We start from the raw sequence: 144,179 nt of genomic DNA, 5'->3' as shown, positions 1-144,179 counted from the left end.
TTATTTAATTATGTCTTGTTAATAATACATTAATACGAGCAACCATGGACATTCATTTTCCTTTGTATTATGCAATTTGTGATTAAACTATACAATGGTATTATAATATTATGTACCTATGCCATATCGCCATTATTATTTTAAGTGAATGCGTATTTATACTTTGAGTATGAATCAAAAAGTCAAGTTAAACTATGATCGTAATTCAGATTTTTTATACCGGAATTGTTCAGATGGTACACTATTACTCATATATTATTCTCATCACAAATACAATTATACTAATTACCTACAATCTACATATTATATATGAGCGTCTTATGGTTCAAAACATTCATCTATTGAAATTGTGCCTACAAAATGTAGGTATCTTGGAGTATGTTTTTGACAAAAATGTCAATATTGAATTTTGATTATATGATCAATATCCATGCATATAAGTAGATGTAATAATAGCTAGGTATACCTACAAATGGAATTCTTGTAAAGCGTAATTATACAACTATCGGTAAAAATGCCTTTTTATAAAGCTCATTACATCAAATGTTATGCTTTCTAAATTATCTAGGATACCAGTATATAACACTGTATCAACATTCAGCAGTACTTATTCATTTATCACATTAATATAACATCATCACAACATAAAATCAATGAATGTTTATTTTTAATTTAAAAAAGTCTATTTTGAATACTATTTATAAACAATAATTTATATTGGCTGGGAAAAAAGAAACAAATAAATTGTTAGACTAGACAACTTTAGAGTTCTGTGTTTTATAAATTCAACTGTTTAATTTTAAATTTTTTTTTAATTTATTAATAGACTTAAATCCCATTAAATCACTAAAAAAATATACAAATACGACGTCTAGTATGCTGAATATTTTATTCACATGACATGTGTTTATGAATTAAAGCTTCATTCAAGAATGTATGTTAGTAGAACTTTGTTACAAATTTTAGTTTCTACATAATAAATAAGCTCATAAAAGATAGGTTAATAATAATATTATACAAAGATACATTTTTGAACATAAAATATATTATAGTAAATTAGTAAATAAAAATGTTCACGATTGCTGTTATTAATTATTATATTATCTATATTAGGCGTGTCAAAGACAGTGCTAAAATTGTTGTGACCCGCAACTACCAATATATTTATAATGGACAAAATAAAAAAAGTAATAATAAAATATTAATTTCGTATCAATAAACTATCTTAAAGAATGGTATATTTGGTATATATTATTACACTGTTTTATCTTCTAATAAATTGTAATATTGATGGTTTTATATAGGTATATCTATATACCTATATTAGATTAATATATAGATTAACAACTTACCTAAATAACAAAATTAAAAAAAATTGTATAAAATATTTTTTTTGATAAATTTTTATGTGCGGCCCACATAGCAAACTATTCAATATATTTGGCCCACGTATTATGCTACTTTTAATATTTTTACTTTTATAATATTTTATATATTCTGTTATATAGATGCATTGCTTACAGTTTATTATCTTTAGTGACGTTTTTTATACTTTTTAAGCCTTACAGCATTTCCTTATAGAATAAATACCTATATTGTTTGTCGGTATAATAGAAATACAAAACAGTTTGTAAAAAAAATAGTTATTATAATTTAAGAGACCAATTAAATATTGTTCTTTCAAAATTATCCTTGGTTCAATTTAAAAAAAAAAAAATCAATCAGATATTAAGAATTAATTAATAAAAAACTTTTTACTTGAGAACCTATACCACAGAGTAAAAATATATGATGTATAATACTATATGCATCATGACATGTGCGAGATTTACTGAACAATTTTCATACAATTTTTATTTATAGTTCATTGTGTTTTTTTGCATCACGTAATAGTGCGGTGGACAATGGGCGTAAACGAACAGCAACGCAACTGCAATTTTTTCCACTGATTTAAACGTAAAAAATAAAAACTAGTCTCGAAGAAACTCCTATCCTGTGAATATCTAAGGTATTTATAAATATATATATATACAGAATATACATGCATGCATGCAAGCATGCTATATAGAATATAATATTAACAATTTCAAACAACATTTAATATATAGCCGCATGCAATGTGCATATTCACGTAAAACCTATTAAAACAATGAATATAATACTACATAATTTAACGTTTAATAACCGTGTCGGCGTCTTAGTTAATTGACATTACGACAAAAAAACAAAAAACTAACGTTGTGGTCAGCTAAAAAAACACTGCACAGATAATAAGTATAGATGTATAAAGTACATATTATAGGTACCTCCTCATCTTCTTATATAGATTATACATTCATACCTAAATAGTATATATGTATAGTATATATAGGTAATACCATTTATACCAATCGTACAAATACCTAGTATAATCTTGTTGTCTATGATGGCTGACGAGGCAAAAATTTATTTGGTTTTTAAAATTAATAAATATGTATTTCATTTTGATTTGATCTATATTTTAAGATTAGGTATGTCATTGCGATGAAATAATTTGAATTTAAAAAAAAAATATATAATAAAATATTGTTTTCTAACTGGTCATTTTGGACAGTTTCTATACCGTTTGTTAAAATAAAGGTTGAAACAGTTTTCATATCATACTTCTATAATATGACTATATAGTAAATTCATACATTTTAATGCATAGAAAGATAATAATGTAACATACATCTGTAATACATGCCTATAATCGCCTTTAGGTATATTTTAAATGATTTAAAATTATGATATTTCTAGGCAAGTGTATAAAAATAATAATGTGGTATTTTGATTTAAAAAAAAAAAAAAGAGCACATATTTATTTTTGATATATAACTAGTATATAAGATATTATAATATACTATAGCTACATAAAATGTACCACCGCGTTACTCGTGTATTTATAATATGATTACAATTCCACGAAGTCTGGGTTAAAACTCATTGCGTCGGCGGTGGCAATAAGGCTAGTGGCGCTCGATATCAGTCCAAATATTATTACAATTATTTACAATAGCTTATAATAGCGCTCATGCGCATTTATACTATACGATTTATACATGTGTATACGCACTTGGCCAATAAACAACCGATCACTGATACACACATTTTCCTATGTTTGATATACGACACGGTACAGTGACGACAGATCGAATTAATATTGCGAATTATAATTGTTTGTATATTGAATCATGCACGACGAGTGAGACTTAAACGTATATAATATACACACTCAATACGATAGAGGGCTGGGATCGAAGACGAGAGAGAGTAACACTGCAACCACGCACGAGAATATATGTATAAATGTACGTACCTACTGTAAAAATTCGGGGGTCTAGAAATTTGACAGAAACCACACACAGCGTAATGATGACTTGTATACAAACACGCACAGTTAATATAGAGACAATATAATTACGTTATTCTTAGAGACGGGAAAATGAATTAAAACATTTTTTTTTCTTTCGAATGAATTAACTAATCTAAGTTTATTGAAATAATGGCACATAATAGCAATATCTGAGTAGTATTTATAAATATATATCACTACTATAGTAGTTATATTATATTATTATCAAAGTACCTGCATTTTTACATGAATAAGGATGTCAAGTTTGAAAAATTGGATTGTTGAGAATGCCGGTAATCTGAATATTTAAATAAAATTAAATAGGTAAAAACAAACTCGTAGGTATAGTTTGGATGTATTATGTAAATAATAATATAATATAATTTATATATTATTGTATTAAATATTTATAATAATTTACAGTTAAGTCATTTAATCATTAGAATCACTGCTGTAATATACATTAACGATTATTTCTATATTTTAAAGACATTTTATAACATGTAAAATTATAATATTAAAATTATGTAATTCATCATTATAAATTTATAATTTAATAGACCACCGACTATTATATCATAATAATGTTTATGAATGGAAATCTAATACAATCTTAAAATATATTGTCTATATTATATAAAATTCCCTTTTTTACTTATTGTGTATATACTTATATATTATTATACGATTAAAATTATAAGAACATTTTTTAAAATTTAATGGATAAGTACAACCTTTCACTACAATAACGGCTACTGCATGATTAATTTTATTTATATATTTTGTATAACAATTTAAATTTCTGATTGATATGCGTGTTGAAAGATTAGAAGCTGTATCTAATATCTATACATTCATTGAGATTATAGGTAGATACCTATACTACTGTGTCTTTATTTAATACATTAAAACTGAAATCATAATATAGAATAAATAATAATATTATTATTGAACGTTTAAATGAATACCTAAATAAATAAAATTATTTTATTTTGTGTGTAATAAATAGTATAACCTACTGGTAATATTTATATTTATTCTATATTATAAGTACCTATAGCAAATGTACCTAATATACCTATTCAACTGAAAAAAAATTTATAACTGAATATATTATTTATAATAAATACATTGATATTTTTTGTTTAGTTTTTATTTTATAAATGTTAAAATATTTAAATATACATAAAACCTATACAAATATTTATATAGGTACTTTACCTATGCTTAATTTTATAATTGTGTAATATAGTTATTTAAATATATTTATAAGAGCTAATGCTACGAACTGGGTCAAATACTTAAATAGCCAAATGTAACAAAACATGAATCGTAAATAAAGTCAAGAGGGAATCTTCATTTTTTTGCACCGTGTTTTGGGTCATTCTTCACGGTATTTATATAAGAACCGCATAATGTTAGCCTTTCGGGTCACGCGTTATCCATAAACATTATATATATATATATTTTTTTTTGTTTCTTTGAAATAAATATGTGTATGTTTGTATATACATTATGGGTAAGCACACAAATTTACCACTTATTCACATTCCACATAACATATGATATAATAAAATACATACATATATATATGTACATATATTGCTTTGACCTAGTTTCGGTATATATTTTAAAATACAATAAACTTAACCTAACATATTTTACCTACCCTTACACAAAAAGAAAAAAAATTAAATTTTTTTTTTCACCAGACCGTGTCTGAAAATGTTAAATTATATGAAATGCATTTTATTAAAATTATGAAACTCTTTTAAATTACTATAATTATGAAAATTAAAGGCATTAAAATGTTTGTATAACTAACATTTTTTAATTTAATAAAACATTCTATTAAGGCACATATTATATAAACAGTAACAAATACAAATTTTATAATTTATATAAATAGTTTAGAATATTTAGTTTAGATAATTAGAGTAATAACTATATTATATTTATATTTGATAATACACATTTTATCGATACTAAGATTTGAAATTTATCAAAAATATATTAGATAAAAAACAACTGTTTAAAATAAGTATGTTCATCATTATTGTGTTTTTAATTATTTACTGTATCAATCTGTATATTCAAAACCTATTATCTATCACTCATATTTATACAGGAGATTAAAGAAGCAGTGGCCTAGGGACAATTTGCATAAGTCGAAATAACAACAATAGCTTAAGTTAGTGAATAATGTTGTCAATAATATTGTAATGTAATACATTTTTTCATCATACTCACCATTATTATACCTACGTTTTGTATACATTTTAAATATAGGTGTCTTCTGAGGATTTACCCATTGACCCATATTTACCCAATATCTCTTGAAATATTGAAAATATCAAAATTCTGTTTTTTATTTATACCTAAAACTTACAAGGACAAGGACTACTACAAGAACCTATTTCATATTTTCATTTAATTAAATGTTTTAATAAAAATTTAAAAAAAGAATTTTTATTTAATTATTTTGAAAAAAAAAGAAGATAACCATTTTGTAGAGCTTTTTTTTATAAAAAATGGAAGTTCTTGTCTCTGTGGGTCTAATGAAAAAAATAATGGAATTATGGCATTTTCATAAGTAATTTCAGGAGATATCGCGATGGTAAATCTTACGGGACACTAAGTATATATTTTATGATTTGTGATTTTTCACGTTAGTAGGTTTATATGGTTTTATACAAACAATAGTCAGTAACCATTGGTATATGATTTATAGCTAAATAAAGATTTTGTTTTTGTTTATCAAAATAAATTTCAATTACTACTTAAATTGATTGACAACAAAGATTAATGAAAAATGTATTATTTATAAATCCATATTAGTTATTATATAATACATTTATAAATTAACAGCTGTAAAATATGATAAATTACCATATTCGTATCTATATAAATGTATTATACCAATAGATAAAGTGATAAACTAAATTTGAAAAAATTACTAATACCTATTTAATATAAGTAGATGGAAAAGTAAAATTATTTATAATTCAAACATAACAAATCTTTATTTTTCTACGTAATTAAAAAGACTGGCAGACCGCATTTAAATTTAAATTATTTAAAAAAGTATAGATACTAATAATTATGAGTGTTGGTGTATTATAATGGCATACTTAATCACTTGTCAGTTCTTATAATACAAATACATATAGTTTTATTCAATTTTTATGTCATACCAATGACTATCTGTTTGAATCTACTATACCTATATATGTATAATAATTCATCATTATACAATATAAGTACGTTCAAATACTCATATTTAAGTATGTATAAACTAGCTGTGCTACATATTATCAATGTATGTGATACGTCTAAAACTGAGATTTAGATAGGTAACTAACCTGCATAGTTGATTATTTCCTTTGAATGCCACGAAGTAACAATACAAATTTGTTGACTCTTAAAAACAAATTGGATTAAAAACTATAACATATAACTATGATTCAGTTGGATTAAAATCATTCGAACACAAAAATAAGTTAACAATTTTTTTGAAATTAAAAATAAAATAATATCGACGATTAAATATTATGATATACTTCACTTTTATATACTAAAATGTATTATTTCGAATGTATATCGTAAGACGAAATAATTTTAAATGAATAATATTTCAAATCGGTTTGGTATATCTGCGATTTCAATGCACTGAATATATCTACATCTATGTAGCGGTGGAGTGTGAACTATACCTATATAATTATAATCCAATATTTTACAAATTTATTCGTAAAATTTAAATACAATTCAAGGTTATTATAAATGATGGTACCATTAGTATATGACTATATTATTACATATTCAAGAGGTAAGGCTAAACATCGTGTCCGGTTTAGTCCGCATCTATACGAACACAAATATGCGTATACGACGTGTTATGATGATTGCGCAAGTTTTAGAGCGTTAGTTATAATCTGAGACTTTCGAAATTCTTTTGGAAAATAACAACAATAAATATCTATCAACGCAGTCTTAACGTACTCGTAAGCTTAGTATTGACACACCAATAATGAGGGTGGTAATAATACGGATCATAAACGATAACTTTCATTTATCGCAATATTAGTTTTTCCATAACTATATCTTTTGTGATACGGATATAATGTCATCTTAAATATATGAAGTGTAATTAAAGAATTTTATATTTTGTATTGTTTAACGAAATAATTTATAACGGTTGTAATTTTTCTATATAATATAGATAATATTGTACTTAACTCAATTTTTAAAATTTAACCATAAATACACCATAGGCCTAATAGAATAATTAATACAACTATATTTGCACACATTTATTATAGCTCGACTAAATTCGCTATACTCGTAGCTTTGTTTTAAGTCTCACGCTTGATAGTAATGTCTACTTAAAAAAGAATTTTTGGTACATGTGCGATTCGCGCATAGTGCATTTATCTTACCAGCACACATAATGTAATGCATGTGGAAAATGCTGTTGCACATTTATATAATGCGAAGACGATCAAAGCGTACGATTGACAACCGGTTTAGACGATATATATGTAGATACACGAGCTATGGCGTATAGCGAATTCAGTAAAATATGGTATATTATCATGATTAGTATAGGTATAGACTATGGAAGACGACTCTAATACAAACAGGTACGTCGTCGACCTAGAAAACCATACGAGAAAATCGTTTACTATAATAATTGTGTGCTCACGTGCTGCAGATCGCGCAGAAGATCTCTGGACGAGCGGTGACGGCGAGAGGAGGTCGTATATTATAGAATTAAGTAAAGAAAAAAAACTGGCGGTAACTTTGCATACGCCTCGGAAGACTTCTCCTACCATACGATCCTCCTCCTACCACTACTGCTCGACGAGGTCTCGTCGTACGTACATGTATATATATATGTATACCTTTTTGACGCCATATATACGTGCAGTATGCCGCGTGCAATACCGCAGACGCGTCGTTCACAGATGACAATATTAAAGGTATTATACGGTGAAAAACTAGAGTAAAATAAGAGATATAACTGCGAATAGCTGTACTCACCATATAACCGCTTGCGATGACCGAGTCCTCGCCGAGTCGTATCCACGGGGACGCACCGGTGGAGGTATATACGTGTCGCGGTGTGCGCGGAGGTGCTCGCGAAGGTCTCGACGGTCGACGTGTGCAGCGGCTTCGTCGTCGTCGGCGGCGGCGTCGGGGTCGGCGACCACGCGCGTCCGGGGTGCTAAACCGCGGAGTAGTGAGCGACGGCGACGCGGGCGATGGCGGAAAAACGCGAGCCGCGGAACCCGTCTCTCGTCGCAGTCGTCGTCGTCGTTGTCGTCCCCTTCTGCGGGGCGGCGCGTCTCGGCGGCGGGTAAGTGGAATGCCCGCGAAGGTTAGGTTAGGGGGTTGTTGTAAGACACCGCGACCGCCACCGCCGCCGCCTGCGTTTGCGCGCTCGCTCGTGTCAGCGGCGGCTCGACGCGAACGATACAACGCAGTCGTGTATCGTGTGTTCGGTATATATACATATAACGATAATACACATATAATATAATATATAATAATATTATGTCGGTAGCGTAAAGGCGTAGCGCGCGCGCGCCCGCGTTCACGTGTGTGTGCGAGCCGTAGTCGTAAAAATCCAAAAACGTCGAGGGGGCCTTTTTACGACCCCCTCTCGGCAGCGGCAACCCCCTTTTTCTTCTCTTTTTTTTCCTCCCCCCCCCGTTTCGTCTCGCGTCGTCTCGTTTTCTCGTTCCTTTCCCACCACCGCCCGTGATGTACATTATAAACGATGGTCGCGAGGGTCACAAACGCAGGCACACACACACACAGACGCACACACGCCGTCGTCGGTGCAGTTCGTCGTGTCATAGGAGAGACGGCTGTAAAATCGGTAACGAGCGGCGGTGTGCGGGGTTTTAATGTCCGCCGTCGCTATACATAGACGCGATGTGTAAGCAAAACGTTATATATATACGTGTGTAGGTATGACAACGTGCGCGCGCGACCCCTCTCCGCCGCTGAGTAACACCGTTCGCTGGTTGGACCAAAGTCTATAAAAACAACAAAAAAAAAAAAAGAAAAAAATACGAGAAAAAACCGTCGATTTACGCAACCAACCCCCCCCCTCTCCCTTGCAGTTGCCATCGCCGCGGGTAGTTCGCTTTTTCGCCTTCTCACCGCCGACGCCGCTGCCGCTGCTGCTGCTGCTGCTGTCTGCTTCGGGCCAGAGAGCTGCTGCAGTATACTACGATGCGTATAAGATTATAGGTACTATATTTACCGCGAGCACATTATGCCCTGCGGGTACATATGATACGATGATGATGCGTATATGCATAGGTAAAACGATTTACGCAATTTATCGAGGACACGGAAAAATTTAAAAAAAATATATGATATTGTATAGAAGATAACTTTTGGAGTAGGTACCTATATTATGTGCGTGCGCGTGTGTATGTGAACGATAGAATAAGTCCTGTACAACACAAATCATATGAATTTTTGTACGAATTGCGATAAACATACCGATATAGGTACATTAATTTTTATAATTTATAATGCATATAATATTATAGGCACAACAGTTATATTTTCTCAACAACAGTTTCAAAAACTTATTTTATTTTTCAAATGAATCACCAGAAAATATACGATTTATTCGTCTTTCAATAATCATGTTATATAAAGAATTATATTTAGATTATACATAATGAATACCGAATAACGAGTCCAATAATACATGTTTTATGTAATGTTCTATAATATAGTAAATATAAGTAGGTACATATTGTTAAACAATTTAATTAATCACTGAAAATGATTAAAACTTTGTTACTGAAGAAATATACACTCTTATTTATATAAATATGATAATATGCATAACATATTATAATAATATAGTATAATATATGAGTATTGAGTATATGTATAAATAGTTATACATAATTATAAGTATAGTAGTATTTATAGATACAAAACAATACGATATCACAGTCACTACTAACTGGAGATGTTCTATATATATATTATAATATAAAACATAAATGCACATTTATATACATCTATTGAGTAGTAAAGGTGATCTCTACTCTTTCGAATGACAACAACAAAATTAGAGCATTATCTATATGTAACATATATTAAAATATTTAAATGAACCGTAATGTATAGGCTATACTTGTTCCATTATAATATTTATTAATTAATAATCATGTATCATTGTTTTTATACTGAGAAAACTATACAGTAATTATTAATTAATTACGCAGGTTTTTACTGAATTACATAAAAGCTTTAAGCCTAAAACATTTTAGCGAATTCTACCACCAATTTATAAAGATGCATCGTATATTACTATACCATATAATATATTTATATTACAATAATAATATAAGTTAATAATTATTAATTACACTGCATGAAAGCTGGAAAGGCGCAGCATGTATATTATTGTCTACTATGATAATATGAAACGGTCAGGCTATATTTTAGTATATTAGAAATAAAATTATATAATATTATAACATTAATTTTTTAATTTAATAACTTAAACTATACCTACTATTAAATAAAAAAACTAACATATCTACGCTAGTGGTAGTTAAAAATAAGCTAATACCATTTAAAACAAAGAAAACTAAATTCTTTATAAGTTATTTACCAAATTATTAAAATAGAGTATTAAAAATACTAATTGTAACTATATACATAAATCTAATACACTTAATAAGTAGGTATACAATAACGATTACTATTATTTTTTTTGTACTAATCGTATAATATTATAACCAAAATATAAATGTTATTTTAAATTCTGATTAAATATATTTTTTCATTGAATATCCTTATTTTAAATTAATCTTTATAATAAGTAAATAATTAAAATAATTGAAGTATTCAAAAATAAAAAATAATTAAAAATGTAGGTATTAATACTAACTTATAAGAATACTGCTTTTTGAGACAAGTAAAGTACAAAATTATGGTTTGTCATAATGTATTATTATTAAGCTTGAATAGGTATAATGCATATAAAATATAGATATATTCTATTGTAAAATCTACATCAAATTAAACATGAATGATTACAGTTATTTTACTATGATTTAAATAACTTGTTTATAACTTATCAGTGCAATACACTGTTTATAATATTTATTACATAATATATTACACTATTATTATTGAATTTTAATAAACAAATGAATTACAATAAAATTAAGATAACTTCACTTAATTTATGAATTTATTATATAATGCATGCTCTTATTAGTTCTTAAACTGTTATAAGAAAAAATAAATAAATAGCATCTGTCAACAAAGACGAATCAAATATTATATAATATATAATATGATTATATGTAAAAATCTGTACACAGATTTTAAACATAATTATATTTAAAATTATAATAAAGAATAAAAAATTAAATCATTTGTATGATAATTAAATGATAGATTTTAAATTAATTGATATTACCAGTAAATAGTTATGTTAATAACAGTTTAATTTATTTATTTATTGAGTGAAGCACTTCATTCAACAAGTATAACCATAAAATGATAACTACATGTTTAGTTACAGATGTAATAATACCTACTAAAAATATGATTGTTTAAATTTGTCTATATTTCTAGGTTATATACTAACTTTTATAACATTTAAATAACGGATTTTAATCCTGACTTGTACTTAACTATACCCTTGATGATATTTTAAGTTAGAACATACAATAGTTAGAAAATATTTAGTGATAACTGATTAAAGTAATTTTATCGAAAAACTTCTACGTAAAGTTATATTTATACTTATAAAGCTCTTAATTAAATTATATAAATATATATAACACGCTATGTATATTAAACAATTTTTTGTAATAAATGTAATAGTTTGTCAACGGAAAATAAATACATGCATATACATTTTTGAATTGTATTATACCTATATGAACATTTGAAGTCCATATTTATAGGTAATTGTTAAACTATGGACTAGATAAATAAAGTAAAATAATCATCAATTTGGTTCACTATTAAAACAATGCAAAACTGCAGTTTTATAAGGCGGGCCACTGATCTAAAACAATAAATACCTCCAATATGTACGTATATGTAGTGCAATTTTTTTTTTATAACGCAGTCACATAAATAGTGCCTACTATAATATTAGTCTATTAATACCTATTTTTTTAAAATAATTTAATCATGTTTATGATTGATATAATATATAATAATATAATAGTGTATATGTAATATGTTATTGATTGAAATTTATGTATAACTTTAGCCTTTATATGAATCTATTTCATTGCGTATATTTTTATGCTCTACACAATTATTTACTAATACAAATTGTTTTCATCTAAAAATGTCTAAAAAGAAACAAATAATATACAGTAGTGTACTTATACCCAGATGAGAGATAATATATATATTACTTGATTCATGATAAAAGTGAAATCACCCTGTACATAAAATATATTATATATACGTGCCTATATATAGTACGGTCGGCATAGATCGCTCGCAATTCAATTACCCCTCCCCCGACCGGAAGCTACAGCACAGACTCAATATATTTATGTGTATATATAACCTCCATACATATATATACATATAATAGATTGTGTTATCGTTGGACTCCGGGAGGTGGATCATCGGGGGTGGTTATTCTGTAACTTCGGGTATATAGCTATATATGCGCTGCGTGAGTTTGAGGAGGGGGGGACGCATAGCGGAAACAAAGGTCGATCCGCATTGGACGAGGGCCCGTTAAAAGCATTATTGTGCACCCGAGTCACAGTGCACATACACGGCCAAAGGTCATGCGCCACCCTCAGCCGTGCGAAACCTACACACACATAATATATATATATATATACGCCTAAGTGTGCTGCGCGAAACGACCGCATTCGCATATATTACGTGGGTGGGGATGATCGTGTGCGAGGACGACGGGAGAAGGATAGATTAAACTTGCGCGGGCGCTTTCGAAAATATTTATTCATAACTTTACGACGTGCAGCACACGACACACGCGCCTTGACGCATATTATATACACATATATATAATGCAGTATGTGCGTGTGTGTGCAGTTACGGGTCTCTGGCGGTTCGTATATATACATAATGCATATATACGGGTACACGCATTGTGCACAGCCATTATGCAAATTCTGGACGGCTCGGGGAGGACGCATATATACATATTATACCGTTATAATTAACCCGCCGCCGAGTCGTGTAAAAGCGCCTCGAGCTTACGGTATAATATATATCGCGGCTTGCAGATTAAATTTCGCCGCGAGGGATCGTAAATCGGTGGCGGCTCGTTTATCATTTTCTCGCGCGCGTATAATATAATATGATATATATGCATATAAAATATAATAATACAAACTACATAATATAATATATAATGTATGACAATTAATAAATATCACGTATTTTGTGCTGCAATTTAATATCTGCGTACATAATTTGAAAATACCGAAATGTTTTCTCAAAAATGTTATCATCATTCTATAGGTCGGTTAGAAATACCTACTCTGCACAAAATAGTATAATATTACTCACGTGCATATTAATCTCTTTTTTTTTCGAACAATATTTTAAAACTATTTAACTAACGAAAAATATAAATAAAATAAATGCTGTTAGAGTAAAAAGTAAACGATATATACCACAGGCACCGTAATGGATAAACAATTTTAGAATTTTAAAACAATATTTCTCATCACATTGAATCAATAATGACGACTAATCTGACATTTATACCGAATAATTTTTAATCGCATAAATCATTGAATAAGTTATTGTTAAAATTAGTTCTATTCATCTATATTCATGTTTTAATTTTTAATGAAGAATATTTCTTTTAGTCTTTAGAAATTCAAATTATTGAGTATATTATTTCTATAAATGTTGCTGATCACAACACTATTAGTACATGTACAAAACATGAAACATAAATAAAATAATGGAAAAATTCCCGACTGTATTTTTTTTTTTTTTTTTGTACATAAATAACTGTATTATAACTGTATTATAAACAATACACCTAGACCTAGTCATTGTTCTTAAATTTCAATAATTTATTTTTAAAAATAATAATTTATATTATGTTCATTAGCCGGCACGGTATATAGGCAATTTCGGTACATCGACATTTGGATGGCTTTTGAACGGTATCACGCGTTATTTTTTTTATATACAGTAGGTAATTAACAAATTGCAGATTATATGAATATTTTTTTACGATGATAAATCATGCATTACTAACCTACGTGAACACGTACGATTACTGTTCAATAATAAGTTAACGACAGCCAATTTGAAGATTTCAAAACAAGTAATACTGTAATCTACATTATATACAACACAACTGAAGTTTTTGTAATTAATTAATTATAGTGCCATCAATTCAGTATAATTTAATACTAGAAATCAAAAAATATCATTTAAACGTTTAACGGGATTTAATAATAAAAATAAATTGATTTGTTGATTATGTCAATGAATATTATTATTTTTTGGAAGTGATCGATCATCGTTTTAATAATAAATATATAAGCGCAATGTTGTTCAACATAATATTATAGTTACTATATCACTCGGCAGTTTACGTTAAGTATATACTATACAGTTCGGCCATTACGAAGTACCTACTATTTAAACAGTCAGTTAGAAGTGTACATTCGTCATTAGAATATTCAGTGTAATCATTAAGGTTGTAATTACTATAAAATATTAATCAGTTTATTTTAAGATTAATTTAATGTATTATTTACGTGTTATAACAGCATTTATCCCTTATGGTATACAAACGTTTAATGTCGGCTAACAAAAACTGTACCTACTCATATATACCCATAAGTGCACGCTAACACTGTATATTTAATATTATAAAATTTAAAACCATTCGGCTAATATACTATACATCAAAGGTAAACGTATAATTATTATTGTCGTGACAAGTTTATGGGAAATGTAAATAAGTAATTATTACATTATTATCGCAAATTGATAACCGTTTTAATGACTTTTGTTTTTATTGGTTGACATTAATATATCATAATAAAATAGGTTGTTAACAATGAGTTTTTATCATTGGTTTTCAACTCTAAGATTAAAATAATATTATGTCAGACCATTGTGCGCCAGCGATATGTGGCTTACAGATTCCTGAAACTGTGAAATTGATTTCGAACGATGTACCATTGCCGATTAGCGCTTGTACACAGGTAGGCAGCATGCCGTTAAAAATACTTTAAAGTATAATATATAGAAAATATATCAACTACAGTGGTCCGCGATTAAAGAAGCAATTTTTTTTATCGTTAAAATACCGTTTCTCCTTGAATTTTTGTTATTTTTGTTGTAATTATCAAATAAAAAAAGAAATAACATTTGATACTTGAAACAATCACCAAATGATTAAATTTATTTTCTATGTATGGAATAAATTTCAAAATATTTTAAAAAAACTGCTTTTAAACATTAAAATTTTTGATTTTTTTTTTAGTGTTAATAACAATGTTTTTGTCTGGTTAAACCTAAATATTATTTTTATAACTAAGGTTTAAAAATATTATATAACATAAATAGTTTATTCTGAAATTAAAAAAATCTAAAATACCTAATAAAACTAATACATTTTTATAAACATTAGCAGTTTATAATTTTAAAGAAAAATATAATAATTTATTATACAATATAACGTTTTAATATCATAACATTTATAACACAACATAAAGGTCAAGACAAATCAAAAATGTTTAAACACAATAAATTATTATGTACATATAATATAATGCCGTATGTAACGAAAAAAGAAATGTATGATTTAAAGTTTAAACACTTTCGTTAGGTATAATTATGTATATAATTTTGTGTATAGAAAAATAAGAAAAAAAATTATAACGTCCTTTTGTTGTTGTCTAATTAATAATTATAATGGTATTAGAATAAAATGTGTACTTATATTTTATATTTTGAAAAAAAGCAATGAATTTATATTGGGTTTAAAATAATGTTAGTTACCTGCAGTGTCTGAAGACAATTTTCATACTTGAAAAATATTTCAATATTGAAATTGGATTTTTGATAGTTTATTAAATCCAGTAAAAAGCAAAAATTATATTATGTGAAAAGTAGTTTTAAAAATTATTAAGAAAAACAAACAAAAAATTATGGCAAATTATAAATTACTATGCAATACCAATTTTCAAAGAAACCGATTTTGTTAATTATTTGTAATATTAATATTATATATCATATTATATTAGGTATATAGTATATGCAATTCAGAATAAATAGTCAATTTTTCTTTTATTTTTCTAAATATTTTAAAATATAGCAAAGTCATATTTTACTGAAATACTTATACTTGGCACTCGATTATTCAAAATATATAAAAATCAAAGAAATTCAAACTTGAACCTTTTGTATAATATGTATGCGGTGATAATTTTAACTTTAAAACGACACATTATATTATATAAAAGTTAGTACATTTTACGTAGTATTACGTTGACAATATCGTTTTAATAAATATAATATATTCAATTTGGACTGTCTTGATTATGCACTATATGGACATCAATAAAATTTAAGTTACTAACGCTCGTTACATAATAATGATAAGCAGTATAAAAATATGACTTTAACTCTCTATATAATTAAATAATATTAACAGCATGATAATAGATTGTTGTTGTTATTATTTTTATTATACTACCTATTTTAGAATATAAATATCATCGTATTTGATTAAAAACTATTAGTCGAGGACTGCAGCTGTACTAGATACAACAGCATTAATATACGAGCAATATGATTCTAGAGACTACATCTGAACAATGTTATTTTACAATTACCTACAATAAATCTGAAAAATAAAATACACGACTGTTTATATTTTGCGTTTTATAAAATAAAAAGGGGTAAGTATTGAGTTTAAAATGTTAAAAATAGAGAACCACGCTTTTTTTAGATGGTTTATCAATACTTTCAAACTCGAAAAAACATCACAGCTGATACTACAGCTGATTTATGACCAATAAAACAATATAATAACATACAGTTAAATACCATTGCCTACATCAATTTAGTTTGAATTTTAAATTAACCAAATTAGTTATACTATATTAAGTATTAAGTAATAGTATAATATATTATTAAAATATACATCACTTTACATAATTATTGATGTATAATTTAAACTAATATAAATAGTCAATTTAGCTGTAATTAAATTATTTTTTTACTTTATTAATATTGCTAAATTATTAGATTTAATTAGTTAATATAGTTAATATATATATTAAATATAGCAATAATTTGTTTGCATCGTATTAAATTAAATCGTATCGTGGCAATTTATTAATGTCGTTTAAATTGATTTATAATAATTCCTGATACATTAGTATAATGTACTTAATGCTAATTAGTAACACGGTTAATCTGCACTCTCGGAGCAAGTCGATTAAAAAATTAAGTCTTATAATAAATAAGTCTTACCTAAATGACGTAGACCACTTGTTCGGGTATTAATATACGCGCTGGCAGAATTAATATTAAACTTAACATAACAATCGATTATATTATAATATTGTATTGGGTTGTCATTTTCCGGAGTTCGTAGTCTGCAGGTTATTATCGGTCTATATATAGAGCCGAAAAATCATCACAACGTTACAGAAATGTGGTCAGTTTTGATGAAAACCGATTTAATATACAGTCAAAAATCGGCGACATATTATTATATACGTAATACCGCATTGATTTTATAATATACTATAAATATTATAAAATCAATGGTAATACTCATTATAAGCTTCTAATGCAGGCTGCACCTATCTATATAGTTAATAATATTTTTATATACGGTGAATTATCCGTATAAATCAATCGAGTTGTTTTCGATATGTCCAATAATTTTTTACCCTTTAAAGTTTAAACGCATTTCCGTTGTATTCAAATATCAAAAATCGCTGGAACAGAAACCCTTCGCTCTATCGAGTCCAATATAGGCTTACAGTCGACACGCATAATGTATAGGTAATATTGTGGATAATAGTATAATACGGCGAATCGCTATACCTATGTATTCGTTTGGTTCGTGCGTATCGCCTAGTTTTACGCGTATACTTTTTTGCATTGTTATCGTATGCTTTTAGAAAGAAAGAAAAAAAGCTCCTTTCGCAATAGTATTATCATCTATTGAGAGAACCGTAATATAATGAGCATTGGCAATATACATACGCTTCACTCGGATAATGCACCGCTCGCCGACCTCGCCGACTATCGCACCGATATAATATAGTCGCGGGCATACTTATAACCGACACGACATCGATAACCGTCACATCGGTTATGTTAACCTACGATAATATTACGTTACGAGTTTTCGACGTTGGTTTCGATCGGGGAGACGAGAACGGAAGACCGATTACCTGCAGACACGTCGCGTTCGACGAAACGTGTGGAATCGAAAGAAACGTCACGATCGCCACCACTGAAGTACGAATGTGACAATTCGATGGCCGTCTAAATCAAATTAAAGAATGATATTGTGAACGAAATGAAATGACTGGAAACTATGAGGTGTTGATGTCGTGTGAAATTTCGCTGACCGTGTTCGCTCGTATATCGATCGAAATATTATAATTAACAATATTTAGGTTCCGATTTTAAAGCATAACTAAAAAAACTAAAAAAACTAAATAACTAAAAAAAGCTCACGGTTGTTTTAAAAAAGCAAAAAAAAACCAAAAATTAACATGAACTAGTCATATAAAAATGAATAAAAAAATTTAAAAAATTAATTATCATGTATTTCTCTAGATTTACAATAGTGACTCTATATTTTCCGACGAAATATTTTTATATATTATAGAAAACGACTCTACATCCACTGAATTTATCGGTACATACTTCGTACAAGAGATTTCAAATTACAACACTTAATCTTATTTGAAATGGTCGATATCGATGTTATAGGCATACTGACCGTATAGGTACTGCTTACTATAATAATATGCAGGAGGATAATCTATAGGTACGTTTAAATAAACAAGCCGATAACGAAAACAATAACAATCCAATACCTATAACGCATTCTAGGGTTTTCCGTTTTTTTTTAATTCAATTTTTTATTATTATTATTATTATAGTAGCATATTAAACATTATAACAGCTGAAATAACTAAAAAAAAAAAGAAAAGAAACAGAGCATTTAAAAAAAATCAAAAATCAATTGATTAATTTGGAATCAGAATGACGTGAAACGAATTTGTACATTAGAATTCGATTTCTAACTGATATCTAAAAAAACAAGCTATTTTATACTTAAAAATCTGAGTCCTATTAAAAAAATTAATAATTAATAATATTCCTGTGGTCATAACCGTTGTCATCCGGTGCCGTCGGGGAGACGCTCGAACGAGATGCGCTCGCCGAGAACCAGGATCGCATAACAAGGACTCGCAGTGAAACCGAGTCCCGACGCGAGTTCCGACGTTGTGTGGACTTACGTGGTATTGACGATTTTTACGCCTCCGTGGCTACCAGGACCGCATGTTCCCGTATCGTCGCTCACTGCCACAAATAATAACACAATAATAATATTATTATAATTATTAATTGTAATAATGTATCGATTGAGAACACGGACGTACAATAATTTACAACTGTGACATTATAAAATATGTTACGAACGTCCTAAATATCGTATCATAATATTTTGTTCATTTATACGTCACTTTACGTGTACGGGAAACAAAAACATATTAATATTCTCTCGGAAAAACGTGCCAGAACGCGATTTTCGTATCCAATCCGACACACTTGCCAACGATTGTTTCACACGAACAACACTTATTATTATTCGTTTCCACAAAACGCCTACGCGATTTGTACATAATATTATACAAATTATTATATATTATAATGTATATAATATAGCCATAAAGGTACTCTACTCAAAGCCTACTATAATTCGTTGTATATACGACAATATTATACAAAACAGTTTGAACTTGCACTAGCTAGAACCGAAAATGAACAGAAAAAATATAGTATTATATTGAAAATCCGAAGTTTTTGAAAATCCTAATGTACTTAAACAATATTTTTTACCAGTTCTTTGAGTCATTTTAGGGTTTTATTTAATCCAAAATCAAAACAAAACATATAATATATAATATATTTTATATTTACCACTTAAAAATCTTAAATTATTTTATGTATTTTTATTTAAATTATACGGATATGAATTGAACATATTTAATTTGATAATTTCCTTAAAAACCGAACGATGAGTTATTTTACTTTAATTATTTTAATTAATTAATATTTTCGTTTAAAACTCTATTTTAACTATAATAGTGTTGCAATTTATTTTATTGCACCGTTTATAGTTGAAATCTATTAATTATAGTGATTAGGGGACAATGAGACATGTTACGCGTTGGTATACAATATTCGTATATAAGCAATATTATATTTTTGATATTTATTAGTATAACACTGTAATACGTTAAACGTAATTATTATTATTACTATTTATTTATTTGAGACGAATTGAAAGAAAAATGCAAAACAAATAATAACATTTTTAATAAATATTTTATTATTAAACTAGTTGTTAGTAGAATATTTAGAATATTTTCTAAAAACGTACCGTTACCCTAAATAATTGCAAGTAGGTACTTGGCTTTTGATGGCAATTGTAAGTACTTATATATTATTTTTTTTTTTTTACTATCGGTTACGTATTTTAGCTGAATTTCGTGATCAGAGGCCAATCCAGACAAAGGCGATGGCGTTTATAACTCCGATAGAGCAATTAGATATCGCACAGGTACTATTTATTACTATTTAAAATCTTTTGTTCGCATCAATCTATATAGGTGTTTACATACATTTTGCCATTTTGGTATAGGGTAGTCAATAGTCATAATTCATAGATATTAGATAATATTGTATTTGAATACCTTATACATAAAAGACAATGCAAAATTCGACCATGAAGCGTCTAATGACGCATCTTCTTCAGATACTCCACTCGTAAACTTACACATAGAAGTAGAAAGAAAAATAACAATATATTGGTAACTAACTACAAATGGAAAAAAACGTCTAATTGAATTCGATAAAAAATAATGCATAAAATATAATACAAGCGTGTCAAAAATAAAGGATAAAACTAACAAATGATAATGAAGCACTTATGAATAATACACTTATTCATAACACACAACTATACCTTTACTTATTACTTTTAAAAAAAAAAACTACCTATAGGTATGTGAATCCATGTTGAAATATCGTCACCAAATGAACATAATGTATACTAGGGTACAAGAAAGAAACATCACATTTTACAACAAATTGACAAATACGGAGCCGGATTCACAATCAAATATAATGATGATTCGCATGATTTACAATATTAAGAACAAATTATAAAATTTAATTAAAAACAACCAAACATTGTTAATTATATAACTTGTTAAACAATTTATTATATTGATTATTAATTTAATTATAGTAATTAAATTATTTATTTTATTTTGTATACCTATATATTATATAATATTATATATATATATATATACATTATACATTTATACATCTATGTATTATATTTATTATATTGGTTATTAATTTAATTATAATATTTAAATGATTTATTTTATTTTGTATGTAAATATTGTACTGTATTTGTTGTATCAATTATTAATTGAATTATAATAATTAAATGATTTATTTTATTTTTATACCTACCTATATATTATAATTATATTGTACCTATATTTGTATTGTATTTATTAGGTATATTGGTTATTAATTTAGTTGTAATATTTAATATTTAATTGTGTGTATAATATTTATTGCATTGTATTTATTATATTAGTTAATAATTTTGATAAAATAGAAATTTTTAATTAATTTTTTTCTGATAGTAGGAACACGCAGGTTTTAAAAAACTTATGGTATATCTATTTTTTTTTATCTTTATAATCTAATATTTTTTAAGTTATAGTAATTTCTTTATTATTTGTACGACTGTTTTTACTTGGTTTTCTTTAGTTTATTGAAATTTTGAATTTTGAGTAATTTTGACCAATAAAGTTGACCCGGGAGAGTTTACTATTTTTAAAAATCGGGAGAGTTTACCACCACCCGCACACCTGATTTAAATCAATTTAAAATAATTTTATTTAAAGCACCTATACGTGTGCTAAGTTACAAATAGAATGTTACAAATTATGTAATGAAATTCTCAGAAAAATATTCTGCTAAAACATTAAATTAAATAGGTATACTAATATGTTTTCGAAAATTTAAAAATTTAAAGAACAAATAGAATATGCTAAAGAAAATATATATATATATTTTTTTATTAGATAAATGTTGTTGTTAAAACTAATAACTATGAAAAAATATATGTATTTCCAAAAACGATAACATGAAGAGTTCAGTTATTTTAATCTAATAAAGCTATATCTTTTTTTTTTTTACTTTTTTTATCGGAAAACAAAATTAGTTTTAATAAAGAGAAGATCTCTGCAAAACAGTATCCTGTTAAAAAATATTAAATATTTTATTAAAATAGATGCTTATTTTTAAAAAAGTAAAAATTTGATTAATGACAACAATAAAATATATTTTTTATTAATTATTCGTAAAATACTGTGTTGGTATTAAATACAAATAATATTTTCAAAATCGTTAATACTTTTCATAATAAATCAGTGTTCTCTGTTAAAAAAAAATATATATATTATATATACATTTAGCATAATGACGTATATGTATTGAGCTAATATTACTTTTTTTTTACATTTCTAAATTAATAATTGATAAATCTGTATAGTTAACCGGTTGCGCGATAACGAGTTACCTGCAGCTGGTACGTAGGTATTATAATATGTCACAGTAAGTACTAGCTACTAGCAATCTTGAACATGAACTATAGGTATTTTATGTAAGTAAAAATATTGTAAATAGCATTGCATGGTTTTCTATATAAGAGTTTTAAATGATTATATTATTACTGTACGTATAATATACGTATATTATATACACGAATATATGTACTACACAGGCTGTACAGTAGATACCGATCGGTTTTATTCTGGATACATATTTATAATGAATGTGATCGAAATCTGTTTCTAATTCAGGGTCTGCCAGCCATTTTAAATTAATATTATCTCGCATATTTTGCATACTTGAAATGTATAAAATAATAGACCTACATATGCAAATAAATACATGATATTGTATACACATTTTATTTTTCATGTATCTCGAGTTTTATTTAAGAAGATGATGACCATTATTATATAATCGTATAATATTTTATTAATAGCTATATTCGTATATATAACATTAATTCAATAATATGTTCTGTATAAATTTATATATAATTAAATATTTTCATATTTTTGTACAAAATGTATATATTTTAAAATTTTCCAATTATCCCTAATTGTATATCTCTTTTTACGTATTTTAGTATTCTTTATTTCTTATACTAATGTGAAAAAATCTCAAAATACACACATAATATATTATCTATTCAATATTCTATAATATGGTTCATAAATTCCTGAATACTATTAATTAATATATAATTTAAACTATACCTATATGTATATAAAATGGTAGGTATATGGCATATCAAAGGACAAATTTAAAAAATGCTCAAGGAAAACGCGAACAACCCATGGAACTTGGGCAATATGTTATTTTCTACTATTGCCTGGGTAAAAATAATCGTGACTAACAATGTTTGGAAAAACTGTAGCAACTTTATATATATAAATTTTACAGTAGTATTTATTTTAGGTATAAATAGGTAAGGATAAAAATACAACTTTATTTTACTACATTAACGGTTACGATATTAATTTAAAAAATTAGAAAAAAAATAAACATAAGAAATGTACAAACTAATATCGAATAAATTGATTACCTTCCTATGTCTATTTATACATATTATGTTAATAATTGACCGCAAAATATAATATATGCTATAGAAAAATCCAAAGGATTTCCACTAAAGATTTTATTTATGTCAAGGTCAAATAGATGTAGCCTAAAATCCAGGAAGTTATCAATATCACCTATTTAGATATATTATAATACTCATGTACGACAGTTTAACGCATATAGAATGCAAATTGCACAATTATCTCTGCATACCTATATAGGTCCTTAAAAATGGCGGCAATAGGATTTTTTTCATAGTTAATTCCAATCTATGACTTATGAGGCCATCTAATGACGGGTAAGACCGAGTATCGATTATAAAATGGGGAAGGAATCCTTGAAATAAGTAAAATCTATATTTAAAATAATAATAAGATAATGAAATATAGGTATATAGTAACGATTACCAATCAGTATTTCCAATTTCACAGACATATAATACTTTTTGTCTTTAGACAATGCAAGTTTCCATCATCCGTGCATGCATATTACATTAATGCATAAAATCTTATAGAAATAATCGTAGATTTGGCAACGCTCATACGGAAAAAAAAGGCTAGTAATAATAATTATATTAGTATATAATAATAATATGTAGGACGTAAGTATGTATAAGTATTAAGCATATATATTGGTCGATTGTACATAAATTATAAATATTTCGGTGTCATCCTCAGTGTTTCTAATGTTTCTATGCATACCTAAATAAAGATGATAAACACAAACAGTTATCGTTTGGAAAACTGGATTTTTTTCTTTTTATTTGCGTTTTATTATTATGTTTTCGTCCGATTTAACTTCGGCCTGACGAATAGTAGTCATCTATTACCTCCTATAGCATTAAAATTACGCCAATATTTATATTATCACGGGACATCTTATAATGTTATAATATACACGCACACGATATGAGAAGTGTGCACTGCATACAAATATAAACATCATACAGGGTGTGGGTAGACACCTAGGTATAGTGGCAGTATGATCTCCGTCCATTACTTTATTTTTTTGGTCAAATAACATATATTTTGTGCTATCTTTAACTTCTTAGAGTCAGTTTGAAAACGTTTAGTAGGTATAAAGTTTAATCATTACTAATCATTAATATTGTTTTAAGCACATATAGTAGAAATCTTGCGGTTTATAGAAAGGAGTCCGGTATAATATAATAACTTTTTTGTTATTGCACTGCGAGGCAGTGCTCCGGTATATAATATACATATATATATATATATTATACACATATATGAGGACAAACACGTGGTGGTACATCCTGTATATATATTTAGGTTGTATATACTGCATGGCCTATACGTTTATTGCCGAAAGATATGTAAGGATTAAAGGATTACGCGTAGTTTTTGGCTCCGGTACTTCAGCGCGCGTATGTATAGTATACGAGCGACCGTAAACTAGTTCGTCCGGAGGATTTCGTGTTTGAAATGATTATGGCCGAGTTTCGGTTATTTATATATCACCGAGTGCCTAATATTAGCCAATAGGAATATTATTCATCAAAATAATTTATACCGGGCCTATACGTCGGCAAGAAATCAGACGATCGAATAAATCTTTATTATGATATAACTGTACACGGATTCGTACGGTTGTTTCTGTAGCGTTCGATTGTAAGTTCTACGCATCTGTTACTACCGCGGTAATATAGAGGTATAGCCGTATAGGCTATTATAAAAGGTACCTATCTTGTTTTTCTAACGTTCTACGTTTTCTATAACGTCGACACGGTTGTAATAAATAACGATATTATAGAACCGGCGCCGACTACGACGTCGACGAAAATGATGGCAATGTCGATGACGATGATAAAATAATTTGCGTGTTACGCGTTTGTATATTATTTTTTTGTAGTTATGATGTTGTATTACCGACCCACCTGTGATCCTCGCCGTCGATGTCCTGGGAGTCCTCGATCTCCAAATGCTAGATGGCGCTAGAAATCGGTGCATGACCCACGCAGACTAAATTCCAATAAAAAAAAACGACCATTGCGTGTACACGTTATACGCGAGTACGTGCCACGGTCTATACCGTGCGTTTTAGCTGGAATTACCCGGTATCAAAAATTTATTCGGCTGGTAACCTCTCGGTATCGTTGACTCCACAGTCAATCTGCAGAGTGATTTGTTTATTTCCATCCATGACTATTTTGTGTGTAGACGTGAACGGACTTTTCTTTGTCGCACTTCGCTTGTTTGAAATTTAAGTAAGCAATCAGAAATAATCACACGTGTTCAAAACCGTTTTAATAGCCGGCAATAATTTAAATCAATATACCTAAATACTTTGATTATACTTACATTATAAATCCATCTAGATTCTAGATTGTGTAGATATTTTACATCCACAGTCGGACTTAGAGGTGGTCAAAGGATGCCATATATAATATACTATTAGGTACAATATATTATATAATATACCATTCAGTTAAATTTGAATATTAAAGCACATCAAATATTATATAAGATGAATGATTTTTTTATTTAGTTTAGCATCAGTTTCCACCTGGCCAAGAACTATCGTACAACTATATAGCTGTCGAAATACCGTCGAGCAAATCACCGACTCTGAAGACAAACTCGCGGTTTGATGCATTTCAGATTTTTGTGTAGACAAAAACATCATAATACGATTTATACGTTCCATTGCAGATAGTATAAAACGTTAATAAAATAACTTATATTATTATTGATAAGTATAGTATAAGCCTATAATTGTACAGTCCTATACCTGTAAATTATAGGTATACATATACATATATATATATATATATATGCAAGGCTTACGCAGTTACGCGTAAATATATATACCAAAATAATGCAGCACGCCGCTTTTTTGGCATCCGAGGTTTACAAGGTAGCTCGTAATAAATTGGTTTAATTTGTTATGTAACTATACGATATATAAATTGGAATAACTCGTTGTCACCAAAATTCTACATTTTCTTTATCCGCTAAACAACTTTTATACACGCATACCACAAATTAATATTTAAATTTAGTAACATATCATGAAAAAAAAACTTAATTATTAGATTTTTACAACTATTTGGTTTCAATGCACAAAATAATATTCGTTATACTGTGTAGCTTAAAATGTGTATTGTGTAGTTGATTCTTATTTTACTGTCGTACACACATTTTTAATTATCAAAGTGTTAAAACGTTAATTATTCCCATAGAACGTACCTATGTTTTTATCAGTAGAATTTTTGAAAAGTGTATCAGGTATCATATACTTACGAATATAACTCTTCGAGTAGTAATGGAAACAAAAGTATATATTATTAATATATTTACCGTGATAGTGGGTGTAATCGACGAATACCTACTTCCATAAGAACACGACATGTGTACATATTTTTTGTCGGTGTCCGTTCAAGGTCCGATCGTCACATCACATGAAACAATCACACTCGCGACGATTTATTATTATAATATATAATATATACGTATAACTCCACGATAGTTGGATGCGGTTATTAATAAAATATATGTCTAATACATATTTATGCTTGTTTCCTACGCCATACGCGATACTTCGTTAATAATCATTTATTATTAATTAACAATATATATGCTAAGACTACGTCGATGGCGGACTCCCACAACAATATTATGTTGCGTCTCTGAAGGTAAGTACGTACAACGAGGACAGTTGAAGCACTGCTGCAGTGGTCGTCGAAACTATTTCTACACATACTTAAATACGACTATCATGACGATGTTTAATTGTATATACCTACCTGCTCAGTACCTAGTTACCTATTATTAAATAATATTCTCAATGTTGTCTATCTAATGTGTATAAATAACAACACCAGAAGTTAACGCTGATTTTTTGTGTCATTTTTTTTTCTTTTTAAAATACTAATTTAACAAATCGGGTTAATATATTTAGGACAAATAGTAAATAATATATAATAATATGTATATAGCAAATTTTGAAATAGAATTCAATTTACACGTAATTATAATAATAATAATATGTAGTCTACTAATTAGCAAAAAACAAAAAAAAAAATTACACTAACTTACAAATAAATCAAAATTTACAAGGTACAATAGGTATAATAATAATAAAAAATTATTATCCGTTTCGTTTAACATTAGTACATAAAATTGACGCGAACCGACTATAATCACATTTTTCGGTTTTTCATATTGCCCATATTACATTCTTGTATTGCGTAAGTATTGTAATACATTATATTACATTATTTTATAATATAATTACATTCAGATAATATTAAATTATTAGACATTAGTATACTAAATACTTAGTTCGATGCGAATGACAATATAATAAAATCGGAGACAAAATATCGGTCGCGCGAGTTCATTCATTAATACAATGTTTTAATAAATTATAAATACATTTTTTTTTTTGCTTTTCATATTCCCATAATATATAATATTAATTTATACAGTAAAATAATTTTTTTCCTGAAATCTAATTTAAAAAGAAAAATTTTAGTTCAATCGTTATTTATATAATATATTTGCATATCTATATAAAATATAACGACGGCACATTAAAATTACCTATTATATATTTATATATACTCGGTCTACGCGACGATTCAAGCGTTTTAAAAAGGATGGGGAGGGCGGGAGGGTCGCATTAAAAATTATAATAAAATAGATTTTGGCACCAATAAATAATGTTTAAACACTAAAGTTGAACCGAACGAAAAAATAATAATAATAATAATAATAATAAAAATAATAATAATGAAACTAATACAACAAAATAATAGTCATACATAACCAGAACACATATAACGTAAAAAAAAACAATACAAAAAAAAATTACTCTTTTATTTATTTCACAGATATATTTCACATAATTCGCGAAACATAATAATTTAATAAAACTGGCCATTTAATAAATATTATTTCATATTTGCAATGAGACAAATGTGTGTAGGTATATTATAAAAGATTGTAAAATTTGCAATTTAATGCATTAGCTATACAACGTATAAAGAAAAAACTTAACAAAACGAAAGCCGCGATAAACCGTTTTCATGTAAGTTATTGTATTAGGTATTGTTACTGTTTTAATAATATTACCATACGTAAATTTTTTAATGATTGTGTGTATATCAATATAAATATATAGGTATTTGTGTGTGTGAAAAACGTTTTATAATATAAATACTATAGGGGAAATATTGAGAAATCGAAAAAACCGACTAATATCTATATACAACTGCAAGTTTAAATTAAACATAATATAATATTATATGCATAAGACTTGTACAATACCTATACGTATAATATATATATATCATTAATTAATTATTCAGTTGTTATATTACATATATTTACACGAAAAATTTATTATTTAAATATTAGAAAAAAATTTAAGAAAACGCTAAAACTCGCTTAAAGACGGAGATCGATAGTTTTTCGTCTAAAAAAAAAATAATAATAATAATAATAGACATATAAAAACCACTGGTTATGTTTCGAGAAACGATTTATATAGTTTTATGTATATCGTTATTCATTATTATTATTATTATAATATTTATTATTATTTAAGTTAGAGGCTAAGTAAAAAAAAAAAAAAGAAAAAAAGAAACGATAACACATTTTTAAATAAAATACCTACAACGATGCTATAATAATATAATAATATCATTACATCACACTCGAACGCGTCCAACTCAGGGACTTATATATTCTACATCATTATATTGCGGCATATACACGTCTCGTAAATACACATATACATAATATCTAAATAGTAAAAACACATTGCGTTATGTATTGTATATTTAGCCTAATAGTATAATCTCATATATTAAATATATATAAACGTAGTAACTTAAATTGTATTTTATGTATATTTATGTACACGTTTAAACATTATGATCTATAACATATTATAATATTATAAAATATCGACACTCTGGAGCCGATGCATTTTTAAAAAGGTACACCTAAATATACTAAAACAATACATAATAATAATATCATTGACCGCATACGCGATTAAAATATAATATGATGTACCTACCTATACCACGTTTACCCTACCGTTTTTGGAATTTCAAGTATTATTTGTTTTCGAGTGATTATTATTCCGGTCGATCTACGACAGAATTATACTATATATTGTGTTTGAGCGAGATTCAGGATAAGAGACTGAGCTCGTCCGGTTTGGAAGAACTATATATGAATATAATATACGAAAAGCCAGAGTACGAGTTTTACGGTAAACAGAAATATGTTTGCATGGAACGGTGACGAGAGACATTCTCGTTGGTGTTAATGGCCGTGACCAAATCTGTTTCCGAAATTCATCGAAATACAATATACCTATAACTCTATAAATACAATCAAAAACATTTATTCGGGGACAACGATTGACGCAAAAAATCGGTCGCGAGTTCGTCTTGCAAAATGAAAAAATCGATCTCTTCCCCGCGAATATATGCGTTACAATATATTAATATGTTATACGTAAAATAGATTAAGACTTACGTCGTACTCGGACTTACGGTGCAGTTATAGTATACTTAGACGGATTGCATCGGGTAATGATGGTGGAGGTGATGTGGCGGTGGCGGGGGTAGCGGTTGCAGTTGATGGTGTACGTGGTGCATGTGCATCGGTGGGTGAGCGGCGGCGGCTCCAGAGTAGTGCAACGGTCACTGATGGTGTTTGATGGGCCCGTTGCCGTGGTGGCCTCCGATGACCTGCATGTGATGTTGGTGATTGGCGTTGGCGCTGCCGTTGCTGTTGTTGTTGTTGTTGGACTGCTGCTGTTGCTGTTGCTGTTGCTGCTGCTGTTGCACGGCCTGCCGCTGGCTGTTCTTCTTGTTCTTCATGCGCCTGTTCTGGAACCATATTTTCACCTGGCGTTCGGACAGCGCCAAGTTCCGGGCCAGCTCCCAGCGCTTCTGTTTGGACACGTACGCGTTGAACAGAAACTCCTTCTCCAGCTCCAGCGTCTGGAACTTGGAGTAAGGTTTTCTCTTCTTGCGCACGGTCACTTGACCCGTCCACTCTAACGGGTTAGACCCGACACCCATCCCGATGCTCGACAACGAACCTGCGAATGCACAAAACGAAAGGCGTTAAAATATACCTATGAAAAATTTCTCGTGAAATGTTAAAAAATAAAAAATAATTGTCCATTTCATGTTTTGTTCGTATTTATATTATTCGTTTTTATTACGTTTATGAATAATATATTATATGTATAAATCGACAGCGTCGCTATGAATTTTATTTTATTTTTTTTAATTTAATAGAATCATAATAGAAGTAATGCGTTAAAAAGCTTCTTTGTAATCTAAAAACCAACCTAAAAGTTGGATTGTAATTATGACGTTCAAAACGGATTACAAAACCATACGCGATTTTATGCAAAACGACCGACAGTTTAAAATTTAATATGAATTTTCTCTTCCGAAAATAAATTACTTTTGATATTATTCGGAAGGTGGTTTTCCAATGGAAATAATATATTATATTATTTTGTGTAAATGCATTATTTTATGAAGAGTTACACTGTATCGTAATTTGTAAGTATAACATCGTTGAAAGCAAGTTCTTTGGTATTAAAAGTAATTAAAATTAATATTGAAATGCTACTTAAAAAGTTACGTGTAACTATTAACGTCACGCGTATTACTACCAAAGACTACATCATGCTATTTATCGCTATTATATTATGTATAATATGATAATATTATGATCGATACTACATTAGTGATAATTTTTATCATAATATGTATTATATAGTATTTATCATACAATTACGTGATAGTTTTGTATAACATTATTTCACCACTCGTCTATAGGGTTCCGCATTAAGATTATTATAATGCGATAAGTTGCAACTCAACACAGAATCGAAAGTAATCGCTTTTGAACAAAACGACCATTTTATGAATCTATACACTGAACTGATGCCGGTATAAATGTATTTATTATCATTTTTTTTTTTTATTTAAACCGATCGAAAAGCATTTTTATTTTTACAACGAAATAACATTAAACACGTCACGGTCGATTTGTGCGCGTATTATATAGAATGATATGTTTACGGCCGGTTTGGCGCCCTCAGGTCAGCGCTCGATCAAACACCCATTATAAAATCGACTGTCGGCTTGGTCAAATGCCTATCATCTATCTTTACCGTGTCCGTATACAGGCCGCGCGTGTACCTGTACGACTTGAACATCGGTCATTTGAATATTTTTCTTATTTAAATCGTCAAATCGCTCTGTATAAAACCTTTACAATGTACAATGTACATTCGTCGATCAACTCACGGTTATAATATGTACACGACAAATGCGTTGCAGCGGGTGATCGCACGGTATAATATGGGCCGTATAATATACACACACACACACACGCCTTTATGCCATAAATTGTGTAGACATAGACGAACGCTTCAAGTATATATATATATATATATATATTATATATATATTACATATACAACACGCGTATAAATGGGCAGGAGCAGTATTCCTGCTCACTTCGTCGAAGTGTATCGGACCGGTGATGATTTCGTTTAATAACTGCAATTTTTCGAGGTTTTTATATCTGTTTGTCGTCTGCCGATAACATCCCTCGTACCCGCGGTTGGGGTGAAATACGGGAACAACCACCCCTGACACACTCAGTAGACGCCGTGGCCCGCACTCGATAAAATAAGCGCGTTATTATAAATTATTATCATGCGTTCGGGTCGCGGGTTTTTTGTCGGCAAATTTCAAAACACGCGTTCGTTTTGTCTTTTAGACTTATAAAATATTATTACGCAGTACGTGCATTACGCCTCTAATATTGTAATGTGTTAGGTATATGCGTATATTTCATAGTAAACGAATTTCACGGCAGAAAATAAGTGTTATTTATACATAGGTATAATTATGCTTAAACAATATATATTATGAAACGCATTCGTATTCATTTATAGATCACATAACATTGTTGCGCGTACGATGTACATAGTGATGCGTTAAACAAGGGTTGATTTTTGTTCGGTTTCGTAACGCGGCGCCGGTCGGAATTCGTCCGACGAAATTTATGTCGTTCGCGCCGACTTATACAGCTCCTGAATCGAAATTAGCTACGTACGAGACGTGTCTTCTACATTCGTGTGTGTACATTATACGATATAAACCTATAGTGAACACATACGCGAGCAAGCACGCATGCATAGATATATTATAATATATTATTATATTAATGGGAGAAAATATACGGTCGGACGGGTGCCGCAGCTGTCCCGGGGGCACCACTCGCACACCCCGCGCCGCAGCCGCGTGTCGGTGGCAACTTGGAAAATTAAAAAATAGGTTTATTTTTTATTTTTTTTTTTTTCGTTCGCGACACTATACAATATTATTATGTATATAGATTATATTGAAGTGTAGGAGAGACGCGCGCGTGACGTATAATATGTAAAATATTATAAAAAACACGCCCGGCGACGGGGGCAGACGGGTCGCGCGCGCGTATATAGAAACTAATAATAATAAGCAGATGTTATAACGAGTATAAACGGAATTTAAATTTTTCTACGCGCGCACACGAGCTCGCGTACATAATATTACTTGTGAGCGAGAGAGAGCGTGGTAATAGTGAGTGCACACGCGTTATGGTTGTTATATTATTATTATTATGTTCCTTCGAAATGGCACTCCAAGTGTCGTCGGCATATATACACGTAATATATATTTAGTAATATAAGTATAATAACAATCTCGTGCATACGACACCGACAGTGGTCGTCAACATTTGCGTAGCAGTAGCTATGACATGCTCTGCAGTAGCCATCTATACGTATAATATATATATACTATAAGTGAGTGTGTGTTTGTGTTTGTGTGTGTTGTACTGCATTGATATCGGGGCTTAAAGCAGAGAGGAATAACGGGGAGCACTATGACCTCTATACAGTTTTTTACCACTGAATACACAAATATAATACTATATCGCGTTAATTTGTGTGTTTAAAAATGTATTAAGTTAATAAATTAAAAACAAGGCATTTATTATTAAGTTATAACGCTATTATAGTTTACTGAAAGGGATTCTGTGATTTTTAAACATGGTAGAGTCGACTAGTCGATTAAAGACACCCACTGATACAGTTGTCACATTATATAGCATAATTACTATACTCTGTTTCAAACTAAAAGTTTTTGATAGAATAAAATTTATTTCTCGGTGAAATAGTAAAAAAATATAACATTATCAAAAGTAAACAGCGATGTTCGCATTATAAACTGCAATAGTAATATTATAAAAAGCCAAAAATAAACATCTTAACGGCGTTTATCGTATCTTTTGGAGTAAATGTTAATGGTGAATCTTTTTAATATGATTATTACGTGCATAGATTGATTTTTCCTTCACAATCCCTTCTCACTTTAAGTCCAGTATATCCATAATTATGTGAACCGTGAGGTAGACATGTAGACATTTTACCTATGTGAAATTGATTTTACGAACTCACGGCTAAGCGACTGACAAAAAATAATGAAAACCTGTTTGAGTCCTTAACCCAATTATTGAAAAATTTAGAAATACATGTAAGCAGTTAAAATATTAAGAATAGCGTCTAATTGAGAAACATAACTGTTTTGAATAAACTACTTGTTTTTTAGAAACACTGCAAACTCGCTGTCCTGCACACAAACGAAACGATATTTTTAGAATTTTCAATAAAAAACGTCCAATATCTTTATAGGACATATAGAACAATATCTAAATTATATTTTAATTTTTTTAAATACGTTTTTAGTCTAAAAGCACTACAGTTTAAATATTTTTATCAAAACAAACATGTTTTTATAAATCTAGGTCCTATACATAGTATAATATATTATTATATTGTATACAAAAAGCATGTTCTCTCATAATATACATATCTGACAAAATTTAGGACTAAATATACCGAATATAAGCATAAAATAGGTGTCTGTAGCGGAGTGGACGAGTTGACGAGTTTATAAATTAAAAATATTTTTCGACTTGGACGATGATATTATAACTAATATTGTTATTCATCGGGTGACGATCGACCTGCAGTAAAAGGACCGGTGGTGGTTGTAGTTGTAAAAAGTGTCTCGAGTCATAAAGCTGTCACGAACGATGGTAATAAAAACACCTAAGCTTAGTTTAGTTAAGTATAGTTTTACGCACGTCCGCGGTCGGCCGAGTTGACGTTTTGATCATCATCGTTTCGGACATCGTCGGCTACAACTGAAGTATGGTATACTATAATACCTGTATATACACGTCTATAATACACGGCACGCACGGGACAGAGAATCCTGTGGATCGCGGTGGCGCGGGAGCTTTTAATCCGGCAAAACTTATCGGTCGTCAGCGTCCGCGATCCTCCGGGGACCACTACGGCTCCACTATTCGATAAACGTATGATAGGTACATAAAGTGCCTAAATGATGGCCGCGCGAATTTGTGCAAACAAAATAAATGATATTATACCGTACGATAAAATAATAATGATAATGGTTTTGCATCGATTGAATAGAAATTCGTCACAGTGAAAACACCTATACATCGCGTTATGGGCGGCGACCGAGTGCAGAAAAACTCGCGTATTATGGAAGATGCGCGAATATAAGGGTGCGGACGCCACTCGCCGGCGGGGACAGCTGCAAATTACGCGCGGTGGAACGCCGCGTCGGTAGGTCGGTCGGTTTGTCGGCGGTGACGCGATACATCGCTAATATCGTAGGTATTGTAATAATTATATGTCATATTCGATTTTAACGTTTTTTTTCTACGTTCGTTTTCTATTTCCGCGAAAAATCATTCGTCGTAAATAATCTTCGAGATAGCGTTTTTCGGCCGAGCGCGGTTTTACATTTCACTATGGTTTTTCTTCGTTTCCGACGGGCCGCACGACAAACTCGCGGCGAACCTTAAATTAATACAAAACGTGCTCGTACCACACGCGTACGACCGTACACACACATACAAACACATAATATAGCAATTTAATGATATCATAATAATATAATGACGTGCGCGTCGTTTGCATAAACTCGAATATTATAATATAATTATGACGTGTATAATACACCGAGAATATACGAAAAAAAACTGGTCTAAAGCGGTTTCCGCGAGCGAGTTCACACGGAGCCGAAATCTCAAAACCTCCGCGCGTCCTCCGTACGATATTATTATTATTTAAATTCGTACACGCGCATAGTAGGTACTCGTAAGTATATTATGTATAGGTAATACTATTATATAGACGGACGACGGATTCGGTAGCACCGACGGATGCGTATTATCGTCATCGTTATTATTATTTTATTATAATTTGGACCCCGCGCTCGCAGCGTACGCGTATTAGTATCTGTACAGATTGTAATATGTAGGCATGATCGGGACTGCGACGACCCGACGTACCGATGCCGCTCTGCGTGAGTGCTATACAGCCAGCATATATACACACACACAATGATGATGATAATAATACACGCGGCGGCATCGGCACATCGAACTGCCACAGAGACAGCTGACCTACCCGTCCAATAAAATCGTATACTTTACGGCCGCCCGTTCTTTTGTACGCGGACGGACGCCCGTGCACGTATCGCCTCTGTCGCTCGCACCGCACAACAACAATATAATAATAATATAATAATATTATAAACTATATATGTATATACGTATAAAGCTAATATTATATATACGCGAGGCTGCTGCGATATATTATATTATATACGTATGTGATGCGTGTGTGCTGTACACCACCACTCTGCACCCACACGAAGCGGCACATTTACCAAACGCGGGCGGGCGTGTACGTCGCAGGGCGAGTAGAAAAATAAGAAGAAGACGACGAAGAAAAATGCCCCGTCGTCGTAATATATTACGTCATTACGCGCGTCGTGTTTGTTTTGAAATCGTATATTTATGTACAAATTTTTGTGTTCAGGTACAAGTCTCCGACCCCGCGGCACGTACATAACGCATAGTCGTTCTTAGAACCCACGACCCGGTCAAACGTATATACGGTTGTTATTATATTATATATTTTGGAAAAGGTAAAACCATATCGCTCGCGCGGAGAGGTGCAGTGACGCGTTGATATTATTTTTTACGGCACATTGCTATATTCTACTTGTATTATGCTATGGTTACATATTTAAAAAAAAAAAACGAGTACGTACCTGTTGGCGGGTAAGGCGTCGACGTGACGGGATCGTGCGAACTCCCGTAGTTCCTGAGCGGCAACGACGACGGAGGCGGTGGTGGCGGCGGCTGGTACGCGTTGTCGTGACCGAACGGGCCGGCGGCCGGACCGTCGGCCGAGCCGGACGTCATGCGCGACGAGTTGTTGCCGTTCCGGTCGTCTCCCGGACTTCCGGACTGCAGGTACGTCGGCTGCGGCGTGTCGGCCGGACCGCCGCCGCCGGACGGGTGTCTGGACGCCGAGGCGGCCGCAGCGGCTGCGGCCGCGGCTGCCGCGGCCACGGACGACGAGGACGACGACGACGTGGTGGTGGTGTACGGCGAATAGTTGGTGCACCAGGACTGCGAGAACTGGTGATGGTGGTCGGCGGCGGACGGAGGTCCGGCGGAACTGCTGCACGGCGTCACGCCACCGTTGGTGTATTTACTGGCGAGGCCTCCACCGCCGCCGCCTCCGCCACCGCCGCTGAGACCTCCGCCGCAATAATCGGAGGCCGCGGGCGACCAGAACGGCAGGCCCGCGGGCGGTTTGCGGCCACCGCCGCCGCCGCCGCCGCCGCCGCCGCCGTCCATGGACGACCGGTGATGGTGGTGATGGTGGTGATGGTGACCGCCGCTAGCGTCCGCGGCCAGGTTGTAGTAGGTCGGCGCGGCCGGCTGGTGATGGTGGTGGTGATGAGGCGGCGCGGAGTACTGGTCGAACGCGGCGTGGTCGACGACGGCCGGCGAGTACGCGTTCCACTGGTGATGCGAGTGTCTGATGACGCCCGCGGAACCGGCGGCCGTGTCCATGCACTCGTAACCGCCTCCGCCGCCGCCGCCGCCGATGGAATGCGATTGCAACCGCTTGGCCGGTATGTGCAACAGCGGCGGCGGCTGCTGTTGCTGTTGCTGTTGCGGCGGCGGCGTGACGGAAGACGCGATCGGCGTGGACGACGGCGACGTCTTGATGACGGCCGCCGGCGCGGCGCGCGCGATGTCCACCGACGGCGGCTGCAGCGACACGGACGACGGGGGTGGCGGCGCCGGCGGGCTGTCCTCGTACAGGCCGCCGTTCATCATCGTCCACCAACTCAGCCCGGGTCCGGCTGTCGGGGTCGGGCACCCTGCACCGGTGGTAACATCGTGTTCACCGCCACCGTACAGCGTACCGACGGCAGCGTCCCCGAGGTCGCCGATGATGATAATTGTTGTGGTTTCGGACGGGGTTTAGGTGACAGACGACAGCGGGCGTATAGGTGATTTCGGTGGTGCACAAGTTGTACGGATATTGACGATGTCGGCAGCGTCGGGTCAGAGTCGGCAACAGAACACAAGAAGACAAGTCCAGATCAGTTTAGAGTATAATATTATAACGGTTGTGCATATTTATTTTATATTATGTGTGTCGAGATATAAATATTGCGTGCGCGCGTAAAGTCGTTGTATTTATTACATGTGTATATATATATATATATATTTTTTTTTTTATTATATTATATAAATCGGCTTATGATGACGGCCGGACGAGGCGCGCGAGCGTTAGGATTACGACGACGCGATCATGAACGGCCGAAGATTTCTGCAGTCGAACAGAAAAAAAAATTCCAAGTACGGACGCATATAAGTTTGCGGCGAAAAAAAACCGCCCGTTTCACTTTTTCAAAAAAAAAAATGTAAACAAAATAAAACAAACGGTAAAAAAAAAAAATTATTATTATTATAATAAAAAAAAAAAAAACCGAAAATGCGAGACTTTGCAAAGACGATGTTTTAATATAATATTATTATCGTGTGTGCGAAATACGCGACGGAACTACCGAGACCGCGGACGGCGCGTGTGCGTGTGCGGCGGAGGTCCGAAGTTTCGTACGCACGGTGCACGAGAGCGGACTGACGTGAGAAGTGACGACCGCCGATGACGGGTGACGACACACCGCGCCCGACGGCTCACAAACGGGCCGACGCGAGCGCGTAGTAGTCGTCGTTGGTGTTTAGCGGCGTGCACCGTCGTCGCCCGTTCGCGTGCGCGCGCTCCCGTCTCCTCGCGCGGGCCGCAGTCCGACCGCCGCGCCGCCCGGCGGACCGGCCTCGGACTACGTCGCGGCCGTCGGCGCTCGCGACAGCGCTGCTCTCAGGGCTGACGTGCGGATAGAGCCGCTGCCGCCGTATAGCAGCTACCGTATCTCGTGTGTGTACACAATACGCGTAATATTACCACCGAGTCGAAACGTTATTATTATTATTATTATTATATTTTTCATGTCCGCCGCCGTCGCCATAACGATATCAAAGGCGCCCTTTCGTCGCGATATATGTACGAGATGTATATAATGATAATGGCGCGCTCCCTCGACGTTTTTTTTTTATTTTTTTTTTTTTTGTCGTTTCTGCACGAGCACGATATCATATGATGACTTGTAATTATTATTGTAATCAGAATACTATGATTACGCGCATATATATGTAATGCTAGAAATCGAGAGACTTTAAAAACCGACTGTTCGAGTTAGAGACCCAGTAATGTTTTTAAATAATTCATGTGGCTCTTATTTATTCGAAATTCGACCGATTCTATATTTCTATATATGTAATCGAAATGCCTGTATAGTCGTATTATTTATGCCTTATTGTACGGCTGCAGTTTATATATGTAATATATCTATATAATATATTATACCTATATACCAGACAACGGAAATCTAAATTGACTCGTTGACGTGTTTTAAACGCACTATATTTTTATGCGTATATCTATATATTTGGGTTTGAAAACCTACATGTGGAAATCGGCCTATATAATATAACATCTATATTTTATAACGTGAAGAGTGATTTAGAAAATAATTTAAGTATACTATAGGTAGGTACATATAAATAATATCTGGAACCTGCAGCAGATTTCGTGCAGGTTATATGTATATATATGGAAGCGGGTACATATATTTAATGACGTTTATTTTATATATATATGAATATTATATACATAAATATACCTATGAAGTTAACAAATCCGGATTCCGGTTCTATATAGGTATCTGCGTTTCATGCGTGCACGAGGAAGACTAACCGGCTCGTCAAAAAATAATATATTATTATTCGTCACGTCCAAAAAATTCGATGACTATATATATATCACGTACAAAACTATTCGAAAACTGTACGCGGTGCACTGTGCAAGGCGTATATATATAATATATAGGTATTTACAATCCTTTTGAAAATAGGCACTACCGCATTATTATGCACCTATATATATACATACATATGAAAACCCATTACGAACGACGGTCTGACGGTAAAATAAATTGTATTTCTGACCTCAACCCTTTTAGAGTTTACGAGAGATAACGGTCGTAACGCTATATACGTATAAGCTGCAGCTATATAATATATATGTATATATACGTATATGGTTTATATATTTAATACGAGTGTATCGATATATGTACGGCGTGACGTCTGAGCGGCGACTTTTGAAATATACGAATTCGAATAACGGACGCCATATACGATATAATACAGCATGACGTACACATAGAATGTGTATTACACATATATACTTAGATGATGTGCATGGTTATAATTTATAACCGTTAAAACTCGCTGCAGTACCTTATATACAGCGTTACGCGACAGATTATATACATTTAAGTGTAAATGTTGAATTTTTATATATATATGAGCTGGCGATGGACGGATTTGCACCGGTGTACTGCTGCAGAGAGAAAAGAAAAATGAATGGCGAGAAGATCCAAAAATGTGAAGGGGAAAAAAATAAATATAAATAAAAAGGAAATGGCGCGTTAAAAGACGCGTGCGCCCAAAATCGCAACGTACAATATATATAGGTATATAAAATATTAACAGTGTAACAAAGGTCACACACAGACAGATTAGTCCTTTATATTATGTATACCTATATACGGCGGAGGACGCTACATATACTATGTCGAATGTCTGCGCATGTGTATACATTGTACTTACGACAAATTTTTCTTTTTTATATTATTTGTGACACAACAAAAGCCATGTTGACTCTCGAATCGTGGGGCTGATGCCGAATACGTGCAGTAATAAATTAATATACCTATATACCTTTATATATAGAACACCTATTGTACAGTATAGCAACACATAGGTATATGCTCGCCATTATTGTGTATTATTCACCTAAGTACAAAACATCTTTGCGATCCGTCCAACTATGCATACACACAAATTTTTAGTCACGGCCCCTCGACGAAACGTCAATAATACATTATTATATATTATACATGCGCTGTGGGGGTATACATTATGTGTATCGCGCGAGTAGAAAAGAGGGCTCGACAACAAAAACTCGAGAAAAGAGAAAACAAAAAAAAATATGTATAATATATAGGTTATATAGGCCGAGGGAGACTTTTCAGTATTAGGTTTTTGTTTGGGGGGGAGGAGGTAAAGACCGGCGAGAGACGGAATAATACTATATACATGGCGTCGTTATTACATTATAACCGGTGAGATGGAAAATTGCGCATTGTCATGTCAGCGGCGGCGTCGTCGTCGTCGTCGACGACTGCTAAAGAACGACGGGCGCAATGGAATAGCTGATGTACGAAATCATTATATTATAATATATTTGTGCCTCGCAATAGGGGATCGTCGCCGAATTCAATCTGTAAGTGCATCGTCGCCGCTGCAGCGGGCGAACGCGCGGTGTTCGAGTTTTATGACGCGTGTGGAAAACAAACGACCGAAAATAATATAATAATCTTTTTTTCATATCTCCCTCGCCGTCATCACTATGTAGCTCGAAAAACAGTTTTCTAGGGGAAAAAAAATACAAAAACATTTCTCGGTGCAGTAAATGGGTATACCTATGTATGTATGATGGGCGGCATTATGCGAGCAGATGAGACGACCGAAAATTTTTAATATTTATAAATAAGTTTTTATACGTGGAAAATATATAAAGATGTCAGACACGTACTTATATATATATGTAAGGTATATACTATATTGTCGTAATTATAATATATTAAGATGTCGTCGCGGTCCACCTGCGCCGTTCTACGTAATATACAGAATATCCCTCAAATATATAATAATATTAAACTATCCGAGTAAAGTAATCACGCAGATGACGATGATACTATTGTGTTATAGTAATATATTACAATGATAATAATAATAACTACGCTAGCTGCAGCCGCCGTCGACTGTATAGATCTCAATCGGCTGTGACCGGTCGCAGCGACGGCGGCGGCGGCGGAGGCGAACGCCGCCATCTTTGTGCGCGCATGTCGGCTCATTATACGATTTTCGACTGGTCCACAGACGCGCCGCCGCGGGAGGTCCCGAGTCCGGACCGCGCACGCACACCACTGCTCGTTATCTACTACACAACATATTATACTATATTTTTGTGTATTATTTTTACGAATTATGATTTAGCTAAACAATTTTGTTTGTGTGTATTAAATTAACAAACACGACTTAACGATAATATATACATATATTATATTGTTAGTACAAACGCCTACGTGGGATTATGAGAAATATATAGTAGATTATAGACACCTATAAAATATATAATATGTAGTACCTATCTGTATACCTACATAACCTATACTGCTGTGTATGATGTTTCACCTTTTTTTTTTTCTATAGCTAGTCAATATACCTACCTAACTTAATTTAATTTTTAATTTATATTTTAGAAAGAAAATATAATCACTATAGGTAATTTACTGTGTATCTATTATCTAGACTATATATGTATATAGTAGGTAATTATATACCCATATTATGTACAATTATCTTTATTATCAATATTTAAAGGTACAATCATTTATGATTTAACTATAGATCCGAAATAAAGAAAAAACTGAAATTGCTATATATATGTTTAAATTTCTAAATTATATAGTACCTCACTATTAATTTTTATATGTTAGGTATATATAAATATTTAAAAAGTATATAATAATTATTAAATTCCATATGGAATATTCAAATTGTAGCTGTATAATATTATATATACCTATACGTTTTGAACTAATTGGTTATAGATTACTAACATATTTATATAAAGCTAGTATAGAGAAGTGTACGAGTATATGTAGTATAATATAATATATTATATAGTAGATATGTGGGTGGGTGCGTGTATTAGAGAACGCAGTGAATTACCATAAATAAATATATATATATAGGTATGTATATAAATCCAAGTCATTATTCAATAGACTACTTATATGCTTCTATATATTTAACTTAAGTTAGAACATATAGGAAATATAATATAATTGCGCGCTTAAAAAATAGAAAAAATAATGACAGATATTATTGAGCATGGATTCAGTATAATTACCTTGGACGCTGGCCAGAGTGATAGCAGGCAAGAAACAGTGCAACCTGTAAACAAAAATAAATAAATATATTTGATTAATTTACAGTTTTAGACAAATTTAGTTACATAATAAGTAAATAACATAGGTTAGGTTAGGTTAGGTTATATAAGTACATGAGATACTATGGTGCACACGACCGTATATTGTACATATTATGTTATATTCATGTGGTGGAAAGGGGGCCCCAACGCTACTGCACGCATCGCTGCACTGGAAAAATGCACTTCATAGGTATATAGATACTTACTGCACGCACAGACACGGGACAACAAGAATATTATTTACACATAATATACAAATACATAACGCGTTTTCTATTTGGATTTTGGATTTAATACATAGATACTGATATACATACTAAATATCAGGTAGGTATATCATATACCTATTATTATATTTTATTATTGAATATTTATATATTGTATCGTATAATTTTGACGAGGGAGTAGAATTTATAAATATATATTTATACATATAGTGTAAATATTATTGTAATCATTGAGAGCTGACAGATCTAGTGGAGTCCACGACCATCATATACGTATATTATATATAGGTATATTATATAAATGTCTATACATGGGTGCGGAGCAAACGTTCCCATTGGCATGTGTATAATGTATGATGTCTATAAGTACATTGTATGGACGTATGGTTTATGTATAAGTCTTAATATATATATATTATATCATTATAATGTACAACCATCCCTATAGCTCCACCAGGACTTGTGAGATAAATAATATATTGTTCGTTATTTTTGTGTACTGGGTTTAAGTGCACTCGAGCAGATTATATACATATATAGTAACAGCTAGTATATAGTATTATATTACTATGTGTATAGTTATTATTAAGTCCTTAACATTATATGTAATAATCACTGCGTACTGCATAAACTCGAGTGTTTCAGGTCTGTGGTAAAATATAATATATATAATACATGATTTTTCGTATACGCGTTTCACACCCATACATATATGATAATATATATATACTCGTATATATATATGTATTACATAATGTGTTTTGTCATCTTTAATATCGTATACTGTGGCGGTCACATATGTTTTTGTTGACAACGATAATAAATCTTCGGAATAAGAAATCGTCGTCGCCGCTATAGCGTAATAAGTTCATTGAATAGCAGCTAATAAATAAATCATTTAAACCCGCATAAAATATTTATAACACAATTTACGCATGTATAATTATTGTACAGAGTCATTATCATGTTCTTAATAAAATATTAACATAATTTATTTACGTTATACAATATACGAGTTAAACAGTGCTACTGTAGTATATACTCATAATAATGACGAATTAAAAATAATATTAACGATTACATTCGTAGAGCCATTTGTATATTTTTTTATACGAGAAAAAAGTACCGTCAGTAGGTCGAGACTCAGTGATAAAATCAGATTTTTTCAAGGAGATTTTAAAAACCTTAAAAATTTACATTTCAAATAAAATAAACAATTTTTATTGCAAAGTCACATGATTAAACCGATGGAGCGTCTAATGGAGGAAGGGTCCTCTTACCGGGAATTATATACACCGTCCCCTTCAATTGTGCAACCGTCCCTGTCATATATAATTGTTTACCTTCTTTTGCCCCATCTTGCGAAAAAGATTCTGGTTCCATCACTGTGTAGAGTATAATATAATATAACGTATATATAGGTGCCTAGTTTAAGTATAATGTTCTAGCTGGTTAATATAGCTTTGTATAATCAACTAAAAACGTTATTAAATATATTGTAGGGTATAAATATTATAAAATATATGATATAAATATAGATACTAAAATATAATGTCATCGTTGCACATTTGCAGCACTGACGGAACACGGATACGTTTTTTTTTTTTTTGCAAAAAGAAAACCAAGTTATAATTTCACATGACTTCACTTCCGTACACTCGCGTATTAATTCATGACATAAAGATATGAGAAAATTCAGCTCTGCACGTGTAATATCGCAGTACCTACCTACATATATATATATTTCGTCTCAGAGATTATAATTTATATGTATATAAGATTATACAATAGGTCTACACTCTGCGTATGTATATACAAATATAATATATATATATAATGCTATAAGGCCGTAGATGTACAATATAAAGTTATACATATAACGATAATGACTATACCTATATATATATATATATATATTATAATATATAATAATATAATGTTATATATTATTATAATATAATATAATATTATATTATAATACGATATAATATATAGTCGTATTATCGTTATCGTTTAAATTATATGTATAGCATAACGTTATATATATTGTACGTCTATGTGCCCTTATAGCATTATATATAATATTATATTTGTATATACAAATGCAGACCTATTGTATAACATAATATGTAATATACATATAAATCATAATCACTGAGACAAAATATATACCTATATATAGGTAGTGCGACATTACACGTGCAGAGCTGGTTTCGGAATACAATTTCCGGTTACGGCGGCATTTACGACCAACGTTGGACTTCCTATGCCATATAATTACTTTGTGTATGTATATAATATTATTGAAGATTGTATTGTTTTATTATATAATATAATATAGTATTGTTGATAGACAGAACATCAATTTATGGAGCACGTACCGAAAAAAAACCGAGAGAGTTAAAAAACCACAAATTAAAAGTTATGTATATAATATACTTTGGTAAAAATGTTTTTCTATACGACTACGAAGGAGAAATATTTAAATCCTTATCAACTCTGTATACTTAACCAAATTTGAGGCTATTAAAAGTACGAAAAAAAATATGAATGTGTATATAGAGAGAGTTATTGACTGCAAGAGTGGTATATTACTGGAATATATACGTATATACCTGTATTTATACATGCGTGTATATATTACGTATTTGCGTTAGTTAAATATATATAGTTTAATATAAAGTATATATATTTCCTATATTACGCCTATCTGGATTATTTAATATATAATCGAGAACTGCGGCACATATGGTCTTAAAATATGCTATCGAACACGCATCTGGATCTGGTACAATATATATATATATAATACATAGCCGTATATAATATGTGTAAATAATATATTATAATATATAGATAGATAGAGTAGCATGGTTTATAGAGTGCGCAGCACACACAATACACACACACCCACTCACAAACAGATATATACATATTGATATAACCATATAATATATAACAATTAACGTTTTCTACATTATATCACATAAATTATACATTTATAATTATAATTTATAATTATTATATTTATACAGAATGATTCACCCCATAAAATGAATTTACTAGAATTATAATGTTTGAAGTTTTCATTAAAACCTCAAAAACTAAAAATCTGTGTCACTACACTACAGTACATCGATTTTTAAACGCAATAAAAATCTAATAGTATTTAAAAAATATACTATATGCGTATTTAGCCATGGAATATTGAAGTAAGTATAATATACTAGGTATAGTATATTACACTGAGATAGGTATAGGTACTTGAAAATTTAAAAAAAAAAATGAATATTATTATTTAAAATAAAAATAATATACCTAATAACCAGACAACTAAGTTTGTATATATTCTCTACCTAATCTATACCTTCTTATATTTTGATATAATATATAATATATGGTATCGTAATAATAAATATTAGTTATATGATGGTTAGGTACTTATACATTATATTTCAGGGATCATTTAAATATGGCGGCACATGGACAAACAGTATTTGATCATGGTTGAAAAAATTGTATTATCATTATTTTTTTTAACGGGTGATTATTTAAATAATTATGTTTTCATTTTCAAGTATTGATTTTGCGTTTACTATATATAGGTATTTGAATAAACGTAAAATAAAAATGTATTTTATAATTTTATGACCCTTGACAACATTCTAAATTTTAAATTGGCTTTCCAAAAGTATTAATTTATTAGTGATCTGTTACTATATAATATAATATATACTAGGTCGTACTACTACTGTTAATAATTGTTTCTCAATTATCTATACAATATGTAATACCTACTCGCACGAACCTCAACACAATTTAAAAAATGTATAATTAACTTAACTCAGTATGGTGTTATCAAAAACTTCAAAGAAATTTCAGAAAAATGTAAAAAAAACTTTCTGCAGTGTTCTGTTAACTTGTTAAGTAACAAGTAGATAACTACCGTGTATAATACAATTCCGTAATTTGTATAAAGGTTAGGTACTAATTGTAAACGTCTAAAATTCTATAATATATACCCGCATACACCACTGCAATATCAACATAATAATAAACGTATGAGAGGGGTTCTAATATTAAGCATCACACATTTAATCAATTATTAGCCTAGCTCTCTCACAGCAAAATCTTAGCTAAGCCACTATGGTTTCATAGACGTAATAATATTCTACTTAAAATACTATAAAAAATACTGTATGAAGTAAGCGTTTACTTACAGCATACTTACATAAATTATGTATCTATACGAGATTATTAAATAATATAATATAAAATATTTATAAAACGCAAGTGAATTAAAAACAATAATTATAACAATGTACGGGTGTAAAAGTTAAAAGTTTATAACAAATACAATTCGACGATTTATCTCGGATAAAATTTTACAATAACTATAAATATCTACGCATATATACATCTATGAATAATTTGTTATCGTTGAATACATATATATTTCCAATATTCTCTGGCCCCCAAAAAGATGATCTGATATTAAAAACTATATTTTATAGTTACACATGTATAATAATATATCTATATATTATAATATACATTGGACGTGTAATATTATGATGTTATTGTCACGCGTAGCATCATTATTATGATCGTCTTGGGAAATGTAAAAATATTATATTAAAGTTGTAAAACGATATAACAATGTTAATGGGATTTTTTTTTTTTTGACATCAATTCGTATTTTAAGGTTCAATAATATATTATATATACCATTGTTTATATTAGTTTCTGTACTATACTCGCGACTGGGCGGCGCTGGTATATAATACTGCAGCGATTATCATAAATACACGATTTGTGAAATAAATTGACGACGGATTTAAACTATAAAAAAGTTTGAAGCGCTTTGGATAAAGTCTTGTAATAATATTATATGTCATATAAATATATCCCTGCAAGGCGATGAGCACAGTTTCGCTAGCGAAATTCCGATACGTATATAATACATATATATTATATATATGTGTGCAAACTAAAATAGTTTGTAGCAAAAAGTTTCCGTCTATATATATATTATATATTACTATATATTATCGCCTATCTCTTTTGCATCACGTTAAAACTTTATGTAATATATATTTCGTTCTATACATAAATCTGTAGATTTTAATCAAATTCAATGGAATGCATTTTGCTCACAAAAATTAAAAATCTAAAAAATTATAAAAGGTTTGAATGTTATTTAAATAACGTTTTAAATGTTAACTGTATAGATGTATAACGCATTTTCCGGAAAATATTAGATACGCCATTATGTATTAAATTATTATATATTATAGTTGAAATCCAATTTTGCCAAAAGCTAAGTATTCAATTCAACACTTAAGTCGTACGATATAGATAAAAGTATACGAGTATTATTGTTTATGTCTGTGCGGCATATATAATATTAAATACGATTAGTGAATTATCATGTTTAATAAATATATATCAGCTACATACACCGACACGGTACACGTGCATCAGCACATATGGCCATACATGGAAGAACACCCTTCAGTGATTTTCTCCGATAACGCTATCTACGGCAATAATATTATAATATATTTTTCAGAGATATATTTTTTTTTCATTTTAAAGCCATCGATGCGCTAAGAGGGCGTATACACACGATGCGATATAATATATAACATATCTTTTTTTGGCTCATTTTATCTGTATTTGGAACAGGTTTTTTTCATTAGCGCTTTTACATATAGATTATTATATTATATATACATTGCATAATATATATAAGATAACATTTTTCAACACATGTGCAGCAGCAGCATGGCGTATTCGTATAGCAATGCCTATACATAATTATAATTATAATTTTAACCGACGAAATAGATTTATTTTCCTATACTATTTTGGACACTCAGGGTTGATTATAAATTTTAACGCATGTCTTAATAATATACATATGAGTGAATATTATTGTGTCTGTACTTCATTATAAAATCTATAAAATAAAATGAAAGAGAACGCATTAGCCACTACTTTAGAATTAAAATAATATATGAGGAGTGACTTGACACGAAAACGTGGTATCTGACGAAGTCGAATACCCTTACAGAAAAAAAAAGGAAAACGTGCGTCTGAAAGACGCACATAATAACTACGAAAAAACTCACATAAATAACTTAAGAAGGAGAGAGGGAGCTTTATTGTACGTACATTGCGTAGCTATACGCATATAATATACATATAATGTTAAATATTTTAATTTTATAATAGATAAGAATCTTAGAAAACCAGTCTTTTCAACGAGAAAAACACACACATTCCTACTTTATTGTAATAAAAATAGATACATGAATTCTGTTCAACAAAACTATTCGATACATATTATTCAGAAACTTTCCAACCTTTTTTACTTATTTAAATTCACGATCTCGAATTCAAAAACGGATGATAAATTTAAAAAAACATAGTACCTTTATTATATTTATGTGTATGGTATACACGATGACGCGTCACAGTTTTGAGTTCTATAACTCACTATAATAATTAGCTATATAACCTTTATATTATACATAGGTAATAATATATATAGTGCAGGATTATAGAATATATATTATTAATTATTATACGCATCACAGCTATATATATGTATTGATATTATTTAAGGTTTCCTATATCTTCCTTATATATATATAGCCTAATAGGGTATTATATTTTATACTTATATACGAAAAAATTGCATTACCTGTTTGAAAAATAACTCGATTGAAGTTGGGAGTCCACGATTAGGCGTTTACATTGGCTTCGTACAGAAATCTGTGGCCGTTCGTCGGTTGATGCGGCTATTCACCCTCACGCTCACGGCGTAGGTCTCTCTTCTCTAAGTCTTGGCCGTATCTAAAATGAAACACAACAACAAACATTGTTAGAAATTAAATTTCGTATACACAAATGTACACACGCGTAGGTACGCTCTACAAAACGTCGCAGTACACACACATATTAATAAATGTATTCTATATACTATATATATACGCGTCGTGCCGTGCATATATAATATATATATACACACACACAAACATAGGGTTGATATATATCACAGTCTTCTCACGCGGGGTAGTTTAATTTCCTGCTTGTAGGGGTCTACAATCGCGAGCACTCGTACAGGCGTTGGTCCCAATATAGCTATATACAGCGTATATATATATATATAATATAAAGCCAAAGCCGTTTTATCGTTCTACTCGAGAGTAAATTTTAATTTCGAATAATGCAGTATATAATATATATACATAGCTCTGCAAAGAACCGCGCCGTTTTACCGAAAAGCCCGTCGGCTGCAGTAATCCCTCGCGGGAAACGTCGCTTCGCGCTGCACAATTGTTGGAATTCGTGGGACGGGCACTAATTAAAAACAGACCCCTCGTATCTATATATACACACACACACACACATATATTATACCATTGCAACGGTATTTCCTCCCTACGCGTATTGCTTCACTTTACAAACGCAGATATATTATTATTTTGGACTAATTATATCCTGCAGGTTTTGGTTATAGAGTGGAGAAACCAGGGGAACGGAGTTCTCTTTAATACAAGAAAATAAAATTTACATACATAATATATATATATTATACAATATATTCACACCATATGTCGCATCATGTCCGATTGAAAATTAATAATATTTATATAGATTTTACGCTGAAAATTTTCTTGTTTATTATTATAATATTTTAAAACATAATCATTATATATAGGTATATAGCCTGTATATAAGACAGAAAAATTATAAGCTTAAAATCACGATTCGCTTGAATAAATATTATAATTTTTTATTTATCATAGACGTTAAATTTATGCGGCAAGACGAAAAAAAATCGTTTGATGTTTTCTACGGAATGATAAAAATATACGGACCCTTGACCTACACATATTATATCTTGTTATTTTTAGTTACGTTTTGATATTTTGATGTTCGCCTATGTTTCCTATCAAAAAATAATCAATAATATACATGACGTATAGATATTTAATATGCATATATTTTATATTATCTGGAAAATTTTGTTAATCCGGGCACCACTAACTTTGTATATTAACGACGTATATATATATTATAACTGTTATATTATTGATATATTATTATGTAAGCGATGGTAATCTGAGCTTCGTGTGCGGGCCATCTTGCATTTCTCATCTCCCCTACCCCATCATCGTTTTTGGAGCGGTTATCGAAATGCGTATACAGCATCGGTGGCCCCATATCGCCGAGGCCGCCGCAGTGGCGACGAATCTCCGCCTTATCCCATATATACATAATTATAATATATATCATCTATATGAGTATGGTTATAAACGCGTCTCTCGACGGTGATTAAAATATAAAACACGTGTATATGTATGCGTATGCATATATACCTACCTACTATATATAGGGGAGAAAAGCGTATTTATCCTGCTGCTGCGGGACGCCTGTCGTTCCGGATCGTCTTGCGACACATGCGGTGACGAATGATATATATATGTATGAAAAATGCTGTCCCATTCGAAAACGAAAACCGTCTGAATAATATAATTTATTTTCGGTCGCGTGTGTGGTGCGTCCGACCGACATTTCCATATTACACTATATACAACACGCGTCAAATAATAATAATATATACGGGAGACCCCGACGCACTATATTATATACGAGTAATATACTATACGGGCGACGATGATTAACACGGACGCCTCGATCATCGATCGCGATATTATTATGTGTAAAAAAAACGCAGACGCGGTGCTGCAGCTGTACACGCGGAGGAAGGAAATTTCGAGTGGAAAAATGTATATAGCGCTGCACAGAACGAATGGAGGAAAATAAGTCCTAACCCAAACATTTGGAAACATTATATAACCATAAACGTCTATGTTGCAGCAGTGACGGTATAACGTATATATTATAATGAACGTTAACAACTGTGGTCTATTATGATATTATAAACACTGCTGTTGCACCACACACATAATATATAAGTATAAGTATGCTGTATATATGCGTACGCTGTAGTCTAGACGCCATTTTCCTTGAGGTATTAGGTACTTCTATAATATACATTAAATCAGTATCTATGTTTGTTTTTTTTATTTTAATATAAACACGCATAGACTATACATAGATTTATAAACTATCAGTGATCAAAATCGCATAAGTATAATAATTAAAATACATTATAGCATATAATATTAAGTCGTTTTAGATATATATATATAAATGCATTTCGTGTTTTTAATTAATATACGTATATATATTATTATATGTTTATATATTATAGTGAGTATTTTCCGAAAAGGAATTTTCAAAAATCAATATGTGTGTTTAATATATATAAAATGTATATTTAAAAGATTAATAAATCCTTATAGTATAATATATAGGTATAACCTGCAAATATAAAAATAAGTTCTCTACACCGTTATTCTTTGCACTTAAGTATATATATTATAAAAAGCTGCAGTTATTTATTTTGTGCATACAAATTTTTCCGATATCCTGCAACGAGTAAATATTGATCTTGTCTGTGATATATGTATATATATATGTTATATATATTATATAAGGACTTATAAGTTATACTTATGTCTTTTATATGCTGCAGTGAGTTTGCAAAAAAAAAAATCTGAGAGGTATTTTTTATTAATATTTATAAAACTAGTACCTAATAACTGCAGCATTTTACACATGCAAGCTGGCTGATGAATGAAATAAAATATAATATAGGTACCTTATATAATATATAAAAATTCCTTTAGCATTACGCGATGATGTGCTGCAATAATATTCTCGTATCTAAATAATATAATATATATGCATAAATGTTTATAAGTACCGATCAATAATACTTAAATATGAAATTATAATAAAGCATTTAAATTATGTAAAAATATTAAAAATTATTTTTTACTTGGCAAAAATAATATATAATTACAAAAAATTGTTTTGCGAAACACATGAATCGATGAACCTATTTATTGTTTTTGAAAAAATTAGAACGACAGGATTATAATTAAATGAATACCTATATACATCTATATTATTTAAACATGATGTGTTTTTATTGTATATACCTACCTATAGTTAATGCAATATAAACATGTTTATTTATTCTATATAATATTCTATTATAGGTACATTATAAATACTCAACAATAATATATTATTTGCCTCACCGCATTAATACACGTGATATTCTCCTATAATATTATGCAGCCGGCATCATTGTATATATATTAAATTTATATATATTTATACTGTAATATAATATAAATACGTGCAGATTTATAGCGATCGTATAAAAATCGAAACTTGACTAAATACTAACCTATATCTATACTACTACTGCCAACTGGAGATCGCGGTTTTATCGTGTGATGGGTAATGGAAGGTTCGGTGAAGAGTAGACATGTATATATATAAATGTACAAAAATACCTACTATGTCTATATAAAAGAGGCGTATATACTATATATTTATACTGAAATGCAAACGCACTCAAACCATAAAACCGTACGGCCCTCGTCCTCATCATCACGCTTGGGATTCTGTATCCTATATAGAGCGAAATAATACCCAAGAATTGTGTGTGTGTGTATGTGTGTGTTGTATGTATAAGCTGAAGTAATTACGAGGATACTAGCTGAACAGCAATCTCAACTGACTTTATCCGAGTCACCGATAGACTTATACCCACCACTCGTTACTGAAAGTACCTATATAATCCTTAGTAGACTATATAGCTAAGTATATCTATATTATATTTAGTTGGTTAAATATATAGGGAAATTATAAATGTATGCACTGCATGAAAATGACGCAGAAATGTTGAAAACTATGACTATTGTATATGAACGTGATGTAGACTTTTTGAAAAATATATTGATTTGCAATAATACTCATATAATGAGTAATATCTGTAGTTAAAAAGTTGTTTTCTGCACTCATTCAATTTATGAGTTTTATTGGATTACTGAAATATAGAGATTGCAAACTCGATTTTGTGAGATAATATTAAATAGTTAACTGTAAAAAAAAAAAATTAACAATTACTATTATTGTATAATATACCTACCTACAATTTAATAAGAAATTATATAATATATATTTAAATTGGCTTAGGATGTTATAAATAGTACCACGAATAACGATGATGTCTGCAGCTGCACACTGCGCTTGCTGAAGCTGTACAATTTAAAGAATCAATACATAAATCTATGCGATTTAACTAAATAATACCTAATAATAGTTTTAAATTCCTTAATACTATTTTAAGTCTATGATATAAAAATAATAAATTAGCCTAGCACGGCTGCACACGTGTGCGTACAAAGACGATAATATATAGGTACCTATATAATTAAAAACCGACAAAATTATATCATATACCATGTTGTTTATATATTATTTTTTCCATAAATGAGATAAAAAAATAAAACCTTGGTGCAAACATGGTATGCATATTAGTACTAGGGTCAAATCGAAACATCATAATATTATTATATTAAATAATTGTTAGAGTATAAAAAAAAAATGCATTATTTATATACCTATGCATTATGCAGCCGCATATATGATGACGGGACAGAAAAATAAAATGATCGTCTACGATTTTTCGAGAGCGTATGATGAGTATATTATAAATACTGCTCCAGGGCTATTATATCACATGTTATAATTTAAATATATAATAAGATTATAATACACATTTTGTTTTATCCTTTTAGAGCGACCTTTTTCGGAACAATTTCCGTTCTCGGATGATAGACTGTAGACACGGACAAACGCGAGTAAACGTGCTGCACACAGTACGCACGCAAACACACGCACACGCGTTATACTTACACCGACCGCCTAACGACCAATGGCGACGGCCATGGGTGTCGCCCCGGGGGCGATGGCCGCCGACCCGCACTCCGTCACCGTCTATAGTGGTGGTTCCCTTTCCCCGCCTCACTATACCATTCGAAAAGAAGTCGACGGGGAATGCAGCAGCAGCAGCCGCCGCCACTGCCAAGAGAGGACCGATTTATTTTCGTTTTTACTTTTTACCCGCAAGAAAAAAAAAATCGTTCTTCCAGAACACGCGCGCAGCGTATATATATATATATCGATTGCCAGCAGCAAAATTCCTTTTCCTTCTCTATTATATTATACTTATAATTTGACATTCGCGCGTTGAAATGTCTAGCACCCTGCTTTTGCAGACCCCACAAATTATGGCGGTATGACTAATAATAATATTACCCATTCATAATTATAAGTCATAATAATATACGCTTCAGAGTGCAGATGTATTAATGATCGCCTATATATATACAGCATCAATGGTATAATAAAGCACTGCAGGCAATAAAATATATTATGATGTGCATTCATCACCTATAGCTATATAATATATATACGTATGTGTGTGTGTGTGTGTGTGTGGTGTGTGTGTGTGTGTGTGTGTGCGCGTACAATGATTTAAATCGTTTTTTTCTTAATAATAATATATTGCACATACTATAATAATAGGTGCCTATTTTTGTCATATTATTATAGTTTTATATATAATAACTTGGGTTTGTTACTGCGTGTTTTGCGCGTGTCTTTTAAATCAAAATAAAAAAGAATAGTGTTATAATATATAATATGTGCGGTATATAAGTAAATACAATAGATAATAAGCAAATTTTAAATATATATATATGTAATATCTACATTTAATTAAACTTTTAAATCATTTTTACCAATAATATACCTATGTATTATATGATGCAATGAACATTTTAACTTTTTTTGCTATGCGTATACCTATACCTACTACATTTAAAGTATTAAGTATCTGTGTGTATAGGCATACCTATTATAAATTATAACTGGTACCTATGAATTATTATGCCATATAAATTGAAAATTTAAACAGTTAAGAATATACTATCAATAATATAACGTTATTTACCAATTATATATTTAAAAATTAAATTTCCAAAACCTTGCTTTCAATTAATCAGTTAATAGAGATTTTCACTAAAAATAAAAAAAACTATAGGTATGTAGGTACCTATATCTATAAGAATAGAAAATAATAACTTATACTTATGAAAAACTATAAGGACGGTGGTAATAAAATTTCACATTATAAATACCATTTTTTTTTTTGTATTTTTGTTGGTGTACAAATCCTCTTTCTCGATGGAATATAATATCTTATCGTGATGTGGAAGCTATTATTACGGCTTATAGATATCTGTTATCTGAGTCCTTGTATCGAACAGCTCTGAGCGAACCTATATATAGTTATAACTATATCCTATAGGATAGTAGGATATAAGTACAATTTGTTAAATATCTTATACATACATATATCATTATTTGTCTTTCGATATTATATTATTCATATGCAAAGGATAAATTAAAAGTCATGAAATTCCATCCGGTCTTTGTCCCCGCATATAAATACCACATAATAAGTACCCTGCATTTTATGACCATTATATATTATGCACAAATATTATATATTATTATACATAATACATAGTTTTATAATATTGGTACCTAACTATATTTATTATATTATGTATATATAGCTACACATAATATTATAATATATATAAATTACACAGGTACAACGTATAAAATATAAATAATAATATTATGTGTAAGAACCTACTATATAGGTACCTATATATCATATTATAAAACAATATGTGCCGTATGTATATTTTACCTTTATAATATAAAACTGATAATTTATTATGATACGGGCTTAAATGATATGCGCAAAAATAAATGAGTAAAATCATAAATAATATTGAAAAAATTAATAAATAACAGATTTTAGAGCGTGCATAATATAATAATAATTCATCGGATTACTCAAATTATTAGTCAATATACGTACACCGTAGCTTATCTATAACGCACGTACATACGTAGGTATATATATATATATATATTATAATATATTTAAACTTAGGCATATTATAATGCCTTCGTATAAATATAATATGTACCTGCCTATAATATGTGCGTATAAACGTCGCGTGATAAATAGGTACTTTTATATATTATACTAACACGTATATGGCGAATTTTCTCAGAATATCATCGTGCATCGTCTATTACAACAAAATAATTCGTACACAATATCGTATATAATACAATATATTGGTAAACACTAAACGCCCATAAACACATATCTTTGTCGCATATTATACCCACCGTCGCCGGACACGCGAAATTCGGTGGCCCTGGGAATTTACGACTCTTGACGTGAACATCGCATACAATATATATATCAATATATCATACGCATTATATAGGTGTTATACAAAGTCAAACACATCAATAGCATACAGTGTAGTATAATGTATATCATTACAAAATATGTATAATATATATTATAATAATATAATCTCGTTGTATACCTATATATATGTATATACAGTGACTAAAGTCACTTATTTATTCATCCGGCCCGTTTGATCGTCGCATATTATTATACAATATAAATTGCGTATTATTATATGTGTATAGGTTATAATATATTATATTATCATACGTATATACCTATACGAAAAATTAACAACAAAAACGCGTTTTCATTCGATAAAATTGTTTGGTTCGAGGCGTGCTGCAGCGTTTCGTTTATAACATGAAACGAAATTACAATATTTCACCAATAACTTATCGATCGTATATATATGTATATATATATATTATATATTATAATCTTTCCATATACCTATATATAGTATAAATACATACACTTCACACTCGCACCTATCGCAGTTAAATTTTGTGTGTCTTTATACTTTGTAAATACATAAATTTGTCTTTTTAATAAATTATCGACAATCGTTTACGCCTAAAATATATATTATATTATTAAATGTGTCGTGGCCGGTATATTCACCATTGAAACGAGCATCGAAAATATTATACGTGTTTATTATTATTATTATTATAGATAGGAGGGGAGGTACACATCGCGTGTTGGCAAGATCGCGTGATTTACGGTCCGGCTTACGAATGGTGTATTTGGTGTATTATTTTCTATTCTAAAAAAGTTTTAGGGGAAAATAATACGCTTATATATAGGTACCTATAATATACACTGCTGCAATACACACGCACACACACGCAATAACCTCTAATAATAATAAATTGATAAATAACACACGACAGCCGTATATATTATAATAATAATAATGTATAGATAACCAGATAGGTATATAATATAGGTAATATGAAACGAGCGGCTCTAGCTCTCTCGTGTATTAAATATTACATATTATGTATTAAAAATATATATGATATGTGTATAGTTATATCTCTGTGGGATACGAATAGTTTGACGTTCGGCGAATGTATACGCCCAGTTTTTTCTTTTTTTACCTTAATAACAATATTCAGTATTATTATTATTATAATCCAACAGGCGGGATATATAATATATAGTATAAATTATAAGTATTATATTATAAATATTATATACATATATATATATATATACTTATTATACTCAAAATACGACTTTTTGACGGCGAATCGTTTTCTTCGGATTAAATTATGATACATACGAACCCGGTATCTTTATATATCCGTAGATAATATACTAACAGAAGTACGGTATATTATATTACAAAAATTTTACAACATATTATTGCATGTAAGTCCTGCATAGGTTTTATAACATATATAGATATATTTATAGACGTTTTCGGTTGCACCCCGCGGCGGACGATGACGATGGTGCGACGCGACGACTTTAATATACACATATATTTATTATTTAATATTTTAATACGTGGGATTGTGGGAGAAGAGACAGAATTTACATTATTTGTCCTTTTTTAATTTTAATACAGTATACTCGTATGTACAGATTAGGTACACAACAATGTTTCTCAAGAATTATAATATATTATGCGGCGTGTCGTATATAATAAGACCGAATAACAAAGTGGGATTATGTATATAATGTATATATATATATTATATGTTTATTGAATAAATCGTGTTTTTTATATAACAAGATAATATGTATGTACTATGTATACAGTAAAGTATTTTTATTCACTAGAATATTATAATATATGCTGCAGTGATTCACCAAGCACAAGCACCTCAATAAATTATTCTCTCTATAATAATGAATTAATTCAAAGAACCCTATACTTTTCTTTAACTCTGTAAAGTATTTCGTGAATTCAAAATTTTAAAAAGTTAATAATTATCAAAATATTTATATACTAATAAATATTTTAAAGCTAAAGCCTTAAACATAGTTTTACACTAGTATGAATTAAATGCATTATAAGTGGGTCTAGTATTATTTATTGTGCTGTATAGGATCATTTTTACAACTTATAAATGTTTGTATAAATACCTTATTAACAATACACCTATATATATTACACGTATTATATAGTAAACAAAATTATATGTAACTAATAATTAGTTATTTATTAATCGAAATTTGAATTCAATATCTCAACTTTTAAGAAAAATTAATCTCTAAATAATATATACAGCTAAGAAGGAGTGTTCTCATTATGTAACAAAATTTTGTATTTCTACAGGACACACTTGGTCGTTTAGAAAAATCTCAAAATTTTTAAAACTATTTAAGTATACTAAAAAACTCTAAAAAATAAGGTTATGATTAAGTGCGTTGTAGAAAAAAAGGAATGAGTATTATGTGCTTGGTGAATCATTTTGTATATTTTATTATAAATATATATTATAATGAAGACATGAAGTCAATATGACCACGTACAGAATATAAACATATGAATATTATATCATACATATAATATACATTATGACATTATTTTATAAAATATAGCCAGTATACAGGATTTTTTTTAATTTTTAAAGAAAATAATTGAAAAAAATAGGCACATAATAAATTTGCAATATATATTTATATATTTTATTGAATTTACCTACATACATAGGTACTATGTATAAATATAAAATAAAAAATAAAACTGTATTTATAAATTATGTATTATATATGCTATATCTATTATAAGTATAATAACATGTACTTTGTACTTATAATTAATGTTTATAAAAAACAAATAGTCATCAATCACCATAATATTTTGTTTTAAATTGATGAATAATTTATACCAAACCTATTATAATTACTATATAATATTATAGCTATAGGTATACTGATTTCATAGTTTATAAATACACAAACTTTATTTTACAGATTTTATAATAATAGTATATAGTAAAAATAATGATAATTTATTAATTTATATTTTTAATATATTTATCATGAATAGAAATATGCAACATGAAAAAAAGAAAATTTTAATTTTTACGTAGTATATTTAATTAGTATATATATATATCGCTACTATAAATTAAATTAGTAATAGTAAAATATAAAGTTTAATACTCTAAAGTATATTCACCAAGATAACAAATATTTAAGTATCATTGAATTATTAAAAAAAAATATATAGTATACCTATATATATATTATAATAAATGGCTTATTTATTTACTAATATTCTGATACACCTAGATATAATAATACACTCTAATTCACAATTTTTACTTTTAAAAAATAAAAAATTTAGAATAATATTATCATATAATTTTAATTAATTTTAAATAAAACAAATATTAATCATATAATTTTATTTAGTATAGTAGTTTATTATCGCTGTATATTAAAATAGCTAATAGCCATATTTAACCTAACGCAATAATATTCAATATAAACATATGACATATAGCGTTGATCCTATAGTTCATGTAATTTTTATAGGTCATAAATATACCTATCAGACACGCTTCAAACAATGTATCTATGTGTTAATAATAAGTATAAATTGTATTTTAATAATTAAAATATTAAATTATAATCATATTTTATTTATTAATCAATAATTAGTATATCAATATCTATCTATATAATATTATACTTGTACCTATTACAAGTAATCAAAATAATTAATAAATTATATAAAAAATAATATAACTTAAGTATATGTGTCTATAATATATAAATATATTTATATATATATATCGAATAAAGGAGCCATCATACTGGATCCTAAATAACATTTATTTTATTTGGATAAAAATACTCTACAATAATAATTAATAATACATTTTATTTTGTTTCCCATATACAATAGATAATTAGACACACTAAGGAAAGGTATTTTATTTTTTTTTTAATTAATTTTAATAATGTATATTGATGAAATGCTGCGCAAGTGATGAGCGATTACAAATTGAAGGTGAGTTATTGTCTTGTATGTTACTTTTGTACTTCAATAGGGGAAACATATATTATACGAACTTGGCCTATACGCAGCAATTGGCGATGGGTACAAACATATATGCAAATCTATATATTATATGTATATATAGTCACGCCACACGTATGGCTTATACATATAATAATGTATGAAAACCATTGTATTATACAATGACAAATATAATTTGTTTGCTGTCTCGTAAACAACAATTTGCTTGACATTGAACAATACTGTTCGAGCGACGTTTGTACGATACGCGCCTATATAGTATCTGTAGGACATAATATATAATATATATGAACATATATATATATATAGTACAGTTTGTTCGTTCTTATCCTTACATGGGACGTTATATAATTGAATTTTATCAATTTAAAATTAAAAGTATACAGAAATATGATTAGTTTTGTAATAAATTTAAAATATGATGAAGGTTAAATAATAATTGCACTTCAAATAAGGTGTATAGTGAAAGGTCTGTTTATTCTCTTTACTCTGATGAAGCATTAAATGATTTATAAGTTATTTTTGTTTTCAACACATATTATATAATATTATTTAAATAAAATTTAAATTTAATATCTAAAGGCTAATTATTAATATAATATACCTACGTGTTCTGAGAAGACAATACACGTAATAGAATGTCACACGATTAGTACGAAATACAAAAAAAAAAAAAAATAATAATAATATAAATATATTATGTCGCATCCGTTTCGCGTTCTTATACTCGTTTCGTGAAATGGATAAGAATTTCATCCAGTTCGCGAAACGGAACTCTTTTTTTTTTACACGTCTAAGCGTAATTACACAATGTGGATAACTTTTCACGATACGGACATGGATTTTTAGGGCCGAGCCATGATGCAGTGCGTTTTCAAAAAAGCCACTTGAAAACGCACTGCATATAATAGGTATACTAATTATAGAGCGCTCCAAACTATAGTGCGAAAAAAACGAGCGTTACCGCGTGCAACCGCTGTTTTGTGCTTTTGCACGCGGTAACGCGCATTTTCGTCGCACTAGTTCGGAGTGCTTTATATTATATGCAGTGCGTTTTCAAGCAGCGTTTTTGACGCGCTTCAAAAACTGCTCTAGTGTGGCTCGGCCCTAAAAATCCGTGTTCGTTTCGTGAAAATTATCCACATGGTGTAATTACACGATGTGTACATAAAAAAAGAAGTTCCGTTTTGCGAACTGAACGAGATTTCTATCCATTTCACGAAACAGGCCACAACACTAAATGGATGTAACATGTATATATAGTATATAGTATATAATATATGTGTTACCGTATACGGTCTTATATACAAGCCCGATTACTATCTGATAAATTTAGGTTTTAATAATATAGTTAATGCAATTGGATTTTTACTAGCTGTTTGTAATACTCAGTATAAATGCTTATAATCATACTTTTATTTAGGCGTTTACTAAATATATACGTCATGTATATCCTAGGAATTAGGATATATAAATTAAGTTAATAAAATCTATAGGTATGACTAATGCAAATAAAAATTATAAGAAAATTTATTTCATTCCTTATAAAAGCATGTTGTTAAAAAAAATAATAGAAATAGGTATATAATTTATTTTACACGATGCGTAGGTACTGTAGGTATAACAAAATAATTAAAAAGTTTACCTACGCATGTAGTTATACTGTATAGTTATATACAGTTATATTTATAAAAAATGTACCCAAGTGAATAACTAATAAGTAGATATTAGGTATACCATAACTATTATATAGTTATATATCTTATCTTAGGTATAACTCAAAAATATTTAAGTAACTAGTAAAAAATTTTAATTTAGTTTTTCATTTTATTATATTGTAGGTATATAGAATATTGGCAGGAGTTAAATATATTATAGGTATTAAATATTTACCATGGGTATACCTAGGTGTACTATATCTATGGCTTATATTATTGGACGCTATTGGTTTATATGATTATATATAAACATCATAAACTCGTGTTTCTAATTTGGATGTAAAATTATTGTTTGTGTACATGGAAAAATAAAAGTTAGTAAATTAAAATAATAAATACCATATAGATGTTGTACATTTAAACATTTTATTACTTACTATAAGTATAATAAAATATATACTATAATATTTAATTACAGCTACAATGTTACTAAAACTTCTAAAATTGTGATTTTTGTATTTTTGCCAAGTACCTACTCGTTACAACTCGGCTTCATAAAATGAATAAAATGTTTTTCATAGTTTCACCTTATATTTATATACGTTATGTTTATAGTACATATATATATATATATATAATGTATAATGTATATGTAATATAGTATAGTAGACCTATATATGAATAGAAATAATAATTGTTAATATTAATTTAATTTTAATTATCTATTTCTGCAAAAGTTTTCAATCGATAATAGTAATTATTTCGAATGCTTATACTGTAGAATGTAAATTATATTGAAACGTATATAAAAATATAAGTCATACATATTATGATTATTATGTGAAAATAGTATATAGTAACTAGGTACCTATTTTCGTGAAAATTTTCAATAAATTTAAATATTACCTATGTGATTTCGCTAACGATGTCGTTATATATCGGACCTATATGCTTGTACCAATGTACCATATTACATAGGTACATATTGTGTATTAAACCGTCGAATTCATGAATCGTGTATTACCTTAACTATATACACGCGTAACCTGCAATAACGATACCGATAAGTAATGTATATATTATAATAATAATTAAATTAATTAATATATTATCGTCATTATATTATGCGAGCTTCGTCAGTGACGTCGATAGCGGAAAAACGCGAATATTATAATAATAATTACTATATTACGTCGGTGCGCTTTATACGGTCTCGCGAACGAGCAGAGAAAAATATCCCCTCAGACAGCGTCGCGCGACCATGAGGCCCTGGTGTCGTACACGGACACGCGTATGACGTTGTGCACAGCACGTCCGGGCGGCCACGGCGGTCACGCGCCGCCGCCGCCGCCCGTTTGTCTTTCTCTCGGTCGCTCGGAGTGCACCGCTCGCGCGGACTGCGGCGACGGTGACGGCGAAGCGGACGTATTTTTTCCCTCCCGCCGCCGCACAGTCCACACCGCTGGCACGCCGGTGCATCGCAGATGCACTTCGCGTCGGTTATAGAATGCATTCGCCGCCGCCGATGCGAAATCGCGTTGTCAGACGCCGCCGCTGCCGCGATCGATTTTGTGCGGCGCGCGTTTCGCGTAAACCACGGCAAATTTGAAATCGCTCGAATTTAAAAATTGCTGTTGGTCCAATGCATATATTTTGTCATCTATGATCACCACTACCTAGCTACTGTGTCAAAAAGAGATGGCGAAAAACAACGACGGTTTGGAAAAATAATAACGAATTTTAATATAGGTAATATCAAGTAAACGAAAATTTCTGCACCGAAAAGCGGTAAAGCGGACGTGGTCGGGTCAATTTCGGGGCGGTGGGACGCGTTTATTTCGTATATATTATATCAAAGTATGTAATGGTTTTATACATATAAGCGTTTAATTTTAGGCAAAGGGACGACGTTTCCGGCGGTCGTAGCGGGCGAATAACGCGACGCGACAGCGCCCACTACGCCCGTTTCGGCCGTGCGTGCATCGCTTTTTTTTTTTGGCAATAGTGTTTTATATTTTCGGCGGTGTTGGCCCGGGCGGGGATTCGGCCAATGAGACGCGGGCGCATGGGCGGAACGGCGTTGCCGAAAAAATGAACGAAAACTATACGAGAGAAAGAATACGACCGAGCGAGAGAGATACAATAATATTCTATGGCTCCAGACCGCCGATAAATATTGTTACATAATAGGTGTAATACGCGAATAAAATGTATCGGGCGCGTCATACTCTGACCGTTGGATATTACATTCGTTACAATAATAATAATGATATTTTTTAATTGCACTAATCGCGTAAAAAAAACCGTCGGTAATCGTACTCATCATACCGATCGACAGCATTCCGGCCGCTGCAACCGAAAATACGGTGTGATAAGGCCGCAATTATCGTCGTTATCGTTGCTTTTTCTGCAGCGGTTGCGTCGGTGTCGTTTGTCCGCGGACAAACCGCGAGTCGAGCGTGTGTGGCCGGCCGCGGGCGCCGCGGAATCGACGACCATCATGCATTTACCGCGGACTGAGTACCAGGATACTATGAGCCGGGTGCGCGCGCGAGGCGGCCGCCGCCCGACCGCTCGCCGGTCGAACCGTCACCGTCGCCGTCACAAACGCCGCCGCCGTCGGCGTCACAATCGATGCCGCCACTCAAAAACGGATCTCGGGACGTCTACCGGACAAGTCGCGGCGGTAAGCGACGGTTGTGTACCAGGGGCGTAGCGGTCGGCCGCGATCGTTTCTCGTCGACGACGCCGCCGCCGTCCGCACGATGCCGCGGCGTTGTTCGTCGGCATTCCGATCGTGTTATTACGTCTTATGATACTCGTGTATAATAATATTATTATTAATATTATACCGATCTTCGCACCGACAATATTTATATTAATATTATTGTAATAATGTTTGCACGTTATAATGGCCGGAAATAGGGTCACAATTAACTTTTTTTTTCAAAAATATAAACACGATAATTGGATACTGACACTATACGATTTTACGTTAATAACTGGTGATAGACCGCGGGTTATTGGGCCGCTATTAAATTTTAAATTTCAATAAAATAATATTTAATACATCACATAAGACCGTGTGTCTTATCAAAAGATAATATAAATTGTCCAATATTAAATGATACGAGTATATAGAATTAGGTAATTATTAATAAGGTTAAAATAAAATAATGCATATAAAATATAGATATCAAAAAATACTGCATTTAAGGATTAGGTACTTCCTCGGTAATATACATCTTAATATACCTTATATGGACAGTTAAGACTACAAAACGAGAAAAAGAACACACATGGATACACTTATTATATCGCAATAAACCATTTTGAAGGATTAATAATTTAATTACCTACTATAATTTTCAAATCATAATCCTTATACACGTAATACGTAACTATAGTATGTTATGGTACCTATATATATTACATTATTTTTATACACAGTGAAATAACTCAAGAACTATACTCCACTTCTCGTTTTAATTTCAATTTGGATTTATCAATATTTGCACACTATCATCTAACAATAGTTTACAAAATCTAAAGATGTTTTCATTAAAAAAAAATATTTAAATTGCCATAAACCTTCTTTGATGGTATAAAAAATCTAAGGTTTTTTAAACCTTTAAGAATATAAAGTATACTTAAAAATTTAAAAAATCAAATTTTAAAAAGATACATTATTAAACGAAACAAAGAGAGTGAGCTCACAGTGAGCAATAATACTCATATATATATTCGTATATAATTACCATTACCTATACATATTATATAGACATGTACCTAACCTACTCATCATGTATAAATATCACGTACCTATAGTTAAATTATGATTCAACGTAGTTAAACTTAAAGTTTCAAGTCATGTTCATGAATATATTATTTCGAACAATCTGCAAATATGTATATGCGTGATTGTTTTGAAAACGATAATGCCATGAAAAAACTAAAAGTATAATTATAATATGTATCTATATGTTTATATATATATAAACACATAAAACGACGATCCGTCAAAATAATAAACCAACTTAAAAAAACAATCGTGCTTACAGTATAGATATTTTAAATATATTAAATTGTTATAGATATTTTAGAAAACAGTTATTACTGACCTGAACTTAGAGTTCGCGGAGACTTGCGATCGGAGGCAAATTTACGTACTGACTTGGTCATACTCCACGGTGATGTGCACATCTTCGGACCCGAATAGTATACTGACCGAACGCAAACATGATAATAATAATATACCTACTACACTCCCAGTTTGAAAAAGGATTGTGTCGGCGGAGGAATTTTAGTATATAAGAAAAAAACCAACCATGTATAATATTATAGGTAAAGTATACATGCTGCAGGGTTATAAAATAATAACAATAATATATGCGTGTCTGGCGGGGACCAAAAGGGTCATTTTCAAGAAAATGTGGGTCGACAATATTTACTCATATATTTTTTGCTCAACCTCATCAATTTGTTTCAGTTTTTATGCCCTTTAGCTAAATTACGTATATTGTGTTGCGTATATATTGTGTTGTGTGCATACCGGGTTACCGCGATGTATATAACAACGACAACGATAAGGTTGACCTAGATATTTTTTCTGTCATTTTTTTCATACTTTTTTCGTTCTGTCCACTCCACATAATATGACAACGGTGTACCAATGTTTGTATTCAATATTATACATAATGTTCCACCACATTATATCGTAACGTAACCAGGGAAAACTATAATGTGGCCGGTTGAAATATAAATATATATATACAAACTTAACGTTAACATATATTATATTTCATATTTGACCGCTTCTATACATATAAAATAATCATTTGAACAATTCCCACGAAGTTTTAAATATAGTGATGTTCAAAATAACAAGGCAAAAAATTATTTCACGGTGATTTTATTAGATTTTATTATTAGTATGATATTCGCATCAATCTCCGATAGAGAAAATATACAAAAATGTATGGAAACCATAATAATAACTATATGTACCTATATAATATCGAAATCGAATAATTATTATATGTATCAAATTAAAACAAATCATAGGTACATGAATATTATACATAATAAGTATATTATTAATATAAATGTTGGTATAAATAATAAAGTGATGTATATATTCGCGTATACAAATTATATTATCCGTGAAAAACAGTAGAAAAAATTTTATGAATTAATTTAATGTCATTTTAACGATGCTATATATATATAATGAACACTAAAGCACACATTAATCGTTTTGCTATTTGTGGCCTGTGAATTAAGATATACGCGAGTATACACAAGTTTAATGGTCCGGTGCGACATAAGCCATAGTCTACTTGTCTACATATATATAATATGTATAATATTAGTATCAAAAAACAACACCTATTTAAGTAAAATGTGTTTTACCTGTAATTTTTTACATAATATATTACAACTATGAAATGTGCGTATAGGAAAATACATAATTTTCATTCTACAACTTATAAACATCATCATTGTGTATCGCAAAATGTTAGATTTCGAGTGGAAAAATTATTATAATAATTGATTTTACAATAAGTGTATTTTTTTTTGTCTAATGGCACATTTTAGTAAACAGATATTTCAATCTTTTTTTGGTAGGAAAGTGAACCTAGTTTATTTCATATTGTCACTTAAGGGATTAAATGTATAGTAAAGTTTATAACAAAAAAATACCGATTTATCAAAATGTTGTTTTGTTTAATTTCGGTCTGTATTCTATAATATACATTACACACTGATATTATATTCCATTGCATGATAGCATAATGGGTAATATGAAAATAAGATTGTGAAAAATCATATGTTGGATAAATATATTAGAATGTATAATTATCACCGGATATTACATATATAATATGTAAAATTAAATTAATAGTATAATATTAGGAGAATATATAGTTTTATTTTTTTTTATCTTCACTTTTACCTTATTTATCTTTATGGGTCCGAAGGTCATAAATTCAGTTTATTTCTGATAAAAATAAAAATCGATATATCTAAACACTTTTGTATTTAATTTTTGTCAAATTGTTTATTCTTTTGATTGAAACATAAAATGTACAATATACATTCATAAAGAGGTTTGTAATTTGTAACATATTATAATAAGCTTACTACAGAGTAATTATAATATAAATAAATTATTGATTATAGGTAATAACTACTATTGAGGGAAATAATTATATATATGAAGTTATAATAAAAAATTTTGGCCATATTTATGTCTTTAATTTATAATAGGTATAGCAGTTTATAATCTCTAAAATACTATTGCACCGGGAAAATAATGTTCAAAACTTCAATTCAACAAAATTGAAGTATTCGAATATTCAAATATCCTTTGGTATAAGGCTGAATCTGAAGACAACAAAAAAAAATGAAGTGTAATCATCAAGTGTAATAGTTAATTTTTTATTTTCTTTACCAACGAATCAATGAATAATGATTATTATTAATAAGGGTTGTGATTAAAATAAAAACCATTGCAGGTTTAAATTAGTCAAAAAACAAAACATGAACTATTGTTACATAATAACTATTTTATACCCATATATTATTGCAACTGGCGAGTATGAAATGGACATAAGTACGTAAGGTGAATTTTAAAATCAAAATTATGGTTATCATCAATTTACAAATTATTAAAAATCCATATATTAGTAGTACCCATATAACGTCGGTGCAGGTGTTATTCGCAATATAGAACTACAGAGAGAAAATGATATATACCTATTACCTATAGTATAGAGACTTGGTCGATCGAATGACCCAGATCAAATCATTATACGCATGACACCATCATCATCGCCATGTTTGTTACACCGCCTCTTTTTTCGTCCCATCATTATTAAACTGAGTTTTTGTGCGACCGTATACTGTTGTTAATACTATATGTACCTATATTCCAGATGTCTAGATCTGGTGCAGAATTATATAGCACCAGTTCAAACATTTCAAATTATTCATCGACTTTTGATTTTTTAGAAATCTATACAATATAATATATAATAATATATAATAAACTAATATACTTTATAATCTGCAATCTTTACGGTACGAGATCAAATCATAGCAGTCTTAATTACTTTTAAATTTTCAATTTAATAAAATACGTGTATTATATGTTTTTAAATTTTATTTATATTACACATATTATAGTTACATGTATAAGTACCTAGGTACTTAACCATTCTTATAAATAATACATTAAATCATGGAGTGTTTTTTGAGTACATTGGGGGGAGGGGAGAGGTTTGCGCGATAACGGGAAACAAACGGTTGAAATTATGAAAAAGAAGGGTAAAAAAAAATATATATAGATCGCAAAAAAAATCTCAGTGTGCAAAACAAATTGCCCGTCGTCGCATATTATCCTACATTTTACACATACGCGCGTATATAATATATGAATGTACGTATAATGTATATATACATTAATGTTTTTATGCGTAATACCATTATGCACTTTATGGGCCCATAACGTTCTCACGTACTCCTGTCCGCCGTATTTTTATGATTTCACTTTCGATGTACGACAATAATTAGCTGACCCCAGCCATAACGGTCCCGGAGGCTGATTTATTATATACGACGGCCAGATATCCCTTTTTAAGTGCGGCGTTTAACTTAAGTACTCGAGTATATATATATATATGATTATTATATTATATTCACACACTTATAAACCTACACAACAACATAGTTATACTGCACAACTACCTATTTAGGTTCAATAAAATGTTATATTTGTGATATACTTGTAGGTATACTTAATACAGGTAGACCGCGATACGTGGTATACGTTATCTGGTATAATATCGAAATATCGTACGACACGATTGCTGATGTATGACCAATAAAACAAATGTATGACACGTTATACCTATATAAATGTATATTATATTATTTATGTATATATATATATATACTTCGTTTTAAGTATAACGAGCCTAAAATAACTTATAGCTTAAGATCGATCTTATAGCCTAATCAGTTTCAATGTAATAAATTGGATATATTATGTATAAATATCGTTATTTCGTATTACACACTAGAACGGTCTTGACGCTCGGTGAAAACACGAGTGTATCGCCCGAGTACAGCGAGCGTTACCGGGTGCCACCGTTGTATGCTTACCGCGCGCTAAAATCACTCTAGTGTGGCTCGGCCCTTACAATAATATATGCCTATTTTGTTTTCGGAATGGAAACGTTGCATTTAAAATTATGCGGAATCGTATGTATATATATATATGTATATGGAAATTGCAGAGTCATATATTATGTATATCAGTGGCTATTAAAATCAACAGGATTCCGCAAATTTGCGGAATCGTTCTTCGCCGAATAAATTTACCGATAAGAAATGCATTTGATGGAAATTATTATCGAATATTATTTATATAGTATACAGGTCGCATGATATAGTTATATAACACTTTACGCCTTACGGGTAGGACCTAGATAAAATACAGGTTTAAAAATATATATTAGGTATATGTATACAACTAAAATAACTATTCTATTTTTTGTAAAAAATATATGTACCTATATACCTACTCTATATATAAATAAAAAGTATTCGTTTTTCGTTGGCCCCTTTTTGAGCCCTTCTCAAAAATTTAAAAAAATGGTTTCATAAGGTGCACGTCCTCTGGTATATTATTATACATGTTATACTAAATTAAAGAATTAAAAAAAAAGACTATGAATGTAATGTCTATTGACTTTATAGATCGTTTACACGCATACACACACTACACGTCACATCTAACACGTCTTTTATTTATACAAATTATGGTATTATATAACTCTTGTCTCCTATATATTTTTCAAACAACCATAGTTTATTTTTAGTCGACTTCTAATAATCTTATTATAATATTATTTTGAATGGACTGAAACAGAGTTACGATATGCCTTAGTTTTATTTTTAAGAGTCTCAATCGAGTGATAAAAAATAACTGTTGAAATAAACAATTAATGTTATTAATATTTGAACATGGTCACATGTGTATTGACATATCAATATTGTATTTTACTATTAACCTCCCACGTTTAACATTAGGACATTACTCTCAATTGTTACATGGGTATAGGGGTTGGGTTTATGATGACGTCATTGTTGTCTGATGACATATAAATAACGCTTTACTTTATACGTAGATATACTCACACACAAAATGTCATAGGTTGTACAGTCCCTGCCTTACATGATGCAGTCATCCATTTGTAAATTACATTTATTTAAAATAGGTAGTTTAATAATATAACACCTATATTACAGAATTATCATAATTATTGTTAACTATTATTGTCCATAGCAAATACTATCTAAAATTCTAAAATACTAATTTTCTTCAAGTTCAATTTCAACAATAACATATTATATAGAGTAGAAAATTGATATGAAGGTTACCACAATATATTTATAAAAAAATTCTTTAAGTTTTATTGAAAATGTTTGATAAATATAAAAAATTATATTTCATAAACACACTTTTTTTTTTGCATGAAAAATATTATTATTAAAAAACAATTAGTAATTTAAAATATATTTATTATTTATTTTTTTTACACGAATTTCTGTAATATATTTATATTATTAAAATATTATTAAATCGGTTGGGGGCGAAAAATATTTGAGTTATCGAAAATTCGACTTATAGAGGTATAATGATGGGGCTTATTGCGACAATATAAGATTATTTTGTGACTAGTATATTTTTGAGTAGGTGTATCACATTATATAGTTAATTCGTTAATATAAAAATATGTAGTGAATTTTTAAACAACAAAATAATGTATATCTTATAAATTATATATTTTTATTTTTATCATTATCAAAAATCTACTTTTAAAATAGTAATAAACTTAAAACTATAATATATTGATAATTTATGAAGAACCTTATATATTAGATTTTTATGCAATTGGACAAATAGTATTTTTGTTTATAGAACAATAGCTAAAAAATTTAAATTTCAATATATCTATTATCTATACAGTATACATATATATATACTTTTTATATATTATAATACTATACACGTCATATACCTACTGTATAATCTATAATAAATAATAATATATATTTAAACAATAGAATATAATATACAGTGAAATCTCTATAATTAATGGACGCTTTCCAATAAAGGACACACTAAAATTCTCCGGCAAAAATGTATTTAAATAATAGAGGTTACAATTTCTTAATAGCGAACATGGACATTTGTAGCAAAATTAAATATTACCTCTCAGAAATGGAAATAATACCTATTATACGCGTATAAGATATCGAAAATATTTAAGTCATAAAATTACTATATTTATCGTTCATAAGTGTACTTCGTTTATATTTTATCTTATCTTGGTGGATAAAAGGTAATAGATTTTTTTTTAGTTGTAACATAAATATTTATCATTTTTTTATACACTTTTCAATACACATTTATTTATATGACAAATGATAAATTAAAATTAATATAAATCATATTATAATAAACAATTAATATATTACAGTGCAGTATATATAAATGATAAATATCTACATTTATGTAATAAATAATACCAATTTGAACGTGTATGTAATATTTGTAATTTTTTCTGATAGTGCCTTCCTATAACGAACATTTTGTAATTCCTCACAAATGTCCGTTATGTAGAAGTTTTCTCAGTAGTATAGAAAACTCCCTATAGTGGATATTTCTTAATTATACCAATCATGGTTGCCCACTTTATATTGGTTTCACTAGCTATAATGTGCGTTTTACACTCCTATAATTTGGTATTATTATTCAAACATTCCAAACATCATATAGGTATGCTATATATATAAGTATAACACGTGGTAGGCATATAATGAGGTAGGAACCTATGTATAATTTACGAATTATATAATGTGAGTTCTAATGACATTCGATTAAATATATTTAAAACTATCTAATTTATGTCCTAGTGTCATAATTTATTTGTATCGAGATTTTTCGACGTGATAGTTAACGTTTTTCTTTTTATCGTTAAACACATCTTGTATTTATAATACGCCAGGCTTTATGCATATATTAGACATTTACGTACATACGACATATATAGATATAATACGGTGGGTATATGTTATAATAATATTATACAAAAAATATATTTTTTTTAATTTAAAATAAAAACTAGAAATCCGTATCTTTATATTTTTTATGTACCTACAGTCGACAATAATACATAAATGTCGTATAAAATATTACATATACATTTATACATATTGTGTATATATAGATAATATACAGATTTGCTTGCCCGTTCATATATCCGATATGTATACATCTACGCCTTTAATACGAAAAAAACTAAAACTATATTAGGTATATACATATATGTATACGAATATATTTTTTATCGTCAGACATATCGTTATCCAGATAATAATATGTTAATTAGCCTTCGTACATTATGTAGGATTTCCCACGTGTCACCCAACTTTACGACGATTTCTATAATAGGTTAAGTACGATATATATATATATATATATATATATATATAGAATATACATTATACATATGTACATAATATAGGTAATATAATTTACAAAAACTGTCTTCCCCTCATCTTTTCTGTAGATCGTGGCCATATATAACAGTATATACATATTCACACACACACACATATTATAGATACACGCATAGATAATAAATAGGAAAATGGTGGTATTCGAGTACCTACCTACATGGATTTGGGACGAAACAAGAGACACAATTTGTGTATAATATGATATTTAAATTCACACCAAATACACTTTGAATATATTAACAGACCCAGTGCAAGATTGTCGTCGCCCATAATTATATATGAGTATTGAGTACATAGACGTTTATTATTATTAACGTAAACCTGTGCAACGCATTACAATAAGCATTACCAATCGGTACATATATAGGCATGGATTTTAGTAGATAACGCACATAATGTACTTATATTTTTTTGGTTTTTTACGCCGTTTAAATTAAATAATATTCGTATATTTTATATTATAATATATGTACACGGAGGAAAAACAAATTAAATTAAATTTTGGTTTAACACGAACTCAAACATATTACTTATATAATATGTGACGTGTATGTGCATATAATATGTATGTGTGTGTGGTGTACGTGCAAGTGCGTATTATACGAGAGAATCTGCAACTCGGGTGGTATAACGATGTAGGACGAACTACGAGAATATAATATAACTACGCGTGTACGTTTAGGTGATAGGATGAACGAAGAAAGCGTGTTTGCGGGGTGGACATGGGTGGATACACGTAATGTGTATATGTAGGTGATAAAGGACCCGAACGAATAAAACCGTAAGATTTATACGCCGGGCAAGTTTTACAATTTTTTTTTTTTTACGCTCGGATGACTAGCGCACGTCAAAAGTGTCAAATAAAATTTGATTTTTATATTCACCGTTCGTTCGTCCCCATTATTATTAATAATACATATATATAAACAGACGTTCTGTACGTACGAAAATAGCACACATATATTGCAACAGTGACGGTGTATTATATATAAATTATAAAGTGGTGTGTGTTATTTAAATCAAATATATGATTTCTCGCCTGTTAATAGTGATGACGATCATTCCTACGACGAACGATGAGTTGGTTTATGAAGGTATATCGTGCCATAGTTTTATTATTACTAAACTTATCGATTTTAATGATAGTAAATAATTGGTAAAAATCGTTGTTTTTTATCCATTCGTATTTAATGTATTATCATATATCATTTATAACAGAGAAACTTTTTTTATCAAATCTGCCTATTTATTTTATTCCTATGTAACTATTTATGAGTAGAAAAAAATAAATATGTTAATTGGAAAAAAAAATTATAATTCTATTGATACATATATGTCTGTGTATTACACATGCACGGTGCGAACTGGCAATATTTAATAATTATAGCTCTGTATAAGAAATCATTATTATTGTTTTTATACAATAATTGAGTATAAAATAACACATAAAATATGATAATCACATCCATTATTTACGGATATTTTTATAATATAACTATAGGTAAAATATGTTAAGGTCGTCAAATAACTAAATTCATCATTGAATTCACCAGCCACATAATTATAATACATATTATAATGGATATACAGCATGATATGTCATTTTTTTTCGATTTACAGAGTTTATAGTAGCATATAGGTATCCCAATAAAATAATTATATCTCTTCACCTTACGTGATGATGTATGAACCACTATACCAATAAATAAAAAATATTTATAACTCATAAACACATAAACAATATAAAAAAATATAAGTGAATGTATAAACAATAGTTAAGAAAAAAAAATAATGGCTACTTATAATTACACGTACCTAGCTATATATACCTATTAAAATATATTATAACTTAATAGTAGGTATATTCTATAACACCTCTAAACTAGGTACTCTTCCTTATAAAATATATGAGTGTTACCACATTTAAATTGTATTCGTTCATATTTATACTAAATTTGTGTAATTTGTTTAGATTAATTTTTTATATGTATATTTATTATCAATTATTTAAAACACGTATCGAAATCGTTTACATACTATATGTATTTTTTTACAAACTATATGTAGTTAAATTTAAAGGTAGAAATTAATTATAGTTAAAACTTGAATTTATTTAACTTAGATTTACTCAGTTAATTTTAAAATAATTGGTACATTAAGATTATGTTTTTGCATTGTATTATAGATATTAGATATTAAGATATACCTAGATACGCATATCAATAAATTAATACGATATAAATGATTTTTTTGTTCGATAAGGCTGTATATAATGATTGATTTTAAAACGCACAGTTCATTAATTAATAAAAAAATTAGCAAAAACTTGTAAATTTGAAACCGCGTGCATTGTAGGCTATAGCTATTGAAAGAGTATATAATACCTATATCTATATTGTTGTATTGTACTTTATTATAACTAGTTTATATAATATTATACCAAAGTTTAAATATTTTTTATATACTTATAAAGTTATCTCATTTTAAAGAAAAAATATTAAAATATTAAAAAGCCTCTACAGTCAATATAATATTCTCTATTAACAATTTAAAACATTGATTTTTTATATTACACTTTGTAAGACTACAGATACGACATCATGCGGGTATGACGTCATCTTAACAAAATATTTAATTATTATTACATTACGAAATTTTTACAATTACTACATGTGTGACCTAGGTAGGAACTAAGAAAAAAATGAATCAATTATAAAGTTTCTTGTTTAATTGTTTAATTGAGTAATTTATTATTTTTCTATGTTAACCATAAATTTCAAGAGCTAAATAAAAACTATTTGTTGTATAATAAGTCTATAACTATTAACTGAATATTTTTAACAGTGAATTTACTTTACTTAGACGCTCAAATAATTTTTTCTATTAATTTACAAATTATCATTATTGGTTATATATTATATCGATGAAAACAAAATGTTACTAAATCATGTTTATTTTTATTTTTTAGACAAATATGGTTATAGTTTTTCAAATCAAATACTTGAAATCGAACAGCAATTTAATACATATATTACTTATAAATTATAAAATTGTTTACCAAACCTTGCATGGTGCAGTTTATTATTAAGCAACTTTATAATGTCGTAAATTTCATCGGGGAAAACGTGTTTATAATGACAAAAATACTCGCTGACAACTTAAAACTACGACGAGCCGTTTGATTCGGTTCCAAGTAATGTAAATTAAACTGAAGCACAAAACGTGCACATATATATAACGGAGATATTATATAATATGAAAAGTATTAGAATATTAGATGATGACAAGTTGGTGAGACATTGAATGGACGTTGTCCAACTACAGCAATAATACGATCGTCGATGTTTAAATAAATTAAGGGAAGAAAAATGAATATGTACAACGGAAGTACTGCCAGAAAAAAATAGTCTATACACTCTATATAGGTAAATCAAAGTATTATATGCAGGATTGTGTATAAATTTATACGTAGAAAAGGTATACCTATATATTATTATGTATTATAGTATATAATGTAATATATTATATTCATTGAAGCAGAAGAAAAATAACTTTAAAATCATTTTAATTATTAACTGTAGCTTTGATTTTAATGTTAGGTTGAAATAAAATAATATTACGAGTTAAAAAAACTAAAAAGACTATATAATATATATGTATATTATGTAGCATGTATTACATTAGAGATTTTAATTAAACAATTCGATAAATTCTATATAGTTTTATCGACCTCTAAATCTTTTTAAGTTTATAAATGATAAACTAACATACATATTATATATGTTTCAAAGTCAGGCATATCGTCAGTGTTTGAATAAGTCGTAGAAGGCGTTGACAGCGTCCAGTGGTATAAAATATATATAATATATGAGGGCGTAAAAAGGTGTTCGATACAATATTTGAGTCACGTATTTTCATGAAAAGGTGACGGTCAACGTGATTTTACGGCCTAAGTCGTCTCACGAGAACTCCCGCTCACATATAATATAATATATATATATTTATTCTTGGCGAGAGACTTTATTCTTGACGACTGAAAGCTTTTCGCTGTAGTTCGGAATAGTTATATATATATATATAAATGAGCTCGTGTTTGCGGGAGTATATCGTCTCACTCGAATACACTTGACACGTGTAAGCATATATATGTATATTACAGGGGTTAAAAAAGATGAAAACTTGCAATATATATATATATAAATTTTAAAACTTTTAAAATACAGTGCAAAATAATACGCGTATAATATTATGTAAGTGTAGATATACTCTCGCAGTCGTAATATATATGGGAATTTATTTTCCCATACGTAAAATTATGCAGTTTCCTCTGTATGTATGCTACGACTTTTTTATACTGGATACGCGTATATAGGGTTGGTTTTTACGTCATCCCCTCACCCTCGATTCGCGTGCACGTATATCGCGACGATAAAATATATCTCGCACGCGCCTCGAAATAATGCATCCCTGCGCTGCTACTATAATACATTTATAGGAGAGTATTATACGCTGCTGTAACGAGAGAGATATTTAGAAAAAAGCAAACACGCACACATATATATCCATTTATACAAAATATCATCCCCTCGCGACGGATGATCGTAAACACAGACGCCGGCCCTGGTGGTTTATAAGCGTGTAATACAATTTTTCCAGGATGATGGCACAAGTACCTACGTGTATATATACATATTATGTGTGTGTAAAAATCGACGACAACAACAACAATAATAATAATATATATATATACAAGTTTGAAATCTAGAGAGAGAGAGAGAGAGTGAGTGTAAGAGTGTGTGTGTTATGACATTTGGATTCGGGCCGCGTAAAAAAGCTAAAAGAGATTTTATGGCGTATCATATCATATATTATTATTATATACGTATATTGTATTTGTCTACGCGTATAGTACAGCAATATAATATAAATATATACGCATGAAGATACTGTTCGGTGTTTTTATCAATTTTTTATTGTGATTAAGGGACTGTGCATATATATATATAATATATATGTATGTTTTGCAAATATATACGTTTTTTGCCACTCAAACTCTACATAGAGTCGTGATATATAATATAATATTATATTAAATAACTCGTGTGTGTATAAATATAACATACTATACTTAATACACGGTGACGATATATTATAATATACCTACTATTATATTATATAGGTACGATCATGAGGTATATTCATTTTTTAATTTTAATATGCGATTGCAGATGCAAAAATTCATTGAATCTAATTTTACAAAATATTATATTATTATAGATAGAAAAAAGTATTTAATGCTTTATAACAAATTTTGTTTTTTATCGATTATAATCATAAATGTATAATATTTATCTTAATTTATTTCTTCACGGTAAAACTTTAAAAAAAAACGCGTGGGAGTCAAATCGTGCAGGGGTGTACAACATTATCAATGATAAAAGCCCCCGTTTAGGTGTAAAGTCTAAGACTGATTAGTTTTGAATACAAATTTTAATCGCTATTAGATGTGTAGGTCTATCATATAATGCATTTTTGTTTATTCAATATAATGTAAAATGAACCATACACAAACTAAGATTTTAGTCACGTTTGTAGATTTCGCGTTGTTAAAGTCACCGTTATTTAACTGACGTAACTAATTCGTTTTTACAATCTTTGATCATAAATAAAAACGTATATAAAATATATACTGTAAATATAAATAATAAATCTTAAGTTCATGCGCTTTTTTGGTTTTTCTTTTTCAATAGGTGGGTATATAATGGGTGCCTACTATAAATTATAACCAAAACGCACTTTTAACACGCCACAAAACGAATATCATTGTTATTGTACCTACTACCTACCTACCTATTTAATTAATTTGAAATTTTAATATTTTTTTGCCAGTGCGTGTTCATAACATTAAGTTAAAACTTTCACTTGAAAAGCGTAATTTTTTATTTGGCGATACATTTAATAAATTAATGTAATGGATCATACCTTTTATAATATTATTTTAATATAACGAGGATTTAAAATTTACAATGTGAACAATATTATTACATTACACCATTTATACGTATATTTTGTATTGATTGCGCCATCTATAAATATAATAAGAACGTTTTCACTTAAAAATAGTAATAATTTGTCCGACCTATCTACCTATACATGTATTTTCTACAAATAAATAATTTAAATAAGCAATTTAAAGACATGCATTAAAAAAAAAAAAAACTTTGAATAACCGATAATAAAACTTATAATATAATACTATGTAACTCACCAAAATTAGAATGACATTGTATTCGATCGAGCCTGTAATTCACCTATGTCGCCCTCTATGTTTCTCCAATGTCTTGAATGAATCTACACCCTTGTCGCGTGACGTCTAGACGCGAATATCAAAAGTGCACGGAATGTATCTGTAAACAATATACGACTTCATTGGTATACGGTAATAAATTGTGGAAAACGTAGTTTTATAATATTATATAAATCACAGTTTGTATTGTTAAACAGGCGTTCAATAGGCAACTTAAATAGCATAGGAAAAATATGAGAACGTCGATATAAAATAAAATAGTCAGATAGGATCATCATACATTTTCAGTTTTGATTAAGCGACAAAAAAATAAAATGATTGAGACAACCACATGTATTTTCGAGAAAAAAGAATGTTATTATATTGTGTTATTTGATACATACGTTGAAATTGTGTAGTAGAAAATAATATGTTTTCAAAAATGGATAAGGGGAAATGGATACTGTGAAATATTATAGAAATACCGTACCCATAGTGCCATCTGGTGAACTCTTTGTACAGATTTCTTTACCGACAACCGAGTCGTTCAAATTCGAAATCTGGTATGAATGTTGTTGTATATTAGGTATATAATGTATTTCACACTGAATTACCTCAAAACTTTATAGGTAGTTAACTATATCGAATCTTAAAATTAAAACGCTAAATTATTATTATATTTAACGTTAAAACTGTTGCGACCAAGTCTCTCCTGTTGTATATTTTTGTCATTTTAGTTAATTCGTATTTGTTCGTTAATGATTGGTAGCAGGTCAATTAGATTTAATTTTTGTTGTATAACATAATTATTAATAATTCGGGTTGGAAATATTATTTAGAATTAAATATTTTATTTTCCAAGCATATTATAATATACTGTTAGGTATAGCTATAAGTACATACCTTGCATTTTGCATTGTTCATCATAGTACATTAATTTATTCTCTTCGACATACTGAGGTATATTATAAAAAATTAAATGTAAATTAAACCAAACTTAGCGGAAGCAACTAATAATACGATCCATCGATTAATTTCGTTTATACATTTATAATCAGATTCAATTTTATTGTTTATGCCGTATCACAAAGTTTTGGCGGGTATAATAATTATAGTATCTACCTATCAAAGTTATAAACGGTATTTTTTTTAAATTTAATTTGTGTTGGCAATACGATAAACAAATAACCTTTAATCTATATAAAAATTATCTAATTTATTAAAATGGAACTATATAAAAAAAAAAATGTATAAGACACAGTCGTTTTTGTAAAAAGTGCTTTTTGCATTTATACATTTTCCTTTCTATCATTTACTTGGGAAATAGTATAGGTACAATTTGTATCAGAATCGTAAATTAATGATTTCATAAAACATTTTAGACAAAATATGTAACGCTAAAATGTATATGGATTTGTAAAAACTTTAAAACAATTATTCAGGTGCACATAATTTTTCATTCAGTGTTTTAATTGTGCAATCAACGATAATATATATTTACGCTCTGTCTACTCTGCACACACTTAAATAATAATTTACACAAGTAAAAATTGTTTTTATTATTGTTGTATAAATTGAACGACTCTTTGATGACTGCATTTGTTTACAGCTATTTTATTATAATCTACGGGCTGTGAACCAAATCGACAAAGATCTCTGATTATTGTAAAGGCCGCAGAAATTGTTTAATCGGTTATTGTTTATCTTTCGCATACAAGATTAGTTGCATAATATTATCGCAGTAAGTATAAATTGTTAAACCTATTATTTGTCAATATATGTATATATATATATACTTATATACTTACAATTCATCGGTAAATACTTCTGTATACACTCTTATATAGACTTACATTATTATAATATAATATAATGCGGATATATCTACACATTAAACGTTATCAAATAATATTAATACCTAACAACGCATTTCGAACAAATTCAATATCGGCCGCAGCATATATTATATGGGCGAATGACATGGAATTAAACAAAAATAAATTCATATTATATTTCAATGCTAACCTATAATAAAATATTCTTATGAATATTAGCTCTAAAAACTAGAAAATATCGGCTTGGTATTCAATTGATAATATATTAACGCGCGGAAATATTTTAACGACATAAAATAATATGGTCGATCTGCGCAAGGCTGTTGTAGATAGTGGGATAGCGAGACACCCAATTCCATGACTTTACGTGGACTGTTGCAACAACTCAGACGAAACCTATTATTACCTGTGTGGCTGTTTACGGCCATTGTTATATGTATGCATTATATTTATCTATATATACCTATAATATATTATATGTATGTGTGTATGTAGGTATATAAGTATAATATGTACATATATATAGGTATAATAAATTCATTCCGAACGATATAAATTGTAAAATAATCAATTCGTCTCGCTCATATCTAAACGATTTTTTTCTCCCTATAGCTCGACACCCCATCTCACATTCAACAACCACCATTTGCGGTAAACACCTATATATTTGATGTATAGGTATAGGTACCTAATATGTAATACGTAATTTCAGTAAAATGCAATTTATATTATATTTTTTTCCAACGTTCTCATACCTAATATTTTTTATCAAACGATAGAATCACGATATTTAGTATTAGTCAAGATAAATGCAACGAAAATTGAATTTGAAATATATATACAAATTCCATGACTTATATAGGAAAGTAACTTAAGTAGTTTTTAGTCTAAAATGTTTAAACCATCAGAAAGTCGATTATGTATTTTTTAAGTTAATGAACTGCGTAAAATAAATAAAAAAAAGTAAAAATGCAAAATAGTGAACCTTACAAATAAATAAAGTATATGTATTACCAAATTCAGTTTATTCATAAAATATTTCAAATATTTTGACAAACATTTGCTATGAGTTGATATATAAGTAACTTGAAATAATTTATCATTTGTTTATTCATTATTATTTTATAAATTCATATTTTCTATGGAATTAAAATATTATAATTTATGACAATAACTTTGAATATTTTAACTTAAACATTATAATTTATTATATATATTATGTATAGTGTTTTTTTTTTATTAAAGTTAATTTATATACCTAATTAGTATATCATACTAGTAACTAAATTCAAATAATGATATATATACAAGTAATATTAAACAAATATTTGATAAATTAAAACAAAAATTAACTTCGTAAAATATCGTAATATGTTAATAAATATTATAATTTATTATATGAGCTGTAATCTAGCTATTTTCTTATTATTTCAAATCATTTTTTAGTACAATCTCTGACATTTTTTTGAAGTTAAGTGACTAACTATTATAGTTAATATTAAATAAAATACCAAAATGCTTGTATACTACTATTATATAAAAATAATTAAGTGATTTTTAAGAAATTGAGAATTTTCAGAATCGTACCTACTACGTATGTCAATATAAATTCATCCAATGAAACAATTAAACTAAATATTTTGCATATGACGTTTTTAACATGATTTATGATATATTATTAACTAAAAATTCGATACAGTAATGATTTCTAAACAAAACGGTAAAATAATTAAAATAACCTCGATAACTAATATAAAAAATCTATTTGATAATCTAAAAAAAAAAACATTTGACCATACACAGAATAAATACAAACTCATATAATTGTTTAAGAATGAATAATATTAATAGGTTGGTAAAATAGAAAATTTTTTATAAGCCAGTAGGATTTTTACATATACACGCGGTACATCTATTATATATTTAGTGAATATACCTTCGTTCCAATAAAAATGATACAATTCATTGTATGTATAAGACATAAATATTAAATACTATGCAAATTGAAAATAATTAAAATAATAATTTTAATAGTTAAGAAATTGCCTATATAAAACGCCCAAAAAAGTCATACTGTTATACGCCTTACTATACATGCACGCAAAAATATAAAGACCTGTCAAATCGTCAATAAACAAGGCGCCCCCACCACCAAAATCGAATATTTTCGAAACAGTTTGTCACCTCATAATGGAACGATATGGAGTTAAATTCTTTGGGCATATCACATGATGTAGGTATAATATCTTTTGTCTCTTTTATTTACAATCTGAACGGGTATAATGGATATATGTATATAAACACCGGATGCCTAAATATAAAATATATATAACGTATAATATGTTATGTATATTATATATATATCCGTCTAGGTCACGATGCAGTGTTTCTTTTGAAGTCTACCGAGGGTGGGTATTTATTCGATATTTTATTGAACCGAACAGCAGAGTGTAAACACAAAACACTCGTACCATACGAGTATTATATAAGCATTTTTTTCCCCTTTTTTTTTTGCTGCTCTAGTTATATCGCTGCTATATCAGGGTCGTTTTCTGGCGGCTTGCAGTAGGTATGGATCAGAAAAATACTATGTCCAGTTGATGTGCATTTTATTACGTATATATTATTATATAGGTGCACGCGCCGATTACAAAATTTCGAAAACACAATGAAACGATGGTTAACCCTTTCGATTTTACGACTATTCACGTCTTCAAGGTCACACACATAACGAAAGTATTTCCCGAACGTAGTTAGTGATCTCAAATATCAAAATAATCGTAAGTACATATTATATTTTAGGTATAGCAACATAACCATTTCTAAACTTAAGACTAGCAAATCATTATCGAAAAATATCCTAAATCTGCTATCAATTATACGTGTGTACACAATTATTATTATACATTTATAATTTATACATGAGTCATGAATCATACAAAATGATTATAATTATTATTATAACCGTATGCGCGCTAAACTAGAAATCAATATATAAGGTATACAAAAAAAAAAAAAAACAAAGAACGTTAAGACTTGAGAATGAAAAAAGTTGCCATACATTTATAAAAGCGATAATATAAATGATACACAAAATTATTATTATGGGCTTATATTATAGCACTACTATTTATATTTTGGTTATAGTAGGTATTACAGAAAGATTTGAGGGTAAAATTAATACTAATTAATGTAATTATGTGATGTTACTTAACAATAATTAAAGACCAATGATCCTAATGTACCATCATGTACGGAATGCATATATTATAGAAAATGTTTTATGTAAAATGTAAATATACAGTACATATAGCCAAAATGAAATAAACAGTGGTTCATCGCATATTTTGTTCTCGTGTGCAAAATGCGAAGCTCAACTGATTCCCGAGCTTTCTAAAACTATTTATAATTATAATACTATATTTTATAACAATTACACTTTAAGAATATATTCTACATGAATTAGCTGTCTCAAAAGAATACGAAACAGTTTTTTTAATTTTTTCGTAATGATCTTATATTTTGTACAATAATATCGTAGAGTTGTGGGCTCTTTCTAGTATATTTTAATTTTAACCAAAATTATTGATTAGAAAAAAATGATAAAGATGAACAAACTATGCATTATGCAAGTAGGTAATAGGTATACCTAAAATGTTCGGTACATGCATCAATATTTTAGTTTAAAAATGTGTGTATACTACATTCAGTATAGAATACATGAGATGACAGGAATGATGAAATTCGCGATTCTTTACGAAGATATTATAATTATTGTTGTTTAACATACACGTATCTACACAAACACTCGTGATCGTCATATTTTAAAAGTTAAAAATAACTGATATTTTTTGTGAGAAGAAATATTATTAATTAATAATAAAAATTCATCATTTATCGATAAAATTACATATATAATACATATTATAAATGGTAGGAAAAAAATTTAGCAGGTTACATGATATATTACTATAAAGAGATAGGTACCTAATTATAATTTATTGTTATTATTGTACCTATACATATAATAATATCATACGCGAGTAAATCGTTGCACCTATCGCACTGCATATTCATACTTGGTTGAATCTAAACAGAATAATATAGTAGCCGGTATGAAATACATATAAAATACCAAGGAAGTAATATGCGTGTGTCGTGGCTTGGGCATTTCGGATACGCGTGCGGCGGAAGTCTTATTTACGTGTATGATGTATAACATAATTATTATAATATCATACCTTAATTTTTACCGTGACTGTGTGTATATAAGTATGTTAAAGACGGTCGCAGTGGTTGTATACATACACATTAGAATACATTATAATGTAAATATGATACACGTTTAGCAGTGTAATTATTGTGTACTGCGCAAAAAATTTGTAGTAGGTATAGGGAAGCAGCTCTAAGACAAACAGGAAATTAATTGTAAGCGTTGTGTAAATACGATAATTTATTTATTTAATAAATTAAAAATATTTTGTTTCAATGCGCTGATTTTAATTAGATTTGAAAAATGTTCTGACCACTATTATAATTAATACTAAAAAAATTACCAATTTTAATAGACTGTAAACGCGCAGATTTATTACTGTTTAAAACTTAAAATTACTTAAAGCCACTAATATTATTTAAAGAATTTTTTCTGCATTCCATATGTAAGTATGTATGTATAATGTATGTAAATATATAATTTTAATGGCATATTGCTTAATGTGAACGTACTGCTATCGCTCGTGTGAATTTGTAAATTGTATAGACGCATTATTAGGTAATAATAATATAGTTTATATACTTATATGTTTAGGCAGGGATAAATATAGCGTATTCAAAGCGCTAATATTTATGTAAAATATACATATTATACGCATTAGAAATCCAAGTGTTTTTGAAGCTTTATTTTACATGCATAATCCACATGATTATATGATCGGAAAATAATAAATTAGAAGTGAAAATGAGCGTGTATCGATTCCGCCGGCTACTGTTTATAGGTACCTATAATATCTATACATATTGATTCCGCCGCGGGCTACTGTTTATAATGTTTACATATTGCTTCCGCCGGATATTAATTCCGCCGGCTACTGTTTATTATAGGTATAATATCTACATAATGATTCCGCTGGCTACTGTTTATAATATTTACATATCGATTCCGCCGGTTACTGTTTAAGCCTCCCTTGTAAATGTGTTATAAAAAATACAGTCCTATATATTATACTATATAATATATAATAATATATATTAATAAAATGTATAAAACGATAATAATTGTATAATAATTCAAAACTAAAATGTATAGTCTAATTAATACGTGTATTTGAATATTTTATAAAATTTAGGTACAGTCTAAATTGTATAAAATAGTAAAAAATAAAACGAGCCGTAATATATTTTATTTTATTCCGTACGTATTGCTATAACTCATTACGATACATATAAATGTCAATGATAATTCTGACTGAAATCATCTTATCTTTAAGATATGATATGTCTTAATATCTAAAAGACCTATATTTATGTATTTTATATTTTTTAAATGTGGACTTTCCAATCTTTCCATGTTACTTCTCGCCTAGTTACTAATAATCAGTATCGATCTAGTCAACAAAATTGCTCCATCACGTGTATAGTGTCGCACCCTCGTATTATTTTATTTATTGAAGAGTATTATTTATAATTTTAAATTATAATGAACTTTACTGTAGTTTCTAGTGAAAGAAAAAAGATTTAATTTTATATTGAAACTATAGCTGTCCCAATACAGCGTTGCCCGTGTATTAATTTCTTTTTTGGCATTTTCATAAGCCATGTGTAAGTGTTTACTGTAATATTAAAAATATGAAGTATCTATGTTGAAATTCGAAAGTGTGTACCTATTATAATTATAAAATACTTAGGTATTACTCGGTCAATTTATACGAATTATAAAATAAAAATGAATAAATATCTGTGATTAATATGGTTTTTAGACTTTATATGTGTTTAGGTCTTAATTCCAAATACATTATAAACACTTGGCATTATATTGTTACTATATAGTTACTATATAGTTACTATAGCTACTATAGCTACTATATATATAGCTATATTAAATCTATACAAACTTTAAAAAAAAACCTTTTACTCCCTTAAAAGTCGAATTTTGAAAAGGTCTTTCTTAGTGCTCCCCTACATTGCTTAAGAAACCTCTGTACAAAATTTCAAAATTTCTCTAGACCCAGTCTGGGCATTAATAAGTAAAAAGGGGTAATCTCTTATATTATGTATATAGAAGATTATAAATATTATAAAAAATACTATGTCAAATATTTAGATGCTTTTAAATGACAGTGTATAAATAAAAAGTATACTACAAAAATTAATGTCAATCAATTAACAAATCAAATATTGAAAGATGAAAGTATTCATAATGTCAACCATTGCGAAGAAACTAGTAACAATATTAAAAAAAAAATAATTTTCAAATGGACTTAAATCGAAGTTGGAAAACGAATTAGAAAGGCCTTCAAAAGTTAATAATAGAGGCATCCAGAAGAGACGCCAACTTCTACAAGTACACTGTACAGATATTAATAATATTTATCAATATGTTCATACCGTAAAATTAAAATAGTTCAAGATGAAAACTGTATTCTTGTTGTTGATTCAGATAACAAAATTATTTGTTTTTCAACAAAATCTAACCTAAAATTATTATTTTCAGACAAAATATTTGTGGATGGTACTTTTACATACTGTTGATAATTATATTGACGAAGGAGTAAAATTCAATCCACGCATTTGGGCATCAAGGGAAATAACACCGGGACGTACTACTAATAACTGTGAGTCTTTCCACTCAAAATTAAATTTACAATTATTCAAAAAAGCTCATTCCAACATTTTCATATTTACCTATGCTTTAAATACAAAAATACAAACTGATACTTACATACATAATATAAATGGAATAAATATCAATACAATCTCAGTAAAAAAGTGTATTTAAAAAAAAAAGGATTAAAAATGTATTAAATGATTAAAACGATAATGAAATTTCACTTATTTAAAACATGTGTTCAAATATTACCAAAAATATAGTTATATATTTTATATTCATCAAATTATACAATATACATTTTAATATTTTATAATATATTCACATACGCGTATTAATTAGAATATACCTATACATTTTAGTTTTGAATTATACAATTATTATTATTTTATTTTTATTATATACTATATGTTTTAAGATACATATACAAGGGAGGGGGGATAAATAATGTCTAGCGGAATCGATGTGTAAATATTATAAACAGTAGCCGGCGGAATTGTTAGCTGGCGGAATCGATGTGTAGATATTTTAATTAGTAGCCGGCGGAATCGAGACAAACTTTTTTCCTAAACAGGTAGTTTTGGCGGAATCAATAATTTCCCGTGAAAATGTATTAAAAAAAATCTTTTATAACTTCAAAAATAATTTTAAGCCTCCAAAAAAAGAAGAAATTTATAACACGAAAACGTTTAATAACATTTTCAATATACCTACATACTTAACCTAACCTACGTTAAATATCTCTAAAACCATAATAAATGATGACGATTAGTAGTGCAATAATTTAGTAATTTTAATGAATGTTGTAGCAATCATAATACAATCGAGTCTCGATAACTTGAAAACGTCGATAACTCAAAAATACATAAGTTGAATTAATTATTAGCTCCCTTAAGACTCGACTGTATATCATACAAAATACATATCTATGCAATACAATAAGTCACATAACTTACTATAATGTTGTTTGTTGAGCACCTATAATAATATATAGATTAAGATATATTAAAATTATTTAAGGTTTGTACGAATTTCTGATGCCTATAGTAATTTATTTAAATCTATACGAAGAAAACAATAATAATTATATGGTGAAATATTATAAATCATTGTTATTGTAAAATATAATCAAGTATAAAATTTAAAATAATATAATATGCGATTACGTAGTTCTTAAATTTATTTATACACCTACCAATCTATCTAAATAAACATTTTGGATTTTTTGTTGAACACTTTTTATATAATTATTACATTTAGGTCCTATACAATTTAATAGCCATAGTAAAAATATAATAGTTTAATTAAATTGTATAATGTTTTTTTATATATAGCTGATTACTTATGTGTTATTTCAATTAAGAGATTAATGATAAACGATTTTATTAATACATAATATATTATGTACTATTGTATTTATATAGCTCATTTTAATTATTATGATTGTCTTAATCAAATTGAAATTATTATGGATTTATGTATCAAGAAAAAATACAATTGTACTAATTTAATGTTAGGTAGTAATAATCATTATTTAAATTTTTTTAAATATATATCTATAATATTACGTTCATAATTTATACGTGAAGAACATTCATTATTGTCCATATAATATGGATTGATGTATCGAATCAAGTTCCCAAGAATTTAAACAACACTTCTCAAAATCAAAAACTATCATAATATATAATATGATGGTTATTATATATACATAATATAAGAGGGTGATCAACTGATGCGTAAGAAACTTTTATATTACAATAATTGTACCTAAACTAAGTTGCCAGAGTTGAATTGAATATAAAACAAAATACATTTAACATATGTAGTATTCAAATCCAATAAAATTTCGTATAATAATATTATTTAACTGCGGTTTTACGTAGGTACCAATATATTATACTCGTACATTTCTTATAAGTGGATGGCAAATCTAAAATTTTACATATCAACAATTGGAATTATATAAGTAAATGCTAGTCACTTTTTTGAATTAGTCATTTTATTAATATATTTTCTATGTATTAATAGAAACGCGTGTGAACAAAACAAAAATCCATTTGTACAACTTATATAATTATAAATGATATGAGTATATATACTACATTTATACCATATAGTAAGGTTTACAAAATTTGGAATAGTAAAACGTGATTTATGCGTCAATAAAGTAATAAAAGAATCGAAGTCGTTAAATAAAAGTTAGAACTCATGAAACACAACTCATATACTTACGCATCTTAAATAATGCTGCAATAAAACAATATATATATATACAATAAATATATTATGTACTATATGTAGAACATACATTTTATAAATTATAAACAATTTATAATAAGCATATACCTATTATACAGCAATTAATATCGATGGTTTGTTGACTGTTTGTATATTAGTATATTATATCATAATGGCATAATACTATAATATTGTTTATATTTTTGAAAATGCATTTTAAACAATCAACATAATATGTAAACGGGTACAGTATATTATATTGTAAACAACGTAATTTCAAATGTATACAAAGCTATGTGTACCATGTGTGTATGTGTGTGTGTGAGTGTGAGTATTAGTGCCTCTGTTTTATGTAAAAAAACACTGAGCAATATTTTTGAAAATTAAAATGTGGCCAAAATATTTTCTAATGTTCTCTGTCTTCACAGAGAGGAGGAGGAAAATGCAATGTGCTTTGCAAAAGTCAAAAGTTAAAACGAAACAAAATAAAAGAACCAATCATTTGTACATTAAAACGCGAATAGCTAGACGATACCGCAACTACAGAATACAGATACGTATATCAGTATCGTATCGCATAGTAATATTTAATACTTACAAGCAGTATTATTACATAATGCGTGAAATCGATTTTTCCGATTAAAAATTCCTCGCGAAGATTTATGACCACATCTCGGATATCTCGTGTGACGTAAAATTATATTTGTCACCGGTATACGAGTAAGTATATAGCTATATATGCGTTTTACGACGTTAGATATTTTTCACGTACACGCGTGACATTATATAATATATTATACAGTACTTGACCCCGTAGGCGCGGGAGCGAGCGTGTGTTTGACCTATAATAAGGATCTAATACGATGAATACAATAATAATACATAAATATTACAACGATATGCCGTCTGCGGCCGAGGAACGCATCGTCAGGACTAAAAGCGATTTTCCAACTCTTCGCGTAAGTGCCTCCACGTTATTATTAAATAACTTATATTATTATTATCGTATCTATCGTCGTAAACAACGAGCGAACGAATTCGACCGATATATATGTATTATATATTCAGGTTTAGGAGGTATATGTATATGGTACGTATATTATGCAAATGAGACTCTCGACTCGTGCCCGTCAGCGTGCCCACGAAAAGTATTCGCGTGTGTGTTATAATTTACGGTTACCCGTTCGATAATAATACATAAAAAACGCACGCCGGCGTGCGGTGCGGTGCATGTGCGGTCGTTAAAAAAAAGACGAAAAAATAACGCACGAAGGGAAAACTAATGTTCTTTGTTTCGACCGGTTGACAAGTTGACAGGTTGTTAAGATTCCGTGTGTGCGCCGCCATGTTTTATTTTTTTGGTTTTTATTTTATATACGTTTTTTTCTTCATTCGTTCTGCTCGTTTCCACTTTGCGGTCTTTCAATAGACGTGACCGGTTTCGTATATCAGAACCAAGATATACCAGCCATAGATATAAATATATCGTATTCGTTTCGTTTTCCCATTAGGTACAAGCGGTGTTTCTTTTCCTCTCTCTCTCTCTATATATAATATAATATATTATATCCCTCCACTGAAATACAATATTTTATATGCGTACATGGCACATATATTATTACGCGTGTGTATAGGTATATACAATCGAGTTAATATATATAAACACGCCCTCGAGAGATTTTTTTAAACATTTTTTTTTTCGTTTTGAGATAAATCCAATATAATATATAATGTTATAGGTATACACAGCACATTCCCATGTGCAGCTTACATTTGGACCGCCTACCACGCGTTGTGGCGAACGACCGAAATTCGTATAATAAATACATTACACAAACTAATTCAAATTATAATATATTATAATATTATATTACGAATCATATACATCTATTATACGATTTTTAAAACAATTTTACCTTATATAGTCTAGCATGTATACTCACTATAATATTATTATACACATAATGCGTATTGCGCTGGAACGGAAATTATAATAATATCAAATATGTAGGAACTATACTAATTAAAAATAATCACTATTATTAACCGCATAAATATTAGAGATTTTTTTTTAATCTTAATAACGTACTATATAATATGAAATAAAGTTACAATTTCTTTAGGCTTAAAGCATAGGTACAAGTAATTCAGTTTGTGTAATTAATTTTATAATACAAAATAATACTTTTTTAAAATTTAAATTGCATTTGAATTGACAAATAGTAGATGGGTATATTATGATATTATAGTCAAATCGATTCGAGTTCTATAAATGAATAAAATACCAACGTTTAAAATTATTTTATAAACATTAAAATATTACACATAGTATAAGAATTTGAAATTTGATTATTATGTGTAACAATTAGACAGAAAGTTGTACCTAGGTAGGTATATAACTATAAAATGTATTATTCTATTTTTTAAGTAACATTGCAATATTTATTACATATACACATATATATATATATTAAATTTAATATTCTATTGAAGTCTACATAGAACAAAACTAAAATAAAAAATATAATATCTTTTTAAATCGATTATCAAAGAGTTGGTTCTACATACATCACGACTACATTATGTGTATAATATTTGTATGTATAAGCTGTATACTTTATCTACCTACAAAATATATAGTATACGCCCGCGGTGCACGTATTATTTTGAATTGAAAACACTATAATGAATTATAATCTTATTATTTTTATAAGTTGATTCAATATACCTATTCTTCTTACTACAATGCACAGCAGCATCATTCTCAGAATAATACACTACATATTTATAAATACAGATTAGTAGAGGTGCGGTGGTCGAATAGTGAAATCCACGAATTAATATTTAATAATTATGAGGTTGAATCACTTATATATGCATATCTAACATAGTTTGCAGAATGTGATTTATTATAAATATCTATATATATGCGTGCGTGAATACATTAAGATATTATAATATTATGCTATATCATGGGTCCATGTCATTCCTCATTTTCACGAAGGTAATTTATTGTATACAGATCGCATAGGTGCAGCTAATTGTAAGTTAGTATAATATACCTACATTTGTATAGCTATTGTGATGGTGCAAAGTTTAAGATATAATACAAAATATAAAATCAAGCCCATTGCCTTTGACGGATAATCGTTACCGACGAGAAGAATGGAATATAAAACTGATCTTTAATCACCACACGTAATTCCTTAGGGTCGCTATGTAGAGAATAATAAAAAACGCGGTTATTCCTTAAACAAATGTATCCATAACGACTACAGCTACGATGAAGTTGTCATGGCAAACGTAATATATATGTATATATATTTGAATATAAGACTTAAAAGTTCAAAGCGATGTATAATGCAAAAATACATAAATTCAAATTATTAAACAATAATAACACAGGTAAGTAATTAACAAAGGAGCATGAAGAATTATATTACACCTATAGGTACGCTCAATCATTGCAACTATAAATGAACTATTATAATAAAGGAATCTGTTTAATGTAATAAAATTATATGATCAACCGCAGCAATCCTCTATAATATCTACGAATAGGTATATAGCGTCACCTAATTTATACGATGCGCCGTCAGAATGATATATATCGTATAATAATATGATATACCTAATCGGAAACCTATATAACATATACATTTTATCCGTTTTTATGGAAAAAATGATCAACGAATATTTTAAAAATGTACACATTTATTTCATTTTTTAATTTCTGTAGATATTGTCTTGATTCAATATAATATTCGTATGTAAATTATATACACGTATTTATACTTAATTAACTGCATAAAGATGCATATTTATAGATGGTATCAAATTATATATTTTTATTTATATAGCGGTCAAACACAAGCTAATCATTTTTCATACTGTTGGGTACTATATTTCACATTTTTATCCATAAGACCATGCGAAAATCGAATTTATATAATATGAATGGACTGTCATAATAATTAACTTTAACCACCAGCTATATGTATGTATATAGATATAGATATTACAAAACAAGAACACTAAAAAACATTACGTGTTTTATTGCGTATTTGAAATGGTATAATAAATATTAAACGATGTACAGTTATTGCCCATTAGTCTATTTATTACTAATAATTAATACTATACAAATACTAATAAATAGTAAAAGAAAAATCTCTTAAACGGTTCGTTAACGGGTTCATTCAATGAATTTTAAACGATATAATAGTATTATTATTAATATTATATATACAAACAATTATATAGTAAATAACTGTGTTTTATTATTATTATTATTATTTTTTTTTATTAAACACTTAGAAACACATTAAAAATGTTTATTCGTTTTAAAATTTGTATAGAATAAAGTACTAACACGTGTGATATAATATATTTATCGGTTTGGGGAGCTAGCTGATACGATGATGCTCGATTATTAGCAAGCGTTTTGCGTAGTAATATTATATACAATACTATATTATCATCCTTTCGAAAAGAACATTTCTAAAGCAGCAAATTATTTTAAAAGTTTTTTACATTTTTATACACACAAACAAATAAAAATACGTATGGTATTGTTTTTGAAATTTTATTAGCAAGCTAAACTATAAAATATATATCAGTCATTCAACAAAGATTTTTATTTATTTTTTATAAATATCATCAAACGTAAACAATAGACGTTACAACAATAATGACCGCTTTTATTTACCCATTTTAATTTTATGTCAAATATAATATATTTTGTGCAACAGATTTTTAAAATCTAGTATATTATATATTTCATATTTTTAATTTTCGAAGCGTTAATAAATTTAATGATAATATGTATGGTTTTAAATGCTATATTATATATATAATATACTATTATTATGGTGTGTAGTTATATAAATATTTCTGTTAGTCTTTAAAAATATAATAAATATTTCTCAATATTGTAGACAAATAAAATTTACATAATAAAATTCAGTAGCATAATTAGGTACATAATATATTAATTAAAAGAGATACGCATTTTTTACAGCACTGTTATTAGATTATGCCAATGTTAAAATTTATTTTTATTAATTTATTGTTGATAAAATAGGTACTTATAAATTGTTCATTGTTTTTAAATATTTTCCTTAAGATTTTTAGTACGCTATAATGCTAATTCATGTCTCGTGATATTTCTTTAAATGTTTATAATAATTTAGGTGCTAACATATATTATTATCTACTCCCATGTGCGGTTTCATGGGGGGTTTTAGCCTCTACTAATATACCTTTAGACGTGTTATATAATATATATTTATATACTATAATTAATATACATAAGCGTATGTATTTTTTTTACAAAAATGATATATTTTGTTATTTTGTAATACAAATTAGCTCCCTCCCCATTTCATATTTCTAGATCCACCCTTATATTTATTCCCTGAAGGTAAACCACTAATAAGTATGTGTGTATGTAAATATACAGTTTTAATGGCGTATTGCTTAATATGAACGTATACTGCTATCGCTCGAGTGAATTTAATTTATTTAATAAGATTTATATCGAATGAAATAAATATGTATACACGCATTATTATGTAATTATAATATAGTTTATATACTTATATGTTTAGGCAGGGATAAATATAGCGTATTCAAAGCGCTAATATTTATGTAAAATATATATATTATACGCATTAGAAATCCAAATGTTTTTGAAGCTTTATTTTACATGCATAATCCACATGATTATATGATCGGAAAATAATAAATTAGAAGTGAAAATGAGCGTGTATCGGTTCCGCCGTCTACTGTTTATAGGTATAATATCTATACATATTGATTCCGCCGCAGGCTACTGTTTATAATGTTTACATATTGATTCCGCCGGATATTAATTCCGCCGGCTACTGTTCATTGTAGGTATAATATCTACACAATGATTCCGCTGGCTACTGTTTATAATATTTACATATCGATTCCGCCGGTTACTGTTTAAGCCTCCCTTGTAAATGTGTTTTAAAAAATACAGTCCTATATATTATATACTATATATAATATATAATAATATATATTAATAAAATGTATAAAACGATAATAATTGTATAATAATTCAAAACTTAAATGTATAGTCTAATTAATACGTGTATTTGAATATTTTATAAAATGTAGGTACAGTCTAAATTGTATAAAATAGTAAAAAATAAAACGAGCAGTAATATATTTTATTTTATTCCGTACGTATTGCTATAACTTATTACGCTACATATATACCTAAATGTCAATGATGATTCTGACTGAATAGCATACAGATATTATAATTAATTTTTTATAATATTTTGTTTGTATATTTTTTATAAATTTCTGTAATCTGTATATTATTACATAGCCACAGCGACTATTATTTCAAGTAATATAAGAAATTTGCATTCAATAAAATTATATATTTACATAAAAAATCCACGGACTCTAATATATTTGTATATAATATAAACGTCTTTCGTTATGTAAATAACGCGTGTTTATCGTCTAACGTTAATTTTTTTCTCATTATCGCCGCCACCGTCGGAAGGATTTAGATTGCAGACTCGTGTGTGGCGAAGGAGCGATTATCCCGAGTCGCCCCTGCCACACGCGCAGCATATAGCGACGCGCGACGGTATGCGAGAGCATGATGGTTTTTATGGCCGCCAGTGTTATACAAATGGCCTCCATAAAGGACGATCCTTAAGGGGTGTGTGACGCGTACACACACACACACACACACACACACATCATTATATATATATATATATATACAAGTATAACAATATGATATGACCTCCAACGCCGAGTGTTTAAGGAAGCCCTGCTATAGCTATTGCTTCCGTGTACCTATAAAGTACTCGTCTGCAGTGTATAATATAATATAAATTGTTAAATACACGTGTGCTTATGTATATATTTAACCAAAGGACCCCCGCAATGATGGGGGTGATCGCGCCGTGACAAAAATACTTGTCCTTGCATCAGACCTTGAAAACGGACAATGTATTGTAGTGATGGTAAATTTAAATGAAAAAAAAGGTATCTACAACGTTTATTCTATTGACTCTCGTAAAAGAACGTAACCATATGCATACATATACATATAATATTATATATTATATATACATGCCCAATTCGCGCGATCACAATAATATTAGGTATAAGACGTCGACACTAGTCAGTTCGCTGTTGTCGTAAGTGCGCGGTTCGTGTGACGGAGAGTCTTTATAGGTAAGTACCCATAGAAGATTTTTTGGTTCTTGTGGACGGGTAAAATATGTACTTACATAAAAAGTTTTAATCTTAATGATTGAAAACACATATTTTTTTAATAGATTATGGTTATTATATTTTGGGTAGAATATATTATCCTGGTATATATAACCTATACTGCTGTTTATATATAATATATAATTGTATTTAACTATAATTATATATTATTGTATAAACAATATGTATTGACAATAAACATATACAAGGCATATAATATAGTTATTACTTATTATAATAAAAATTCACTTATAATATTCATATCATTTACATGTATGACTAGATACTAATCATCGAGGTAATTGTAAACATTTCAAATTAATTCAAACACGAATTCAAAATTATTTCAACATGTAATGAGATTATGATGTTTACGTTAGACACAAATATAAATAGATATTATTTCATAAAAAATTAACAATCTTTACAGTTTTTGAGGTTCAAGTAATTTTTATTTATGAACAGCGATAGATTAACTAGAAAAAAATATTACACCACTGCAGTATTTTGCAGAGAAGATATTTTAGTATAAAAACTTAAAGGGTTCGAATTTTTCATTATAAATAGCCGTGTAGGTATAATATATATATATATATATGCAATATGCATATATCATAATAAGGGTACATCATTTTTGATGAGCTACACGGTATAATTAAGAGAACGCTAAACTTGAATGTGTTGTCTCCGTATTGCATATAGCCTACATAGGTACAACATAGCAAATTTTCATGTATCAGAATCAATTTTATGCTGTTAGCTTTAATATAGAGTACGTTTAGTGCATACTTATTATCAAACTTAAAGGCAAGAATATTATCTAAGCCGTCTCATAGCCTTTTATTGGTATTTTAATTTTTAAGTAAGTTATATAGTTTAGTAAAATATATAAACTTTTAAATGCTTGTAACTCATTTAAAAATTAAAATATTAATAAACGCCTATAAGTTAACCTAGATAATATTCTTACCTTTAAGTTTGAAAATAAATAAGCACTAAACTTACTCTATTATTAAGCTAACAGCATAAAATTGATTCTGCTGAACGAAAATTTGGTATGTCATAAGACGTAGACAACACATAGGCAGGTATGGTGACCTCTTTAAGACACAAAATATCAATCCTCACTTCTTTAAACTCTATATAGCTAATCAAAACTTTATTTAATGGTACCTATATAATATATATAGGTGCTTCTAAAGTTAGGTAGGTACTAACTAACTAAATATTATTATAAGTTAGGTATACTGACTACTACATATTTAATTCAATTTGTATAATATTCTGCTTAAAAATATTAGATTACAATTTTAAATAACAACATTTAGAAAATATATAGCGATTATTAACATTTTAATAAAAGAATTGTTTTCTATACAATAGTTCTCTAGAGATATTATACTTTATGTAGGTAATAATATGTTAAATATCTACCAATACTCAGGGTCAATAAGTTATAGATTATAATATAATCTAAATATACGTTAGGTCTATATTCCTAGTTAAATTTATTTATTATAATACAATTATGAATTTATATTTTACTATACTGTGATGATAAAACAAAAATGTAATAAGTAGATATTTTAATTTTGTAAAAAATGTAACTCGTTTAAGACAGAATTGAATAAAAAAAAAAAAATAAAATCAATTTTTTAAATATATATCTCTCCAAATCTGTCCAAATAAAACTCTAATTTAGCAACAGTTACAATATCCGAGAACAAGTAATAATAGAAAACCCAAAAAAAATATAATTAAAAATAGATAAATAAAAAAAACAATATAATATATATATATATATATCGATAATAATACATATTATTAAATGTACCTTTTTACTACTTACATATATAATTTATTAGGAAATATTTCAATATGTAATGTATAGACAGGTGTAAATAATAATTAAAAGTAAAGAGAGTCATAAATTCACACCATAATCAGTACGATACTCAGTAAAATACAATATAGTAGTATAAGTACTAAGGTGCCTGGGTACTAATAAAAACGAAAATAAAATGAAGAACACAAGTGGCGAATGAATTGGCCTACGTGAGAGTATGGCAAAATAACTTACTAATAGGAGCTCATCAAATGGATTTGAGATTTTTCTTGTATTAGGTCATTTGATCTATTAATCATCTATGTATATAGATACAATCTGTTAAGACGTAAGTAATAGGTAACCGTTTTCCACCAAAATCACATTCGTCCGTTATCACTATAGCTATATATATACCAGCTATATGGCAATTTTTCCTCTAAAGGTTATAGGTATATTTCATTTAATACATTATTTTAGATATTTTTTAGGTCTCCTTATTATATTAATTATAAATTACGGCATGCGCATTACTTTTATTATTTATTATTATTATTTCATCGTTAAAGGAACCTTTTAGTATGTATAAAAACTCGCTCTTAATTTTTATACGGGTTCAGAATTTGCTAAATGAAATATTACAGGCCTGTGTAAAATGTCAAGATATTAAAATTAATAGTTAATTTTTGCTTACACTCTTAAAAAGTTAAAAATATGTAAAATGTACATATATATATTGCATTTTAATCTGTATTTGAATAACCTGTAGCAGTTTAATAATTGATTTTAAGTTGATTATAATTTTTTTTCTCAAAACGAAATTCTACTAATTCAAGGTAGGATATTATTTAAAGTTTGGAAAAATACTCAACGAAAATGAGATTTCTGTTTTCGGTCGAGAAAAAGATGGAAAAACTCGTATAATATTATCTATACATGGGTAATTATTTATCTAATTATCTATACATAGATACATTTTTCATATATGTAATACACATATTATGTATAATACTAATAATTATATACCTAAGAACACGCTGCAGTACCCAATGTGGGTATAATCTGCAATGAATCTATATAATGACAAAGTACAAAAGCATGAGCATAAAGATACCGAAGTACCTATATTGATATAATATCATGACGATGAATAATAAATTATAATAATATATTATATGAAAAATAAAGACTTACTACGTGACGACGACATTATATGATGATGACGATGAGCGGCGTGTTGTGGACGAACAGCAATATAACTGCGCAGTGGCGGACTTGTGTCGCGCGTTGTGACAACGACGGATTGTATATACCTAATATTATGGGCTCAGGTATAAGGTATAACAGTTATACGCCTTTGCCAGTACGACTGCCGAATACCTATGCCGGGCGTGTTCCGCGCATAGTCGCCGCCAAGTCGGAGAACGCTCGGCGATCACGTGCGTGTAACGCGTGCCGACGAGTGACGGAACACGGCGACCGTTTGCGCGCGTGACCCGCGACGTTCGCAATAATATTATCGTCTGTGTGGGTGTGCGCGCACAATATAATATCCGCGACCGTGTGCGCTTGTGCGTCCGTTTTTCCGCGTGTGCTCAGCTCGGAGAGGGAGTGAAACAGACGAGTAATTAATTTTCGGACGTTATGAGTTTATTTTATATTATATATGCTTCACGTCGACTGCAGTGACTGTATCGACGGCGCGCGTATAATATATAATATGCGAATATCGCGAATATATTTATGACGCGGTGGATCGGAGTCGAATGATATCCCGCGACGTCGGCGAGTCTGCAATGCGTATTGTGATACGTAATTTCGACGAAACCGCGAGGCACCACCCGGAAATCTCGAGGTTCAAAAAAAAAAAACAATAATAATAATACAATAACGATTTCGAAAACGTTACGTGCGCCCGCGATTTTTTATATTCATGGGGTTGTGCGGTCGCCGTAGTCGTCGGACTGCCGGTGGCCGGGGTCGTTCTAATGAAGATATTATTATTACCGTCGAAAACGGGCGAGTCCGCGACCGGCTTGGCTGCCACCCGAACCGGGCGCCCGCGGTCCAAGATGGCCGCCCGCCAATGACGTCGCTGCTCGCGTGGTCGCGCGCGCGTCGCGGCAATTGTTACTATTATTTCCACGGCTGGTTCGCGTTGCCGACGAAGAGCTAATAATTTTTTTCCCGAAAAATAAAAAATTTACTCCTTGCCCGCGTTCTTATATATTATAATATTTTATAATATTCTTTTTTTTTTTTGTTTAAATAAATCTACAACCTATACATTTTTTTTGTACATAATAAGAAGGTTAGATAGGTGTATTAATTGATAAGTGACAAAAAAAATAGTTAACATGAATCTTAGGTTTAGAGAGATTAGCCTGCAGCGGCGGTAACACCCTATATACCTAATAATAATCTATATACGCACCAAACATATTATACGTTAAATTATATAAATTTCAATATTCACATAGTCATATATAGGCATATAATACGACAGAAAATCACACATAAAATTATCAGGCTATAGTATAATATACCTACCTATATGTTATTTTATCAGTTCATTATATAGGTAGGTATATAAAACCAAAACTATCCTTAAAAACATTTTTATTCAGACGTAAATAAACATTTTGGCAATGGTTTTGCATTAACTATTATAGACACACACATATATAATATATATATATATATACAAACTATATAAGTATTATGCGATAATTAGGTATACGATTATAATTATCCTATTCATCTACAAAACTTTTTAACACGATAATATCTTGACATATTATATAGGTATGTAGCACATAATGTGTATATATAATATATTATTCATGATGGGTACAAAAAAGTACCTATATGAGTTAAAATTATTTATGCAATAATAGTTTATCATCATTTAATAATCAGTTTTTCTTACACAATAAGCGTATACATAGGCATCTGCCATACTATTGTTTATACATATACCTATATTATGATAATGGTTATAGAAATGGTCTGGATTTGAGCGTCGTAAAAATTTGGAGGTTGTAAAAATGTATAACGCGTGATTTTAACTATATATTATATATACGCCGGAGTAAAACTTTATATAGGTTTATGATTTATTTAACTAAGTTGATATAATTATTACATCTAAATGCTGGTAGAAATATAAAATATGAAATTGAAAGCATAATATTATATTATACACAATATAATATATATTTATAATATAGGTACGCAGTGTTCACATTAATATTTCTAATGACTTACTATATTTAAAGTAATGAACTTATTTTTTAACCATATATAATAATATAATATCTATGTACATTTTATCTCCACGATTATTGAATTATGATGAGAAATTTAATATATAATACAGATATGTACAAGTTTAGGTAGGTTTATACGGCACTAAATAAAAAATATTTGAATTCTCGTAGGCCGTATATACTGTATATAATATGTATACCTATTTATGTTCCCGTTTTCTTTTTATGACATTATATTATACAGACACCATATAGGTAGGTACACGTTAATCAGACGTTTATTCATTTATATATGTAATAAATAATTTATACTGGTGTTTTTTTTATTGCATATGCGTAAAGTACTTAGACGAACAGAATTTAAGCAATTATATATAGCAACGGCATAAAATCATGTACCTATATATTACTATTATACTTTGTAGAATATATAGCAATTCATAATAATATTAGTAATTGTATTTATCAAATCAATTAATATATATCTATGTTTTTTTGTTTTGATCTTAAGTTCAATTTATAATAATTTTATATTTAATATTAATTACCCATAATAGTGTACACATAGATGTGTATATATATATATATATATTATATAATATATCTATTGATGTATAGTAATGTATATATTAGTACAAGGTTATACGTACATACCTACATTACATACAATTCCATGAAATAGTTCTTATAATAAAATATACGCATTAATTCAATTCAAAGATAATTTTATATAAAAATACACTTATAATCTATATATACACTATCGTATTATATCTCCTTCAAAAATATTTTTTTGTGTTTAACTACTATTATGTATTTATACATTTAATCATACAAATACTTATGGATAACTAGTTATTATGTAAATAATATACTATAAAAACCTCTTCACTTTTTGGTACGATGTAAAGAAAAATACCTACTCTATAATATATACTATATATATTATTCTATAAAAGCAGGCGTCCTCCAAAACAGTATATACCTATATTCTTGTCCCGATATCATGCATTATTTTACAGTAGACCTACTATACAGTCCAATTTCACTTACCTAGCTACTTTTTTATGACAAAGACTTAATCCGTCTCTAACATTAACTTTACCGCTAAATTTTTTTTTTTTAATACAGATTTTAAAATAATAATAATAAATACCTAGATACAGCGAATTATCTTTAACCACAATAGTGAAAATTGTATTAAACGCAATGTGATAAAAAATAAAACTATGAATCTAGGTAGGTATACCTATTGCAGGACGTGTAATAAAAGTAGCTAAAAAAATTTATTATAACCAATAGATTTAATATATTATACTTTTATCAATATTTAGTTTTTTGTAGGTAATTATATAATTACATATACTTATATAATACCTTATATCTAAATTTAAAAAAAAAATCAACAACAATTAAATACATGAATAAAATAGTTATTGTACACGCCAATAATTAATTATAGGCATCTGACAATCATTTCTATTACACTTTATATATTATATACTCGTATAAAGTACAAATTAACTGTAATATTGTAACTCAAAAAATTTAACACTTATTTATTTACTAAATTGTTTACTAGGTATATCTAAAATATTTAACTGTTCTAATTTGAGTTATATCCATGTTTTACTATATTTATATTTATATAATGACACACTATACTTGCATTATTTGTGGTCAAATGAAAATAATAAAATAATATATATATTATATTAAATATACTAAATATAGGTAGGTATACTTTACTCATCATATCATATCATATCATATAAATATATTAAAGCGTCTATAATATTTATCCGTATGTATAAATGTTTATAATTATGTATGTGAAATTATTATCTGATGCAATTTACAGTGTTTATATCTGTCTAAATTGTGCGGAAAGCATAAACATATAAATACAAACAATTTGATCCACCGTAATAAAACTACATATTATATAGTGTTATATATAGGTACAATTTGTACGTCCATAAATATAATATAATGATCTATCGATGCGAGTATATAGAGGAGGACAGAGGTTCCTAAACTACTTCATAATATGTATCAAATAAATTATACATAGTTCTATACATATGTCTTTTCATTCGCACAAAACCATAGCACGCGCAAACTACCTTCCAAGAGCTACGGCCCACATAATTGAAATTAACATAATATTTAATATGAGTACTACGTACCTATAATGTCCCTACCCGTTGTAAAATTCAGGACTCATAAAATCGTTACAGAGGTCGTGTTTACTAGTAGTAATACCTATAGTACTATTATTATAATGATTAAGTTTATTAGCTTCTATAAATATAGGATAGCATAATGTTATTAGTGTTTTTTTTTTTTTTTTAACAACGTTCGTGGTGAAAATTAGGTTTAGATGAATATTGGTTTTATATAATAAAATAATATGTATTATATTCATTTATTAAAATATAAAATATTGTACCTACGTAAATTTATACGCGTATAGTGCTGGGAGTGAGCACGATGCCGATGAATGACATCCCTTAGCACTTGTTTTATAGTAGATATTTTACATCCCGTTCACTTATTTTGTTTAAAATTATCTATTCTTCTTTTTCATGTTTAAAATTAATTATTTTCATAAAATTAATAATATTTTGTTTTTTTTTTTAAGTACTAGATTCCAGAATATCTATATCTATAATATTATTATTATTATACAGCAATCACAAACAATATTTTATATTAAATGTAGGAATTAACTATATGGATTAATCCCGCACCCACCTATACTTGTATTGTACTAATGGTGTTGATATTACAGATTTAAGAATAAATTATTATAAAAAAAAAAACAAATTATAAAATCAAGTTTTTAATAAATACAATTTATGTAAGTATAGAATATATTATACGTTTTGATTTCAAAAAAACATAATATAATGAACCTATACGATATTATAGCTAATATAATAATTTTATAACTATTGCCACAGAAAATTCACATCATTTTTCTCGTCGATTACATTTTATTTATTCAACGTGGAGTAATTATTCATAATTTGGTTTTATATGCATATTAATATGTAATGTATTCGCGTTTCGCATACAACAACAGGTAAATATAAAGTTAAATAATGTACCATAATACGGCTCGGCGGGCGTCGAGGGAGATATATAATTATATACGAGGTGAACACTGTAAACGCACGCGTGTTTTATATTTTTTGTTGTTTTATATGTACAAATAATGCGGTCGTCAAAAAAATAAATAAATAAATAAAGGGCGGTTTAAAGACGCGACATAGTATGTGAAAACTTTTGGTGTAGTAAAGGGCTGGTGGTTTGTTTACGGTCAAACTTCCCTTCTAGTATAATATTTTAAGTTTTTTACATCTCTCTTTCTCTCTCCCTAAACGTCTCGTATAATAGCAGCAATAACGTTATAGGGACGTGGCACGTAACTCGTAAGCCTCGTAAGCGTATATATAATGGGAAAAGTTTTGTACCGTATATATTACATTATGACACCGCATAGCGCCGTAAACTCCTCGGCTAAATAACGACAAATAATAACATCCCGTCGTAAAAAAAAAAAAAAAAAAAAAACGTAAAGAAAAGAGAAAAAAGAAAATCGGGCGAAAAACGTTAGTGAAAAAATGGCGGATGCCTTATTTTAATACCATATGCATAATATATAGCTAGTTATTTGCATAATTTGTACTTTACGCAGAATATTATATACTATGTACCTATATACGTGTGTATAGGGAAAACGAGCTTTGTGATGGGGGAGGGAGTTGAGTATGATAGTATAATATATTATCATAAGTACCACCCTCCCTACATATATATATGTATACAAGTATAATTTAATATTCGGGCGTAAAACACGCGTACTTCGCGTGTTCACACCACCCGCGCTTGCCGTAGTCCGCCATTAATGTCAACGTTAGCTGAATGTATAAATTTAAAATATTATGACAAAATCGAAAAACCTTAAAGAAATTACACTATGCAGTATTATGTATCTATTGCAGAGTAACTTTTTTTATTAACCAATCATGTATTATTTTGCATTATCTATTGAAATAAACTTATTGTTAAATAAATATATATTTTTAAAATTATAGTAATTATAAAAACCTATACCTAATTTTAGTAAATATCGGAATGTTCAAAAAAATTAAAAATGTAAACATATTTAACCTAGTGTGTATTATCGTAAATACTATATATTATATGCAAACTATAAGTTTTTATGTAAATATCAAACAAATATATATTTTTTTTTTTTAATAACCTACATCACATATTACGCAATAAGTATTGGTAAAGGCGTATAAAGTAAATATGCGGTGTAGTATGCCATATAGTACCTATAATTCGTATACATATTATGTTATAAGTACATTATTTTCCATTGTTTATTAATGAGAATTCGATGCAATAATATTACGCATATACCTCATATACAATATTTGAATGCGAGTACCTGTATAGGCCATTTTTCTTTTGTCTATAAAACAAACGGATGGATTTTATTACAATAATATATTATGAGCTACATCATTGCAGGTGTATATTAGTGTAAGTCGTATATATACACGCCTATACGTGGCTTATCCCGGTATTATAGGTTTAATACACGCGTATATATTATGATGTAGAAATAATTTTCATTGTTACATGCAACACCTCTATATAGTAGTGAATGTAAGTACCACCTATACTATAAATATATTCGAATAATACCTGCCAACGTTATATATATATGATAGTATGACGTATATCCCTAAGAAATTTGAACTACATTGTAAGTTTTACTCGTGTGTACCTATAGCAGTGTAATGAAAACGACTATATTATTATATACGTTCGCATATATGTATTTAGTAAATTTAATGGATTTAATTTTTATTTTTTTGTGTGTAAATGTGTTTAAGTTATATGTACTATAAAATCGATAAACGTCAAATGTGTTTTTATATTATATACACATCAACACGCATCTTATCCAATTTAGACATTTAAAAGAAATTTAATGCGTTTTATTTTGCTGTATAATCTTTTAAAATAAGTAAAGGATTTTCAAATAAATAAAACGATCAAGAAAAGCGGATTATAAAAAACTATGTTCATCAAATATTTTCTTTTAAATATATATTCTTTCTACTTTCTATTCTATAGGTATTACACTATTAAGACATATTAAGTATATTATTTATACTCAATATGAGTATAGTCACTCAATAACGCAACGAACAATGTAAGCCATATATAATGAGCATAATAATATGATATTTGTGCTTCAAATCAATTTATATGTACCTACATATACGTTAAGCATGCATATACATAGGAATAACAACACATCTATGAATCAGATTAAAATATAACATGATGGATATTGTATAATTTATTTAGTTTTTAAAGCATTCAGATACAGTTCAGGAGTGTTTTAAGATCGATTGAATTATATTATGATGGACACGAATTCATATTGATAATTGTATGAATAATTTTGAGTGAAGCTTGTAATATTTTTTGTGAGAAAACGTTTCACTTAAATAAATGTTATATGATATATATTATATATATTTTATGTATATTATTCACAAACGTGAGAGCACTGCACTTTAGCTATACAGCAGTTGCGAGGCGGGTTTGCAAGGCTCGAGTTTATTTCGAAGGTATAGCTAATGGAAATAGTAAATACATATATATATATATGTATATACCTATACACATGAATAGTGTAATACATCCAAGCGAATAAATATTAAATAGTATTACTTAAGAACGAAGAACGCATTTCCCGTATAATATTTACTACCGACAGCAGCGGCAACGGGATCACGGTATTATCATTATACATTTTTTTTATTTTTCGACGGATAGGTTACACACACGCATGTAGTGAACTAAAATATAATAATATATTATATAGTTTAGGTAAAGTATATATGTATACTCTAAGCTCTTATCCACTTACGGCTCGCATTCCGTTCCATTTTGGTCCCCTGGACGGAGAGCAGTATAAATCATTTTCAAAACATACTTTTACGACCCGTTTCTTTTCATCCGTTTTTTTTTTGTATACATATATATACATATCTACATATACCACAGTAATGCTGTAACCGACATTGCAGCGTTTTAATTATAATCTCGCAACGTATACAGAGAATACAGAAACACCGCGACTTACACTATATACATTATACAATTATATACATATATATATTAGTATAAGGGTATAAATTACAAACGTTGTTATTGCTTCGTGTACAAAGACGTACTTGCGCCTGATGTAAAAAAAAAAAACGTTTTAACTTTTATCGCGATGAAAATATAACACAAAAAATGATTTACGCTGAAAGTATAAAATATATAAAAGTATATTTATTATAATATGCGCACACGTAAAAAACACCACCCGTCGATCAACTGATTGCAACCACCGGTGCCGACGTCACTGCACACAGTCGTAATCGCTTCGGGCTTAATTAATTTTAAGCCAAATTAAATTTAAAACTAAATTACTTTTTGTTTTAAAAAAACCAAAAATTAATTAAACCCGAATAACCTCAGCATACCTACTACTGTATCTCGCAAGCTTTTTTCAACTCAGTTGTTCTATTTATTCATGTTTGGTTCATGGTCTATTTTTCACAGATACGGAAATATACAAAGTATTATGTAGATAATATTATTATTCTAAAGTTTAGAGTAGATATCGAGGTGGACCGTTTGATTAAATTTCTCTTAGAGCAACCTTTAATTTTATTTTATGATAAAAAAAATATGGTACCTAATAAAGTAATAATGTGTAGATATTATCGTCCACTGACTATCTATATTTGGGGTGAGTTATATGAGGTCTCTACGCCATTTTCATTCTATAGGTGACGAGAAAGTAGATTTTCAGAATATAACTTTTTTCAGTAAAACAACAAATTAATAATAATACCCATTAGTTATAAGGATATTCACTGAGAATTTTGTAATAATATATTTTGTCCATACAGTCTATAGTATACAGCCTTAAGAAATTACGTTACATATAGGTACCTACGATTATAATATAGGTAATATACTATTATATAGCTTACTAAAAACTATCTTAAAGAATATTATTGCTGTATCCTACTTACCATGGATGACATATGATTATAATAAGGTATACCTATATTATAAATATATAGCAGCTATAATATTAAATCCTTCATATTACAATGAATACAATGAATAGTACTATTATGGGTCATGACTTATGGGATAATATAATATAGGCACATATTTTATATGGTTATCATACAACAACTATAACAAGCGTACAACAAGAATATTATAAACGCACTAAAAAAAAAAACTGTTAATGCCTATTAAAATAGGTACATGTCGGGTGTTCAAATATTTTATAATAGCATCTATAATGAAATATCGATTTAGAAAGAATTGCAAATAGCTGGTTTAATAACTAAATGATTAATGTTCGGTCGTATCCGTGTCATTATTATGTACACTGTATTGGTATATGTATACTTGAACACAGTTATAATTTAAACGAAACACGTGATGTGTTTTACAAATTATGGACAATATTAGCTATTGATACCTCCTAAATGTAAGTATATTGATCATGGTATACACATAAATATTTATTAAATATACATAATTATACCTATATTATAAACAAAATACAATAGATAAACATCATAATTTATCAAAGCAAAAAACAAAACATCTGTTAAACAATATAATACGTTCAAAGATGATAATAATAATTATAATTTATAATATATTATATAGACATATAGTATATGCCTTGAGTATATGACATACTGTCGTAAATTTATCTTTTATTTTTTTTTATGATTAAGGCATATACAGTAAACACGTTCCTTATCTTAATATATTATTATAAACAACTTATAATAACTGAAATTCAACATGCCATTTGTACGTCCATAGAAATGTTTATCTTAAATAAGTACTTGATTATAAACTAAACTGCAGGGACTTATAGCATTTTATTTTTCAAGACTAATATTCAGCGTAGATAAGTGAATATAACACTATAGTTTTTTTTGACACTTAATATTTATTAACTACCTATTAGTGCAAAAATAATTTTTCAAACATTGCAATTTTCCAAAAAATATTCATTTTAGAATTTTAAATTAAAAATGTATGCACTCATTAGAAATTAAAAAATTAAAACTCTAAGAGACATTTTTTAAACGTTAATACTTTTCAAAAAAATGAGTATTAATATTAAAAGATTTACCCTACTAGGTTATTATTCGTCATTTTAAGTCATGTATCTATGTATTTTTATGATAAACAAGTACCTATTTAAAATATTTTTTGATACATTTATTATTTGAGTACTACTTAAACAGCGTAGATTAATATTATATATTAAAAAAAAATAAATAATTTAAATAAAAAATTATGAAATATTATTAACATATTTTATATTGATAATAATATTTATATTTTATAACATTTGGAGTAAAATATTACTGCGTAATAGTTACTATGATAATTTGATTAGTGTTCAGAATGTAGATAACTGTATGCATTTATTTTTTATTACCTAAAAGTAAATGATATACCACATAATATTATCCTCAATAAAAAAAATAATAATAATAACACTAAACCTAATCAAGCAAAACAGCTCCACCTACCCATTTTTAAAATGTCAATCATCATAAATCGTCGTCTCAACCAATAATCAACTACCTACTGAAAATGTTTCCAAGTATAAATAGTATATAGAATAACGAAATCTCGAACCCAAAATTCATTGACGAACTTAAATCCATCTGACACATTAAAATCATTAGATTCTCTCCTACTCATCTTCTCTGCTGTGCTTCTATTACAAACTTTACTAAACAATTTAATTATTCTAGTTACATATTCAAAAAAATAATTTATAAACAATTAAATATTTTTCTATACTTAATTATTGAAATCCTCAAATCACTAAATTAACACTGTCTTCACACCGCCCTTATTGATCCTCTAGAATCTGTAAAGAAGTCTAAAACATAACTGGTGTCACAACTTATTCAAGTTCTCATTATCCAACTCTCAAAAGTTCCATTGGTTAAATAAATAAATAAAAAAAAAAGTTTTCAGAAGACCCGAGCATGAAATTATGTGATTTTACAGAACCTAATATTATATATTATTATGTAGGTATAACATAATATCAATTATGACTTATTTATTTCTTGGTACTAATCATTATATAAATAAATACAGTATTATATTATATACATTAATTTACGGCCGTCGCACGTCGTATACATCAGAATGAATCCACTACTGATACATAAAAATATTCATAATTAAGTCCATGCACAGACCTACTAGTATTATATGTTTTTAAAAATAAAATTTAAATATTACTATATAATACATATTATATTATATTCTTACGTCTTACAAGGGAACGTATGATGATTTAGAATTAAATTATATATTTTAATATGTGTTGCAATTCTGTATCGTGTAAACTTAAGTTTATATACATAATTATATCTAAAATTACATAATACATAGGGGATCAGAAATTATTATTTTTTTTTATTTACTAGCTTAAAATCTGCGACTATAAAATATACCATAATATTATACAGTATAGGTCAACGAGAATTGAATATAGAAAATACAGCAAGGTAACCAATAACCTAATAAATATAGCGCGTAATCGGAATAGTTGGTAAATATTTGATAAATTATATTTTGTACGTTCGAAAAAAAAATAGGAGACGGTCTAAAAAAAAATATTACATAATATTCCAATAGTATATTTCAACACGAAAATACTGTACCCGACGCGTCCACTATATAATATATTATGTGATTCGATCACGTTATATACATCGCATCCGTCGTGCAGGTTTAGCCGGGCACGGAGACGATCATCGGCTTTTGCGTACAGGGTCCTATAATAGTGTCATAATGTGCATAAAAGCGTTATTATATCGTATATCTTATATACATTCACAAATACGGACGCTGCAGCACGATGCGGAAAATACTCGACCTTCTTATTTCTTTACGCTCGTTTTTCGGTCCCCTAGCTCGTGTATGTATATTATATATGGTTACGCCGTTTTAGTTTTTTATTACGTACACGACATATAGGTAGATACTTTGTATGGACCGTATATTGTTACGTTACACGATAGGTATAAATATAAATGCTTTCGAGTATTGCGTTTACGACATTTTTTTGTCCTAACCGCTATATACGCGCATATTACAATAAATCGTTCGGCAACGATGTATCACATCACATTATTATATATAAACTTGCGTTTATTGTACGTGCGCATATATTATAAACTCTCACGCGAAATTACGAACATATATAGGTATACAGTAGTGAAACAAGTACACTCAAAGATGACAAGCGTTAGTCGCGCAATAGGCGGTATACTGTTTATAATAAACACAATGAATAAACATATAAAATAATATACTGCATAAATATATACATTGTACTTATTTTCTACTATACCTACATATCCAATGAAGTAACTTCAAATGTTGGGTGCATAAAGCATTTATAAAAAAATCATCAGTGATAATTATTAGTCATCGGATGTAACATAATGACTACGATTTACATTAATCTACGCAGTTGCTTGTTTTTAGATGTTGCATTTTTACAACTAAAATTTTACAACATGTTTCATAATGTTTTTCTTTCGTGAACACTAAATATCATACCACTGCATGTGAGCCCCAGATTAACCGCTTTCTAATTTGGTCCCTCAATAATCGTATATTATGTAGTTACTCCGAACTGTATAATGTATTAAAAGTTTATATTTATATATTATTATTATATATGACTGAATGAGTCCACAAGTTGAAAAAGTTATTATGAGAATAGTAATAGGTATTTCCAAAAAAAAAAAAAAAAAATAGCTAGACAGATGCTGATTTTAAACTATACTCTATGTATACCTATACTAGAATGAATGATCAATTTACAATAAACTATAGTGAAATATTGACATTTTGAAAGAGGACAGTCTTATTTCGAACCTTGATAACATATTATACTATCATATTTATACCTATATATATTCCGAAAAAAATATAATCACTCCTAAGATATAAAACCCATGCCCTCAATATTCGAGCAATATTCGAATTCGTTTTCTCCCCGTTTTATGTGAGCACGAGACGCATGCCAAACTTAAATCATATCACGTATATTATGTATCATTTATATATAATACAATATACTATCTCTCTCGTAGCGTAAGATATGTGTGTATTTTTTTTATCAGATATACGAGAAATTCGCTAGTATTGTAAATAAAAACGTTCGCAGTAAAACTTATACATATATGAAGTTTTGATGTAGACGCCGAACGAAGCTTCCGCCTCCTCAACACTGAGGAACGATTGGGGTACTTTCCAATTTCGCAGAGGACCCTCGACTACCCCTTGTCGCGAGCACACGCCCGTTCGCGTATTGTATATAAATATATACAATTTGCCACAACTATGTCGAGGACGATCGGTTTAAGCGCCAAGTCATTACCACGGTTTTATGTGCACGATAAAAGTCAACACTGATGTGCACCCCTCCGACGATATGACCACCCCGTTCGCCAGACCGTTTATATCGTATATAAATAAATATATGTGTGTGTGTGTGTTTGCCAGTACTACGACGGGTTCCTATTAAACTATCCGACAGCAATCAATTGATACAGTTTAATGTGCGTCTATATAATATATATATAGTAATGTGTTGTGAACATTCGTTTTTTATATCGTCACATAATTCGCCCTCAACAATACTATACATGTGTATAATATGCGCCTAATGACATCACTATATATATGAGATATACCCGATGACTACTGTTCCAATCGTATTACAATATCATATACTGCTGTATTATATTATATTGGTCCCGCGTGAGTAAATTATATATAATATATGTAATGCTGTAATCGTTCAATCGAATTTATATATATCGCACGCGAAAGACCGCGTATTGAGTATAGTTTTTCTTTTACTACAGTATACGACGATATTTCGAGAACAATTAATGTTTTTATTGCCAAACTCCAAACTATATATTTATATTTTATGTGTGTCTTGAAATCGTGAGTAAATGATTCATGAGAATGATAATTGTATGTATTGTTTATTTTTTACTCGTCAGTCGTTGTTGGCTATGTGTCTATCAAAACGCGCATTGAAGGTGTCAATCCATATTGAAAATAACCTCCCTACTTTGCATTTTATCAAATAATTTTGAACGTAGCTGATACTTGTATACTATGTATTAAGTATATTATCGACTTTCTAATTAATATCAAATTCAATGCGATACAAATTTTTAAAATACAAAATAAGTTAATACTTGTTATATTATAAAGACAAAAACTTATCGGTATATTACCCTATAGGTAACTATACAGTTTAAATTAATTTTATTGATAATTGAATGTAAGCACTACAATTTTACCTATCCAATATCTACGTAATTCATAGAGGCGGAGACGATAAGTGATGTTCTGTGATATTGTCATTATTATTACTTATAAAATATCGAGTCCAAAACAAATTACGCTAAGATTTTATATTTTTCTAAGACGTACAATGTCTTACTGTTATGCAAAATCGAATACAGATTACGAGCGTGTATGAATTCATATTTTATTATTCCGTTTATTTTTTTTTTCAGATCCACAACTACGAGGACATCAAGCACTCACATATACGCAACACCTGCAGCATAGAGTATAATATATAATATTTTATATTAAATTACACACTTATATTATATATGGACTCATTGTCGCACCACCAACTGTAACAATCACCAACATACTTCAGTGGACATATTTAAACCAACCAGACATATAAATATATATAATCTATGATAATAAAATATTTTAATATGGTTTTTGTGCAAATCGAAATGCACACCGACAATACCGAGTGAAGTGCATGTAAGCGTGATTTCGATGGCTGTCGAGGGTAGGTGTGTTCGAGACTATATACAATAATAATTTTTCACGCATTCTTGTTCACGGCTCGATTTCGAATAGTGTATCGTATATATTTGAGTATTATATACAGCTCACGATACATATATATATATATATATATATATTAGGTACCTCAGCATAGAAACACGTGATTATGATGTATTTTGAGACATACAAGACCGGGAATTTGGTCATAACCGAACCGTTGTAAAGAGAACGACAAAAATGGAACAAGAAAATAAAGGAAACGTATGTACCTATATAAATATCATACTTATTCCCGTGTACTCAAATTGCCATTTTTATATTTTCCCGTACCTGTATATCTATCACGCTCCCCATTCGGGTTCACTCCTCGACACAATGGAGACGGTGGGTCGACGGCGGCTGCGAATTTATCGAGTGAGACATCATCTTTTTCACGTTTATATATTTTATAATAATGTGATTTTCTTTTGTATACCGACGAGGACTCTATATAATAATGTACTATACATAATCCGACTGTGAGTTACGACTGTGCTCGTATATAGTTTCATAGATGAATACAATATAATATATACCTTATTCTTTGGACTAGCCATCTCATACGCTTAAAATATTAATAATAATAATAATAACGGTCCTTCGAAGGGTTTTTATTGTTCTGATCGCACCAGTCCCACCAATTCTCCCTAACCAAAGTCCTAGACGGTTCTGGTTTTGACGTTTTTCACGGCGCCCTATATATATTATAATTTATAATATATAACAATAATATATAAAATAGCAACCATACCATTTGTGTTTCACTGTATAGCAGAGGTTTCCGGCTGCCACACATAGTCGTTATACGTTCACGCCGAAGGTATACTAAAAGAAAAAATGCGACACTTGAATAGGCGTATCATATCAGACCGTTAAGCATGCACGTAAAAAATCTAGTATCGCTCCGCCTTATTGAAGCAAAATAATAAGTACCAAATAATGGTACATGCATGTATGGATTTGATTGCTCGCCCGTAAGTATTGAATGTCTATACAGGAATTTTAGAAAAAAAGTTACTATAAGACATTGGTAGGTATACAACAAAAATTAGAACATTATTATTACAATTATTATACGCGTGACTGACACAAAGAGAATTTTTTTTCTATTTAGAGAATATTTTTCAGCTTTTAGATGAGGTAATATCGATGCGATAAACATAATTTCAAAACTATTTATTTCTGCGTATGCGTGTTCTTATAAAAATTATTGTTAGTAGTATATAATATTATGAAGCACCTACATGTGGTATGTGTACACTCTGATTCGAGATAACATTGAAATAATATTATAGGTATAGGTACCTTATTTATTTTACCTACAGCAACTCGAGATAAAATAAAATTTTTAATGTTTTTGTTGTATTTTCGTATTCGGTCCACATAAATATTATGTATTATGTATGCAATAGTAATGTATGTATTATAGCCTATTCGATGTTCGGATCTCGGGCACGTTTTTTCCAGCGGACACGCGTAGTATATATCAATAATCGAGTATCCGAAAAGACCATTACGCGTATATATATATCCGCGTAGTATCCATATCACATATCGATATATTATTATATCCATAGCCAGGAGTCAGTCACGTTCGCGTTACCGTATAACATATTCGCGTCTAATATAGGGTGAATGTATTATTATTTAAGTATATATTTATTATTTCCTATACAGAGAAATTGGAGGACGACCGTAAAAGCTCAGCCCGGTCAAGTCGTAAAACCGTCATATTATTATTATATATATATATATATAGCTATCATTGGTATCGTCTTCTTTTCGGGTCGTTATTTATAATATAAAAACACTCGGATTCTTATCTTATTCCAATTTCTTCTTATTATAGTATACAGAAAGTTTATCTGTCAATCATTTTTTCTTATCGATTGAGGCTAAATTGCTAAATTAATGTAAAAGAAAAATTATCTTTTTTTATTTCGTACAGCTTAAGTTTCTTAAAATTAAAATAGCCATGCCATTTTTTGCAAATACTTTAAACGTTAAATTACTATTATTTCCATGGAGTATCCAAATAATTACAACAGAAGTTTGATAGAGCTACGTTTATAAAATAGATGAGTGAATATGTACGCGATGACAAAAACTGACTCCAAATAAGTATCTAACTGTTTGTATACGACACACATTAAATTATTATTGTATTCAATGCTGTTCTCAATTCGACTACATTCACACACATACATATATACGAACGTCATGTATATTAAATACATAAAATCTAAAAACGGATCGCATTTCATCCCTGTCGGCTAACCAGAAGGTTTTACTCCCGGAAGGGTCACGACCACCGCTGCACTTACGACGCTTGTCGATACAATGATTTATTTATCCGGAAGGATGCCGGTGTTGGAGGAAAAAACCAGTAGTAACCAACCTATTCAGGAGGAGGGAGCTAAAAGGATTTTAATGAGACCGACTTGTGCACTCTAGACATTAAGAGCCGTACCAAACAGTCGCTTTTTTCAAGATATTATTTTTAAAACTAAAACGCAACAGTTGTTGGTTTTGAAAAAAATAATAAAATTAAAAAATACACCACCTGGTTTAGATGGATATTTTATGTTCACCGACCGATTATACATAATAATAATAAAAAAAAAAAAAAAACGTAATACATGATGCAGGTTTTGGGTGCCATTTTTCGACACGTTTCGTCTCGAGAATGAATTTACCTACATGTTTTTTTTTTGTATTTACTATTTTTGGATACCAACGCAATAACCCCGGAGAGAAAGTTAAATAATGGCTTTAATTTATTACGACAATTTTCATACTGGTTTAGAGAACTTAATGTATTTTTCCACCCAAAATGTCAACATGAAAAATAGTTATTGATATTGCCCAAAGTACTTGAGGACCAATGAGAATGCAGCGAAGCAGCTAGTAGTTATTATTACTATTTACTATCAGATTTTTGATATGTATATATAGTTTTAGGCATAATATAATATGTATTTACAAAAATAATGGTGGACTTTTAATAAATGAATTAATTAAGCTGTTACGGACTTGCGGTCGTCTATTAAAATCATTTCTCCGTCGAAACTATATAGTACTATAATTACGTACTATTAATAAACATAATGTACAGGTACGCCCAAACCAATAAATGTATTAAAATCAAACTATTATCAGGCAATATATGTTCATTAAAATTATTCATGAAACATACAATGAAAATTTATCGTACAGAAATAATAACAAATTTCGTTATAAAAGTTACACATAAATTTATTATTACATATTATTGTATATAACACTATCCCCACTAACGTGGTCAAGCGAATATAATATAAGAAATTTTATACGACCACGGTACATTATTGTACATATTATTGCCTCAAAAACCATTTAAATATTACAAAGTACTAGATAATTAATACCTATAGGGCACAATGTTTATTATACTGTCGATTGAATACAATATTAAATAATACCATTAAAAAAAACTTCTCGTATAATTGTGCGAGTAGTATACCTACCTAATTGAACTGTATACGCATACACGCCGATTCAGATATAACCTGCATCGTTTTGATTTTTTTCAAACCAGTTGACATTATATTTTATAGTTTTAAGTTTAATTGTCAAATTTATTACTATAATAATATAATCAATCATGATTTTAGTTTTATTAGTTTATCGTCATTAAAAAATATAATTACATGTCTGCAATTTTGAATGCACTCGTGCTTGTTATATTAATATATTGTATATAATAATGACATTATTAACTTTTTTTATACGTTTGGCATACCTATTAAATACTTAATACATAATATCGAATATATCTTATACAACACATTTTGTGAACTGCTAGACCCTATCTGCAGAAGGAATAAAATTTCAAAAACTTTTTCAGCAGTGAACAGAGCCATACCATATTATCTCATTGCAGGAAATATAAATAAAACTAAACGAAAATATATGTAGTTAATAATTTACTGATTTTTTTTCGTTTTTATCTATAAAGGTACCCGACGACGGTAGCGCTGCTCGACCAAATGCCGCCGCCGAAAAAGTCAAGTCCAGGAAATCCGAGTGTGGCCTCCCCCTTTTCTCCACTTCAAACAACCACACCTATAACCTGGGTGTCGTAAATCACGTATTCGACCGTCGTACAGGGGTAGTTTCTGAGGAGAGGTGCACCAGGCATCTCGAGTATACGGGGTTAAATCAATCCATACGTTCATGTCTGCTGCAAGGCGCGGTGACGAATGGCCCAGAAGGGACCGTAAAAATCGACCCTCGTGCGGGAGTGGTTTTTTCGTTTCCTTCTTGCTGCCCTAATTGGACGTCTCTGTTTCAACTAGAAGACCGTAACGGCGGCATCGGGCACGTACGAGGTACGTGACGAGCGCAATCCTGCAATCTTATGGCACATGAGTCCAGGACGGCATACGCGGTTGTACGTTGAAAATTATACTCTAGTTATTATTATATACATTTTATTTTCGATTTTCGCTCCTGATTTTAAATACCTACTTTACGCACGTGCATATATTAAATATATTATACTCTACAGCGCATACGTATGCGTACAATTTTATCGGTCTACCGACACCGGATCATAAAATCGTATATTATGTATATATTGTATATATTTTGTGCTATACCTACACAAGTTTGTTCACTTATAAACATTTAAATGCGTATCCCGAGAATGATATTATTTTGTTTTCAAAAATGATAAAAATTCATAATATACCTAATATTAAAAATATATACTTAAAGTTATCAATCGCTATTTAAATGCAATAAGCGTTTCGGATTCAATATTTTTATTTTAGACAAAATTAATTATATTCTATAATTGTAATTTATTTATTAGTTATAAACATGTACATTAAAATAAGCTATATACATATTTTTATGAGAAAACCTTAATTTAAAATACGGTAATATTATATTATATTTTAATTAATGGTTTATTATTTTTAATTTGTGAATGAAAAACTTCCAATTTAAAAATATAAAAAAAATATTTATTTTTACAACAATAACGATTTCAATTTTTTTTTTTTTTAATACCTACTTACCTAAGTATATTGAATACGCATTTTTATCTATATATCTACCTTTATACATATTATCATAAAGTTATATTAAAAAGAAGAATATTGTTAACAATTATTACTTTAAAAAAAATGTACCTATAGGTATACCTATGGATTAACAGTTATCGTGCATAGGTACTGCATTTTTACACACCAGTTTGTATTTGTACAATGCCTAAGATGGTAACTAAATTATTATATTTCATTATTATAAGTAAAATTATAATAAGTAAAGTTATAATTTCCATTCAAAAAAATTAATTTATTTCCAATATGACGTGAACAGTTGTTTGGATAGTTATACGCGGCCCGCGGGTCAAATATAGGTACCTATATAATTATAAACTAATAATATTATTGTAATAATGACCGATACCACTTTGGTAATGCATTTAATTTTTATAAAATCTGATTACAGACGGTGATAATGGTTCTCACGCACTAGTCTGAAGCTCATAAAATGAAAAAAAAAATAACATAATTATCCAGATTATACAGAACTTAGTGGCGGTGTATCGTGTGGTCTCGACCGCCATTTATATTTAATTGCTGCAGGCGGTAGCAGTATTTACGCACACAATATTACCTCACATTACATTACTTAAATATTTATATTATTAATAATTAGATATATAGATACTATAAGTTTATAAATCGTGTGCTTAAGAATGAACACGATCAAATTCACTTATCATAACTAGTTTTTTTGACGTTATTCATTAATATTGTTATTATGTAATATGAATACTAAGTAAATGGTGTATCGCTCTCAACCAAACTTGAGTCTAAAGTGCAATATCAATACGTGATCCGAGCGTACACTTTATAAACTTTTATATTAAATATATAAATTAATAAATATAAATAATAATAAGTATAATATTATTTGCTGCAGACGACGCTATATATGAAGAATTGTTTTCTGCTCGATCAATTTGTCGAATATCGCATACAGTTTAACAACTATCAAAATATATAAAAAGTATATTGTAGGTAAGTGATATCATAACATTTCAATTCTCAGTCAACTTGCATACACATAGGTAAAAAGAACGAAAATAAAAATAAAAAAATTAGAATAGTATAATTAATTAGAACTGTATAGGAATACTGCAGTTTTATTATACTTCAATATTTTAGGTATTTGTTAAATCGGATTTCGGTTTTTAACAGCCATCGCGTTTCACGATTATGTAAATTAAAAATGAAGATATACGTAAAAAAAAAAAAAAAAAGAAGAAGGAGAAAAAACACCAAATGATTCCAATGTAGTAAAGCGGTTTTTTTTTTTTTTTTTAGTGGTCAGGTTTCACGATGCACATTTCACACCACGACGATAGGTATAATAATAATATATTGTAATCGTATAACGTGTTCAGGCGATTGGCAGAAGAAAAATGTCGTCCGAGCTCGAGCACACTGCACAAAAACACTTAGGTATACCAACCGGTTTTTTAATATATAAAAATGGATACACGCGGCGATAATAATATATATAATACGTAAAAAATGTATACCTACATAATATACGTATAGATAGATACCTCCTAATGATAATAATACACGGACACACGTCTCTGGCGAGGTGTATAACAACAACGATATAATAATATACGGAAAACTAGTTTCTGGCGTAAAATCAAATCCTTTCAAACACACACGCGAGTATGGCGTACATATTATATATACATATATAAAAATATAGGCATAATGGTATAATATATAATATACGTATACGATTCCAATCTCGAGTGTGCGTCTCGGGTGTAATTTATTTCAGTCGAGCCGACAACGTCTGCGCACCATACCTGTACGCATATTATATATTATTTTTACCCGCGCCATGAGTGCACTCGTATACATATATATATATATATGTACAAGAGGATAACGTGGAAAAAGTTACGGCGACAGAGAAACGTAAGACGAGAGCTGGTCGGGAACGTAATATATATACATGGTTAGGGGGAGCCGACAAATGTCTTGCGCGTGTGGTAAATATACTTAGGTATAACGGGGTGCATTGGTCGGTGGAGCGCGGAGGGTAATAAAAAATGAAAAAAGTCATTCCGTCGCTTTCCCCGGTCCCGGAGTCGTATATCATCTCGGACGGACCCGGCCGTGTACGCGCGCGTTCGTACATTATACACATATTTTATATATTTTTTCGACATCGTTTTATAGTTAATTAACTATATTTTTCGTATGTGTTGTTTCTTTAATTTATTTTTACGATTAGATATCGGCCCGTCGATTGTGTGTACCGGGTTTGAATGATATAGGTACAATAGACTTGTTGAAATTTATGTTCAGGTATATCGTATAAATTATCGTACGCATAGGTACACGATGGCAAGAAAAATATATTTCACGCACTTATAGGTAAATCATATATATTATATTATCACAATATAATATGTATTATGAAGTATTACCGTGTATAGCAATGCGTATATATAATAAAATATAACGTATATTATAGGCGTGGAGGACCATATTATATACATTTATAATAATATATTGTTCTATACGATCGGGAGATGGTGGGCGGGAGCAGTACCATATTATATAGAAAACAATTTTTACTATGCAGAAAAAATAAATTGTATGTACGTTCGATATTTTATGGCGAACTTTGTCCTATTCAAATGGAGGAGCCCTTAGTCCTGACCTCTCTCTTATTCCCAACACACATAATAATATGCTCAAAGCGTCTACAATCTACCTCGATAAACCGTATCGTAAAAATATCGAAAAATAAGTTCTCCAGTTGCACAGCAAATATAAGCGAATAAAAAAAAAATAAGCATGTTATGCAATTCGACGATTTGATACCTATTTATTTTAATGAACTTGATACATTTATAAATAGAATTATTTTTTTCACCTCATTTTAGACTTAATGAACAACCGAAGATCATCAAGTTTCAGTCATAAGGTACTTATTTCAGATTACAATTTATCAGGATCCTGAAATTGTACCATTATTATTGATAGTTTAGTGGTATACCCGTCGTCAATATTATTATAAATGAAAATTTTAATTTACATGAGTGTATGGAAATTGCCTATACATTACTCCTTGTATTAAACACGATAAATATATTAATAAACTAAATTTTATGATAAATGAAAATCAGGTACTTTTTTAACTAATTAAATAAATATTCTACACATTTACTAGGTTGACTTGTAAATATACATTTTAGGTACGCATTTCGTGAGTAGCAAGTTCACGCAACATGCCGAATACAAATTATTAATTATCGCGATCATAAAATAATGTTCTTGCGACCAATGTCAATATCAATATAAATGAATGCTGAGATAAATATATAACCGAGTGTATGCAAATAATAAATAAATGCAATTTATTCATCTATTTATATGATGCGTTAAATATATAGGGTTTTAATTGAATAGGATTAAAACTAATATAGTTTTTCATATTTTATCAGCAATAAAAAGTTTCACAAATAATATTAAATTACAATAACTTATTAGTATTAAATGCAAAAAATAATGTGTTGGTAACTAGTATTTATAATGCCACAAAATTTAAAACTATTCGTAATTGTTTTTATAATTAAATATTAAGTCAGAAAAAAAAATATTTTTTAATTTTTCCCAATATAATATAAAAAATATTTATGCGGCATAAGGACATATTTTTTCTTCGTTTTTATAACAAACAATTTATTGATACTAAAACTAATGGCCTTTGTTGTCGATGTTATTTTTGTGATCAATAAAAAAAAAAATTTATTGATACATTAATTAGGTATACCTAGTCATATTTTGCAATATTATTTTACTAATAAATTATAGAGTTATACATTTTTATAACTACGAGTAAAATATAATAATGTGGTAGATATACTAACAGGTTATACGTAACATTTACTATAAAATATAATAAGGAAAAATTAATAATTATGTATATTATAATAATTAGGCACTTAACAGCTGTTTTAACAAAATTACGGGTTATAATTAAAATTTGCAAGTTTAGTAGATTATAAAAATATATTACAAATTCTCAATAAATTATTTTTCTGTGAGGAATATTTTTATATAGTTACTATTTTCAACTTTTGAACGGAGCAATAAATGTATTTATTTTGTAATGATGAAATTTTTTTGTGCATGACTCGCATGAGTACACAATAAGTTGTCAATAAAATGCTTTGATTTAAAAAAATTGTAAGTGGTTTTGGTTTTAGATAAAAAATTAAATTTAGATTATACTTTGGAGGAGTCAAACTTAAAAATTCTCTATACTTATTTGTATAATTGGGAAAAACAAACAAAAAATTAAGGAAAACGGGTATTTGTTCGTAAATCTAATATTCGACAATATAGATTCTGTTGTTTTTTATGTTATTTGAAAACGAATATCCATAGATACTTGAAATTTTCAAAATTGCTTAAACTTTATTTTTGAGTTATTTATAGATATGATCAATTTGTAATTTTTTAGTTTATTTTTTATAAATATGGATTAAAAATTATTTTCTGAATAGAAATGATTGAAAATTTAATACACAAGATTCCACAAAAGAAATTCTTATATTTTATAAAAATATTACATAGTTACAACATTTTTTTATATGTGAGTTAAAAGTTCGTAAAAACTTTTCTTTTTGTATTTACATTTAGAAAATTTAACGCAATATTCCTCATAAGTAATTCATATTAGAACCATTAAATCAAAAAAATATATAAAGGCAATTACTATTTTTTATAGACATTTCAAATTCCAATTTGGACAAAATTATTTAAACGATAAATAACGATATGTTAATTATTTTATTATAATTTTAAAAACGTTATTTGTGGGACTTTTATGAATTTCATATTATAAGCTATAATGGATTTTACTAAACGCAATAACGTTTTTGATTTATTTTAAAATATTATCTATTTATATAAATGCTATGAATCTATTTTTACTGTTTTACGGTATATACAGGAATAAATTATTAAATGTTAACTCTTATGGGGATTGGAAGTAGTGATTTATTTTATCTAACACACGTGCAACATAGAATTATAAAGACGTGTACTATTTCTAACGTACCGTTTGATATAATGAACCGATACGAATTCTGAAAACAAATTTTAATTTTTCGTTAATTTGAGATTGACTTTCCAATATTTTTAATTTTTTTGGTTCTAACGTCTCCAAAAATTGAAACATGTTAATTTTTTTATTATTCTTTTTTAATATAACTTTTTGGGATTATGGGGAATAATATCAAAAAAGTGGGGAGGTCAATCTCAAGTAGACTTGACGACAAATTAAAATCTATTTTCAGAATTCTCATCTCTTCATTGTATCAATCAGTACGTTGGAAATAGTACCTACACGTCTATAATCCAATGTTAAGTGTATGCTTGACGAAAAAGGAAAATCACCGCTTTTGATACCTTTAAGTTATATACTTGAGTTGATTAATATGATATCCATATCTATACATATTATGTATATTATTATAATTAAATATTAATAATAAAAGAAATGTAATATTATCGGAAAAAATTATATCAACCTATTATAATACTAAAAGTAAAATGAATGACTTTATAAATAGTTAGGTACCTATATAAAAAAAAAACATTATCACACGGTGATATAGGTTGATAGACCATATTTTATGGTCAGGATCGTTTTTCGTATGTAATATTTGTTGAACTCAGATTTAAGTATTTAACAGATCTATAATAATTATTATCATACATAAGCTTGAATCAAATATAACAAAACCACTAGTTTTTTGTTAAAGGTACCAACACCAGAACAGGGTATAAATGGTATAATCCCGTAGACCGCATAATTAATATAATATAATACACCTTCGAATCCAGCAAAATACTATTGTAATAATGAACTGTAAAACCTACTTTCACGTTGTGCACTTGTACATATTCGTGTAGTATAAAGTGTATAAAAATTCAAATTATTGCATTGGTCTTAAATGAAACATTTTTTGGTCAACAACGGAAATCACCGTCGGTAAATTCGTTAACCGAAACCGAACGACCGCGAAACGCGATGACAGTGCGATCTATCGTCGGAGCCGGCCGCCACTCGGGGCGTTCGCGTTACACCGGCAGAGAGCGCAGTGAGTATGGCTGAGAGGAGCTCGCGTCATTGCGACGCTGATGCGAGGCCAACGACGACGGTACATGGCCGACAACCGTTGCCCTGGCGACGACGGTCAACCATCGCAACCGGCTGGTAGCGATCATGTCCGTCCGCCGAGTCGTCGTTCGAGGGTCTTAAACGACGGCACGTTCGATATGAATGATATTTCGAATGACCGAATAATAATAATTTTGTGGTCTAAGTTCACGCAGAGTTCTGGCTGATGTTTACAATACAGCTCCGTATTTGGAAGACTTCAGATTTTTATTTTTATCAAACGGTCAATTAAAATCAAGTGATTAAAGAAATTGTTTATGAGTTATCACTACAAAATAGTTTGTAATTTTTGGAAATTTTATCAAATTTTTTAAATATTTTAAGTTCAAATGCCTAGGTATGAAAGGAAATGCATTTTTCATAATTTTACATAGATAAAAGAAAAATTAAGTGGAATTAAAATTTAAAAAATTCGAATCATCGAGTATTTTTTTTATCGATATAAAAAGAAAATTTTTTTTAAAAAAATTCAAAAATGACTCATATCTATAAGACTTAAAAGGTGTCAAAATATTTTTTTAAATTAAACCATGTAAAAAAAATGTTATTATAAACATTTGGTAAAAATCTCAAATATTCGCAATAATTCGCGGTTTTGAATAACCATATAAAAAACAAAAAAATTGTTTTAAGGGAAATAGTTATTGTACAAGTATTTTGGAAGTAGTATTCATGTTTTTTTTAATTAAGGTTATAAAACTTATAAGAAAACTTCTATAGATTTTTAAATCTTTTTTTTCTGGTTAGAACCGGCAGTAGATGAGGATCTGTTTGCACTATACTACTTCTTTACTATCATCGTTTATTAGTGAATAACATTAAAACATTTAAACACAATACAAATGCAAATGAATATAATATAATATAGCTCAAGTAATTAACATCAGAAATTGTCTTCTGCTTTTCTTCACCTAATACTAATCAATATACCTATATGGATAAATATGATATCAGTCCCTTTATCGATCCTACTTCCGGCCCAGTGTCACACGCACCCACTAGAGATTTTTAAATCTTAGGTATACATTTTTTATGAATTTCTAAATACGAAATAATTATAATTTTCGAGTTTATAATAACTAATAAAATTATAATAAATTATAGAACTTTTTCAAAATTCTAATTTTAAAAGTTTATAAAAAGAATATTATGACTACCTATACATTTTTAATTAAGAAACGAACAACTTATTAAAAACACTGTATTACATTGCCAAACATTTTTACCAAATGATAAAAAAAAAAAATGTCTTATCGAAGTTTAAAAAAAAAATACAAAATCTTAATTAATTATAAAGCTATAATTAAGGGGATCGGTGGCGGTGACGACTGTCTTTGTCTAACACACGCGCAACATAAGAATTCAGAGGTGTTTTTTGGCAAACGTACCGATTGATAAAGTGAAGCGATAAGAATTCTGAAAACAGATTTGAATTCGTCGTCAAGTTTACTTGAGATCGGTCAGTCTACATTTTTGATTTTAGATTCTGAGTGAAACGACGAATGTTTTTTATTTTATTTTTATTTTTTTTTTATCGTTTCACTTAGAATCTAAAATCAAAAATGTAGACTGACCGATCTCAAGTAGACTTGACGATGAATTCAAATCTGTTTTCAGAATTCTTATCGCTTCACTTTATCAATTGGTACGTTTGCCAAAAAACACCTCTGAATTCTTATGTTGCGCGTGTGTTAGACAAAGACAATCGCCACCGCCACCGATCCCCTTAACTTTAAAAATGTCAAAATATTCTGAAAAATTATAATATGTATAAGAAATGACTGTAATTATTCGGTAAAAATTTAAAAAATTCTATGATTATTCATTTTAAACAAAAAATCGATTTTTTTTTTAAAATTATATTTGCATAAAAATTCAAATTTATTATTAATTTTATTTTTTATCTAATGTATAAACTATATCCAATTTGCTATCCAAAATCACTCTTAAAATTGAAAATCAATTGTTTTGATCATTTTTGTTATTATACAAAAAAAAATGCAAAAACAAACACAAATCAATACATTTGTAGCTTCACTCAGAATCTAAAATTAATGTATTTTATAACATCTGGTGGAAAAAATTGCGACTACCAGCTATATTATAATTATGGTATCGAAAAATGGGTGATAAGTTCACGTCGTTATTACAACCACCATATTTATTAGAAAATGAAAAATCAGTTGGTTTCGTGAACAATTAAAAAACACCCCTTTCTAGAACGCGTATTGAAGATTAACATAAATCTCTCTCCCCCTATAAATACGCAGTATAATGACAGTAACTATAAAAACGGCCATTACCACGTATGGTAACCAAGACGACGCAATGTATCGGTAAATATATTTAAAGGTTCCAAAAGACTCGTTAAAAACCAGTCGTTTCTAAATCTAAACTGTGGTTCCATGGGTACACGTGGACTATAACGTTAAAAAATTAAATCCTATAATATTCTTAATAGATTAATATAAAAGTATGTGGGAAGAAAATAATAGTATTCAAAATCGTTATGCGATGACTTAAGTTGAAATACGAAATTTCGTATAGTTTTTATTTAATTGTATTGTACCGTATCTTTATTCGTATATATATTTTAGATAATATATCCATTAATAAGAGTATAAGATGGCCACCAAATTAGTTCAAATTATTTTTGTTTATGTATTCCGAATAACCTTAAGTAAGCATACCTTTGTAAATAGGTATTTTTATTTTAATGTGAAACGTTTAACCTGTTTACGACGTTATTAAACAGTTGTGTTGCACAACAGGTCATCGAGAAAACATAACACATATATTTATATATCAAGATTATGTAGGTAGTTACAAATTACGTTACCACTATAAGTTTTAAAAATAATTAGCATACTAAAACCAAAAAGTCGAGACTCGTGATAAAGAGTGTAAAAGGCGTCAGTGCGAATGGATAACATATATAATAATTACATACACATATATGTACAATGTATATATAAACACATATTTAATATAAATGAGATTTATATATACTCGTATATTTATATATTATATGTTTATTATATATGCTCTATAAAATATTATAATGGATTCTGTAACTATCCTTTTCACGCCCACGAGACTACTATAAAATCACTCACAAACCGTTTTAACGATCATTATCGTAAATATTCATACTATAGTATACCTATACCGCCTATATCGTTGTGTGTACATTGTTATTTTGAAAAGACAATGTCATTCATACTATATAGGTTTATAAAAAATACACTAGTTACAAATTAGATTATTATATTATTCAAAAATAATTTTTTTATATAGGTAAAGTTATTTCAATTAAAATATTAAACAAAAACGTTGAGTATATCGACATAATTTATTTTAAATAGCAAAAACATATCTATAAATAATGTAGCTAAAATATAAATATAAATTCGGCTCAACTTAATAAAATACCTTTTTCAAAAGGGAACCAATTCGGTTACTCCCAGCTATAATACAATAATAAGTATATACAGTCGAACTTGGTTAACTAAATATTAGTTAGGTTAGGTTAAAAAAAAAATATCCGGGCAGGTAAAAAAAAATATTTGAGTTATCTAACAATACGAGTAGGTAGGTAATCCAAAAATAACATTTTAAATTAGGTATGTATTTTATTCAAAACAATACAATCTAGTATATACTTATTACCATATTATATTTATTATAATATTTATAATATGTATTTACTATTTATATACGAGTTAGTATGTATAATTTTAAAAATTAATAAACAAAAAACTTGAAACTTCGATTTATTCACAAAAATATTCAAGTTAAACAAGATTTTTTTTACATTATTTTAAAAAAAAATAATCGGTATCGGGGAAAAAGTTAGAGGTGCCTAACATTATGTCGCATTAATGATTTTGAGATAAAAAAAGTTCAAGTTAACCACGTTTTACCACCGTATTTATGTTTTAATAATCGTTTTTAATAAAATCGAACTTGGTAAAATATTATTTACAACCATTTAAAATTAAAATTTTACAAAATCATCATCATATAATAATTAATGGAGAAATAAATTACTAATAATAATATTATAAATCTATTTAATTATATAGAACATCAACAGACCAACAAAACGCGGCTTTCACTCATAATGTATTTCGTATGCCAAGATTTATTATTAAATACTATATATTTATTTAACAGATCCAGTACAATTATCTACTCAATTATGTACACTCAACGCCTATTGTAAATAACAAAGTAACTTTTTGGTTATTTTTATCTATTTAGATTCATGAACTTGGATTCAATTAATAAATAAACCAATTAGTATTTTAAAAACATATATTGTACATAACGCAAATGACTATATTTTATATACCTACCTACTTTTTGATATTCAATTTGTGTTGTAAGACTAACACAAAGATTTACCATCAAATATATTGCATATTATAGAATAATACATATTAACACATTACAACGACATTGATCTTATACAATATGCAGATTCTTAGTTCTTATTTATAGTCTATATTCTAGAGATGGCCAAACTTTTTTTTTATACAAAAATTTACTGAGAAATTCATTTTTCTTTGAAAATCTATAAAAAAAAAAGAAAAGTGCTTACAAGGCTGTAACTATTGATTATTTTAAACTGCGGACTCAGAGATTTTTTTAAGAGCTGACTTTTAAATATATTTTTATACATTCTAACAAAACAGAATCGATTTAGAGATCTTCTGCGATCGACTGTTTGGCCATCCCTGCTATATCCCTATTACACTCGAATCTCGTTTCAAGATTATATATTATACTTAAATATTTATAGTGATTATATTACCTGTCAAAAAACAACTCGATTGAATTCGAAAGTCCACTCCACAACTAAGTTAGTTAGGTTAGGTTAAGTAAGTTTTTTTCTTTAGTTTTGATTCATCCACCCGCTCACGGTGACGGTGTCTTCTTTAAATTTAGCTGTTTATCTAAAACGAAAAACAACAATGCACATGCACGTTACTAAGAATTCAATTTCATATACATTTTACACGCAAATAATACACACATGTGCATACCAATGTAATATTATAGTAGACACACAATACACAAAAACTAAAGCTTTTTAAATTTAGCATAATTTTGGCTTTATTTGTTTTTACTATCCAGGAGATTGACCAAAAAAGCAATAACGGGCAAAGCTCTCTAATATAATATTAGTCATTAAATATATTAAGTAAATTTAAATTATATATAAATAACTATTAATATTTAATATGTATATACTTTTTGGAAAAAAATTAAACATCCACTATTTCACAAGAACATCAAATTTTATTTATTAAATAGTTATTTTATGCATTCGTCTAATTACAAATGTGAAATGAATGAAAATAATACTATGAATTAAACACCGAATTATCGTTAATATTGATTCATATTTTGTGGAGACCATTTCAAGTGAATATACAAAATAGTAATTTTTGTCACATAATAATATAATAACTGAATAATTTAAATTGTTATTTCTAAAATCATATTATAAAATATAATTTAATTTAATTTTCTTATTGCGAGTGGAGTAAGTATCCAGAAAAGTTCCCTATTACTGTATTATAGTATAGGTACATACATTATATGTACATAATATATTGTATTAGATACATTGCATTAGTATGTGTTTATTATACTCATCATTAGGAGAACAAATAATATCGATTATATTTTCAATAATAAATTGTTTATATAATAATATTATGTTTATTATTTGGTTAAAAAAATATTATGCATTTAATACGGACTGATGTCAATGCGAAATATGTGAAAATAAGACTATATAATATATATAAGGTAGCGGTAATATTACATTGTTGTGAAATAATAAACATTCCAATATTTTTGCAGATAAATATTCTTCCCCGAAAGTTGACCCTAACTTCCACTTATGAGACAAAAGTTTGATAAAGTCTTATTTTAAATAAAAGTACCAATAAATAAATAATATTATATAAAATAGTCATACTTTAAGAAACTAAAAAATTCAACTTAGATCTGTTGACAGTAAAATATAAAATGTATAGGATTTTTCTTTTCGTTCTGCAGCTAAAACGCCTAAAACCCAATAGCGTATTAGCCTATATCGCTGGATGCAGATTCATTCAAACGTGGTTACAACAAATTTCTGAGTTATAAATATACAATTCTGTTTTTATTCTATTCTGTCCTAACATTTTATAACTTAAATATTTTTTTTTTTTTTACTTAACATTCCTAAACTTAAATAGAAGATTATTTTATTTCAATAATTTTTAGTTTATAAAAAAAACAATTTAAGAGATTTAAAATTTTTTTAAAAATGTCCCATATCAAAAAAATATAGGTGTACAATAAAATGCATAATAAAATCGTATTTATATTTTGTTTTATTATAGCATTAAACCAAATCATATTTATTTTAAATAGTTTCAATACTTTAAAAAATATTTATAAATTATCTATCTGCATAATTTGTATTTAATTGTTGTAAAATTTTTCTCCTTATAGAAAATATACTTATACATATCATATAATAAAATTAAACTCGAAGCAGCATTTTTATGAATTTCAATATATACGTGCTATGTTTCAATTCAATATATCTACATAACATTTATTTGATCATTCTGCATGAATTTGTGAAAATTTTAAAGAACAATAATACTTCACAATCATCTACAGCCTTATATCAAGAGTAGGTATAGATACAATATTATTCTACAACTATAATTTAAAATAACATTTTTAAACAAATCTACACAGTATATTAAGTTGAATATTAAAAATAGATAAAAAAAAATAATAGTTACTGCTAACAAGAAAATAGTAATAAGCTAAATGCGCATATAGAACATTATATTATATATAGATGTATGATTTTTGTCATAAATTATGTTTGTATACAATTAGGCATTTAAAAATCGTTTTATTTATCAAGTTCATCACATGTTGGTATGAATACGAAATGGGTTGTTTATTTTTCGTACTTACTACTCGATGTAATAATATTATATGATCCCCCATAAAAATTTGTTGCATGTATTAAGTACGTAAACATAATAAAACAATTAAACTCGCATTAAAATTCGGTGTACGCGTAATAAGTCACGCGCGAGTGGTTATATTTCAAAAAAAAAAAAAAACATTCAATCGGTATTATTGCCATACAATATAAGATAATAATTATGTCATTACTATATTTAATGTTTTTCGATTAAACTTAACTGTTAAGTTATACATAAATCATACCATACATAATAATTAAATAATATAACATATAATGTATAATTTATAGCGCAATACACGAGTGTACAAAAGTCGTATATAGATATTATTATGTTTACGGCCGTAAAATGGAAAATTAAAAACCAATTAAAAAAATTGTGTTAAAAAAAAAAATCAAAACTATAATATTATAATAACAACATAATAAATTACTTACCTATACACGAATGTATAATGTGAGATGAAAACTGGCGCTGCTGCGGTCAGTTGTGCTGCAAACGTCGCGTCGACAGAAATATGGTCGGTTGAAAATCAAATTCGGTTTTGTAGATGAGACAAACTTTACCGCGAATCGAGTACTGTACGAATGAATAATGATCTTTGCCATGCGCACCCACACAACAGTATATCCACGCAGGGTAGGTCCGCGATAAATCTGTGAATTTTCCCGACGCGCTCTCATGTTGCGGGCGTATCCCACAGACTGACCCCTCACCCCCCCGCCATTGGACACCCCCGGACAAACGATCCAATAACCACGCGCCGTCGACTGAATTTTATGGCCGCGCGGGAGGTCTCGTCCTCTGCAGTGTATCCTCCGTATAATAATATGTATACATATAACGTGCGGGTGGGTTGTCGGAGCGAAACGCGCTTTTGGAGATCCCCGAGAAAAGAAAAAAATACATATTACTTTTGGATAATTTTTTTTTCTTAAAAAAAACTTGTCAGCTATAATTTATTGTGAAAACGTCCAATGGATATAATAAGTAGGTATAAAAATATAAAATCCTTGGTTCGCCTTACCGTCGTATCCAAAAAAAAAAACAACAACAACGCAACAACAACAATATAAAATGCAACCTGACCGTGGCTAAAGTGTGTACAGTGTACAGCAATATATCTCGTATATAATAGGTATATATGGGTGATAAAAACGTATTTAATGCACTTATTATCTGTACCTATATGTAGATAATATTAAATTATTATTATTATTATTATTATGTGAACACTTTTGAAAAGGATACATTTATCGATTTTGTGTGATCATCGATGGAAATGATCTTTGAGTTTTTATTATTATTATTATTTTAACATTTCAAGTATTACGCATAATGTCATAATAATAATATATAGCCAAAACTGTTGATATGATCTATCTGCGGTAGTTAAAAACTTAAATAATATAAATATATATGTATGTAATAAAAACATCAAACGCATAATTCGGCAATGATTAGGAAGGTACACAAATATTGAATACTAACGATAATACAAATGAGGTTAGGTGTGCTACTAACCTTATGTGTTCTGCTATTTAAAATTAAAAGCTTAAATGATTGAATTTAATACAAATTTATTTACACATCAAATTTTGGAAAAATCAACGTTTTGTTCTCTTATTCAGAAAGAAGTAACAATTTGAAATTTTTTTGGGCTAATTTAAAATAAGTATTATTAAATTTAACTTCAAATTTTTATGGAATTGTATGTATTTCTATAAAAATAACATTCATTTTTCCTATAATTTTAGTTGTTCTGTTGTAATTCAAAAAATATTTTTCTTATAAAACTGAGAATTTTGATATTAGGTATATGAAAACTATTTTCTATACGCAATGACATTTTTAAATATTTGGATTGCTATTTATACCGCAGATTCTTTTACATTATTTTACGAATAGTCACTTTATTGACTCATACAAGTAATAATAAGTAATAACTAACAATAAATCAGGTGTCTATGTATTTTATATCTATATGAATATGATATAGTATTATAATAATTAATTATAGACAATATAGTAATAGCGTATACCAGATACCTACTATATGCAATGTTTTTGTAAGTACTATAATTAAATTTCAAAATATCTTAGAAATAGAAGCTAAAAAATCATTTGCTCTCAGAATTATTTTCCATAGCTATACGTATACACATATATTAATCGTTGAATTCAAATTTAAGACAACTATTACAATGACTTATTTAATGGTGAGATATAATCAAAACAACCCATGCACTTTTTTTATTCAATGATCATGTTTATAGAAATTTAATTTATCATGCAATATTCAATAGTTGTTATACACTGTTGGGTAACTAAAAAAAGTGGACTGAAATTTATTTTTAATGCACTCAAGTATTTTATTTTAATAATATTAATGGATAGCCGACAGTACAGTGTTCAGCAACGATGTCGAAGAGAGACTGGCTATTCAAAACCATATTGTCGAACAGATAGTCATATAGTAATAACGTTATCGCAGATCGCAACTTTTCGCGATTAGTATTATTAATACCAAGATATATTTACATACGTAACATACATTGTAAACTGCATTTATTCTTTATTTTTAGAAATAATGGAATGGTAATTTTTTTCTATTTTATTATATTATCTGCATTTTTTTTATGTAACATTATTAAGGTTTTTCTTATTTTTAATTGGTCTCTTTATTTGTAACGCATTATATTGTTAAGAATAAATATTTTAAAAAAGTATTATAACATGGCGTATAGTTTAATACAATCGTTCAATCAAATAATACAATCATAAAAAATATTATATACCTATGTGTTATGTGTTAACAAAACCACCGTATAAACGGTAGGTAGGTACATATTTTCTATGTTTTCTATGTTTTCTATTGGCACCAGTTTGTATTTAATATTGGCATCTTATGAATAATTATCTATAGTCATAAAAACATTTTTCCCGATGTTTATTGAAAAAAAAAAATGTATTTTGTAACAGATATTTTTGTATTATTTTTTGATATTTTTAAAAACCATTAATTTTAATTTTAAAAGTAATTTTTAATTTTTTTTGCTTATTTAAAAAAAATATATTTAGGTTATCGAAATATAACAAATTTGATGTGCAAAATAAAAACACCAAATATAAGTACCCTAGTACCCTACAAAGCTCAGTTTGTATCTTTTTTAAATTCTTAACAATAATATTACAAAAAATTATTTATTTATATTATTTGTATTGTACATTATACTATTACGTGTAAGTAGGTATACTATATTACATTTTTTTTTTTTTTTAATTTAAGGAATGATTTGTTTACAATCTATACTGCAAAATAAATAAATAGAATACGTACAATGAGTAAATATATATGAGAGAAGGAGTTAAGACTCAAGAGGCCTGGGTGAGTATAAGTCGATAAGTATATAACGGTAGTTACTTCAATGAATAAATTAATATTTAATAGTCATACAATAATTTTAAATATTGCATACATTATATAGTTGTGAATTTATTAAAAATATACATTCAGATGATATGAATTATTGTATAGCTACCTATTTTTTTAACACCCATAATTAATAGATAATATAATATTACCTATTATTTAATAGTTTTAATTTTAAACAATGTAATATTTTAAATGAATTGTTCAATGTGCTGTATAAGCACATTAGTATACAATATAAATAGTAAAATATATAATATTTTGTCTTAAAATAATGTATTGTTTAAGTTGGGAGTATTTTATATTATAATTTATTTGTATATATTTATATATAATGTATTTACAAATAATTTATTCTGAAAAAATATAGGTGTATACTATATATAGTATAATGTATAATATAATATAGTATATATAGTATAATGTCATATTAAACATATTTTAAAAGGTTTCAGACATGTATAATAAAAATCATAGAAATATGTAAGGTACCTACTTGAATTTTTTTTAAATTCATGAACTGCAAGTGTTCTCTCTATAAATATAAAAATATATATTAGGTATATATGTTATTTATAAATATATTAAACTTAATATTTAGAGCATTATTTGCCCAAAAACAACATTCTCTGTCGTAAATCCATAAAATAAGTCTAATAAAAATTCAGTCTACCCTTTCACATACCTAAGACCTCAATATACATTTCCTTATTGTTCGTCAACCCTTCCTTATTAGGTGTTTAAACACCATTTTAAACGGTCACAGCAGGTAACCCAAAACACTTTCACTATAAACTGTGTGATTTAACCGACATTTTTTTTCTTATTCAAACCAAAATATTGTTTTTTTCTCACTCTCGAATTGAACTATATTTTTTGTTCGATTATGTTCGTAAACCCAGAACCAAATCCGTATCAAATTCAATTTTATAATACAAACGAATTTTATTTATTTATGCAGTGTATGTGTAGGTAATGGGTATACAATAACATTATATTAAACCATTTAATAACAATAAATCTTAAATTCTTAAAACTAGATTTTTATAAATAAATATGTATTTGTGATTAAATTATTTGTAGCTTTTAATTTTTATTCTGTCAACTTTTTTTTAGAGCCATAATTGTCTTCTTAAAATAGCTGGAAAAACTAGTCTACCCAATCATGGTATATAAAATAAGTGTTGCTAGTGTTAAGATTTTAACATTTATAATGTTCCTATAAAATAAATTTTTTTTGTATAAATTATAAGTGTAGGTGAAAGAGAAATTTCTTTATTAGTATACATAGTTATACTATATGTATAATTAATAATTATATATATATATAGTTTATATTATATTAAATATAAACTATAAAATTTCTATTATTGTATTATGCATAGAGAAAATGTATTATCAATACACATCACAGACTATATAAGATATAACTATATTGTTATTCTCAAATTTATTATTTAATTTTGTATAGTTATAAATGTATAATTTATTTTTTCCCATTTAATCATTTGAACTTTATCTTGGCATACGCCATACATATACCTATGTGTAATATTTAGTTCACCCTCAACCTAGTATATTGTTTTATTTAGTTACTATAGTTACTAAGGTATATCTACGTGATAATACCATAGTTATTACTCATTAGTTATATTATTTTATAATTCATAATATAATAGTATAATACTATATAGGTAATGCATCATCTGATTGTAATGCTAACCTATGTATTATAGTTTTCGCTACACTATACGATGCACATTGTTCGCATTCGGATACACCAAACATAATATATAATAGGTTTATTTAAAATGGTATATTATATCGTTTATTTCATTTCCATACATACTGCGCGCCGAATAATAAAAGTCCGTTTTGATTTATGCGATCTGGACGCGTTCGGTAAGGGCCGCTCTCGCGCTGCCGCCACCACAAGAGTTATAAGTGTTATAACTTATAACTATTAAAACCATTTTCCCGAAGACTTCGCATTGGGCTCTTCGTTCTTACACTGCACAAATGCGCGCGCACCCCGAATAATTTTTAACAGCCTCTGCATGCCTCTCCGGTCTCCATTTTTTCTTTCTATTCTACGGCCGTCGCATAAATCACCCAAACGATCTTCGTCGGTTTTTAATAATAAAGAACTCTGTCGGGGGGGAAAATAATAATGGAAAAAAACATAAAATAGCCACGAAGATTTAAGAAATATTCGTCGAAAGCAAAATGTCCGCCAAACGCAATGGGTGCTATTTATATATGATTATATACCTACAGGCTGTGTCTATAGAACGTAATACACTAGCTTGTAGTTACATTATAATAATTTTTAAATTGTTTTAATTGCGTGGTTTTGTAGAGTTAAATAATACAAAATACTATACTAAGTAATTTTATAATCATAATAATAGAATCCTATAATTTTAAATGAAGGTAAAAACAAACACATATTATTATTTATTAGTTTATTACTAATGTGTCTACCATAATAAAAAACACTAATAAGTAATCGAATGATAGCTTAATTTTCTAAATTGTATAAGTATACCTAATCAAAATTTAATTTTAATGGTATTCATATATAGACGTACAACTAAGTAGACATTTTTGATTAAAATTATTAATGTAAAACTACATTTCCTTCTATATTTACGTACAAAATATTTGTATTAAACTAATTATACTTCCATAAATTAATCAATGTTTTTATGTTTGACTGCATAAATGATTTCGTGAAATGTATTTATTTTATTTATTTTTAAATATTTTTTATAAATTTAATATAGTCTATAATTTTATAATAAAATGTAAATATTTTAATAATTTCTATATTAAAAATTTGTAACTTATAAAAACTATAAATGAAAATAAATATTCTGTGTGCTTGTATGAATATTTAATTTTTGTATTAAACTTAGAGATAATAATGATTGCATTACTAATAAACTAATAATTATAGGTAATAATTTATAAAAGTTAATATGCCTATATATTTAATAATTCAAATAATTAACATTAATTAGGTATATAATAATATGTACTATAAATCTACACACTACACACACATTATACACGACTATTTTACATATAGGTATTTTTGCCAAAGTTTAACTTAGACTTTATAATTCTACAAATGCCTGCATACAATCAGTTATAAATAACAAACGTATATGCCAGTATATATATTGTACCTACAAGAGTAGTATGACTTATCTAAAATTTATTTATAATACAACCACAGAGAACCTATAAATCATAATGAACTGTTTGAGTGAAACCTTAAAGTTAGTAAAACTAAACCTAAATCCTGAAAAATGATCAATGAATCATGACGGAACGGAGATGGTAAATGATGCCGAGTGATGACTTTAATGCCACAGCTAATTAAAGATTGAAACTTGACCAGGGCCATATTTATGCACGGACAAAATAGGCATTTGACCTGAACCCACGTGGCCAAGGGGCCCACCGATGACTATCACTAACTATGTAATATTATATACTTATATATTATTTTGTTGAAATAAAAATTTATTAATTTTAGTAAATCAGGCTCTGAACTTGACTACAAATTTAATTTCTTGTGAGTCACAAAAACGGTTTATTTAAGATCCAAAAATCGAATGGCATCGGAGAACGTTGTGAAACAATTTTAACACAGTTTGACGGATGAAACAATAATTTTCCAATATGATCAACCGACGGAAAATAACGCAGTTACCATATACTCGTAATAATATATTAATATGAAAGACAGTCATGCCTCGTCTATAGCTGCAATAATTTATATTAAAATTAAAATAATATCAACTCGTGAAAATAATTAACATTATAATATGTATTTCCTCTTGCCAGTGTTACCTACTTTTACGATTTAGCTTACCTTTTGTAAATTATAGTTAATCCAAATTAGTATTATTATTTATTCATACGCAAAACTGAAATTTTACAGAAAATAATTGTAGGCTAATATACAAAATGACAGTTGGCAATTATTATTTTACATAGTATAATAAGACAAATGTCTTGCATATACTTACAAATAGAGAACCTATATAATAAATCTAG

At 28.7% G+C, this 144,179-nt stretch overlaps 1 protein-coding gene across 4 annotated transcripts; it reads right to left on the bottom strand.

Annotated features, from left to right (window-relative positions):
* Window positions 1–28,210: 28,210 nt before the first annotated feature.
* On the bottom strand, window positions 28,211–137,298 carry LOC126554094 (homeobox protein Hox-A10-like). 4 transcript variants are annotated; one of them, XM_050209209.1, is made up of 7 exons: window positions 137,116–137,298; window positions 134,485–134,626; window positions 82,053–82,191; window positions 50,951–51,102; window positions 43,934–43,977; window positions 37,575–38,702; window positions 28,211–31,450 (listed from the first exon to the last, which is right to left on the bottom strand). In XM_050209209.1, exons 6-7 carry the CDS (start codon window positions 38,656–38,658, stop codon window positions 31,047–31,049), a joined length of 1,488 nt encoding a protein of 495 aa, XP_050065166.1. In that variant the 5' UTR covers window positions 38,659–38,702; window positions 43,934–43,977; window positions 50,951–51,102; window positions 82,053–82,191; window positions 134,485–134,626; window positions 137,116–137,298; the 3' UTR covers window positions 28,211–31,046. The 4 variants fall into 4 exon arrangements, with proteins under 4 accessions (XP_050065166.1, XP_050065161.1, XP_050065171.1 ...); XM_050209204.1 differs by lacking the exons at window positions 134,485–134,626; window positions 137,116–137,298 and adding an exon at window positions 103,261–104,062; XM_050209214.1 differs by lacking the exons at window positions 82,053–82,191; window positions 134,485–134,626; window positions 137,116–137,298 and adding an exon at window positions 68,314–68,452.
* Between the last annotated feature and the right edge of the window lie 6,881 nt (window positions 137,299–144,179).

Source organism: Aphis gossypii, chromosome 1, assembly GCF_020184175.1.
Source record: "Aphis gossypii isolate Hap1 chromosome 1, ASM2018417v2, whole genome shotgun sequence".
Classification (NCBI taxonomy): Eukaryota; Metazoa; Arthropoda; class Insecta; order Hemiptera; family Aphididae; genus Aphis; species Aphis gossypii.
The sequence above is the reverse complement of the archived record's forward strand: the minus strand, read 5'-3'. Positions and strand labels throughout refer to the sequence as shown.

Excerpts from the sequence above, each read along its gene's own strand:
- LOC126554094 (XM_050209209.1), bottom strand. The coding sequence starts at position 38,658 with ATGATGAACGGCGGCCTGTACGAGGACAGCCCGCCGGCGCCGCCACCC. Across the intron at positions 31,451-37,574 it reads GACGCCTTACCCGCCAACAG|GTTCGTTGTCGAGCATCGGG; the intron begins GTACGTACTCGT and ends GTGCATTCGCAG.